Source organism: Erigeron canadensis, chromosome 6, assembly GCF_010389155.1.
Source record: "Erigeron canadensis isolate Cc75 chromosome 6, C_canadensis_v1, whole genome shotgun sequence".
In the NCBI taxonomy this organism is placed as follows: Eukaryota; Viridiplantae; Streptophyta; class Magnoliopsida; order Asterales; family Asteraceae; genus Erigeron; species Erigeron canadensis.
This window is the reverse complement of record NC_057766.1, coordinates 24,241,586-24,385,764: the sequence shown is the minus strand read 5'-3', so window position 1 is coordinate 24,385,764 and position 144,179 is coordinate 24,241,586. Positions and strand designations below refer to the sequence as shown.

General features: G+C 33.5%; 15 protein-coding genes and 1 pseudogene across 17 annotated transcripts in view; 6 read left to right on the top strand and 10 right to left on the bottom strand.

The window, feature by feature from the left end:
- Positions 1–15,221: 15,221 nt before the first annotated feature.
- LOC122604509 (F-box protein At2g23160-like) lies at positions 15,222–16,337 on the bottom strand. The gene has a single exon (XM_043777396.1). The coding sequence runs from the start codon at positions 16,335–16,337 to the stop codon at positions 15,222–15,224; it is 1,116 nt and encodes a 371-aa protein (XP_043633331.1).
- Positions 16,338–26,022: 9,685 nt separating this feature from the next.
- Positions 26,023–31,346, bottom strand: LOC122603027. The gene is made up of 4 exons (XM_043775640.1): positions 31,009–31,346; positions 29,466–29,864; positions 27,284–27,692; positions 26,023–26,747 (listed from the first exon to the last, which is right to left on the bottom strand). Exons 1-4 carry the CDS (start codon positions 31,214–31,216, stop codon positions 26,537–26,539), a joined length of 1,227 nt encoding a protein of 408 aa, XP_043631575.1. The 5' UTR covers positions 31,217–31,346; the 3' UTR covers positions 26,023–26,536.
- On the top strand, positions 28,023–28,891 carry LOC122602919 (annotated as a pseudogene).
- A 5,530-nt stretch (positions 31,347–36,876) lies between the features above and the next one.
- On the top strand, positions 36,877–46,152 carry LOC122603026 (beta-galactosidase). Its single transcript, XM_043775639.1, has 16 exons — positions 36,877–37,076; positions 38,322–38,561; positions 38,888–39,034; positions 39,860–39,938; positions 40,373–40,556; positions 40,646–40,711; positions 40,795–41,013; positions 41,351–41,557; positions 41,639–41,942; positions 42,472–42,631; positions 42,744–42,988; positions 43,346–43,401; positions 43,493–43,792; positions 44,373–44,492; positions 44,687–45,355; positions 45,644–46,152. Exons 1-16 carry the CDS (start codon positions 36,914–36,916, stop codon positions 45,806–45,808), a joined length of 3,324 nt encoding a protein of 1,107 aa, XP_043631574.1. The 5' UTR covers positions 36,877–36,913; the 3' UTR covers positions 45,809–46,152.
- Positions 46,153–46,196: 44 nt separating this feature from the next.
- Positions 46,197–48,533, bottom strand: LOC122604508. The gene has a single exon (XM_043777395.1). The coding sequence runs from the start codon at positions 48,531–48,533 to the stop codon at positions 46,197–46,199; it is 2,337 nt and encodes a 778-aa protein (XP_043633330.1).
- Positions 48,534–51,477: 2,944 nt separating this feature from the next.
- Positions 51,478–53,739, bottom strand: LOC122604507. Its single transcript, XM_043777394.1, has one exon. It carries the CDS (start codon positions 53,737–53,739, stop codon positions 51,478–51,480), a length of 2,262 nt encoding a protein of 753 aa, XP_043633329.1.
- A 10,385-nt stretch (positions 53,740–64,124) lies between these two features.
- LOC122604506 lies at positions 64,125–66,244 on the bottom strand. Its single transcript, XM_043777393.1, has 2 exons — positions 64,272–66,244; positions 64,125–64,182 (listed from the first exon to the last, which is right to left on the bottom strand). The coding sequence occupies exons 1-2, from the start codon at positions 66,242–66,244 to the stop codon at positions 64,125–64,127; spliced, it is 2,031 nt and encodes a 676-aa protein (XP_043633328.1).
- Positions 66,245–68,958: 2,714 nt separating this feature from the next.
- LOC122604505 lies at positions 68,959–71,169 on the bottom strand. The gene has a single exon (XM_043777392.1). It carries the CDS (start codon positions 71,167–71,169, stop codon positions 68,959–68,961), a length of 2,211 nt encoding a protein of 736 aa, XP_043633327.1.
- A 5,035-nt stretch (positions 71,170–76,204) lies between these two features.
- On the bottom strand, positions 76,205–86,240 carry LOC122604273. The gene is made up of 7 exons (XM_043777161.1): positions 86,022–86,240; positions 85,804–85,902; positions 83,904–84,997; positions 81,682–81,889; positions 80,419–80,535; positions 79,470–79,574; positions 76,205–78,299 (listed from the first exon to the last, which is right to left on the bottom strand). The coding sequence occupies exons 1-7, from the start codon at positions 86,038–86,040 to the stop codon at positions 76,969–76,971; spliced, it is 2,973 nt and encodes a 990-aa protein (XP_043633096.1). The 5' UTR covers positions 86,041–86,240; the 3' UTR covers positions 76,205–76,968.
- Positions 86,241–92,423: 6,183 nt separating this feature from the next.
- Positions 92,424–94,779, top strand: LOC122604504 (phosphoglycerate mutase-like protein AT74). The gene is made up of 2 exons (XM_043777391.1): positions 92,424–92,889; positions 94,287–94,779. Exons 1-2 carry the CDS (start codon positions 92,424–92,426, stop codon positions 94,721–94,723), a joined length of 903 nt encoding a protein of 300 aa, XP_043633326.1. The 3' UTR covers positions 94,724–94,779.
- A 2,282-nt stretch (positions 94,780–97,061) lies between these two features.
- On the top strand, positions 97,062–102,158 carry LOC122603479 (glutathione synthetase, chloroplastic-like). 3 transcript variants are annotated; one of them, XM_043776190.1, is made up of 12 exons: positions 97,062–97,269; positions 97,971–98,137; positions 98,267–98,342; positions 98,680–98,810; positions 98,930–99,052; positions 99,135–99,215; positions 99,582–99,662; positions 99,745–99,814; positions 99,903–100,024; positions 100,603–100,796; positions 101,653–101,845; positions 101,942–102,158. In XM_043776190.1, exons 1-12 carry the CDS (start codon positions 97,162–97,164, stop codon positions 102,063–102,065), a joined length of 1,470 nt encoding a protein of 489 aa, XP_043632125.1. In that variant the 5' UTR covers positions 97,062–97,161; the 3' UTR covers positions 102,066–102,158. The 3 variants fall into 3 exon arrangements, with proteins under 3 accessions (XP_043632125.1, XP_043632126.1, XP_043632127.1); XM_043776191.1 differs by having other exon boundaries at positions 97,124–97,269; positions 100,603–100,742; XM_043776192.1 differs by lacking the exon at positions 97,062–97,269 and adding an exon at positions 97,673–97,733.
- A 975-nt stretch (positions 102,159–103,133) lies between these two features.
- LOC122605652 (glutathione synthetase, chloroplastic-like) lies at positions 103,134–109,327 on the top strand. The gene is made up of 12 exons (XM_043778606.1): positions 103,134–103,508; positions 104,673–104,842; positions 104,993–105,068; positions 106,065–106,195; positions 106,320–106,442; positions 106,532–106,612; positions 106,938–107,018; positions 107,100–107,169; positions 107,256–107,377; positions 107,622–107,761; positions 108,688–108,880; positions 108,991–109,327. Exons 1-12 carry the CDS (start codon positions 103,134–103,136, stop codon positions 109,112–109,114), a joined length of 1,686 nt encoding a protein of 561 aa, XP_043634541.1. The 3' UTR covers positions 109,115–109,327.
- A 52-nt stretch (positions 109,328–109,379) lies between these two features.
- LOC122605653 (amidase 1) lies at positions 109,380–114,251 on the bottom strand. Its single transcript, XM_043778607.1, has 9 exons — positions 114,059–114,251; positions 113,024–113,176; positions 112,801–112,925; positions 112,566–112,691; positions 112,192–112,374; positions 111,379–111,526; positions 110,617–110,785; positions 110,299–110,433; positions 109,380–109,645 (listed from the first exon to the last, which is right to left on the bottom strand). The coding sequence occupies exons 1-9, from the start codon at positions 114,187–114,189 to the stop codon at positions 109,493–109,495; spliced, it is 1,323 nt and encodes a 440-aa protein (XP_043634542.1). The 5' UTR covers positions 114,190–114,251; the 3' UTR covers positions 109,380–109,492.
- Positions 114,252–115,534: 1,283 nt separating this feature from the next.
- Positions 115,535–118,375, bottom strand: LOC122605068 (DNA-directed RNA polymerases II and IV subunit 5A-like). The gene is made up of 5 exons (XM_043777942.1): positions 118,264–118,375; positions 117,898–118,137; positions 117,067–117,246; positions 115,890–116,003; positions 115,535–115,811 (listed from the first exon to the last, which is right to left on the bottom strand). Exons 2-5 carry the CDS (start codon positions 118,102–118,104, stop codon positions 115,686–115,688), a joined length of 627 nt encoding a protein of 208 aa, XP_043633877.1. The 5' UTR covers positions 118,105–118,137; positions 118,264–118,375; the 3' UTR covers positions 115,535–115,685.
- Positions 118,376–119,430: 1,055 nt separating this feature from the next.
- On the bottom strand, positions 119,431–122,620 carry LOC122605723. The gene is made up of 7 exons (XM_043778682.1): positions 122,471–122,620; positions 121,715–121,809; positions 121,440–121,519; positions 121,292–121,347; positions 121,110–121,222; positions 120,870–120,928; positions 119,431–120,100 (listed from the first exon to the last, which is right to left on the bottom strand). Exons 1-7 carry the CDS (start codon positions 122,574–122,576, stop codon positions 119,806–119,808), a joined length of 804 nt encoding a protein of 267 aa, XP_043634617.1. The 5' UTR covers positions 122,577–122,620; the 3' UTR covers positions 119,431–119,805.
- Positions 122,621–140,263: 17,643 nt separating this feature from the next.
- Positions 140,264–144,179, top strand: part of LOC122603134 (gamma aminobutyrate transaminase 1, mitochondrial-like) — a 5,240-nt gene continuing 1,324 nt past the window's right edge. Inside the window, exons 1-13 of the mRNA XM_043775756.1 lie at positions 140,264–140,452; positions 141,686–141,780; positions 141,908–141,992; positions 142,153–142,225; positions 142,380–142,477; positions 142,563–142,655; positions 142,737–142,810; positions 142,919–142,957; positions 143,039–143,127; positions 143,207–143,283; positions 143,362–143,436; positions 143,533–143,580; positions 143,661–143,744. Coding sequence (XP_043631691.1) covers positions 140,417–140,452; positions 141,686–141,780; positions 141,908–141,992; positions 142,153–142,225; positions 142,380–142,477; positions 142,563–142,655; positions 142,737–142,810; positions 142,919–142,957; positions 143,039–143,127; positions 143,207–143,283; positions 143,362–143,436; positions 143,533–143,580; positions 143,661–143,744 — 966 coding nt within the window. The 5' untranslated portion in view covers positions 140,264–140,416. The remainder of the gene's footprint in view (positions 140,453–141,685; positions 141,781–141,907; positions 141,993–142,152; positions 142,226–142,379; positions 142,478–142,562; positions 142,656–142,736; positions 142,811–142,918; positions 142,958–143,038; positions 143,128–143,206; positions 143,284–143,361; positions 143,437–143,532; positions 143,581–143,660; positions 143,745–144,179) is intronic.

The window sequence follows — 144,179 nt, the reverse complement described above, 5'->3', positions numbered from 1 at the left end:
TGAAGGTGTTGGTGGAATGATCAAAACCGAGCCCTTGCCCTATTATTCTATACTGCCTCTTGAGTCGTGGCAAGTCGTGGCATTCCTTAGTTAGAGGATTGATCACTACAAAAGAATACGCAGAATCCATGATGTCATGCAATAACAACGGTCTTATATTATGAAGATAGGGCTGTTGTACCAAAGCGATGAGCCCGTTGCAATAACGTTTATTGAAGATCTTTCTAAGATTAATCTAGATGACAAATCCTTTTTCATCTGCATTATTCCGGCTGTAGCATCTTCCATAATTATATGTAAAAAATTGAGTACGATTTCAGGATATTTAGAAGATATGATTGGAGCAATATGCATGGGTTTGGGTTCTTCTTTGACATTATGAATCTTTGCAAGGTGAGGATCGTTGATGTATTCATGCCATTGTTTGCATACACACCGGAAACGAGCCAAAGATTTGATCGGAATTCTTGAATAGATGTTATACAGGGTGTCTTCAGGCAAGGCGACGGCCATACTGAATGTAGATAGGCCGGGTTTATGTTTCATGTATGATTGAATGGGTTGATACAAAATATTAGGGTTGTTAATTACGAGTAATTATTTAAGCACAACATATGGACGCATGAAAAATTTATTCAAGATAAATATTCGCTAAAGATTGGATAGGAACTATGCACTGACGTCTTCCGTGGGTTTTGGGGCCAACCATTGGGTAATAGCACCGGTGGCTATCAACCGCCACTTTTTAGGGGAGATCTTGGGTTCAAGTCTTGCTAAAAGCAAACTTGAGATAACAGAAGATTATTAAGTGGTTGAGAATTACCTGAACACTAGTCTGGCTTAAAAATTAGTGGATACCAAATGGTACATGGGATCAGGAGATTTTCATCCAATTACCTTTTTATATTTATTAAGTTACACTACATGATAAAAATCTGATATAAACTCATAATTTAATACTACCTCCGTCCCATTAATAGTGTCCACTTTTTAGTTTTCAAAGTCTTTTCTTAACAACTTTGACCATCAATATTTTTATTTGTATTGCGTAATACTTGATGAAAGTTATAAGAATAGATAGAGGTTTAAATATGTTTTCGTTGGATATAACTTTTGCCAAATATTAAATAATATAATAAAAGATATTTAAGGTCAAACTTACAATATATAGACTTTGAATATTCAAAACTGAACACAATTAGTGGGACAGAGAGAGTAATATCTATGATATAAAACAAAAAAGAAATAGTATAATGTAAAAAAAATCAAAAAAATGATTTTAGAACCTATAATATAAATTTTAAGAATTGTTTTTTATAATTATATTATTAATATAATTACTTTCTTTAATTGCAAATTGTAGGATTTATTTTTCATAATTAATGACCGTATTTCAATTTATTAAATTAAAAGTTATCTAAAAAAATTTTTTTAAAAAAAAAAATATGATAACATCATATTGATCTAATGACTCTAATTAAACCTTAAACTTCATCTAATGGACCAAACTTTTTGATTGTGGAATTAAAATTTCTCTTTTATATATATTTAGAGATGCATTAATTTACTACTTTTTTGAAACAAAGAAAAGTTATTTTTCTTGGGTAAATTTGCCATTCAAAATTCATGTAAATAGCAAGTTTGCCACTCATTCTTTTATGACGGCAAATTTGTCACTCAAAATACATATAAAGAGTAAATTTGTCACTCATCTTATTATAAAGGTTTATTTGTCACTAAAAGATATACTTAGGTGCAAGTTTGTTATTAAATGATATCAGAAGTTGTTTAAATAATCAGATTTATTTCATAATTTTTGGTTTTTGGTCGTCTAACAATCTATTTACTACTTTAGTTGTTAATGACGATAAAGTTATTAAGAGAATATTGTAAGGATTAGTTTTTGGATTTTTTTCCATTTTTTGCGGGTGCAAATCTATAGAGCAAAACGCTCTATGCCTATAGTGTCCATCGTCCTAACTGGTTTGGACACAAAGAGGACTCTCCTATAAGCAAAGACCTAAGTGGTAAATTTGCTTTTAACCTTTTTCTTACAATATTTGTGTGTGTATATATACCACTATTCTTATTGCACCTTTGCTTTCTTCTTTCACAAATAATGCGGACATATATAATGTTATAATTTTTTACACAAGTGTTTGATTTAAAATTGATAGTTATCACCATACCTCACACTTTGTATTTATTAATGTTGCATTGTGTAAGTACCCGGCCGTCTAGTATGACCAAATTTGTTTGTTTTTCAAATTAATTATGATTTTTAATTGAAAGTCTTCATGAAATTTCATTATCATACAACTCGAATCATCATGGGTATGAAGAGAGGCAGTAATACTAATTGACCGTTACTTTGATCGAATTCACCGGAGCAAATTCTTATACACCTTTGTTGATCGTAAACTTTAATTATTTTTTCTTTAATTACTAAAGCTCTTTTTGCCGTTTTGTTTGTATGTTACAAGTTTTGTAAAATACATGCATCTTTAGTACGACTAATGTTACATCATGACAATGTTGGCTACTTCAGTTCAATTTAATTAGCTCTTTTCGCCGTTTCCTTTTAATTTCCTTGTGCACTTACTGGAACGACTAGGCTATGGATATCTCTTTCTTTCATGTCAAGCCAAAGATTTTACTACTAATTAATGGTTATTTCGATTACCTTTCAATATATATATACCAACATTCATTTACTCAACAACGACCACTATCGATCAATGTCAAAAAAAAAAATTTTTTTTGAAGATTATTGTAACACCCCGAGCTAGGGCTCGAAATATTACGGAAATTATATAGCACACGGTGGAATTATCGTAGAACATAAACTACATGAAAATAAAGGATTCGGTGAATCCAAGCCAACATTTAAGGTGCAAGATACAAAGTAAACAAGAAGTCATTACAACTAATTTCATAAGTACTAAACAAGAACCCTAAATGGACACATGAAGTTGATCTTGGTGGCCCGGTGCAATATAGATGGATGTATCTATATGAGAGGTAAAATCTTACATTATGTTTTATGAGTTCTATCTAATTAATTACGAGAAAAAACTATATAATATCTGATACTACTTTTTTTTTCTTTTTTGTTTAGAAAATTAGGCTCATTGAAGAGAACAGTCAACAACAAAGCAAGGGTGGAGGGGTCTATTGTTCAGTCTCATCTTGTTAAAGAGCTTTCGACTTGTTGCTCCTTGTATTTTGAATCGACGGTAGAAACACGATTAAATCATGAGCCTAGGAATTTTGCTCCAGAAATTCCTAGTTCTTCAATGACTGATAACCGACTAAGTATTTTTAAAGCTCCATCCCGGAGATTATTTGAAAAGGGTGGAAGAAAAAGAGCTTTGATCGGGGACGAGAAACACAAGGCTCATACTTACGTTTTGCTTAATTGTCCAGAAGTATACCCTTTTGTGAGGTATATGATCTACAATATTTTATAATATTCTTTGTCTTAGAGATTATTCTGATGTATTCTTTTGTTGTTTTTTTCTAGGGTATTTAACGATTAGATGATAGAACAAAATCCCAATATTGATGATGTGACGCTTAATAGAGCTAGAGACAACAACTTTGCAAAGTGGTTCCATGATCATCTGCTTAGTGAGCCAAACGATATAAATGAAAACTTAAAAAATCTAGCACGAGGCCATTATGCTACGGGCTGTCACATCAAGGATACTTTGTCAATGGTTACAAGTTCCACACCAAAAAATATGGAGCTGGTAGGGTTACACACAATAGTGGGGTGTGTGTGAAAGGGTTGCATAGTTGTGTTGTTCAAGTGTGACTGGTTTGATCCTGCTCAAGGGGTAAGGGTCATTAGTAAGCATAATATATGGTTGATGTCAAAATTATAAAAAAAAAAAGGTGCATTGAAGACCCGTTTATTTTAGCATCACAAGCACAACAAGTTTACTATGCATCTTATCCTTCAATGACAAAGGATTTGAAAGATTGGTGGGCTGTTGTCAAAACAAAGCCAAGAAGCATCTTTGAAGTTGTAGAATGTGTTAACGAAGTAGGTGACGATGATAATGTCGATGAAGAATATTTCTTTCAAGAAAGTGAAAGGTTAGTGTGTGAACCAGCCTCAAATACAACCATGGAAGTTAGTGACGAGGAAGAGGAGTTTGTGGAGACACATGTTGATTCAGAAGAGGATAATGATGTTGATCTTGTACTATCCGATCATTAGTCATATTAAGAATATGTACTTAACAAATTATGTAGTATCTTATGCTTTTTGGTTAATCATGTCTCCTAGTTGCTTCTTTATTCACAATATTTTGGCAGTATATGTTGATTTAGTATGGGTTTAATCATAATCATTTGACTTGTGAGTAGTATATAGTTATAGTGTCTATTTACTATATTTTGCTTCTTTTTTTATTGTACATCAACGACTTGTTATCTCATTTTCTTTAGCTGTAGAAATTATGGCGCGTGGAGGCAACAATGATGGCAAAAGAAGGAGAGTCACGGGTAGCTGAGAGTTAAGTAATGCAAGAGAAATTGAAGTGCCCCTGGATTCAACTAGCACTAATGAGTCTCACAATGAGATTCCACTAACTAATGATGCAGGGGGGTCAGACTTATCACAACAAACACCGAGTCTTTCAACACACAGACCATACATTTTCCCTTATAAAAACAAGTATGTTCATATTTCCAACATATTTTTGAACTAATAAACTATAGTTAATTTTAATTATGTATCTTTGTTCATTGTGAAGGTTTACGGATCCAAAGGTAGGAAAAGTTATTATTTCTGATTTCAAGAGCATGTTTAGTGGGCTAGTGGAGGGATGAAGAAGGGAACATTGTTTGGGATATACAATGAAAAGAGGGCACTGACAACATCATAGGCTGCTGGACTTTCTGGTCCAAACATGGGTGGGACGTCTAATGAGGTTAGCTTATTTTTCTTAGCTTACGATTCTATTTTTATTTGTAGTTACTAGTGAAAGTCAATAACAGTCCAGTTCTCAGTCAATGATTTGATCTTGCCAATGGATAACTGGAAACCCGAAAGGCCTGAATAACTGAATGTTACGTTTTATGTTTCTAAATGTTTATATTTGGATTTGGTTTAATAAGTATAGAATGTCTTTAGATTTGGATTTGGTTTATTACATGTTTGTAGATCTATAATTTGCTCTTATGCACTTGACATGTTATGAACTTGTTTGATGAGGTCATGAGGAGTAGAGTTGTAATTTCAGTCCTTTATTGCATCAGAAAACTATCCTAGGTGAGAACTAGCACTTCTGTAACTATGCTTATTCTATTTGAATAACAGAACTGTTCGTTCATGTATTTCAACCATATAAGTCAACAAAAAAGGGTTCTTGTTTGCTAGTAATTGCAGTAATTATACCCCATATTGCCCTGTTACTCATGTGTAGTTAATTTTGTAGGTAGAAAGGATGAAACAAAAATTTGAAGAACAAGAAAAAAAAGCTGAAGAGTTTAAAAAAGAAGCTGAAGAGCTTAGGAGAGAATCTGAAGAGCGGGCAACACAAATGACTCAATTACAAGAACAAGAACGACAAACCCGTTTAGAAGTTAAAGAAATGCATGGACAATTGGCTAAGTTAACCAAAATCCTCAATGAAAAGTTTCCACCATCCGCCTAGCTTTTATCCCGACTATCTATGAATATGAAATATATTATGCTATCTAGCTCTCAATCTTTTAGATATGTTGATGTTAGTAATCATCAAATGTGGACGATACCTCTCTTTTGTAAATCTCTCTTTTGCATCTCTTCTTTTGTGAATTCTGTAGTTCTTTAACTTTAGGTTATGAAATTTGACTACGACATGAGCCTATTCTTATTTGATATATATCTTGACGATATAGCTACATCTTTCTAAACTAATTAATAAATTTCTCATGAATCGAAACATTTTTCCGACAGATATTTCGAGGGGTATATTTATATATAAAGAAATTAATAATATATTATTTTCAAATTTTTGCAACAGAATTTTGTTCAAAAAGTCCATTGGAAAATCCGTCGCTAATATTTTAATTTCCGACAGACTTACTGAACTTGCAAGATAGACTTCCGACCAGTTTTTCTGACGGAACGATCTGTCGGAAGGTTATTTTGGCCTTCGGAAATTCTGTCAAGAACAGTTTTGTGACAAGGGTTTTTCTGACGGAAAAAAACTGTCGCAATTCTGTCGGAAATGGCAATTTTCGACCGATTTCTTACAGATTTTTCCGTCGGAAAATGGGTCCTTTTCTAGTAGTGCAACGGATCACGGATCCATGGGAGTCCCAATCCAAGCTCTAGCAGAAACGACAAGTAGCCAATCAATACTCCAACTTCACATGAATACCTGAAAAGTGCACTAAACAAAGTCAACACTAGGTTGGTGAGTTCGTAGTGATGGATCACAAGGAGCCATCGACAATAATCACAATACATATAAAGAAAAAGATCAAGCATACAAGTAGCCTTCACGTACCACACTATCAACCCATCATGATTTCACAATATAAACAAGCGTGTGATGGTAAACACATAATATGCCAATGCCAAATAGGAATCGTATGCAAGTCAAAGTCATAATGCGTATGATATGCATGCCAATGTCGTGATGCGTATGATATGCATGTCAATGTCAAATGCGTATGATATGCATGCCAAAATCCAAAGTACTCGTAGAGTGGCCTTACGGTTCAACAACCTGCCTTCAGAACCATTACTCGTAGAGTGGCCTTACGGTTCAACAACCTGCCTTTAGAACCATTACTCGTAGAGTGGCCTTACGGTTCAACAACCTGCCTTTAGAACCATCAACAACCAACCAATGCATCCCAAATGCATTTCCCCAAACCGCCCCAAACCTTGGTTTGCCACAAAGTCCCACAAACTAGCCAATATCCATATCGAAGCTTAAGTGTGTTGCCTCTATCACAATTCCATCAATAATCATCCATCAATCCAACCAACTGAAACCATGCGTACATACACTTAGGAGGATTCTACTTCCAACGAGTTCTCGATGTTTATATATAGGGTCACCGGCAGCCTTCCCACCACATACCAAACTCTTTGAAAGTATAATCGACATCCATGTATGCACAACTATCCTAATAACTACTATAATCCAATCATATGCATAATCAATCAATCAATTCATCAAACAATCCATAATTCAATCCAAAATTCAATCAACATTTAATCACACAATATTTAATCATAACAAGTGCAAATAAATTAATTAGAACCATCAAACCATTTATCAATCAATCAAACAAACAAAAACGTATGGGTGCACTTTCCAGCCCGAATCTCAAACGAGTAGGGAACTACGGAACTCACCTTGGCTTCCAAACTACGATAACGAGTTAATAAAGAGTTACAAACGCTCAACAACCGCTACGAGTCCGCAACCTAGCAATAAATATCATATTATCATCAAATTCAACTTCTATAATCCTAAACAAGTTGGTTTAGTAAGATTAGGGTCGAGTCACAACTCTTAGACGTCTAACCGCTTTCCCGCGTAAGAACAAGACACATTCAACTAGACATTTTTAGAAATGGAGAAAGATTCATGAAAAATGAATGTTACTACAAGAAAATAAACTCTTATACGATTCCAACGATAGGTCATATGACTCAATTGGACTTACGGATCAAAAGTTACAAGCGTTTGAAGTTGACAAAGAGTTTTTCGGATCCGCAGCTTTTCACTGCGCCGCAGTGGGTTCTGGCACCTCCCACTGCGCCGCAGTGAGCATAATCTGCAGCCAAACAGCATCAGTTTTCGAGCTATAACACCCTAAAACTCCATTTTTGACTTAGTGATCGACCCAAGGACCTTTCCAACTCGTTTTTAAGCATAAATACACATATATAAACATAATTAGACTCAACCCATTTCACAAATCCAATCCATAACCTAAATCAAACTCTAATTCTTGAATTAAACCTCCTAGAAACCCTAAATGACACTTGCAAGCTTTCCAACTCGATTCAAGACCCGAACCCACTTGAAATCAACTAGAAACAAGTAAATAAACATAAATAAAAGGTTATGGAACAAGTTTAACTTACCAAAATCTTCACCTAGCACTCAAACCCGAATTTTGACCCGAAAGAAGTGATTTCTTGCACTATGGAACCCAAATTTTCGATATGATGAAGATGAGATGATGATGAAACTTAATCTTGCATTAATCTAGCTTGAGATACACTAATTATGAAGAGAATTTAGAGAGAGAGTGAGATTGTGTGTGTGTGTTCTTGAGAGAAAGATAGAGAGAGAAAGAGATGGGGGGAAATGAAAGAGTGGTGGAGGTTGGAGGTGAGGATAAGGGGGATAGGGTTGGGTCATGGGTCTTGGGTCATGGGTTGACCCGCTTTACACCTTACTAGTTTAATTAAATCGTTGTCATAAGTCATCTAATACCGTATTGTCCAACAAGTAGTCACGTGACCCGTTAAGCGTTTTGCTCATCATTTAATCTCAACGGAGCTAAATCCATCATTAATTCAAATTAATAAGCGTTTTTCATAGAAGTCAAAGGGTCAAAATTCGCGGATGTTAAAATTAAGTTTGCGATTTGTTCTGCTCCAAACTTAAAGGAAAGATTTAATTTCTTATCATCTAGACGTGGTAATTAAAATAACCTTGATCTAGTTGCAGAAGCATTTTTTAATTAAGAAACAATAACATGATGTTCAACTATCTACATTTGCGATTCGTCTGGAATAATAATCAAAACATGATATCCTACGTACGCTGTACGTTTAATTACTAAAGAAACAGATTACTATTGTTAATGAAGATTAAGAAAAAACTTCTTAATGTGAAGATACACTTTTCTATACTATTATTATATTATAAAACAAATAAGGTTGAAAATTTCAACTTATCTATATTATATTACGTACTAATAAGAATGACACGTGACTTAATTGATTAGGAAACAAAGACTTAAACTTAATCAGTTTTGGAGGCTAATAATGATGATTTTGGGGAATAAAGCCATTTGCGTATTGAAAGCAAACTGCTTTGATACATTCGAACCTCTGCTTTTCCTTGACCTGCTTCACCATCCTCTGGACCGATTAGCTTATCGAAACGGCCACTTTTCAGTCTGTAAACAAACCTTAATCCGTCATAAGACGACATTAATAAGTATCCGTCTTGGTTCCAGCAACCTAAAACATCCAGGCCATAACTATGTACTACCAGACTTACTTTGATCAAAAACACAGTGTAAAATCCATTGATCTTCATGCTTCAGTATCCACACTTCCACCTCTTTATCATGCCCTCTATACACGCATCCGACTTCTCCATTAAGATCAACAATCCCTGAGAAATAGAAAGCCTCTGTTTGTTTGGCTGGAAGGTCAATCACCCCGAATTCCTCTTTCTTCATGTCAAACCAAACAAAGTACGACCCACAATATTCCGGGTACGCAGGCCAGTAAAAACGTCCATTAGCATAAACGGCATCCCCCCAAATGCTACAAAACGGTACTTGGGGCATCACTTGCCACGAATCTGTTACCAAAACATGCACCACACTACGTATGTCGTTCCCTCCTGTTAACACTTGTTTTTGTTCTAAAAGACAGACCATCTTGAAGGTGTTGGTGGAATGATCAAAACCGAGCCCTTGCCCTATTATTCTTTCATGATTGGGCCTCTCGAGTCGTGGCAACTCGTGGCATTCCTTAGTTAGCGGATTGATCACTACAAAAGTGATCGTAAAGATGCTCTTCTTGTACCATAGCGATGAGCCCATTGCAATAACCTTGTATCTTAGTATGATAATCGTATGTTGAAGACATATTTACTTGAAATCTAAATCCAGGGGACAAATCCTTTTTCACCTGTATTAATCCGGCTGTGGTATCTTCCATAGTTATATTTAAAAAACTGAGTAGTATGGACATTGGACGGAAGGGATAAGATGATTCTTCTTCTTCTTTTGAAAGGTAAAAAGGGGTTTTAGAATAGTCGTATGGATCATTATGCAAGAGTTTGGGTTCTTCTTTGACATGAGGATGAATATATGCAAGGTGAGGATTGTTGATGTATTTATTGATGTATTCCCGCCATTGTTTGCATACACACCGGAAACGACCCAACGATTTCATCGGAATTCTTGAAAAGATGTTATACAAAATGCTACGTCATTAAAAAATGTCACGTAATTAAAAAATGTCCACGTCACCATGTACACGTGTCAAATGTTGCTATTTCCGGTGATAAATGAAAGTTCATTTCTAAAAAACAAAACTTTTAAAAGTCATTGCTATTTTCGTGAATTGGTCAACAGGTGCTATCTATTTTCTGTATTTATCCCTTATACAGACTGTCTTTAGGGGAGTCGGCCATATTGAAGGTAGGGTTTCGTATATATTAAGGTTGTAATATATAAACAGATAAATGGTACGTAATCACAACAGATAAATTGCAACTTCGTAAGGAATAAATTTTATAAACTTTCGTGAATGATGAATGATAAATGGTATGTAGTCACTAGAAGGGATCCTCGATATATATCATAAAATAAAAGATCTCTATCTCCATATCTCTATATATAATAACTAGTGTTCAGGGCCGTCCAATGGACGGATAGTTTCAAAATATATTAATCGAAGCTAAAAAAAGCTAAAAACTTGGAATTTAAATATATTAAATAGATACCGAAATCAACTTGAAAATTTGCTAATTGAATAGCCACTCCATTGATCAAAATACTCAAAAAAAATTTCACTCATTCACCATTGACTGAGCCATGTATAGTAGTGCCCTGTAAATAGCACAAAAAAATGGAAAAAATTGGTAAGTTCTCTTAGTATGTTTCTATGTACTTAATCCAGTTTTTAAAAAATAAACCACAAACAAATTAATCATAAAAATCAAATAATTAAACATCTTTGCATACAGAATCCTACTGGAAAAATTATTCTAGATAAAAACAAAAAGGAACTCAACCGAGGACATTCCAAACGTCGATCAAATGATTCTATCGGCTAATGCAAAAAAGATAAGGAAACAAATTCTTGATCAAAAAAGAAGTAGAGCCTAAAACCTTGATGAGCTAGTTTCAAAACGGATTCAAAATAATCATAGTTGATATATTAAAATAATCAAAATCTAACTCATAGCAGAATTTGACTTTTTATCTAAAAGCTTATCGAAAGATATAATCGTAGATCTTAATTATACACCATGAATGTGCTACTTTCAAAACAGAACCAAAATTAATCAAAGTCAATATATTAAAGTAATCAGAAGACCACTCATAACAAATTTAGACTTTATATCTAAAAGCTTATAGAAAGATATAATCGAAAAATCATAAGAGTTAATATAGGTTACAAATACAAAATTTAATATATAATATTTAAATTAGTTAAGTCATATATCAAATCTTAATCAATACGAAAGCTAAAAAAAAAACATACGAAAATTAACTCCATATAAATATTGATTCCAATTTACCTTTTTTTTCCAACTTTAGTTAATTAAAAAATTTACAGTGTCTATTCTAAAAGTGTAAATTATATAATATGAAAAAATACATACCAATTCATCAACAAATACCCATCTCAAACGTTTTGATTTTTTTCGGGTTGTTCCATTCCGAAACAGTCCATACATGCACAACACAGAGTCGTAAATGATGGTTAACATATGTTGGCTTAAGATCTTCAAGATGAACTAATGTGGTCATATTTTTTGTTTTGAATAAGAAGCCATAACGAACATAGAATGGACAATAAACTAAATTAAAAGAAATAATAATAACAACAATATAAGAATTCAATATTAAAAAATAATAATAATGATTAATTATGTGCAAAGTTATAAAAAGAAAACATTTTTTGTAGTTGATGGTAGTTCCTTTTTTTGTTGTCGTACGTGAGTTATATTATAGATTATCAATAAAACCGAAAAGTGTAAATTAATTATTTTTAAGTGTAAATTGGTGATAGAAAATCAAAAAGTATAATTAATTATTTTTAAATTGGGTTAAAGTATAAGTTGGTGATGGAAAATCAAAAAGTCTAAGTTAATTATTTTAGATTGGGGTTAAAGTGTAAATTGGTGATGGAAAACCAAAAAATGTAAATTAATTTTGATTAATATTAAAAATTTAGAGGATTAATAAGGATGTTGGATTGGGCTCTAGGAGGGGGATTAGGGGTGTTAAGTGTACCCTCAACCTTTTTTTTAGTTATATTATAGATAAAACAAAATTGTCTTTTATAAGTATTTTTAGAAAACTTTTGATGTGGTAAATCCATATTTCACCTTAAATTTTTTTTAAATTAACTATGATGTCATATATAAATAAAATACAAAATAGCCTTTTACATGTTTAATAAAAACATTAATCATTTACTTAAACAAAAAAAATTCTCTTATATAATATAACAAATAAAATGTCTTTTTTTTTATTTACTTAATGAGGTATTAATTTTATTTTAAAAATTATTATTGTGTTAGATGAATTATTAAATTTATATCTAGTTATAATGTTTTAACTAGATTATAAACTCGCGTAATACGCGGGAAACATACTTAAAAATATAATAGTAATTGAGAAATAAAAATCTCAAAATATTGATTTATTTTGAATGTTGGATGGATGATAAGACATATACCTCTTACCTTACAATGTATGTAAGTTGTATAGTTTATCAAAAGCAGAATATGTGGTTTTCTTCTATTAGGTATTTGAAATGGGTATTTCTGTTTCGAAAGTGCTCTCTAACGCGGACTCGATTAAGACAGTGTATGTTACACCTCTCGCTATCGAATCGAGACACAAAGTTTCAAGCGGCATTCACTTCAAAAAAAAAACATAAACTTTGATAATTTTTTTAAAAAAAAGTGTATATTACTCGTGAACATTGAGAGATTTTACATATATTGTCTTAATTACATAAACTTTGATATTTTTATTTTATAAAAAGTGTAAATTACTCGTGAACATCGAGAGATTTTACATATATTGTCTTATTACATGTGTAATTATTTTAATTACATTGGTTAACTTTTAAAAAAATATTACTATCACCATGAGAACTAATCAAATCAAGATGAATGTTATTATTGAATATTGATATATGTTATTTAATTTTAGTACTTATCATTTGGAATATTATAAAAGTCTAAGTTATAATAAATATAAATTTATCCAAAGTTATTGTTCAGTTTTAATATCTAAATCAATTCCATATTATCTTAACAACTATAAGTAAAATATTGATAATGAATTTTTCTTAAATTATGGTACTAAAATTTTAACATTATAACACAGGATACTATGAGGGTGTTTGGAGTAGTTACATTTTCAAATTTTCGTTTTAATATAGCGTGTATGTATATGGTACTAAAATTCTTCAAAACAGTTTTTTAAATAATCACTTCATCATCCAAACATTTTTTTAAGTTATTTGTGTTGTTACATCGTAATAATCAAAATAATCACTTCAAAGCGTAATCCCGAACACCCTCCATATATACTACATTATATATATTAAGTATGTAAAATAAATTTGAGGATTTAAAATTTTAAACATTTTAATATTTATTTTGCCTAATAATTTCATTTTCAAAACTTACCAAATATCATAAATTTTATCGTCGTCGGCCGCACCACATGCTTCATGTACCAACTAAAATTTACAAATATTATTTCTGATTTCGATTTACCCAAATTTAATAATTTTTAAGACTTATCCATCACACCACATTGATGAGATACATTTTTAGTGTTAATAATATCGAATTAATAACTATAAAAAACTCTTGAATTTGATTTGCCCAAAAGTTTATACGCTTATTAATCTATGACTTAAGATATATTTGAAATTAAATAACTATAACGCAAGTTGGTATCAAATTCAAAAATAAAAATACAAGTAGCTAAACGAAATATAAATTAACATATAATAAACAATAAATAAAAACCATCGTTCATACTAACATGGAAATTTTAATTAAAAGTTAACCAACTAATAATGAATAAAAAAATATATAAATATTGAAAAAGAGAGTTAAACCTTTTAAAAACGTAACAAACAAAACAAAAACAATATAAAACAAAAAAATCAATCAAAGCAAACATCTTTTGTTATTGATATTAATTTGGAATATATACAATGTTAATTAGTTAGTTGATTGGTTTATCATAATTAATAATAAAATCATTTATTAGTTTACTAAATATTTAAAAAAGGAAGGTGAGGTCATTAAAATAATCTAAAGGTCACGATTCAATTTTGTTTTTTATATATCTAATGGTTGTGGTTTTTTTAAGAAAGAATTTAAGAAGCTCTTTTATATTTATTGGAAGATAACAAACGGGAATATGTACTCTGGGCATTGAAAGCAAACTGCGTTGATGCATTAGAACTTCTCCTTTTCTTTGTGCACTTACTGGCCAGCGGAACGACTAGGCTATGGATACCAAACATCTCTTAGTCTGGTGGAAAGATTAATCACCCTGAATTTCTCTTTCTTCATGTCAAGCCAAAGATTTTACTACTAATTAATGTTTATTTCGATTACCTTTCAATATATATACCAACATTCATTTACTCAACAACCACTATCGATCAACGTCATTTTCTTTTTAAAGATAAATATGATTAAGTTTGTGATTTGTTCTGCTCCAAAAGAAAAGGAAGGATTTAATTTCTCATCATCTAGACGAGGTTAAAATAACCTTGAACTAGTTAATTGCAGAAGCAATATTCTTATATATGGGAATGCCATCCAACTATATATCTAAAAACGATTGTGCCGCAAATTGACACAAGAGAAGGCCGGTGATATGACAGAGACAAGCTAGGCGCGGGTTATGAAACGATAACACGTTCAACAACTATCTACATTAATTTGAGATTCGTCTGGAAAAATAATCAAAACATGATTACCTCAGCTGTACGTTTGATTACTAAAGAAACAGATTACTAATATCGATGAAGATTAAGAAAAATCTTCTTAACGTGAAGATAAACTTATTTAACTTAGGTTGATCAACTTATATACAAACATAATCGATCTACTTTTTTTTTAATTTAATCCGTAAAGCTGAACTACGTACTAAGAAGATTGTTACTTGACTTAATTATTAGGATCCAAAAACACTTAAACTTGATCAGTTTTGGAGACTAATGATGGTGATTTAGGGGGTTAATGCCATTTACGTATTGAAAACAAACTGCTTTGATACATTCGAACCTCTGCTTTTCCTTTATCTTCACCTGCTTCATCATCTGGGCCGATCAGCTTATGGAAACGGCCACTTTTGAGTCTGTAAACCAACAACGGAAATCCTTCTCCAAAGTTTATTAATAAGTCTCCGGCTGTGTTCCAACAACCTAAAACAACCGAGAGGCCACAATAACCAGGCTTACTTTCATCATAAACACAGTGTATCGTCCATTCTTCATGCTTCAGTATCCACACTACTTTTTTATTAGACCCTCTATTACGATACACGAATCCCACTTGTCCGTTAAGATCAATCAACTTATAGCTTAAAAACCCACCCTCTTCTTGTTTGACGGGAAGGTCAACCCCTCCGAATTCTTCAGTCTTCATGTCAAACCAAACTAAGTGGGACCCGGTATCCCAGCTGCTAGTGCGTGAATACCAATACAAACGTCCATTAGCATAGACGGCTTTCCCAGTGATGTGACACAAGGGCACTTGGGGTATCTGTCGCCACGAGTCTGTACCCAAAACATGTACCAGCGCAGTGTGTATGTAAACTCCTGTAAACAACTGTTTTTTAAGGAAAACACAGACCATCCTGAAGGTGTTGGTGGAATGATCAAAACCGAGCCCTTGCGCTATTATAAATTCATAGGGCCTCGTGACTAGGGGCAACTGGTGGCGTTCCTTGGTTAGCGGATTGATCACTACGTAAGTGGTGGCAATATCATAAGCATTGTCATGATATACCAAAGCGATGAGCCCATTGCAATAACAACTTCTCGAAAAGCTTTTTAGTAATAATTTACAAGACGAATCCTTTTTTACCTGCATTATTCCGGCTGTACTATCTTCCATAACTATATGTAGAAAACTGATCAGTACGGCCACTAATGGTTGGAATTTAGAAGATATGATTTGAGCAATATGCGTGGGTTTGGGTTCTTCTTTGATATTATGAATCTTTGCAAGGTGAGGATCGTTGATGTATTCATGCCATTGTTTGCATACACACCGGAAACGAGCCAAAGATTTGATCGGAATTCTTGAATAGATGTCATACAGGGTGTCTTCAGGCAAGGCGACGGCCATACTGAATCTATGTATGAATGAGTGGATCGGTTGATACAATATATGAGGTGAAAAATTTTATTAGTAAGAAGATATGTTCGTTAAAGCTTGGATGAATTATACACTTTAAATAATGATAAATGATAATCGGATCTCTCTATATAAACAAGGATTATTTTCAGAGATGCTGTTACTTAACTTTGAAAAACAAAATACGGAGTAACAATTTGATACATATCCTTTCAGCCAAGGATTTTAATGTAACCAAAAAACTATATAAAATAATACTCCTGTTTTTTTTTTCTTTCTTTCTAACTTTGATGGTAGTTATCTTAATTTGTTAGTGTCATACTCCGTAATATCTATCAATAAACTAAACAAGATTGAGATATTTTTGAAACGACACGTAGCATAATTTTTAATCGACACGTATTCTTTTAATTTATTTACTAGTTAATCAGCCCGGCTTTAATCCGGACATTTTTAATAAAATTTTAAAAGCAATAAAAATCTTAAAAAATGTATATAATTTTTGTTATTGATATATTATAACTCGGCTTGACCATATTAATTTGATTAACACAATAATCATATATATTACTACCTATTGCATTAATAAAACATAAAAAAACATTTATGATATTATATAAAAAATTATTTATTTTGTTTTCTAATTAAAAGAATAAATTTGTAGACATCATAAATAAAATAAAACATTTTAAAAATATATTATTGGCTATTTATCTCTAAAATTTTATTAATTAGATATGACATCATAAATAAAATAAAAACATTTTTAAAAAATTTGTAGACATGCCACATCATAATCATCTTTTTTAAAAATAGTTTACAAAACAATCATTCTTTATTATATATAAAGATTTTATTAAATTAGTTTTTTTAATTGTCTATATATTCAATTTTCTTATTAAATATAAAATTAAACTTTAACTCTTGACTTATTAATACAAAAGACAATATAACTTTATTTAATTAATCGTGTTCTTATTAATAAAATTGTATTTTTTTTTCATTCTCAATTCTTCAACTCTAAATAAATTGTATTTTTTTTTCCACTCTCAATTCTGCAATGTTAAAACCTCGATAGTCACTTACAAACTAAAACTCACCATGACTCGAGTCGTTTGAACAAAGAGTTACGGGTTAAACTCTAAACTTGGATAACGTTTTATCTACAAAGGTTATACAGATTATGATTAAGTTTGGGATTTACAAACCTGTTCTGCTCCAAAATTAAACGAGATTAATTTAACCTTGAACTAGTTGCAGAAGCATTCTTAATTATGGGAACGCAATCCAACTATATATCTGATGCGGTAGCAATATCATACACTAACACACTTGTGATAGGAATAAAAAACTAACTAATAACAAAACTTGAATCCCTATTTATAAGGGAATTCATATTAATGAAACCAAACCATAAATAAACTAAATTAATTATATAGAAAAATAAAGAGTCATAATAATAAAAATATAATTCTAGAATGTTCCGTATCATTTTCGATTATTCTATGCAGATATCAAGTCCAGCCAATTCCAAATCCAATTGCTACCTCATCATTCTCCCCTTCTTCCAAAAACTCAGCCTCGAGTTTGTTTGCCCCGTCAAAACCACCAGGATCGAATAAAACCACCTTGGACTTCTCGTGATTATATTGGCTCATATATTTATCACAACCAAGAATAAATTGGGTCCATTCTAGCTTGTTGATAATTGGCTTACACCATTAAAATGAATACCAATTATTTCTCGCTGCATCAATATCTAAAAATGATTACGTCGCAAATTGGCACAAAAGAAGGGTGATATTACAGAGAGAAGCTAGGCGGGTTATGAAACGATAACTTGTTCAACTATCTACAATAAAATTTGAGATTCGTCAAAGAAACAGATTACTAATATTGATGAAGATTAAGAAAAATCTTCTTAATGTGAAGATAAACTTATTTAACTTATGTTGATCAACTTATATACAAACATAATCTAATTTATCTAATTTAATCCGTAAAGCTGAACTAACGTGCTAATAAGATTGACGCTTGACTTAATTAGTATCCAAACACTTAAAGTTGATCAGTTTTGGAGGCTGGTAGTAGTATACGATTTTGGGGGTTAATGCCATTTCCGTATCGAAAGCAAACTGCTTTGATACATTCGAACCTCTGCTTTTCCTTCTTCACCTGGATCATCCTCTGGACCGATCAACTTATGGAAACTGCCACTTTTCAGTCTGTAAACAAACTTTAATCCTTCATAAGACGACATTAATAAGTCTTTGTCTTGGTTCCAGCAACCTAAAACATCCAGGCCATAACTACTACCAGACTTACTTTGATCAAAAACACAGTGTATCATCCATTGATCTTCATGCTTCAGGATCCACACTACCACCTCTTCATCAGGCCTTTTATACACGCATCCGACTTCTCCATTAAGATCAACAATCAAAGAGAAATCCAAACCCTCTGTTTCTTTGGGAAGGTCAATCGCCCCGAATTCCTCCTCTTTCATGTCAAACCAAACTAAGTGGGACCCACAAAAATCCAGGTACGCGTGCCAGTACAAATGTCCACAAGGTGAGGATCGTTGATGTATTCCCACCATTGTTTACATACACACCGGAAACGAACCAACGATTTGATTGGAATTCTTGAAAAGATGTCATACAGAATGTCTTCAGCCAAGTCGGCCATATTGAAGGTAGGGTTTCGTAAATGAATAAAGGTGTTGATTCAATATATATTAAGGTTGTAACCGCAAGTGCACAACAGATAAATTGCAACTTCGCAAGGAATAAATTTTTGTAAACTTTTGATAAATGGTATGTAATCACTAAAAGGGATACTTTATCATAAAAGCCCATGAAGGACATCCTACGCGGTGAGAGTTACTTTTGTTGTTATTAAAAGTTCTTGAATTCAATCATTAGGGATGATTTTTCTCTCGGCTCATAATCAAAATCTCATTGTCTAAGCTACGTGCAAGACTTCACCATTACTCGGTGAGATTTTCCTGATGTCGTATACTGACTGAATGTTCGAAAACTCTATTAAAATTAAAAGATTATTGGAGAAAAATATATTTATTAACCTAATTCATAAAAAAGGAAAATTCGTATTCAGTTAATGCAAATATTTATTTTTTTACTCGCGTTATATATGTATATATATATATATATATATTCTTGATGGGTCTAAGTGAAAAAAAATATAGAGATCTCGATTCCCATAGGTTGACAACCAATGGGATATCGACAACCACCATTACATCACAAGCAAGTCACTGTTGTGTTGTTTTATCTCTTCCTCTATATAAGGTAACACAACTTCGAACAATTGGTATATTTGTCCACCAAGTGTTTGTCACCAGAAAGTTTGTCTTTCACCTTACATTTGTTATAAACATTGTTATAGTTTATAGTTTGTCTAAACATAACAACTGTAATTTTTATTAACATGTTTGTAAGTCAAGTAGTAAGATGATACATATGATTAAACTTTCATAAATTGTGTTCATGATTTTTTACTCTTGTTTTTGTTCGTTCTTAATGTTCTTATTTATTTGTTAAATCGTTTAATTAATATAAGTTTAACAGTATAGTAGACTGTCATTAACATAATTAATGGAGATTATATAAAAAGAAAATTCTTAATGTAAAGATAGACTTATTAACTTAGGTGGATCAACTTATACAAACATAAACTACTACGTACTTTATCTATAAGGAACTCTTCTCATCTTTATTTTGATCTTATCACAATTTTCCAATGTCTACATATTCAATTTTGAGAATCACAGCTTCTAAAGAGGTGATACAAATTACATACATTATATACAGAATATGTTTTCAAAGATCAATTGTTTCATCGAATTTGTTATTTATTTGTTTCTTCGATCAATATATATTAATTTTAGATATTTTATGTTATTTAGTCATAAGCTTTATCACATACAAAGTTGGTTTCCATTTTGTGTTTCCTCAATATTTATAAATTGTGAACATTAATCCTATCAAAATTTTAGGTTTATATACATAAGTTGTAACTATATAAATTTAAATTATATATATGTATTACGACTTTCTGACTTTAGATGTGACAAGTGGGTTCTTACGTAAATTTTTTATAGTCATCGCATCTGATAGTCTTCCATTTATTTATGATTATGTTATAATTTTTTATTATAATGGATATTACTGTAGACGTCTCGCCTATTATTAATTACTCCAAAAGCAATCTTTTATTATACTAAAGCATAGTTGCTCTAATAACTTATCGACCAATCACAACTCTTGATTTTCTAAAGTTGATCATTGTTTTCAATTTTGACTTTAATTTACACTTTTTTGTTTTCCATCACAAATTTATACTTTTTACCCAATAATTTTAATATATTAAATAAATAATAATTGTTAATATATATCTAATAAAATAATAGTTAATATATATCTAATAAAATAATAACTAATATATATCCAATTGAATAATAACTAATATATATCCAATAGTATCTTATATCATATAAACATAAAATTAATTAGTTAAAAATAAATAAAATTTGATGTAAATATATTAACATTTTAAGAACAAATTCGATGAATATATTTGAAAAAAATATTTTAATATAAAACTTAAAATGTTGATATATCGATCAATTTTTATTACTCAAAATAGTATATTATGTTATAAGTTATAATAATAAACATCTAATATTGATAATATCGTAAGCCCCGTGTATTAGACACAGCCTAAAACAGTTAAAACTAATGACTTATTGACCAATTACATCGTTCAATTTCGTCAAATTGATTATCTCTTATGTCATCATAATCCTAATTATCATTATTATATTTTTAGCAAAAGTCTCACAAATTTACACTTTTTTGTTTTCTATCAATAATTTATATTTTTTAGCCCTAAATACTTAATTTATACTTTTTATAATATTTAGTCCCATCAACTTGAGAATATTTTTTTATGATATTTCATCATTTAATTAATTTGTTTATCGACCAATAACAACTCTCGATTTTTTTCTAATTTTTCACAAGTATGTTTAATATCACATTATGAGTATAACTGGTTTCAAAAAATTTTACAATATAAAATACATTGTAACATTTGCCTTGTGGAGTGACTATGATAAACAAATCCATCAATATTTTTCATGTAATTATTGTATTACAACTTGTAAAGTATAACACTTGGAATCGGATATCTTCAAAATTATAAGCTTTTATGACTTAAATAGTTAATTGTATGAAGATCTGATATTAATAACATTGTAAGTCCCGTGTCCAGTGTTGGACACGGGTCTAAAATCTAGTTAATACCGCTATTTGTTTACAAATCAAATAATATATACAGTTTATTATAAATAAAATGAAATAAAAATAATTATGAGATCAATCGTGCATAGTACTAATATACAGTACGTATTTAATAAGATAGTAATTATCTTAATTTTCTAAGGGCTCAAGGAGTGATCACATCCAAAATTTCAACCCTCTCAACTCTCCAAATCATTTTACCCCTTCAACCTTTCCAACCAACCTTCCTAACCTATTTCTTAAACATTCATAACTTTTTTAACTCTCTCAAATTTATTTATTTTTTCATTTAATTTAATTAAAAAACTAAACATTTCATTAAAATTAAGCCAAAAACTAACACTTAAACATTCTTAAACAAAATGTAATACTTTTATACTATAGGTTAAGGTCAAAATTTAAACTTTTCAAAACTAAAATACTCCGTAATTGTTTTGATAAGAAAATAAAAGTTCATGGGGTCTAAAACAAAAAATGCAATTTAAAACTAGTTATCATCTTCCCCACATGGCCACATATATTCATATTCATATATATATACACCTCAGGGTCGGCCCTGAGTTATCCGATGCTCAGGGCTAGAGAGCCAAAATATGCCCATATCAAAATTTGTAGGCAAACAAACTAGAGGTTTTCAACACTGTCAAGCTAAAGAATTCATTTATACGGTATTTTTACTATATTAATAACATGTTACAAACTTACAAATTGAAGATTAAAGCCTGAATTAAAAGTTTTGTATTACAAGTTTTACTTAAAACTGATGTTATGTACATTTTTCAGGGGAGGTCTTAGGTTTAAGTCTTGCCACAGGCAAACTTTAGATAATCACACGGGATAATTAAGTGGTTGAAAATTACCTGAACACTATCCTGACTTGGGGATTAGTGAGTACCAAATGGTATATGAGATCAGAGGGTTTCCATATAATTATCTTTTTTTTATGTACACATTTTGAAATAAAAACATTAATTATTATCTTATAATAGTCAATATTATCACTATTTTCAACTCAGTAAAAATTTCTTTTACATTCATTATTTCTTCACTAGTTATATTTCATAAATGATTTTTTCATAAACTTTTTGGTTACAAAGAAATGTAACTATCTTATAAAATCGTATTAAAAGAGTCATTCACTTGCTAGCGTAGTGTTTAGACACCCCGGATGTTGTAACAAGGGTCACATGTTCGAATCTCATCTCGAGCATTGTTACTAGCCAATATTCTTGGCGTGCGAGTTGAATTTACCGGGTGGGGCGGACGGGGAGGGGATCGGGTAGGCCCTCAATATCCAGTCTGGATACCTGTGGTCCGGCCTTCGCTCCTCTAAAAAAATCATTAAGAAAGATAATAATATATTCTTGTGCATAATAGTAGGTAAATTCTTTGTTTTAATTATGATGATTGAACAAAAGTAGTGATATATTTATATAATATTATTTACTTTTATCTATCTATTTCAAAATATAGTCATAATTAGAAACTCTTAAACCACATGTAAATTGTTGAAGTTGTAAGTAACTAAGTCTTTAGTAGGAGTACTTTTTAAAAATAATACAGAAACCTTAAGGTTATAATGGACAAACTTTTGAAACTTCTTAAAAGTGAAAGGGCGTAAAGTAGAAAATAAAAACAAACTATGATGTCTTCTTCCATATAGTCACCTGCAACTCTCCTATCACTATTAAAATGTATACCGCTTCAAAAGGTTTTTTTTTTTTTTTCTGACAATTGGCTTCTGTAGCTAGCATAATAAGTTTAATGCCTAAATAAACCTATTATAACATTATTTTGAAGCCTAAATGAACCTAGTATATTATAGCATGAACCGAAAGCTTGTTGCCCCCATGAATTTTGATGCTCCGTGCCGTCGCCCACTTGGCCCACTGCCAGGGCCGGCCCTGATACACCTGCATATATGTATCAATACTCACCAGAAGTCCAGAATTATATAAAAATTTAATGCCTCGCAGATGATCTGAACTCACACAGAAACCAAATATTAAGATGCCTAGCTACGAATACTCACACAGTAACCAGATGATCTACGATCCACGTTTCGCCATTACCACCCCCAATTAAGGAAACTCTTTGGGATGCCACTTTGAAGCACTACAATAAAGTTGGCTTTTAGGGACGATAGTTTTAGGGACGACGTAAAAATCGTCCCCAAAAGTGCACTAAACGACAAAAAATTCAACAAGTTGACTAAAAAAGTCAAAGAAAAGTTTCAGGGACGACATCATCGTCACAAAATAATTTTAACTTTTCTTTTTGATTTTTTTTCATGACAAAAGATGAAAAATATTCTGTGACGCTTCATGTCGTCACAAACTATATTTATTTTTCATTTTCTATTTTTTTCTTTTCCCTCCCAGAAAATTTTTTTCCACCATACTTTTGGTGACGATTTTTGTGACGACATTGTCGCCCTTAAATATTTTTTCCCCGAAAGAAAATGTTTTCGTTTTTCATTATCCACCTAAATAAAAAGTTCCCGCCATACTTTTGGTGACGATTTTTGCTATATTTTGGTATGCTACTTGGTATGTAATAACTTAGGTATGCTACTTCATATGTAATAACTTAGGTATGTATGTGACGTTTGGTATGCTACTTGGTAACTTAAGAATATGAAGGTTGATCACTTTGGTAGTGTGGTATGAAAAGTTTTGGTCGTATTTGATAACTTAGGTAGATTGTTGATGATGATTGATGTTGTTGTTCGTTTAGGTAAATTGTTGATGATGTTTGTTGTTGTTGTTGTTGTTGTTGTTGTTGGGTAGGCTAGAAACAGGTTTTGTTTCCAAAAAATGCCCAGAAAAACTGGATGAAAATCGAAAAAGCAGTGAAATGTTGCCCATTTTTTTTGATTTGTGACGACAAAGTCGTCCCAAAAAGCCATTTACAATTTTTTTTGTATTTAATTATTTTTTGAAGAAAATGATTTGGAGACGACACAGTCATCACTAAATTTCGTCACAAAATCTATTTAGGGACGACCAACAACTCGCCAAAGCCGTCACTAAAATATTTTTAAAAAATAAATGAAAAGTAAATTAAATTTATTTTGTGACGACACATGCGTCACTAAAGTCGTCGTGAAATGTTTTCGAATTTCTTTTTCATTTTCTTTTTATGACTGTAGGGCCCACTTGAAGTCGTCGCTAAATATCGTCGCTAAATACTTCTGGAGACGAAGTTTTAGGGACCATGGCCTGTCGTCACAAAAGACCTTTGGGGAAGACATATGTGACATTTGGGGGCGACATTCGTCGTCCCGAAAACCCGATTTTCTTGTAGTGAAGGGGAAAACCCCTGTGAAGATACTCGAACGTACACATTTCACCCAATCCGGATAAATCTTTATTTAATCTCTTCGGTCCAAATAATAAGTCCATATGTATCCAATATTCCATTATTCCTTAGACCCATTTGAATTTACTTTTAGCTGCACTAATAACTTATTCGTAGTAAGTGGTAAGTGGTAACCAGTTATTTCTCATATCGAGTAATCCATCTTTTTCAATAAGACCTATTCTAATAACTGTAAAAACAACAATAGCAGCTTCACTACTAACCAAAATAACCATCCAGCGTTGTGAACAACAAAACCCACATAAATCGATCAGAAGACATTTACACCTAAACGAATTGAACAAAACCACTGCCATTCTGCACAACTCCACCATCTGTTCTAACCACCAATTCCTTTTCCAAATATACAGAGGACAAGTCATTAATATTTTCCGACAACCTCTAACAACCCAGCCACCATAATCAGGCTTAAAAATACAGTGTATCATCCATTGATCTTCATAAGCAGGGTTGTTAGCTATTTAAGCACAACATATGAGTTAGGATAAACATACGCTTATAATTTGGAATAAATTATAATTTTAATTGATGATAAATTACAAATTTAATTTAGGAGTAGGATAGAATGTCGTTAAAAAAAAAAAATGTTAGGTTCGAATAACTTGGCCATCTGAATTTTAGATAATTTTAAAGTAAGAAGTTGGTTTAAAATCTGAATGATTTATTATTAACTTTAAAAAAAACTTATAAATGTTTAAAAGACTAATAATGAAAATTAAATGGAAGTTCAATCTAGGCAAATCACTAACAATTTGCTTAAAACTACAAAATATATACTAAGGATTGAAACTATTATAGTTGGACCGCATAACTAAAATTTTACATAGTCCTCCATGAAAACAACTCCATAAAATGGATGAGTTTATCACAAAATGGATATCTCATGTTTTGGTCATGGGGCTTCAACTGAACCAAGTCACCAAGTCTTGTACAATAAAGAATTAGTAGCAGTCACCAATGCCTCGGACATATTGGAATCTTAAAACCTCAATAGTCACTTACATACAAGTTGTAATTTGTTTGAACGAAGAGTTGTAATAACGTACAACATAGAATACAAGGACCAACACCACCTAGATCACAAGGACTTGTAACAACGTAAGAGTTTTCTTAATAAAAATGGTTAAGATTGAAATTGCATCATAGGCTACAAAAAGCTTTTTGGCAAAGAAAGCAGCAGATTGGCACATCTACAACAGAAAAAAAAAAATAACCTTGCCATTCAAGTCTTCATATGCCTGAAGGGCCAATTTAAGGTTTAAAATTCACCTACCTGCTAAACTCATCCATAAAAAGCAAAACTTTAACAGATGTATATAGGGCAGTATTATTTCATCTCTGGATCATTGTACTGTCAAAACACCAAAATAAAACAGCTCCTCGCAATCTAGGAATATCGGTCTGTACTCTAATAGCACTTGCCTGAAGTTATGACCATCTCGAGTTATCGTTTGACTCCATATGTGTGACCACACATACAACTCATCACGCATGCAACAAACTGGATCCTTTGTTCTTCATGTTTTTCATAATCTTGGCATTCAACTTCTCCATGAATTTAGGGTTGGCTAGGAGTCTATTTTTCACATAGCTAGTCCGAGCATCGTCAACTAGCTTATCAGCTTTACCAGCCTCCTCAATCAGACCAAATAAAGTCCTGAGACAATCCTTCCTGTTCTCCTCACGATGTTCATACCTACAAAAGTTATTAAGTATTACTGATTAAGATATCTAATAACAGGGAAACAGAGTTGAAAATTAGTGAATTCTTGGAAAGGGCATTATAGTGGCACCTTCAACCCATTTTCTAAGAATGGGTAAATCAGTAAACTTGGATATATTTTATCTTAAATGGGCAAATCACGAAATTAGCTAAAACGGCAACAGGTCAAATGTGTCCAACAAATTAAAATCTGAAGTTTATTTTTCATAAAAGTAAAACCTTGCCAATCATTTTACTTAAAAATTTGTACAGAATATTATTGTAATAAAGAATTTTCGTGATAATAATCAACCCAATAATTATTTAATATTTTTTTAATTGAACAAAAAAAATACTTATGGTCAACCCAACGCAACCAAGATTGTTTTCATGCCAGACTATATACGACATATTTCAACTTGAACCTGCTTTGGACCCTTATTTGGCATTGCCGTGTTAGCAACGGAAATTATAAAATTAAGCATATATCAGTAATTAAAAAGATCAGCATAGTAAAGGACTGAGTTTACCTCTCACTGGTTATACAAAGTTCATCTTTTCCCGGATTGTATCTTTTTCCAACCAATTCTCGTAGTCGGCGAAACTGGTTTTTGGAAAGGCCAAGCTCTTTCACAGTGACGGATAGTTTGGCTTTTCTATTTTTTGGGTGCCATGAATCACCACCAGGAACAAAAACAACCCGTGTTTGCCACCGAAGTATTGGTCCTTCCCCTGGGGGATCATCTGTGTCCTTTGCTACCACAGGAGTGTCATCAAACTTAGGGGGTCCCGCTTCCTCTATCTCCTTGGTGTGTCTCATCAGCATATCATGCTCGAATTCCTGATACATCTCATAACCTTGCTCAGGCTCAATCTCACCAGTTTCAACCATATCTGCTATCTCATTATATTTCTCTTCTACCACTTTCTTCAGATGATCTGAACTCAGAGAGAAAGCAAATATTAAGATACCTAGCAATACTTAGATGCACATCAAAGTGTTCACATTTTATTAAAATAAAACTTGGCAGATATTACAATCATAATAGCAGAAAGATGTGAAAAGTGTAAGGGTTAATACCCGTTGACAGCCTATACATAACAATTGATACATATGAAAAAGAAAATAATACCAAACTGGCAAACTAACGGCACAAATTCATGGTAAGCAGTGTGGCATTAATAAAAACTGAAAAAAAGTATCTTTGTATCACTACCGTCCCAACCTTTCTACTCGGAGATACACATCCATCCGGGAGTACTTCAAAGATGCCGTTCAATAGGTAATGTTGAGATCCAAAGAATCACACTTATTAACTACAGAAAGAATTATGGAAAGCTTGTTGTCGTCATTGGTGTCATCTACCAAAACAGGGCTCTTGTCGATGCACCCAACATGGTTAGAGGTCAAATGAACTTCAAAAGGCTAATTCTCAGACATCCTATGTAGTCAATTTCCTGTCCAAATTTCGGTACTGAGATTTTCGGTGAAATTTACCGAAATCTCACTAAAATCGGTCAAATTTCAGTCCAAATTTAGGTGGTATACCAGTTTTTCAGGTTTTTTTTACTTTTTATTTAATTTGTTTTGTCCAAACTTGAAAACAACATAAAAAATACTAACATTTGCAAGTATTAACACTAATCTATCAAATATTGACACTTGTAAGTTTGACTTTTGATACTTAGATTAGGTATTAACTTAATATAATTGCTATTTGTGTATTGCAATTTTTTTGGTATATATATATAATTATATATAATATTTTGCATAGTAGTAAAATTACCGAAATCCCACAACCGATATTTCAAATACCGGTCCTTGACCGAAACACCGAAATTTTGGTCCTTAACTACTTAGCAGACATCAAAATTGATATCAAGAGAGTCTCTAACAAGATAACTCTTGTAGCTGCTTTGGAAGATGCTGTCAAAAACAAGTGAGAGAACAGTTCATAGGCAAGGAAGCTTATCGTGCAGAAGAAGAGAGTGTCTCTCAATAATTTTTTGACATGTTGGCAAAGATCAAGAAAGCAGAAGTAGTAAGGCAGGAACTAGCTAAGCTTAAGGAGGAAACATATTGGCTTTTAAAATTCATTTTTAAACCTGAAAAGAATCAAAACTCTAATCACAAGTGACAGAAACAACCTTCCCTTGAAGTTAAAGAGAGGCATTGATTTGTTTATTGATACAACAACCTCGTCAACTGTTGCCAAAATCCACAGAAATAGTCATTTCTAAAATTGAGACTAATTGTTGCGGCAGTCAGTTTATATCCTTGAAGCTTGAAAGAGAAGAAATGTAATCAGTAAGAGGCTAAGAGCTTACTGCCGCAGCAATTAGCAACAAGGTCAACACTAGGATAGCAAGACTGTATCATTGTATCTACAAGTAGAATGGAACACTAAGCAGGTGTTTATATATCGTCTTGAAATTGATAATGTGATATTGAATAATCAGAATCAGATAACCAACTGTAATGGAACATATTTCAAGAGATACTTTTCCAAAGTTCTTCTCTTGCTCAAAGTTCTAACTACCTATAGTTATCTAGTATCTGGAAAAATTTCCCTTCAAACATTACAGCTACTCGCATTCACCACCTATCAACTATTCTGACAAGCAGCAAACTTAATGAAAAATAAAAACATAAGAAGACAACAAGACACAACAATATCGTCTACAAAAAGGGTGCAACGGAAATGAATATACCTGGGAGGAGCTTTTCCCACATGAACATATCCTGAAGTATCTGCTCACACTCCTTGGTGTCTTTAAGGTAACCATTATCAGTGGCCTCCTTAATCAAACCTTCCCACTTTCTATCATCCATATAAAAGAACTCATCTTTCGTCAAACGCTTGGTCACAATACTTTTTGCATCATACACATTATCATTCTCCTCGTCCGTCATATGCATTTCATCAAAATCGGATTCAAACTCTTGATCATTCACACCATCAACAGGTTGCATCTTAAACTCTTCCAGCAGCTCGTCATCTGTATCTGCATGATTTCCTGTAGCTTTCCTCCTAAATATCGATTCTACTACATCAGGCAATGCCTCCTCATCGTTGTCTTTAAAATACTTCTCTATCTGGGTTTTCAGTTCTGTTACATAAAAGCCAATTCAAAAGGAAAACTTAGTTTTCGTGTAAATAGTTTCAAATACAATATAGTTTTATAAAAAATCAGTATCTGAAGTGATCTGCCAAACCTAACAAAGTACGTTTTCATTTTTACATATTGGGTTACCTAAAGCCAACATTACCAAGATCAAGGTCCTACCAAAGAACGTTTTCATCTTTGCTGGATTAAAAGTTGTAAGATCAGATATCCTACCAAAAATGGCATGGTCTGTTTTATAAAGTGTTGTAATTCATATCAAAGACTATGCATATGAAAATCAGTAAAAAAACATTTTAGAAAGTCAAAAATAGAAACTTAAGCGAATTCACAAGAGTCAAAACTAAAAGTTTAGTCCCAGTTAGAAGATGATCGTGCGATCAGGGTCCTGCAATGCCAAGCCAACTAACAAGATCAGTTTGCTAAACATGGTGATCCTAAGACACTACCTCAGTCTTACTTTCATAACAATCCTAACAACAATGTTCTGGTTAGTATGATCATAACTTTAAAGAATCCTGCCTAAAACCAGCACATTGCTTAAAATGAAACCGGTTAGTCACTTGGTTGTGATAAACGCCGACATTATCAGTGTTAACTACACTTTTTCTTGTGAACAACTAATTCGGGATGGAGAGCGTGTGTGTAGGATTCACTTGGTGTTAAAAAAACACTTATGGTAAAACATATAATACAGAACATACGAGTAACAGATGGCAATTCTAATCAAAACCTAAGCGAGTGAATCACATTTCTTACATGAGCAATGCAAACACGCCTAAAAACATAAATACACACCCACTCGGAAACATATTTATAACTTCTGCAAATTATAATACATTATAACACTCTCATCTTGCTAATACATACATAATGGTTACACGTCGCCTAAAACTTTCGGGTTTTTTCACTTATTTTAGGACGGAGGGAGTACATTAATAAATAAATTAAAAAAATTTAAAAAACCAAAAAACAAAGTTATAAACTTTATAGCTGATTTTACTGCATATAGATATAATGCTAATAAAAATGGGTGTGTATAATAAAAGTTCAATTAGAGAAATAAGCAAACACAAATCAGGATAATTAGGGTTAAAAAATGAATAAATAAATAATTAATGAAAAGTACCTTCATTGCTGACGTCTTTAATGTCGAGATCTTTAGGGGGGATGTTATCAGTTGAGAATAATCTAGAAAATTTAGATTGAAAGGAGGGTGTTGGATTATTATTGTTAATAGTGATGATTTTGGGAATGTGTTTAACGGAGGATGATCGATTAGGGTTTAAGAGATAATTAATGGGGATTTTGTGAAGAAAAGCTCCTCCTCGTCTCATGATTTGTTGTGATGTTAATAAATTAGGGTTTAAGGTTTTATGGCGTCAAGAATGAAAAGAGGGGGGGAGAGAAGTGGTCAGTGAGGTGGAAATGAGATACAGTGGTCTTTTTTTTTTTTTTTTTTGAGGAGATGATTTACTTTTCATACAGCAAATAGTTTCTTATGACATTTTTGCCCTTATATATAATGAAAATATCCCCATGTTGAAAGTTACATGGGGAAATGTTTAAAATGTCCTCCTATGTAATATTTTTACCTACAAAGCTACAACCCTTTAAAATATTTTTACATACACTATTTTCTTAACATTAATAATTAAATTACACTATCAATTCTTTATTTTTCTAAAGTATCTCCAGTAACCTTTTAAATCAATTACTTTTATATGAATTATCTACGGCACTCAACGTCGTATCCACTACCAACACTCGCCTCCACCACCACACCGTCGTCGTCACGACCACCACCAAATCGCGCGGATACAATGCTAGTATTTAAAAATGAGATGATTTACATTTTTTCTCCTCCTCGTCTCATGATTGATGATGTTTTACTAGTAGGCGGTCGACTTCATCGAGGGTTGGATTTATATCATCTAACAATTTTTTAAAAACCGGACCGAATATTGAACTGGTGTTGTAGAATTTTACTGGTCGGATCGGTCAGATCGGAGTTGGACCGGGTTATATATATGTATATATTTTCTTAGAAATATAATATATATATATATTGTTGTATATTTTCTTAAAAATAAATATAGGTTTAATATTTTTTTTAAGAATTTAATCAAAATCTATCCATGTAATACATATAGCACGGTACCCGCGCGATGCGGCGATAGTCATGACGGTGATGGTGTGATGGTTGGGCAACGTTTGGTGATGGAGCGACGTTGAGTTGTGTATATAATTTATGTAAAAGGTTAATGGACATATTTTAAAAGATAAAGGATTGATAGTGTAATTTAATCATTAATGTTAAGGAGGTAGTGTGTGTGAAAGTATTTTTAAGGGGTGCCAAGTGAAAATATTACATATTTTCAACGTTAACAAAAATAAAAAGGGTTATTTTTTTTATAATATAGTATAGATAAAAGATGAAAATTATGGAAATATAATAAATATATAGACCATATATGCAACTTGGTTGAAATATAAAGTGAAATTAGTCATAGGATTCTTTTTGGCGCCTGGTAACCCGACCATCTTTTTGGTAACCCGACCAGACTTTTTGCAGCGACCTAGAGAGGGGGTCCGCTTTTATTCTGCCATATTTACCATTATAGACATGGGGGCCCGCATTTTTTTCACTTTTTGCAGCGACCCTCGCTGCAAAAAGTAGAAGTGGTCGGGTTACTAAAAAAGAATGGTTGGGATATGGGGGGCATTCTTTTTCTCCCATCCTATCTTTCTGGCTGCTTACTCCCATTCACTTTCTTCTTTTTATGAACAAATTTCATTCACCTAGTCAACCTCAATCTCTTTTATATCTATTAAATACGGAGTAAAACAATTTTCCCCTCAATTCAACCATCACCACCATATCTTTATAATCGCCTTCAGATATACGGCGAGAGTTAAAATTCCGGCCAGATCTACCACGAAAGAGACGAAGTTTTCCGGCCATATTTCCAATCAAATGAAAGACGAGATTTTCCGAAGAGATATCCGATATACGTTGATGGTATACAGACGAAGTTATGGTGGTGATTAGAAGAAAATCCAAAAAGAGTGAGGGTTTCTTCTTTTTCTTGGTCTAGAAGTGATATAATGTCACTGATATAATGATAGGAAAAAAAAAATGGAAAAAAAAGGATTTTAGTAGTTTGAATCCAGTTGACTGACTCATCCCGGTTCAAATAGCAGTCCGGTTCAAACGACTCGTCCGGTTCAGTCCGGTTCGATATCAGCTATTAGACCGGGGTTGGTCCGATCGGATTCCAAAATAATCTTGGTCAAACCTCGGTCTGATCGGTCCGACCGACCGGTTTAAAAACATTGCATCTAACGCATGGGTGTTTGTATTTCACTTTTGTTGGTGGAATACTGGAATATATGAAAATAGAAACATAAAATAAATTTTTTTTATAAACTTTAGTGTTTTATAATTTGTAGCTTTAATTTTTAATCGAATATTGAATAATAGCCAAGCTATCAGGCTGACTTCGTCGACTGGTGGATTTGTATCATCCAACACATGTACTTCTAATTTGTTGGTAGATTATAAAAAAGTAAAAACATAAAATATCCTCTTTTTATAAATAAAAATAAATCATAATTTGTATTTTTGATTTGTAACTTAATACTCACAAGTAGGCAGTTGACTTCATGGATTCTCGATTGGTTTCCTAAGGTAACCTTAACCAAAACATAAGCCAATGAGTAAGGTTCGAATACTTGTAACGCTCCATAATCAACATCTCGTTGTCTAGGGTACGTACAAGGATTCACCATTATACGGTGAGGTTTCTTTGATATCGTATCTCGACTGAATATTAAAAAAAACTCTTTTTATAACTTTATAAGAGAGCTTTGTTACACTTTTATTCATCTTTATTTTCTTATAAAATAAATCACCTTTTTTTCCCAACCTTTATGCCTTTAAAATTACTTAACTATCCCTCGGCTTTTAATTATTTTTCAGCCCACACACTAGATTTACCCAATATATTTTCAAAATTTTTTCCAACCTCTATCAACTAAAACTACATGTTTTCTTTATTCATTAATTTAAAGATAAGAAATTTTCGATATAGTTTTGAAGGTGTATATACTATTTTAGACACCTACAACAAAATTTACTCAATTGGTCATTGAATCCTTAGTAACTAACATTTTTAATAAAAAACAACATCATTCAATCAAAACATGACGAGTGTTTTTGGTATGCCCAACATGTAACATGTTTTTATCATCTTATGATAAGAACTCCACATCTTCTTCCAAAACCAATATTTTCTAAACTACATTTTCTGAGCACGAAAATCCGAATCAATGTCGATGAATGCATACATGTTCTACATACCCATTGATAACTACAAATGGAATAGCCTCTATGAAAAGTTTTGAATGCGATACAAAAAAGGCAACAACATGCCAAAAAATACAAATTGGACATGATTCATTTACGATCTACCCATCTATTGTAGCATAATACTTCCGTATTCTACCTGGAGCTGCTATCAAGTTAATAATCATAGATAAATCATAAAGAAATGAACCGGAAACCAAAAAACCGGTCCGAACCGCGTGATCCGAAACCCAAAAAACCGAAACCAGAAAAAACCGAAACCCGAAAAAACCGAAAACAAAAAACCCGATGTGTAACAGTTTGATAACGGTTTTCAATATTCATTAACCGCGGTTAACCGAACCAAACCGAATTTTGATATATAGTTACCTATAATATATATATATATATGTATATTTACACATATATGTATTACATAAATACATCATTTACATATCTATTTAGCTAATTTTTGTATTTGTTGTCTAAAATATTAACAATTTCATTAACTTTCTTTTACAATCTATGATTAATTTTGGATAACTCTAAGTAAATTTCTTACATATATATATATACACTTTTTGAGAAAAGTTGTTAACTTTGTTTAAAATATTTATCAAAAATATTAATAATATTAATGTAGTTAAATAACTACTATTATACATAGAAAAATTAATTTAATAAATGGTTAACCGAAAATAAAACTGAAATTAACTGAATTTTTCGGACAACCGATTTACGGGTCACCGAGTCAAAATAGGATAAATTACATCTGACATAGGTATCTAAATTTATTGACTAAATAAGTAAACTCTTTTTATAGGTATCTAAAATAGGATAAATTGACATTAAAGTGAGCAACATCACACATATTACATTTTGGTTGTGTTTTCGTTACTTTGTGAGGTTTGAAGATTTTCCGATTAGGGGAATTTGACCAAGGATTTGAATACAACGGATTGCTCAACATCGACTATTTAGGTAATTATTGGAATCTCCAAAATTCAGAAAAACATTTTGAAATTGAAGGATCTATAACACTAAATATGAAATGATAGGAGATTATAGATAAAAAGCTAAAAATTAATATGAAAACATGTAACATATAAGTTTTATTTGATAATTATAAACTAGAACGGACTATTTACTTTTTTTATTTTCTTTTACTTTTTTATTAAAATTAGATAATTTTATGATTTGTCGTTTTAAAAAAAAATAAAAATAAATAATGTATGATTTTCTTGGATAAGAGTTTTATCCAAAATTTCGCTTGAACCAATTATATCTTCTTTATATTAGTAAGAACTAAGCATGAATAGTAAGCATGATGAATAGTTACTATATACGTAACGAGTTACTATTCGTCCACCTCACATCTTGAAATAATAATCAGATTTTGCTACATCACATCCTGTCCGAGTTTTGAAACACGGGTTACTTATTGTTTTTTGCAAACTTTTTTTCCTTTTATGTTTCCAACTAATATATTGCAACTTTTTCATCATCATATCCCGTACCATTAAGTAGCATACCATTATGTACCAATATTCTTTTTTTCATACTTTTTTTCTTTGGTTTTTTTAACTAACATATCGAAAACTTAAATTTATACTCGCAATGAATATAATATTTGTTGTTCAAAAATAAAGACAAATAATACGACCATGTCGAGAACCAGAGAAATTCCTTCAAGTTATTTAACCAAATTGAGTCAAGTTGAGCAAGTCTTAACTGTTGAATGAAAATCAAGAGTTATCTTTGAATCTTGGTTATATTTTAAAATGGAAAGTGATAAATCCTTCTAATAAAACCTCTTAATAATATTCCTAACTCGTTGAAATTAAATGATGAGATTAGGAGAGAGAACTAATGGATAACACTTGTCATGCATTCATGATATTAAGAGGATTAGTAAGAGGATTTTTAGGAAGATGTATCATTTTCCTTTTAAAATATATACTTTATAATTTATCAAAATCTAAGACATGTATCCAAAACCAATTTGTGTGCAAAGACTTGATCAGTGGCCGACCGAGCAAATACTCTTCCAATGAGGCGAGTGGATGGGCCTAATGTCCATACCAGTAAATGTATACCATTATCAACGAAAGTAACAGCCATAATTTTGGGTTTAAAAATATGGATAGCGATATCCATAAAAACAATTAAGTCATATATATTTTTCAGTGTGCTTTATTAGTAAAAAAACGTCAAAAATATGGATAGGAATTAAAAGATAAATATGAGGTGAGGTGGCAATCTGAAAGAAAGTCTTTCACTCCAATACGACCATACCTACGTATATACTGCAGAAGAAAAGAGAATCTACTAAAGTCCCAAAAACTGGTTGTGTTGGATTTTTATAACACAAATTTGGGGTTTACAACACTTGTACTTCTCTCACTACCCACTTCCCCTTTACCCAAATTGCATATATTATTATCATCTATTTATTTTCATTCATCATCTTCCTCTTATATATATATATTTTCTTATTCTTATTATCATCTCACCTTTTTTAATCGTTAAAGTTTGTAACTTTATTGATCAAAACTTTATTATATCAATTCCATTCTCACCTTTTTCTTTTTTTCCTTGTCCTAATATTGGATTTTGTTTCTTTTTGGTGCAATATATATAGATATATCAAGAAAGGATATATATGTCATATTTTTAATATGGTTTGATGGCTTTTTCTGCTGCAAAGACAATAATGGGTTTGAATAATAATAAGTTAATAGTGAATGCAAGTAATGGTGATAATTATAAAGTCTGGGAAGATCCATCCTTTATTAAATGGAGAAAAAGGGACTCTCATGTTTCACTCCATTGCCATGATTCTGTTGAAGGTGAACCTTTTTATAATTTTTTTTTTTTTTTGTTTGTATAAGTAATAAATTTTAGGATAGTACAAAAACGTTGACTTTTGATATTAGCTTATTTATAGCTTTTCTTTTAGTATTAAGAAGATTAAGCTTAAGATGTTTGATTTGAGATTAGTTATGAACTTGCTTGTGTTTTTAAGTATCCATTGTAGGGAGAATTGAAATTATAATATTTATATTACAATATAAAGTGGTAAGTTACCAAGGGAGTTTGTTTTTCCATTAAGATGTCGCATTATCCGTAATAACTCTTCATGTAATGTGTATGATCACTTAAGAAATTCGTTTGTGCAACACATCTAATAGAACAAATAGAAAAAAAAATATAGTATACACACACACGGGTTCACACACTGATGTATACCACACTAGGGTGGCCACGCCAAAACCCGATGTGGTGAGGGGTGATCACTCTGAATTTATGTACCGTACTGGTCACTTTGAGTAACTCATTATCTCCCATTCTCCTTTGGTCATAAGTTACTACACTTTTACTTTTTTATTTCGTTTAGTGTATGTGGACCCGAGCTTTACAGATTTTGCTAGTCAAAGGTCTGGTACTACAGCTACCAAAATAATTTTTTATACATTTGCTTTTTGAATGATGTTAGATATGGTTAAGGATTAGTATCATTATTCAGTTGGTTGACCTTGCTTATGGTTTCAAGTTCCCATTGGTGGGTGAATTAAAATTTTGATACGTTAGAATTAGGTGGCAAGTAACTACAAACTAGTCATGTTTATTTTTTATTAAGATATATGGAGTAGTAGTTTTGTTTGTAATACCTCTTTGTGTTTGTTTTTGATCAGCGATATATGTAGACTCATTTTTTTTAATTATATGTGTTTAGCAAACTCAGTCAACAGATAATCCATTCAAAATGCAATTCTAAAAACCCTCTTAATAGTTGGTTACGGATGAAATGTTTTTCACTATTTAAACTTTTCACTAATTGTGTAGTTGCTAATTAAAACAATGGACAACTTTATATACTCAGACAATTTGTTTTAAAAAACTTCCCCAGGTTGGCCTCAAATACTAACCCAAAACTAAGTTTTTCCATTTTGGATGGATGAAAACTTGAAAACCAACACAAACTGAGTATATATAGAGGCTGTATTTTAAATGCACATGAAAAGTATGTGCATGTTTATTACTTTATTTCTAGTTGCACTGACGGTCGTGCTTTCTCCCTGCTTTATTTGTAGGTTCTCTGAAATATTGGTCAGAACGAAACAAAGTCGACCTTCTTGTGTCAAAATCAGCAGTTTGGGATGATGATGCTGTTTCCGGATCAATTGAATGTGCTAAGTATTGGGTTAAAGATTTGCCTTTTGTTAAGTCACTGTCAGGTCACTGGAAATTTTTCCTTGCTCAAAGTCCTACTACCGCTCCCTCAGAGTTTCATGATTCAGTATTTCAAGATTCTACATGGGAAACAATACCAGGTGAGCATCGACCGAGTTTCTTTCTAATTAAAAAAAAAATTGTCTTGAGCTTTATGGTTGTATAAAATTACTGATCATCGTAAACAAGTTACATAATAATATCGATCTGGAAGTATTTTCTAGATACTAATAGCACTAAAAACATCATGGTTGATAATTAATTTCAGAAAAGTTATGTTTGACATGCAAAGTCGTAAGTATAATTCTTACTGAACCTATATAACAATAAGATATGTACGCCTTTTTTTTTTTCCTTTTCTCTTTTGGTTTCTTACAGTTATTCTGCTACAAGTTTTAATGGTTCCTTGTTTTTCATTTTTGATCAGTACCGTCAAATTGGCAGATGCATGGATATGATAAACCAATATATACAAATGTGATATATCCATTTCCTCTTGATCCACCCCATGTTCCTGATGATAATCCCACTGGCTGCTACAGGACATATTTTGAACTTCCTAAAGATTGGGAAGGTACAAACTTGATACTTTATTCGTTGCCATTTAATCATTTTCTGTGTGTTATGGTATCAAAATTAAGAACTTATTCTCATGCCCACAAACTACTTGTATCATGGGATCTCCCATGGAATGTGCGAAGTTTCCTCCTTTCCCCTACTGTTTTTGTCTAAAAACATGCCTGTCTTTTTTGTTCTCAATATTTCAAGTATCGATGGTTGATTTATATTCACACATTTTTCTATATCTTCATATACTAAAATGTTATTATATACATTTGACTGATAGTCAAACATGTCGAATACGTATTGGCCATAGTTGTCAAAGGCGAAAGCAAACTCAAAGTGCAATGACCCCAAATGGGGCCAAGGCGAGAGGCGCAAAAAAAAAACGTGGGCCTGAAAAAAAGAAAGCGTAAAAGAGTACATAAAATTTCAGTGTCTCTAACAAATGATAATGAAGAAAATTTTGGCGAAGAGGGTATATAAAGTAGCAGAAGAGTCTTAATAATATACCAATAGAAGAAAACTTACCTTTTTGTTAAATGAAGAATAGTATGATGAATGATGATATTGATGAAAATGATATCTACCAAGTGATTTTTGGAACAAAGTTTCTTTAGTGATATCCCTAAAATATACGTGATTTTTTATGTGGAAGGCGCTTCATACAGTTAGTGGGCCTTTGGCCTAGGGTTTCAGGCGTTAAGGTTGGGCATTGCCTGCCTTTTGTGCCTAGGCGCAAGAGGCGCTCGCCTTTGACAACTATGGTATTGGCCTAGGTAGATTTAGAGTTATATTGAAAAAGGACAAACATGTTGACTGGATTGGTGTATAACAGGCCGGCGGATACTATTACACTTTGAAGCTGTTGATTCTGCTTTCCATGTCTGGATTAATGGGGCTCTTGTTGGATACAGGTATTGGTTTTGTCTTGCATGCTCATTAGGGGATATTTGGAGGGCCAAGTATCTGAATAATTTGTCTATAATGTTTGGATAAATTGATTCTGCTTCTAATTGTATGATTTTTTCATACCTTTGCAACTGACCAAGGACGAACTGAAATTCTCTTAAATTAAGTAATAAGAATTTCAGTCTCATTTCTCATCTTTTCTTTCAAAAATACCATTTTTGGAGGTTGTATAGTTATTAAAAATAACCAGAACTTGCAACCCATCGAATTACTACATTTTATTCGATCCTATTTGCATCAAAACATCCTTTAGCTTTAATCAGTTAGTCTACTGCAGTTTTTTCCGTCTCATAAGAATTCATTTTTGTTCACTCTTAAAATTAGATGGTTTTCATATTACATAGTATATATATTTATTTTGGTGGTTGTATTTGGTCAGTCAGGACAGTAGACTACCTGCTGAGTTTGAAATCACTGATTTCTGTCACAAGTGTGGATCTGACAAGAAGAATGTTCTAGCTGTAAAAGTATATAGATGGAGTGACGGTTCTTATCTTGAAGACCAAGATCATTGGTGGTTGTCGGGTATTCATCGAGACGTGCTTCTTTTAGCCAAGCCAAAGGTCAATGATTTTATTATACTTTATACGAACAAAAGTATGCCGATAGTTTAAAAAAGGACAAGTGTTAAATATGTTATGCATGTGTACAGGTATTCATTGCAGACTACTTCTTTAAATCAAATCTAGTGGAGAACTATGCCTATGCAGATCTAGAGGTAACACCTCCATTTTTTCTTAACAATTGGTGAAAAACAAAAAGGGTGATATGATGTTGACATTTTTATCTTCTATGTCTTAGGTTGAAGTAATACTTGATAAGTCGTTAGAAACTAATGTCCTTACGGATTTCAAGATTGAAGCCACACTATTTGATATCAGTGGTGATAAGGGTACTGATCAGCTATCGACTATTGTGGCACGTTTTGAGCTTCAGACCCCTCCTATACAACCTTTAGGGTTTCATGGGTATCGACTAACTGGAAAAGTGCAAAATCCTAAGCTTTGGTCTGCAGAGCAAGTGAGTAATCTCGGATCTCAGCTCACTATCATATTTTATCTCTAACGGGTCAACAGAGTAGTATCAAAAGGTTTCCTAGAAAGGAAACATTACTGGGTCAAGCAGATAAAACCTTCAATTTACAAAAAGTTAGCATTAGTACTGATAAATATTATTTTGTAGACAAGTTTATCTGTAAAAATCTTATAAGATTTGGAGAAAAGGCGGTTCAGGTCAACCTGAGCTGTTCTGAAGCACAAAAGTTTGTATCTGCCGACTTAAACCCATCTTGACTTGTACCTGACTGCTTGATCCATTTTTTTTTACCGCTGCGTATAACAATGAATTTTGTTGGCAGCCAAATCTATACACGTTGGTAGTTTCCTTGAAAGATGCATCAGGCAATATTATCGACTGTGAATCATGCCAAGTTGGCATACGAGAAATTTCAAAAGCCCCAAAACAGTTACTTGTTAATGGCTGTCCAGTGATAATAAGAGGGGTAAACAGGCATGAACACCATCCACGTATAGGAAAGACAAACATTGAATCCTGCATGGTCAAGGTGAGACTTCGTTTCTTTTGTTATATTTCGTTTTCTCGCAATAAGATTAAATTTATAATTTCTGTTTTATTTATGATGCAGGATTTGGTGTTGATGAAAGAATATAATATAAATGCTGTTCGAAACAGCCATTATCCTCAACATCAAAGATGGTATGAGTTGTGTGATTTGTTTGGAATGTACATGATAGATGAGGCCAATATTGAGACACATGGTTTTGATCTTTCTCATCAATTCAAGCATCCAACACAAGAACCACTTTGGGCTTCATCTATGATGGATCGTGTTATTGGCATGGTCGAGAGGGACAAAAACCATGCCTGCATTATTTCTTGGTCTCTGGGAAATGAAGCAAGTTACGGACCAAATCATGCTGCTATGGCTGGTACGATTAATATTAGAGGTTGCAACTTGGATGGGTGGGGCAATAACTTTAAAAACATCCGAGTCAAAACTGATAAAGTATTTTGCATGGATCAAAACCGGATTGGGTTGGTGCTACCTGAAACATTATAAAACAGACTTGTAATTGTATTTGTATATGTGTTATATTATCGTGATTACAATTGGGGATAATGATAAAGATATTTACACTTTTAATCCCTAAACTATATAACATGTCTAATATTATATAAGTTATAATTATCATATGTATATTTTGTCTCAACTCCGATAAAAAGTTGTACTACACTCTACACTACAAATATCTGTTTATAGAAAAGCTATAGATTTATTAAATGTTTTGCATTTAAAATACACTATGGGCCCCTTTGTAGAGATAAAACATACCGCCGCAAATCGACTCTTCATCTGTAGATGGGCCCGGAATCACATACTTTACATCATTTTAGATCAATTACCTTCCGATGTATTCCGATGTATATTAATACAAAGGTCATGTTTTCACTTTTCAGGGTGGATCCGTGGAAAAGATCCGTCAAGAGTTGTACACTACGAAGGCGGTCGATCAAGGACACCGTCAACCGACATCATATGTCCTATGTACATGCGTATTTGGGACTGTGTTAAGATAGCAAAAGATCCGAATGAAACTAGACCTCTTATATTATGCGAGTAAGTTCATCTTCTGATCACTAAAATGACGCAACCAGCTTCCACTTGCGCTTTCTTTTTATTATATACTTTCTGTTGTGTTTAATTAAAATTATCTGATGCAAATTATCAGGTATTCGCATGCTATGGGTAATAGCAATGGGAACATTCATGAATATTGGGAAGCAATTGATAGCACATTTGGTCTCCAAGGAGGATTTATATGGGATTGGGTTGATCAGGGGCTACTAAAAGAAAGTAGTGATGGTAAAAAGTATTGGGCATACGGAGGTGACTTCGGAGATACCCCAAATGATTTAAATTTCTGCTTGAATGGTCTCTTATGGCCAGATCGGACTCCACATCCTGCACTACATGGTGATTTTATAGTTCTTTTGCTTAGTATTGTGTAATGGTGGTAAAATGGGCAGGTTGGGCGGGGCCAATAAGCAGTCAAAACGAGTAATATCCAAAATATGACCCACTCTTCCGGTTTCCTTTTTAGTTAACTGCATTAGCTGAACTCATTTGACCCAGTAGAGATAAGCAATAACCCAAATCGAACTGTTTGTTGGTTGAACTTGTCACCTATAATAATATTTTGTTCTAGTTACCAACATATATAGCAATGCAACATTTATTTTTCCCTATAGGTACAGAGATATCAATGATTCCATAGCGAATCTTTTTGCACCTATTAGGCTAAGTATACCGTGATCTGTTATTTATTTTCAGAGGTCAAATATTGCTATCAACCGATCAAAATTTCTTTCACCAATGGTATTATCAAGGTACTAGCATGCTTCTTACTTAGTTTTGTATCTATTTTTTTTTTTTTTGAAGCAAATGTCATAAAGTTGATCTTACATTGTCTAATCATAGATCACAAACACCAATTTCTTTCAAACAACACAAGCGTTAGAGTTTAATTGGCTGATCGAAGGTGATGGATGTAAACTCGGTTCGGGAATTCTCAAGCTACCAACTTTAGATCCCCAAAGTAATTATGATATCAAATGTGAATCAGGTCCTTGGTATCCATCATGGGCCTCATCCTCTGCTGTTGAAACTTTTTTGACCATAACTGCATATCTTTCACAATCAACACGATGGCTTCAATCCGGTCATGTCATATCATCTCAACAATTTGAGTTACCCATGAAGAAAGACCCTATCACCCCTGTAAGTATTTTTCTTTGCTTGGCAATATGGATAATCTCTTGAGGTAGGGATCGAAACGGACTGCATGACCCAGAACACTTTTCTTTACCTATATTGAAGTGTTTTTGATAGTTTAAAGTTTTTTTTATAACTGATTATTGTTTCTATTCAATTATGATTACCAAAGTTATATTATGTCAATAATAATTAGTTTTTTAGTAATATGATCTTTTTGTATGGTAAGTATTCCCAAACATTTGTCCCAGATGGGACTTGAACCCGTAACGTATTGCTTGGTGAATATGGGCACCCTTGGTACCATTACGATGCCTTATGCAACAAAAATGCACTTTAGAACCTTTTTGGTTCGTTTGACCTTTCTTTTCTCGTTTTTTTTTTATTCCTCATTTTTGACTTGCTAGAGATAAACATAACCTGAGTTAATTTTTTGTGTGTGTGTGTGAGAAAGGAAATGGGCCAAATTCCCCAACTTTATTTGTCTTTTGATTTGCCTCTCACATTTGACTTTACACGTTTAGAGGAATCGTTAATTTATGCTTGTTCTTCAAATCTTGTTTACAATCTCTGATTTGCCTTGCAGGTCCCGAAGATTAAAAAGATTACATTGGATTATGAAGTCATAGACCATAAACTTATTATTCGCCAGAACTTTTCGGAGATAACCTTCAATGATCAGTCTGGTGCAATTGAGAGCTGGACGGTAATTACTTCTTTCATGCTGCATTACATTTTTCCTTATATTCATCTATGGTTCCGCGTGTACTAGCCACATTTATAATTTTTTAATGAGGTGTGCGAGTTTTCAAATATTACAAAATCAGTTTCAAAACCCATGCCCAACCACTTATAAAACCTGTTTTAAGGTTTCGTCGATTTGATGGTGATAATTTATAGGTTGAAGGAGTACCCGTGATGCTTAAGGGCATAACACCATGCATCTGGCGTGCACCTACTGACAATGATAAAGGAGGAGAAGACAATAGTTACTATTCTAAATGGAAAGCGGCTAATCTTGATAATGTGTGCTTCATTAAAGAAAGCTCGAATATTAAAAAGATCACAGACCAGCTCTTAGAAGTAACTATCGTGTATAACGGTTACCCAAATGGTGATGAAAATGGAAAAGTTATTTTCAAGGTCGACATGAAATACTCATTCCGTGGTGCAGGAGATGTTATTTTAGTTAGCTATGTAAAGCCACACTCTGAACTTCCTCCTTTACCACGTGTTGGGGTTGAATTCCATTTGGAAAAATCAATAAATAATGTTAAGTGGTATGGAAGAGGGCCTTTTGAATGTTATCCAGATCGTAAGGCAGCTGCCCATGTAGGGTTGTATGAAAACAAGGTGGATGAGATGCATGTTCCTTACATAGTTCCCGGAGAATGTTCAGGTCGAGCTGATGTTAGATGGGTCACATTTCAAAACGATCTAGGTTCGGGAATCTATGCTTCTATTTATAGCGACTCTCCACCTATGCAAATGAATGCAAGTTATTATAGCACAACTGAGCTTGATCGTGCAACACATAATGGGGAACTTGTCAAGGGAGATGACATTGAGGTAACTTTTTACATCTAAACATCCAAAACCAGTAATATTACAGAGTTTAATCTTACAGAGTCCAAACTGCAATGTTTATGTATTATCTTTGTGTGTTTACACCAACAGTGGAGAAATCAAATATTTGTTGTATCCCTTGTATGCTATTAGCTGTGTGCTTACATAGGATGCTATATTTTTGTTAGTTTTGACATTATTACATGCCAAAATGATACATTTTTAACTAACATGTCGTGCGTTCTTATGGGCCACTAGGTTGACAATGCTTTGTTTTTGATTGACCCGTAGGTGCATCTTGACCACAAGCATATGGGTATAGGTGGTGATGACAGTTGGTCCCCGTGTGTTCATGACAAATATATGGTTCCTCCTTCACCTTGCACTTACTCGATCAGGTTCTTTCCAATGACTGCTGCGACATCTCCTCATGATATCTATAATGCCCGGTACTGAGATAGTCCTTAACGATGGACATCATGCTCGACAAGACAATAACGATAGCCCGGCATGGTCAGTGGGTGAATAGCAATGGTTGAGGTGGAGAAGAAATCAATAAGTGCAGGCAGCATGGGAGATGAGTTGATAACGGCCAAGCATTTTCGACAAGGTAAGTATAACCTGGTCTTTATGTTTTAGTTTAACTTGAAACAGATAGCAGTTATAGCCAATAGCCGAATACAGTGTGTATCAAGATACAGTTTACGATTTTGTTCTGAGTTGGGTTTTCTTTCATTTTGCAAAACATTACTTGTCAAACAATAATTTATTTAATAAAAAAACATGTACAATTAGATATAGAAGCTCAAGGACATACATTTGCACTGATGAAAGGCAATGAAGATCAAGGGATCGATTGCTTCATATGAAAATTCCACTCGTCAATAAATGGCATTTTATTAGGATCTATACTCGGCAATACCCATGTGTCAAGTCTTTTTACTACCTCTTTCGAGCTACCAAACAACTTAGCAGCAGCCTTAACACTGGCTTCCCGTTTCTCTATTACACTTCCATGGCATTTCATCATTATAACTCGTGGTATGTTAGTGAAACAAGCACACAGTATGTCTGCAATCATGCTAGATAATAGTGCAAACAACTCCTCTTCACTTATAGGTTTGACATTGCTTTGGTAGTTAAGCAAGATTGTTCGTGTGATACGGTACATCGAATTGGCAAGAATCAACTTCTTAGGAGTGTTCTCCATTACTTCTTTGTTGGTAGAAATAATATGCATGATAATTTCTTCTGCTTTATCAGCAAACCACTGAAGAATCTCTATTGATGTTTTTCCTCTATAAGCAAGTGTTTCCAAAGTGTTCTCCAACCATATGGACTTCTCTTCAACCTCGTGCCACAAGGTCATAGTTGCATTTCGGATATTTCCATATTCACATGTATTATTGAGGCATTCTTCCACGAGATGAGTGTACAAAAGACCTTCGCGTACACTTTTAAACAAGCTATCAATCTTGTCCTTGGAAATATTGGGGAGAGCGATGGCAATGCATGTCATAGTTACAACTGGCAAGCTCCAACTGTTAACAAGTTTAAAGGAAGTTAGAGGTGGAACTTGATCGTTGTTAAAGTTCTCCACTCCACTAAATCCGTTATACTTCTCAAGAAGCATCAGCAGATTCTTTTGTTGTTTCTTCTCAGCCTTTTTGATCAATTGATCTATGGAATTTGAAATGCGTTTGAGCGTTCCTTCACCAAGCTCCATCTCATCTTCAAGTTGCAAAACGTAATTCCAAAGGTCTTCATTTATTTCATCAATTTTTGGGGTATCGGATGGGACGAACAACCTTGCCATCATTGACTTCCACCAATATGAACAATACATGATGCAAATCAGAAACACTACTGGAATGAGCCCCATCATTTTGCTTGATACAACAATTATCTTCTGAGTCCCGATGCAAATACCTAGAAATTGGTTTTTCAGTTTAAGGGCAAGAATTCTTGACTTGGAACGGCTTGATAAAGGACGTAGGTGACCTCCTTTCCACTCACCTAGCTTTTGAATCCAGTACTTCTCTACTTTGAAGATCATGAATTGGTTCTTATTCTGTTTAGTGAACGATTCGAAGTTGATTATCATAAAACATCTAAATATTGGAGCGATACTACCCACTACTACTCCAATGGACTGTGTCATAGCAATGAAATACATTGACCACTTATAATCTGATTCCTTTCCGCTAGATAATCTATATATAAGTTTGCCGTTCCGATCATAAGCAGAACCACTATACATAGTAGCTGGAATGGTATAGTACATCAAAACTATGTATGAGATGAAACTAAATACGCAAATTATGTCAGAAGCAATTGATAAAGGGTTACTGGCCATCACAAATTGAGGGCTACCAGTTTCTGCCATAACCCAGTATCTTCTCAAATATAGGTTTAGTTTCTCAACTATAGATGCTAAGCTATCTTGACCATATAAAGTTCTTTTCGTAGTAACTTGGTACTTAGTTTCAAGGTGTTGCTTAAAAGCAGGAATTGTTATAGCGGAAGAAATCAATATTATCAATAGCCAGAGTGATATAGCCACATAGCTGTTTACCATATAATTCAGGACATTGATGTTAGTTGGGTGAGTAACAATATCCGGATCATTTATAGCACCAGTACTAATTTGAATGCAAATATTCACAATCACAGTGATAACAAGAATGGCCAAACCTATGACATTTGCAAGCAGTGTATCATTTTCCATAGACGCCAAAGAAGGAATAAAGTTAGCCATCATTGTGCACATGAAGGCCATGCTTCCTATCTTGGTTGCTTGGTCCAAGCAACTCTCAAACAAACTAGTTAGATCCACAGGCAGTTTCATGGCGATGGCTATCATTGTGATTGAAGCAGCATTGAGCGTGAAATAGTTACATGGAAACCAAAATTTTCTATTTCGGAAACCATGCAATAAATCAGCTCCCATGGCAACGATGCAAAATAATGATGCTATTGAAATGTATATCCCAATCCACACCATAGGTTTGCTAAACACACCTTCGAGTTCCAAATCTCGAATCTGTGAACAATAACCTAGCAAGGAGGTGATATTTTCCAATGTGAGGTTTACACAGACTGAATCTCGTTCATAGAACAATTCATTAGCCAAAGGGTCTAAAAGTGCGGAACATTCCTGAAATGTAGGGCCCAAGTGCATACTTTGTGAGTGAAGTAATTTGTAATGCGGTTTCTTGATGAAATATGATGAAAGAAACTTGTAAGCAAACACCTCTCTTATAACAGGTTGAGATCGATCTATATCTACATTTCCACGAACTTACCCGAAGTTCTTAGGCATTTAATATTAGAGACTTGGATATATCGAAGTAAAATACACATCTTTTTGACATATATTATTTGATAGGTCAATTAAAATCTTACTTGCAGGTTTAAATGTATATAACAAGAAAAATTGTAGGGATGAAAATTTCTAGGAATTTATCCTACCCATTGTTTGACTAGGTCGATTAAACTATATATGAACTATGGAGTATACTGTGATGTGCCTGGCATGATAGATAGGGTGGTCACGCGATGAACACCACTCGTCAAATGGTGTGATCACTTGTACATTTATAACATGGTCTTTCTTCATGCCCTTGTGGTTTTTCTTTTCATTTTTTTTTTACTTTTTTTTTTCTTTCTAATTAGTATATGTAGGGTTAAATTAATTAAAAGTATTTTCATTTTGAACTAAGTTGCTTACCGCGTGGTGATGCAGGTATCAATATTTTTTGGGAGTGATATATTTTACATATTATACTGCGTAATGTATAACTATATAAAACATGTATTGTTATAAATGGTCAAATAATATTGTAGATTTATCATTCCCTATATCTTTAATTTTGGGACCTAAAACCCATGAAAAACAGCATTGGAAATTATTATCTTTTTTCCTATATTTTTTTAATACAATACCACAAATACATTATTGTAGATCTCCGTACTTTGGAAAATGACAAAATATACATTAATGGAAAAACTATGGCACAACAATAATTAATAGTTGTCAATCTTTATATATAATAAAACAAGATTGTTTCTTATAAGTATTTTTAGAAAGTTTTTGATGTGGCAAATCCATATTTCACCTAAAAAAATCTTTTATTTAATTATGATGTCATATATAAATAAAATAAAAATAACCCTTTACATGTTTAATTAAAATATTAATCATTTATTTAAAAAAAAAATTCTCTCTTATATAATATTACAAATAAAATGTCTTTTTTTTATTTAGTTGATTTATTAACTATATAATTATTGTGTTAGTTGAATTATTAAATTTATATCAAGTTATAATGTTTTAAGAACAAACATAAAATAAATTCTTTTAATACATTTTATAATTTTAAAGTTTTAATTAATATGCCCGGGTTGAACCCGGGTTATTAACTAGTGAACATAATATAATCAAATTTTATCTCTATCTCTACTACATTATAAAACATTTGTTCTCTAAAATTTTTTTAACTTTTCAACAATATACACCTACTAATGCATAATGTACAATACATCTATATACATCTCAACTACTCATTTTTCTCTCTCCCTAAATCTCAACCACTCATTTTTCTCTTTCCTACATAAATCTTTTTATTCTCTAACTCATTCAAAATTTTTTATCTCAAAAATCGTACATCGATAAATTATAAATATTTGATGGGTGTCCTTAAAATTTCATATTCTTTTATTAGAGATGTCATTTGATATATTTTCGACGAATTTTTAAATGCGAGGGCAGAGCCTGTATGACCAAGGCATTTAACTATCACACTCTATAATCTATCACCCCCATCATTTTACCGCGACAACGTGCGGATACTTTGTCTTGTTATGTATAAAACATTAGGGTTATGTATGAAAATTCGGTAATAGTCGTGCGTTGTAACATGTTGTATAACTTGAAGAGTTGGCAGTAACGCACTTTTTAACATAATGACTTACACTTGTGTTTGCTAGCCTTGCTACTCATCATGTAATCCAAGAGATCGAGCCTTTTGTTCTTGACACTATATCTTCTAGGTGTATAGGTGCATCTTACAAAAGTTAAGGAATGATACAAGTACTTGGTTATTTGCTTCTATCTATAGTCCTTGTAATCATAGTAGCAATTACAATAATAGACACCATCCATATATAGCTTAATTTGGTCCGTTCACAATTGTGCCAAAACTACCAACTCTACACGCAGGATTAAACCATGTGCGACGTACCACGTCACCATTTGAAATTGGAACAATCTCCATATTGACAAAAAATCACTTTCAAAACGCATATCCAAATCCAAACAAATCATCCATTAATCTCTACTAATCAAACATAAATTCTTCTAAATTCGATTAATTACATTTTTGGAGTGGATTAACAGCTGTGATTAGAGAATATTAACATCAATATTGTGTCATTTTTCTCGTTCTTTCATCTTGCTAGTTGATTAATTAATTAGCTGAATTTCTGCTGAATAAAGTGTCTGCATATAAACTGTTTGATGAAAAGCCTGAGTGAATATATTTTTTGTGGAGTAGATTAGCAAAACTTCTTATACACATCTAAATATCTAAAACCATTAATATATATCTACCTTTATATATCTGAACTCTATGATAAGTTATATACTTGTATACATATATATATGGCTGAGCTAATCTTGCAGAGTTATTACTTTATGATCATGTTCTTTTTAATGCGACATCTCTCCATGATACCTATAGTGTCCGAAATTGAGATAGATCGTGGTCAATAACGATTGCTGGCATGGCATGGTCGGAGGGTCAATAATAAGAATAGTTGAGGTGGAAAACGAATGATTAATTATTGTTGAACTTTCTGATTGAACACAAAATGGCAGTTATAGCTAATACAGAGTGTAACATGATACAAATCACTATTCTTTTTTCATTTGTGTCTTTTTTCTTATTTTTAAGTTTTTTTATTTTTATGGAACGGCATACAATTCACTATTCTGTTTGCATTTGGTTATATTCATTTGGCAAAACTAGACTTGTTAAAGAATTATCTCATTTAACAAAAAGTAATGCACAATAAGATACTAAAGCTCAAGGACATACATTTGCTCTGATGAAAGACAATGAAGATTAAGGAATCGATTGCTTCATATGAATATGCCACTCGTCAATAAATGCCATTTTATCAGGATCCATACTTGGCACTTCCCAAGTGTCAAGTATTTTTACAATCTCTTTCGTGCTACCAAACAACTTAGCAGCGGCCTTAACACTAGCATCCCGTTTCTCTATGGCACTTCCATGGCATTTCCTCATTATAACTCGTGGTATGTTGGTGAAACAAGCACACAGTATGTCTGCAATCATGCTGGATAATAGTGCAAACAACTCCTCTTCACTTATAGGTTGGACGTTGCTTTGGTAGCTAAGCAAGATTGTTCGTGTAATACGGTACATCGAATTGGCAAGAATTAAGTTCTTAGGATTGTTCTTTATTACTTCTTCATTGTTAGTATCAATTTGCTTGACAATTTCTTCTCCTTTGTCCGCGAACCACTGAAGAATCTCGATTGATGTTTTCCCTCTATAAGCACTTGTTTCCAAACTATTCTCTAACCACATGGACTTGTGTTCGACCTCGTGCCACAAGTTCATAGTTGCCTTTTGGATATTTCCAAATTCACAAGTATTATTGAGGCTTTCTTCCACAAGATAAGTGTACAAAAGACCTTCGCGCACACTTTTGAACAAGCTATCAACTTTTTCCTTGCAAATAGCAGGGAGAGCAATGGCAATGCATGTCAAAGTTACTACCGGCAAACTCCAACAATTAACAAGTCTAAAGGAAGTTAGAGGTAGAACTTGATCGTTGTCAAAGTTCTGCACTCCTCTAAATCCTTTATACTTCTCAAGAAGCATCAAAAGATTCTTTCGTTGTTTCTTCTCTGCCTTTTTGATCAGGTGATCTATAGAACTAGAAATGCGTTTGAGCATTCTTTCACCAAGCTCGATCTCATCTTCAAGTTTCAAAATGTAATTCCGAAGGTCTTCATTTATTTCATCAGCTCTTGGGGTGTTAGGTGACCCTAACAGCCTTGACATGTGTGACTTCCACCAATATGAACAATACATGACACAAATCAGAAGCACTACAGGAACGAGCCCGATCGTTTTGCTTAATACGACAATTATCTTCTGAGTCCCTATGCAAATGTCTAGAAACATGTTTTTCAGATTAAGGACGAGAGTTCTTGACCTAGAGCGAGTTGATAAATAACGTATATGACTTTCTTTCCACTCAGCCAACTCTTGAATCCAGTAATTTTCAACTTTGAAGACCATGAATTGCTTCTTATTCTGTTTAGTGAATAAGTTGAAGTTCACAATCGTAAAACATCTCAATATTGGAGCAATACTACCCACTATTACTCCAATGGACTGTGTTATTGCAATGAAATACATAGACCACTTATAATCTGATTCCTCGCCGGGAGGAGACTTACCCCATACAATGGCATACATCATCATAAGGATGTACGGGAGTAAGCTATACAGACAAGTTATGCCAGAAGTAATTGATAACGGGTTAATGGCCATCAGAGTTTGAGGACTACCAATTTCCGCCATAACCCAATATCTTCTCAAATATTGGTTTAGTTTCTCAACAGTAGACGCTAAGCTATCTTGACCATCTAAAGTTCTTTTTGTGGCATCTTGGTATTTGATTTCTAAAATTTTCTTACAAGCAGGAATCGTTATAGCCGAAGAAATCAACGTTATCAATAGCCAGAGTGACATAGCCACATAGCTTTGTGCTATATAATTCATGAAATTCATGACAATGGCAGGGTAAGCTATGTCCCCAGGAATTTCTGGATCATTTATAGCACCAGTACTAATTTGAATGCATATATTTACAACGACACTGATAACAAGAATAGTGAAACCTGTGACATTTGCAAGCAGTGTATTATTATCCATAAATGCCAAAGAAGGAATTAAGTTAGCCATCATCGTGCACATGAAGGCCATGCTTCCTATCTTGGTTGCTTGATCCAAGGATTTCTTGTACAAACTACTTAGATCCATAGGCAGTTTCATGGCTATGGCTATCAACGTGATAGAAGCAGCATTGAGCGTGAAATATCTACATGGAAACCAAAATTTTCTATTTCGGAAACCATGCAATAAATCAACTCCCATGGCAAGGGTACAAAATAAGGATGCTAATGCAATGTAGATCCCTATCCATACCATAGGCTTGCCAAACATATCTTCATATTCCAAATCTTCTATCCGTGTACAATAATAAAACAAGGGGCCCACTTTTTCAGATGGTTCATTAGCCAAACTGCCTACAATATCCAGACAATCTTTAGCTGAAAGGCCCATATAGTACAAAGTTTGTAAGTGAGGTGAATATTATGTACAATTTGAGTGAAGTTAATATATTTTTTTTCATGAAATATGAAGAAAGAAACTAAGCATACACCTCTCATATAAGAGGTTTAGATGTATATCATATTTAGATATTTCCAAGAACTTACACTTGCACCCTAATTTCTTGGCATTTGAAATCAAATGCTTATTTTATTTCATAGAGACTTTGATATGTTGAAGTTTCACATTTTTTTACTTTTATCTTCATAGCTCTATCATTTGATAGGCGAATTAATAAGTATATTAGATCATAGTATTTGTTTTTTTTTTTCTTAAATTTTTTTTATCATGTCGGTTTAATTATATATAACAAAAGATTTGAGTCACTTAGACATATTTGTCCAATATATATGGTTGAACACCATGGTTTAATTGTTAAAACAATGAAGTTGAATATGTTAACATCTACTATTAAAATATAAATTAAGATTTTAAAAGGATAATATTACAATTCAATTTGTAATTATACATGCACCGAAACTCCAAACAGGTAGCCGTACCCGTTTCCGAAACTCCATGGAAACGTTTCCTCATACGAAACACGTATGAAACATTCCCTATAATTTTCTATAGATACCGAAACGTTTCTTTGAAGTTTTCATACGGTTTCTAATTAATATCAAGGATTTAAAGGACTTTTTCTAATCCCCAAACCCAAACATGCTATATTATATACAATTTGATCAATATTTAAATTTTTATATTCCAAAACCAATTATTAAACACTAAACATTCAATGAGTGATCACTAATCAAGCATGTATTATACAGTTCTACATATATAATTATACATAATCTCTCAAATCTCAAGTCTCTCTGTATGAAAAATTGATATAATTTATATATGTATATATTTTATTGCCGTACCCGTATCCTGAATTTTTTAGTTTTGTCATTCCCCGTTCCCGTACCCCTTTCCTGTACCCATTTCGGTGCTACATAGATTATACATGCATGGTTCCCATTTTACACCGGCTTTCTACTTGCTTGACTTAGAAAACTAGACTTATCCTAATCATTCGTCAAATAACCATGTCAATATGTCATTACAAAGAAATTTGTAGTGATTAGGACTTTTAGTGAGTACCTTCACCTACCCATTGACTGACTTGGTCCATTAACTGTGGAGCGATGTATCTCCCGTCAATGGTGTGATCATATCACTTGAACACTTATGAAGAGATAACAATATGCAATTAATTTACGTTAGCTTTTATACAATGCGTATAAAAATATCAAGTACGAGGGTTTTAATACTCGTGCTACGCACGCCGTGTTTTAAATATATTGTTTGCATGTATTTTGTTTTCGGTTTTTTAAATAATTAATGAAAATTGTTTCACAAAATCATATTATTTATCAGCTTACAAATAAAAAAGCATAATAATAAGCAGAAAATGAATAAAAAATTTCAGGTCAAATAACTTGTTACAGAGATTCGGAAATCCCTCAAATTAAGAGACCGAAATGTTTTAATTATTCTAAATTCATTAGGCAAGATCTCACTCTCTACTACTAAATGCATGTTTTGTTTTATCTCACATGTGATACTTTCGAAAAGTTCTAATGGTATCATAAAACAACAATGTGCGATTCTACCACCTAGCAGAAGCAACATCTATTCATGTATCGACACGTGAATCATGAGTGGATTTTAATTGACCTCGTGAAAAATTTGTTTGTTTTTCTCAATATACCACCATGTATCTATAATAAAATGTACGAAAGAGTCTAACCGTATAATATTTATTGCATGGAGACATGCCAAACCAAAAAAGCCCATGTTGAGTGTAGTTTAACTAAAAGGAGAGTGATTGTTATAGTCTTGTGTGGATGATATAGATGAGAAGTTCTGTCTATTTAGTCTGCCCTTGTTGCGAGGCAACACAACTGTCAATACTGTTGTTAAGTAAAAGCAAATGTATAAACAGAAGTAACAAAAACCTTGACTCCTGTATCATGCTCGTGTGTAGTGGCTTTTTAATTTTTTATGCCTAGTTGGTATATTTTCCATTGATATGAGTGAGTTTTCCATCTGTATGTTTCGATGGTGGAAGACCCGTCCTATTCTACAATTGCATTTAAAAATAACGATCATGTTTTTACCTATTATCCCCATATAGCCAATTCCCCAAGAGGTCACAGGATCGATACTCTCGGCCTATGATTGCCCGTCAGGATTTCGTCCTGGCTTTCGTGGAGCTTTTACCGGGTGGGGGGGGGGGGGGGGAGATCGGGTAGGTTCACGGTATCCAGTCCGGATACCCGTGATCCGGCCCTTGCTGTTCTAAAAAAAAAGAATCATACACAATCGATTAAGATACAGAGATAAGTAACCAATTTTTTCCCTACAAATTGTACTACACATTAATCACTCTATAAAAACCTTCATACAACGCCCAATTCTCTTCCTGACTTTCTACATTTACCAATCAAAGGAAGTAGTCAAAAGCCAGCAAATAGAGGATCAAACACCATGAGCAAGTTCATTTAAGCAAAAATGAGCTAGGCCTGTACAACCTTGAACATTGATAAGCTTTCAAATTTTATTTCTCTTCAAACAAAACATACCTTCAGCAATCATTTCTCCAGTTGCTTTATTCTTCAAAATAACAGCAGCTCCGTTGTAAGCTCCTTCTCTGCCGATAACCTTTGCTAGCTTCTCTGCATGTCCATTTCATACTTTGCATTTCCTAAACACTTTGGTCTGATCTTAGGCTCTTAGCCTTGAATTAGTAGGTGGAAGGTATCAAACTCGAACTTAAAAGCAGATCATGAGGAGATTATCGAATTTTTAAAATGCAAATAACACAACTGTTTGTAACAAAAGCAAAAGAAGTTGATAATAACAAAAAACCTGAAAAGCTGACTCATTCTAATCTATGAATCAAGATCACAAAAAACAGAAGAACTTTATTAGTTGTGGGGATTCATGGAAGAGTTTTATATTGGCTAGTGTGTGGAAACACTGACCATCTAGATATGTTTTTTCATTAATTGAAGTTGATTTTTTTTAAGGTCATTTGGACAGACTTCAACAAACCTCAAAGCATACGATTGTGTCAACGTTGGATTTCTCATGATGTAGTTCAAAATGTAGAATCTTCTCTACTGTGCGTCCAGTATTATCAAGGAAAGATTGCCAATATGCTATCATACGCATTTGGATGTTGGCCTGGTGGTTATGCCTATCTTGTTATAAAAGAATGAGTTAAAATAAATATTATATACAACTAATTGACTGATAAAAATAGGAACAACGATAAGTTTAATTACATATTTTGTCCCAAGTCTGTTACCCAACCCCACAAATTCACCCATTTTCCCACCTCAATATTGAAGGAAAAAGGTAACGGACCTTGAGCCAGGGCTCTTTGACTTTGCAAAATAATAAGTGCTTTGAAAGTGAGACACCCATGACCTTCTCACTTACAAACATGTAACCTTACATCAAGCTCAAGATCACAAAATTTCCAAAGTTTAGGTACTCACCTCATAATCAACTCCTTGGATGTAGGCATATTTAGGGTCAACTGAAGAGACTGATATCCCAATTATCTAAACATATAAAATATTTAATTTCTATGAACACAACCAATATATGGACAAAAAAATAATATAAAAATAATAGTGTCTTTCATCTCCGATCATAGTAGCACCTGGTTTCATTTACTCTAAAAACTTATATATACTTTTCAAAAACATATACAAATATTTTAATAACACTTTTATGATCAGCTTTTAGGCCATTTATAGATATAGATTCATCGAATATTAGATCTCAAGTTAGTGCACATTGAACAATTTAGTTAAAAAACATGGACATGGTACAGATTCGGAAAATATAGGGTAGCGTTTGACACATGTGAGAAGACCTTAGAACTGGATATTGTAGTAAAATGGGCCGGTTCTGGTAGGGCAGCATGTCACAATTGGGCAAATTGAATAGAGGTGAAACTCAAGCGTTAGCTAAAATGGTTGACTTGTTAACAAATATTTTCAATATATTACTATTACTATTTTATATATAATGAGTGTGCTAAATATGATTACTAACACCAAGTTATTACAACTATAGTCTAAATCTTATAAAAATTTACTTAAATGTGTTAGTTGATCTACCTCGTTTGACCGATCTAACCTATTCTCTCTCTTAGTTAAAGTGTTTGATTCAGCCTGTTTGATAGACATGTTCAATCTACATGGATTGAATCTGAAAATGAAGTGACATGCTTTCAGAAATTGATACTTATTATATGGTTACGGGAGCATGTCATCAGTTTCATAAAATAACCATCAGGATCATCCAAAGCTATCATCTTGTGATTACGAAAAAATTCAAAGAATGTTAAAGATAAAACTTTTCAAGTAGGCTAACAGTAATAACCTGAACCATACAAAAGACGTATGAAATGTTGGATTCAATGGACTCGCCCTTGAAAATATTGCTCACGGTCCTTCCTTCTCTAACCTAAATATAAAATCACTAATCAACACAGTTAGTTGATCCTCAAATTAAAAATAAGTTCTATTGGCAAATCAAATGGAACAATTTTTCTTTTTATTAGTTGCTGCTAAAATCTAGAATTGCTCATCCTATTCCATATAGGAAAGGTTGAACTTTTGAGGAAACTTTGGAAGATTTCAGCATATTTGCAACCAAGTTTGGTAGCATTTGGACAATATGAAAAGGTTCTTTAACAGCTGTTACACTTGCCACACAATGATCATAGATCATGAGCAAAGTAAGACAGCAAAATAAAAAGATGAATAGCTCATATCAGAAAATAAGTCGGATAAACTTAAGGGCGCGTTTGGTTCACAGAATGTTTTTGGAAGGAATGAAATCTTTCGAAGGAATTGGAATCTGAAGGAATGGAATTTGACGGAATGTTTTTGATTTTTTGAAGCTTCAAGTGAGGGACAGAATGAAATTCCTTCCCCTATCCCCAAGGAATGGAGATTCCATCAAATGAGGGAATGTTAACATTCCAACGGAATGTGATTCCTCCATCTTTAACCAACCAAACACGCTAAGGAATGTAATTCAATTCCAATTCCATCAAATTCCATCAAATTTTGTGAACCAAACGCGACCTAAGTTTCCAAGTAAAAAGGCCACGGTATGTTTTCCATGTAGAGAATATCCAATATAAAAATCATGTTATAAAGTTCAAATTCATGTGTCAGATTCAGCCTGCTGGGTTATCTATATCGAATAAAAAGATTAAATCAAAGAGGTTGAAATTCATGCAAAGTGATTTGGTAACATATTTTGTAATTATATAGGATTGAAGATTGAGATTATTGACCCTGCCCATTCTCACTCTTCACCAAACCCGCCAAATATCATCACCTCTACTTCAGGGTTATCACATGCCACAATGTCCCATAGCTCACTTGGTTGCATAAACTATATGCATGTTCATTAAAATTAACTGTCAGGTTGTAGTCCATACTGGGTGGCTTTGCGGTCACTGTTGTACATGTATAGGCTCAGCAGGCGTGACCTGAACGGAAATAAAGTCCTAATTTGGGTAATTAAAGACCCCATCAAAAGAAGAATTGTTGATTATAATTAACACTATGTTTCAAGCAAAGAAAGTTTTTCACAAAGATAATTACTTTTTTCGCCTCCTTTACTACTTTCCTTTATAGCTTTCCCATTACCATCAACATTCGAATCAGGTGATCTAGATTTACTTATGAATGAGTCTATTTGGTATTGTTTAATCTCATATTTAAATTAAAAACTTCAGTTAAAAAGAATGGGTCAAATGATTGAACATGTTGAAAGTTACCTAATATCTATTTTAAATATACGTGCATCATAAATCATTTATATTATTAAGTCGATTATCAGAACAATATTGTTTCTGTGGTATAGCCTAAAAGTATATAGAATCAACCAAACCCGATCGACTCATTTCCACCCATGCTAAAACATTACTTGTTTCAACTAAAACCCATTTTGACCCATAACGCACTCCACCCATCTTGTCACACTACATGTATATATATATATATATACACCCATACACGTAAACGGACACAATACATAAAGAGATAAGACTAAATCAATGACTTACAATTAGTAAACATGTGGCAGAATTCTCCAAGGACAACCTATATTTATTTGCCCAAATATTATATATCTCTGTACATCGAGCCTCATCTCTTCTCTGTCACCATATCACCAGAACTAAAATTTATGTTCAACCATAGAGCTGCAATTATATGGATCATATAGAAGCTAGATAGATCCATGTACAAAAACATCACTTTCGAGTTGTGTATCAACATTAAATTTATTTACTAAAAGTAAAGGAAGTTGCATCAAACTTGAATCAATTTTTTAAAGTTACCTTATCCCACGTAGCGAGCTAAAGGCTAATGTCCGTAACGGGTTTACAAAGTAATTGCAGTAGCGGGTTTCCAAAGTAATTGCAGTGCCTTGATATTCCCTTTCATATATAAAGAAAAAAGATAATTATTATGCATTCAAAAGCTTCTCATCTGTATCTAATAATTAATTACCTATATTCTTCTTGTGACATAAAACAGTCTTATATAGCAACCTATTTCACAATTCACAAACTATTGAATGATGCAAGATTAATATTCCCCATTCGATAATCCCGATAATGTCATGAAACACTAAATGGAGTCCCTGAGTAGATTCATTGAAGTGCTTACAATCAATCAGACTAAAAAAAAGATTCTTGTTCTAGAAAAAACTACCTACCATTGTAGCAAAATAAAATAAAAAATATTTGTAAAAACGAAAAATGAAAAGCGTCTTAATAAGTTCTTGAAATAATAAGTAACTTATCCTAATTGGATTATTGAACAAAATTGTAAAATGGATCTGTTTCTATACTTCAACATATGGAATACCTCAATTGCAGTTTCGTGAGGTTGACTGTAAACAACATGAAAGGAAGAAACCCAACAATATGTCCAGAAACAACAACCAATGCAGGTTTCATGGGCCTCCAGAATAAAGCATAGAAATATAACCCTCAAAATCAGGTCAAAATATTGGTACGGGCATGCTTAATTGTGAGGTAATAAGGCGAAAAAATGCAGAAGACGACCTTCTAACAAAATGCATAGAAATTACAGCAGAGATATCGCATTGCATTATAGATAACTTGGCATCGAATTCAATATAATCTATTGAGTACATATGTAAAAGTATTGTTAGAAGAGAGCTTTGACAGAATCTATATCAAGGTACAATTGTTAGAATTACCGGTCAGCAAAATTAGCCTCTTCGAGTTTAGGAATGTAAAGCTTTCCCCTCTGACTACACATTTTGCCACTCTCGAAATTTTAAATTCTGCCCATTTATATAAGTTATCTCAAAAACAACAAAAATAAGAGAAAGATATATAAATAAAATGAATCATTAAAATGTACATTCAGTATAGAATGTAGCATCATAGCCATATAAGATATAAAATAAGATCAAAATGGTCTTCTAGCCAAACTTTAGGGGACTGGTTTCTCTAAGCATTATCGTCGGCCCAAATCACCTAAACGACTTAACTAACAATGATAAAGTTGTATTTGAAACCAAGGAAACGCACATACCGGAAAAGAATCTGTCTTATAAGCAGCCCAAAAAAATAAAACTGTGATCATGGTTAAGTAGGTACCAAGAACGCCATCGGTGGTGAAAATCTCAGCTAATTTCTGGAGATGGCTTCCATCTGTCTTTTGATATGGTCATTATGATCCCTAAAATGAAATGGATATTAATAGAGGTAGCAAAATGGTTTGGACATCATATCAAAACAGGTCATGTTATTAGGCACTTGAGTTGGGCAACTAAATTAACTTTTTGATTACGAATAAAACAGTTTAGGAGGTCATATTTTCTTAATTCAACCCACTTGACCACTTGACCCATCCAAGTTAAAACATAAACAACGTGACATATAACAACGGCAAATATGTACATCAATAGAACGGAATAATCTATAAGGTAGTCTATCTTCTGATACTTGCATAATTCACGTACCTCCTTGCCTTATAGTAAGGATACTAACTACATAAATTAAGAGAAAACAAAGGATATGTAAATCAATAACGATCAAGCAACACATACACAAAGTAATAACTTATTTCAGTTGTAACTAAAAATAGCATACCAAACAGAGGTGAGTGTCTGGGTTTCCAACATCCAATCATCATAGCTGCTTCAGCCTGTAAATAAAAAGGCATTCTAGTTTATAATGAAGGTCCACTCCAACAAAGAAAAACATGGTCTATCAATAAAAATAAATTAAAAAATTAAATATTAACATCCATTGATCTTCATAGCTAATTAAATGAATCAAGATATCGAAATACAATCAAAAAGGATCATTTTACTTCCATATATCCCCCACAAATATAAGAGATCAAGCATTTGTAAGGTTCTTGCGTTTTACTTTTGAGTCAAGCATTTCCTCGAATACTTGGTGTGCATCAGATAATAGGACAATTTTTAATGGATTGTGCATAAAAGCTACACAACCAAATCTCGAACTACAATTTGTGCAAACAAAAATCACAAAGAAACAATCTGAGAAATGCAACTAACCTCTTTAATTTCAACTGTATAGAAAGAATAGCATCAATTCATTAATTGTCTTTCTGTGTCTCGACAACCTAAAAAACAGAAACAAAAAGATACTTAGAAACCATAATCAACTAATAAAATTAAACAAAGTGAGTAAGTGACAATTTATGTAATTTAACACTGTTGTTGGCTTGAAGCTTCCAGAAGGATGAACGGACTGCAGTGGTGGGATGATGGCTGTGGTGGCGTGGTGATTTCTTGTTGGTTCTGTAAAAACGTTCGACTAATAAATTGATACCATATATACAAAAAAACCTTTAATTGCAGGATATGAAGCAAGCAACCATGAATCGAAGACATAATAATATTGATGCCATTAATTAAGACAGATCATGTGAGTTTTTTAATATATAAACTGAGGAAACTCAAGAGGTGCACCTCATTCAATCCATTAATAATCAACTCATTCATATGTACACTTCGATTAACCTAATTACCACACAATAAAAGCCAAACCTTAAGAAAAGATTAATCTATAGCCCAAGTAAAATCATAATTACATATAAATTATTTTAAACCCTAATTAATCCTTCAAATCCCAGATTCCATTTTACAACTTTTATATATATATAAGATATTAGTAGATTCTGGAATTTCGTGTCGTTGCTAAACAAATTGTCTAAAGAAAAAGTCATCAAGAAATTATTGTACGATGTAGTGTAACTAACGTACTAATTATTGATGGACTAAGAGAGAAAGAAAGAAACTAAACTGCCGAGTTGTTAAAATTTCGGTTTGTGTTAATTAATGTTGTGGTTTTGTTTGGTTAACTGATTTAGCTGTGAGTTATTGCTAGTTGTTAAGATAGCTGTTTGTTAGGCTGTATCGCATAGTTAATTGGCTGAGTTTTCTGCTGAATATAGTGTTTGCATATAAACTGTTTGATGAAAAGCCTGAATGAATATATGTTTTGCTATTGTATTGCTGAATGAATATATTTGTGTATCAGTTACCCAAATGGTGCCTAGTCATCATAGCACAATGGACCTTGATCGTGCAACATATAACACACGAACTTGTTAAGGGAGATGACATTGAGGTAAGTCGAGAAGAGTACCAAATTTCTACATTCACAAATAAACATCTAAAACCATTAATATTCATCTACCTTTACAAATATGAACTTTTTGAAAACTTATATACTTGTATGGTTGATCTAATCTTACATAGTTATTATTTTATAATCAGGTTCTTTCCTATAAGTTTTGCAACAACTCCTCATGATATCTATAATGCCCGACACTGAGATAGTTTTTAAAAATGGCCATCTTGGTTAATAACGATCGCCTGTGGTCAGTGGGTTGATCAAGGTGGAAAACAAATCATTAGTTGCACTCAGCAACGGACGATGAGTCAATAACAGCCAAGCATTTTCGACAAGGTAACTTTAACATAGTCTATATATTTTTAGTTTAACTCGCATATTGGACAACAAATTTAGAGTACTTGTTAAAAAATTATTTCATTTAGCAAAAAGTCATGCACAATAAGATACTAAAACTCAAGGACATACATATACTCTGATGAAAGGCAATGCAGATTAAGGAATCGATTGCTTCATATGAGTATGCCACTCGTCAATAAATGCCATTTTATCAGGATCCATACTCGGCACTTCCCAAGTGTCAAGTCGTTTTACTACCTCTTTAGTGCTACCAAACAACATAGCAGCAGCCTTAACACCAGCTTCCCTTTTCTCTATGGCACTTTCATGGCATTTCTTCATTATAACTCGTGGTATGTTGGTGAAGCAAGCACAGAGTATGTCTGCAATTATGTTAGATAATACTACAAACAACTCTTCACTTGTAGGTTGACCTTGGCAGTTAAGCAAAATTGTTCTTGAAATACGGTACATGGAATTGCCAAGAATCAATTTCTTAGGAGTGTTCTCTATTACTTCTTCATTGGTGGTATCAATTTGCATTACAATTTGTTCTGCTTTATCTGCAAACCACTGAAGAATCTCTATTGATGTTTTTCCTTTGTAAGCACTTGTTTCCAAAGTGTTCTCCAACCACATGGACTTGTGTTCGATCTCGTGCCACAAGGTCATAGTTGCCTTTCGGATATTTCCATATTCACAAGTATTATTGAGGCTTTCATCCACTAGATGAGTGTACAAAAGACCTCCCCCTACACTTTTGAACAAGCTATCAACTTTGTCCTTGCAAATATCAGGGAGAGCAATGGCAATGCATGTCAAAGTTACTACTGGCAAACTCCAACTATTAACTAGTTTAATGGAAGTTAGAGGTAGTACTTGATCGTTGTCAAAGTTTTCCACTCCTCTAAATCCATTATACTTCTCAAGAAGCATTAAAAGATTCTTTTGTTGATTCTTCTCAGCCTCTTTGATCAAGTGATCAATAGAATTTGAAATGCGTTTGAGCGTTCTTTCACCAAGCTCCGCGTCATCTTCAAGTTTCAAAACGTAATTCCTAAGGTCTTCATTTTTTTCATGAATTCTTGGGGCATCAGGTGACATGAACAACCTAGACAACAGTGACTTCCACCAACACGAACAATACATGACACAAGTCAGAAGCACTATTGGAACGAGCCCCATCGTTTTGCTCAATAGAACATTTATCTTCTGAGTCCCGATGCAAATGTCTAAAAACAGGTTTTTCAGATTAAAGACAAGAGTTATTGACCTGGAGCGACTTGATAAGGAACTTGCGTCACCTTCTTTCCACTGACCCAGCTTTTGAATCCAATACTTCTCTACTTTGAAGACCATGAATTGGTTCTTATGCTGTTTAGTGAACATTTCGAAGTTCACTATGGTAAAGCATCTAAATATTGGAGCAATGCTACCCACTACAACTCCAATGGATTGTGTTATAGCAATGAAATACATTGACCACTGATAATCTGATTCCCTTGCGTGGCTAGAATAACCATATGCAATAATAGCGTGAATGGTAAATATCATCAAAACGATGTATGTAAGTAAACTAAATACACAAATTATGCCAGAACTAATTGATAATGAGTTACTGGCCATCACAAATTGAGGGCTACCAGTTTCTGCCATAACCCAGTATCTTCTCAAATATTGGTTTAGTTTCTCAACTGTAGACACTAAGCTATCTTGACCATTTGAAGTTCGTTTCCTGGCAGCTTGGTACTTGATCTCTAAAATTTCCTTACAAGCAGGAATTGTTATAGCGTAAGAAATCAACATTATCAATAGCCAGATTGATATAGCCACATACCTGTGTATCACATAATTCATGACATTGTAAGATAGATCACTACAGATTTTTGGATCATTTATAGCACCGGTACTAATTTGAATGCAAACATTCACAATCACAGTGATAACAAGAATAGCCAAACCAATGACATTTGCGAGAAGTGTCTTGTTGTCCATAGATGCTAAAGAAGGCATTAAGTTCGTCATCATTGTGCACATGAAGGCCATGCTTCCTAACTTGGTTGCTTGGTCCAAGGCTGTCTCATAAAAACTACTTAGATCTACAGGTAGTTTCATGGTGATGGCTATCATTGTGATAGAAGCAGCATTGAGTGTGAAATATTTACATGGAAACCAAAATTTTCTATTACGGAAACCATGTAATAAATCAGCTCCCATGGCAAGGATGCAAAATAATGATGCTAATGCAATGTAGATCCCAATCCACACCATAGGTTTGCTATATCTATTCTCAATTTCCAATTCACGAATCTGTGGACAATAACCTCGCAAGGAGATCACATTTTCCAATGTGAGGTTTACACTAATTACTGGTCTTTGTACCGAATAAAATTCATGAACTAGTGGGTTCAAAATATCGTAACAATGTTGAGCTGAAGAGCCCATGTACAAAGTTTGTGAGCGAAGTCTTGTCTAATTTAATATATATTCTTTATGAAATGCGAAGAAAACTAAGCATACACCTAAGATTATAACAGGTTTATATCCATTTATTTCCAGGAATTTACCCAAAAATCTTGGCATTTATAATTGGATAGAGACTTGGACATATCGATGTAAAAGAAACATCTTTTCACATATTCTCTTGATGCTGCTATCAATTGATAGGCCAATTAATAGTTTATAAGGTTTATTTGCTGGTTTAATTGTATATAACGATAGATTGTAATAACTTAGACATCATGGTTGGACAACATGGTTTAATAGCTTTTAAAATGAAGTATAATAGTATATGATTAACAAAATTACCATTAATATCTATTACTAATATTTTTAGGTATTATTGAAACATATTTCTTAGATGGGCCCCATTTTCATTAAACTATGGAGTATACTGTGTTCTGTTGTCTGGCACCACTCTTCAATGGTTTGGTCACTTGAAGATTTATAACATGATAAAATGCAGTGTAATGATACTAACTTGGATTCTATCATGACATTATTGAGTCGACCCGTTTTAGGGACATAAATTGTCAGACCGCGAGTTAAACTCTCTTCGATTTTTTCCAACTCAGGAAAAACATCTTTGTAAAACTGATACGTCGTTCATACTTCTGTATCACTATAGTAATATTTGAATGACAGCATTTCAGAAATCACTGTTGAATTGTGAGCATTCAGTCTGTTTGACAGCAAAGACATAAGCTTACCAATATCCAACAACTGAAACATTTTATCTAATCTAATCCAAACATCAATCTCATCAGCAAAAAGCACCGTATCTTAAAGCTGCCAACTTAAAAGACTTGCCTTATGCCATTGCTGCTGCAACAGACAACACGCCTTCATATCAAAATTGGATGCTTCGTAGCATTCATTTTCCACAAATGTACTACATATTCCGTGGACTCATTATCATTTTCTGTTAAAGCACACTCCATATGAATATATGATTACCGTCAGTAGCCACATCACCATCTAACTGAAATAATCTCCATAGTGCTCCAATTAATCAGCAGAAGCAATGAGTCCTGCATGTTTTTTCTCTATATGGTACCTCAAGTGAGTAGTTCTCCCATCTCCACTAAAGCTGATACAGTGATACTTGAATGATTACAGATACTAACCATTTTGGTGTTTAATTTGCTGACGCTTCGGAAATGATTCCAGACCATAGATTTTAGGGATTGAGATTTCGGGATATAATGAATTATACACGAATGTTTATGTCATGTAATTATCTAGCTAGGTGGGCGTATATACTATATATTGAATGATAGTAACTCGCCTTTTCAATTCTGTCCATCTGATGCATGTCAGAAATCATATAATATATATTTGGGAGGAGGAGAAGAATCCGTGTAACACGGGTTAGAAATCAATGACCAGATATCTCTTTATATCGTGATATCACTTTCCAGACCATTGATTTCTGCCAAAATCAAGAACCCATTCGCTATATAGTATTTCGTGTTTTGTGTGTTTCCTTATGTATAATTTTCTCTTTTAGAGACACCCTGTTAATGCATCTAATTAATGCATTAATTCAAAAGGTTATCCTTGATCCCTTGTGAATACCAAAATGTAAACAAAGAAAACTAGATACTTGTGAATTCTGTAAATGAATTCTCAACTATATATAGACGATTCAAGATTTGGAAAATCTTTACAGAATCTTTTCAAGATTTAGTGTATCTTTACAAAATCTTTTCAAGATCGATATCTTTACAAAATCTTTTCAAGATTTAGAGAATATTTACAAAATCTTTTCAAGATCGATATCTTTATAAAATCTTTTCAAGATTTAGAGAATATTTACAAAATCTTTTCAAGATCGATATCTTTACAAAATCTTTTTAAGATTTAGAGAATCTTTACAAAATCTATTTAAGATTACATAATCTTTTCGAAATCTATTAAAGATTTAGAGAATCTTTAAAATATTTATTTAATTTATAATAACTGTGGATCAAGAAAAACTCTTTTGGGTCCGGGAGGTTATTTACTTAATGGGTGTACAATCCGTACTTTCTAACCCATTATCAAGTGTCATACCATATCCCTCGATTACACTAAATTAATAACAATGCAATGATCCAGATTACCGCTTGCGTGTGATTGGTTGGTGACACGTAGACTTCCATGTTTGATATAATTGACTACATTTATTGACTACCGATAACTTCCGATCTCCAGTCATCCTGGAAACACACCATTTAATTCGGCCAACTACAAAGATATCAGTCCACGTCATTCAAAAATCCAATTATATATATATACTTTTACCAAATCTATTTTACTAAAATCTAAAAATCAATTAGCCTAAGTCTTATAGATGAATCTTTTTTACAAAGCAAACAACCAGAATTATCAATGATACAAACCACAATGAAAGAGTGTTATTGGGATTTCAAAAACACAACTATACAGATCTATAAATATAACATTCTAACCTACGGACTGAAACAGATGGGAGTTATAGCCAATACAGTGTGTTGCAAGATAAAATTCAGTATTTGTTGTCAGTTGGTTTTTTTTTTTTTTTTTCATTTTGCAAAACTTGACTTGTTAAAAAATAATTTTGCATAACAAAAAGTTCATGCACAATGAGATACTAAAGCTCAAGGACATACACTTTCTCGTATGAAAGGCAACGAAGATTAAGGGATCGAATGCTTCATATGAAAATGCCACTCGTCGATAAATGCAATCTTATCAGGATCCATATTTGGCAATTGCCAAGCGTCAAGTCTTTTTAGTACCTCTTTCGTGCTACCAAATAACTTAGCAGCAGCCTTAACACTAGCTTCCCGTTTCTCTATGGCACTTCCGTGGCATTTCATCATTATGACTCGTGGTATGTTGGTGAAGCAAGCACACAGCATGTCTGCAATCATGCTAGATAATAGTGCAAACAACTCTTCATTTGTAGGTTGGCCTTGGTAGTTAAGCAAGATCGTTCGTGTAATACGGTACATTGAATTGGCAAGAATCAACTTCTTCGGATTGTTCTCCATTACTTCTTCATTGGTAGTATCAATTTGCTTGACAATTTCTTCTGCCTTACCGGCAAACCACTGAAGAATCTCTATTGATGTTTTCCCTCTATAAGCACTTTTTTCCAAAGTGTTCTCCAACCATATAGACTTCTGCTCCACCTCGTGCCACAAGGACATAGTTGCCTTTCGGATATTTCCATATTCACGATTATTATTGAGGCTTTCTTCCACGAGATCAGTGTACAAAAGACCTTCACGTACACTTTTGAACAAGCTATCAACCTCGTCAATATCATGAAGAGAAATGGCAATGCATGCCAAAGTTACTATTGGCAAACTCCAACTATTAACAAGTTTAAAGGAAGTTAGAGGTAGAACTTGATCGTTGTCAAAGTTCTCCACACCTCTAAATCCATTATACTTCTCAAGAAGCCTCAAAAGATTCTTCGGTTGCTTCTTCTCGGCCTTTTTGATCAAGTGATCTATAGAATTTGAAATGCGTTTGAGCGTTTTTTCACCAAGCTCCATCTCATCTTCAAGTTGTAAAATGTAATTCCTAAGGTCTTCTTTTCTTTCATCTATTCTTGGGATATCAGGTGGAACGAACAACCTTGACGCCAGAGACTTCCACCGATATGAACAATAAATGAGACAAATCAGAAGCACTACTGGAATGAGCCCCATCATTTTGATTAATACAACAGTTATCTTCTGAGTCCCCATGCAGATGCCTAGAAACAGATTTTTCAGATTAAGGGCAAGAGTTCTCGACTTAGAACGACTTGATAAAGAACGTACATGACTTTCTTTCCACTCCCCCAGCTTTTGAATCCAGTACTTCTCTACCTTGAAGACCTTGAATTGGTTCTTGTTCTTTTTAAAAGACAATTTGAAGTTCATTATTGTAAAACATCTAAATATCGGTGCGATACTACCCATTACAACTCCAATGGACTGAGTTAGAGCAATGAAATACATTGACCACTTATAATATGATTCCTTTCCGTGGCTAGAATAACTATTTTCAGCTTGAATGGTGAGAATCATCATAATTATGTGCAAGATTAAACTAAATACACATATTATGCCAGAACTAATAGACAATGGGTTACTGGCCATCACAAATTGAGGGCTACCAGTTTCTGCCATAACCCAGTATCTTCTCAAATATTGGTTTAGTTTCTCAACTGTGGATGCTAAGCTATCTTGACCATTTGAAGTTCTTTTCATAGTAGCTTGGTATTTTATTTCTAAAACTTCCTTACAAGCAGGAATTGTTATAGCGGAGGAAATTAACATTATCAATAACCAGAGTGATATAGCCAGATAGCCGGGTACCATATAATTCAGGACATCGTCACTATATGGTAGCTCATCAAGAGCATATGGACCATTTATAACACCAGTATTAATTTGAATGCAGATATTTACCATCACAGTGATTACGAGTATAGCCAAACCTATGACACTTGCCAGCAGTGTATCGTTATCCATAGATGCCAAAGATGGCATTAAGTTAGCCATCATCGTGCACAAGAAGGCCATGCTTCCTAACTTGGTTGCTTGGTCCAAGGACCTCTCAAACAAACTTGTTAGATCCCCAGGCAGTTTCATGGCGATGGCTATCATCGTGATAGAAGCAGCATTGAGCGTGAAATACTTACATGGAAACCAAAATTTTCTATTTCGGAAACCATGCAATAAATCAGCTCCCATGGCAAGGATGCAAAATAACGATGCTAACGCAATGTAGATCCCAATCCACACCATGGGTTTGCTAATCCCATTCTCAATTTTATCAAACAATAAATTAGTGAATATAATTTCGGCGCAATTTAGATATGTATTATTTGAAGGGCTCTCAATCTCCATGTAGTGCAAAGTTTGTGATTGAAGTAATATGTATTTTGATATATATTTTCTCTATGAAATGTGTAGAAAGAAACTAATCATACCTCTTGTATAAACAGGTTTAACTCTATATATATGTAAGGGATTATGGCACGAGAGTGTAACCAACTATGACTCAATGGTTATGTAATGTAGTGACCTTTCAAATTGGCTATCTGATGTAAGTACCTTTCAATTTTGTTCTTTTAATGTATCGGTTGACCTGTTGTACCGGTAGCCGGTAACAATGTTAGTTTTACTTTGGGATTATGGCACTAGAGTGTAACCAACTATGACTGAATGGTTATGTTATGCAGTGATTTTTAAAATTGGCTATCTGATGTAAGAACCTCTCATTTTTGTACTTTTCATGTACCGGTTGACCTGCTGTACGGTCATGGTTACGGTTGTGGGTTATGAACTCCGACGAAATGGATGGTGGATGGTCTTAGACTCTGACGAGGTTGTAGTGGGTGGTCTTGTTTTCATTTTTTCTTCCATTCAGGAGGTGCGGCCATCTCTCCACCGTCTCCACATCTGGACACGTGTCACCGCTGATTGCCACCAATAAAATAAACAAATGTCAGCCGCCACCCAGACAACCACCGACATCATTCTCTGTCAAACCCCCCCCCCCTTACCTCATTGTGAACCAAAGTTGCTGGATCTTGATTGTGGTGGGGATAGGATGGTCGGATCTTTATGGTTAACGATGATGGGGTGATCATAACACAATTCGATTTGGGGATTAGGGTTTAAGTATGATTATTATTGAATCATGTTCTGAAATCAATAAATGTATATATGCATCTATCTATATCTAGTGTTGATTTGTGTTCGGGATTGAAGTTAGACATTAAGTTACAGTTTCATATTTGTTCTCCGGAAAAATCTGTTGTTACCGAAGATAGTGCCGGAAATTAGCCGGAGAAGATGACTAGAGTATAAAGTCGTCGGATTAACCCAATAGGATACATCGAGTGAACAACACAGAGAGGTTCTTACATCAATTTTAACACTATCATAGGTTACTACATTACATAACCATTCACTGGTTACACTCTTGTGCCTTAATCCATATTCTTTTTACCGTCCAACGTGGCATTACCGGTTACAAATAGGATATTACCTGGTAGAATACATTAAAAGAACAAAAATGAAAGGTACTTACATCCAATAGCCAATTTGAAAGGTCACTACATTACATAACCATTGAATCATACTTGGTTACATTTCGGTGCCATAATCCCTATATGCAAAATACACATCTTTTGACTTATTATCTTGATGCTGCTATCATTTGATAGGCCAATTTGTACGACTTTTAATAGGTACCTACTTATTGGTTGACTTCAACTATTAAACTATGAAGTATATACTGTGAATGTGTCTAGCATGATATATAGGGTGGTGGTCACGTCATGAACAACACTCGTCAATCGTCTTCTTCATAAAAAAATTTTTACTATTATTATTTAGTGGGTACAACATCTCCCCATGATATCTATAATGCCCGAGATTGAGATAGTCGTTAACAATGGTCATCCTGGTCAACAAGTCAATAACGATTGCCGGCATGGTCAGTGAGTCAATAACAATGGTTGAGGTGGAGAACAAATTAATCACTATCGTAGTCAGCATGGGCAATGAGTCGATAACGGCCAAACATTTTCAACAATGTAAATTATGACTTGGTCTCTATGTTTTTAGTTTAACTTGTTGATTAAACAAACGATGGGAGTTTATAGCCAATACAGTGTGTAGCAAGCAGAGCCGGCCCAACAAGGTTAGTGGGTTAGGCAACAGTTTAAGGCCTCCAATTTTTCATTCATATTTGGGCCTGGTTAAAACTACAACTTGTACATATGTGAGTATCTGACTAGAAAACATACGAATTTTAAATCCAACACTACCAATTCAGAAAAGGTGTACTTTTTAGGCTCACCAAATTTATGTATGCAGTGTTTCTTTTAGAGCTTATAAGTTATAACCATTAACCAACAAAAATTATAGTATTATACCAATTCACTATTTTGTTCCCCGTTGGGTTTCTTTCATTTTGCAAAAGTTGACTAGTTAAAGAATAATCAATTTACAAGAGATACAAACTAGAGCTGTCAATACTAGATCCAAACCGAAAGAAACCGGGATAGGGTTGTGAGATCTCAACCCATCGACCCGTCAACCTGATTTTTTTCGGGATGGGTTCGGGTTGACCCTTTAGGATAGGTCGACCCGCCAACCCGAAACTAATATTCCCATTTTCTTAAAAAGTTTTTTTAATAAGGCGACCCACCAACCCATTTGACCCGTCAACCACGACCCATTTGACATGTAATCAACCCACCAACCCACGACCCATATGACCGGTTTGATCAAAAATCAACCCATCAACCCATTTCACCCGCCAACCCGATTTTTTCAAAGTGATGCACAATAAGATACTAAAGTTCAAGGACGTACATTTGCTCTGATAAAAGGTGATGAAGATTAAGGAATTGATTGCTTCATATGAAAATGCCACTCGTCGATAAATGCCATCTTATCAGGATCCATACTTGGCACTTTCCAAGCGTCAAGTCTTTTAACTACCTCTTTCGTGCTACCAAACAACTTAGCAGCAGCCTTAACACCAGCTTCCAGTTTCTCTATGGCACTTTCATGGCATTTCATCATTATAACTCGTGGTATGTTGGTAAAGCAAGCACACAGTATGTCTGCAATCATGCTAACTAATAGTAGTGCAAACAACTCCTCTTCACTTATAAATCCCGGCCACTTTGCCTTGGTAGTTGCACAAGATTGTTTGTGTGATACGGTACATCGAATTGGCAAAAATCAACTTCTTAGGAGTGTTCTCCATTACTTTTTCCATTGGTGATATCAATTTGCTTGACAATTTCTTCAGCAGTAAAGGACTGAAGAATCTCTATTGATGTTAAGCGCTTGTTTCCAAAGTGTTCTCCAACCACATGGACTTCTCTTCAATCTCATGCCACAAGGTCGTAGTTGCCTTTCGAATATTTCCATATTCACATGTATTATTGAGGCTTTCTTCAACGAGGTGAGTGTACAAAAGACCTTCGTGTACACCTTCAAACAAGCTATCAACTTTGTCCTTGTAAAGATCAGGGAGAGTAATGGCAATGCATGCCAAAGTTACTACTGGCAAACTCTAACTTTTAACAAGTCTAAATGAAGTTAGAGGTACAACTTGATAGTCGTCAAAATTCTCCACTCTAAATCCGTTATACTTCTCAAGGAGCAACAGAAGATTCGTTTATTGTTTCTTGTCATCAGCCTTTTTGATCAAGTGATCTATAGAATTTGAAATGCATTTAAGCGTTCTTTAATTCACCAAGTTCCATCTCATCTTCAAGTTTCAAAATGTAATTTCTAAGGTCTTCAACTGTTTCATCAATTCTTGGGGTATCAGGTGGACCGAACAACCTTGACATCACTCATCAGTGACTTCCAACAATATGAACAATACATGACACAAATCAGAAGCACTAATGGAATAAGTCCCATCATTTTGCTAGATACAACAATTATTTTCTGAGTCCCAGTGCAAATGCTAAGAAACAGGTTTTTGAGATTAATGATAAGAGTTCTTGATCTTGATCTAGACCGACTAGATAAAGAACGTATGTGACTTTCTTTCCACTCAAACAGCTTTTCAGTCCAGTACTTATCTACTTTGAAGACCATGAGTTGGTTCTTATTCTGTTTAGTGAAACAATTTGAAGTTCATTATCGTAAAACATCTAAATATTGGAGTGATACTACCCACCACAACTCCGATGGATTGTATTATAAAAATGACATACATTGACCACTTATAATCTGATTCCTTCATGCTGCTAGAAACACCAGGTACTGCTTGAACGGTAAATATCATCAAAACTATGTATAAAATTAAACTTAATACACAGATAATGTTAGAAGTAATTGGTAATGGATTATTGGCCATCACAAATTGAGGGCTGCCACTTTCCGCCATAGCCCAATATCTTCTCAAATATAGGTTTAGTTTCTCAACTGTAGACGCTAAGTTATCTTGACCATTTAAAGTTCTTTTCGTAGTAGCCTGGTACTTGATTTCTAAAACTTCCTTACAAGCAGGAATGGTTATAGTAGAAGAAATCAACATTATTAATAGCCATAGTGCTAATTCATGACATGGATGTACATTGGGTACCATATAATTCATGACATGGATGTACATTGGGTCATTAAATAAATCTGGATCATTTATAGCACCAGTGCTAATTTGAATGCAAAAATTTACAATAACAGTGATAACGAGAATAGCCAAACCTGTGACATTTCGAGAAGTGTCTTGGTTGCTTGGTCCAAGAAGGCATTAAGTTAGCCATCATCGTGCACATGAAGGCCAGGCTTCCTAACTTGGTTGCTTGGTCCAAGAATCTCTCATACAGACTACTTAGATCCACAGGCAGTTTCATGGCGATGGCTATCATTGTGATAGAAGCAGCATTGAGCGTGAAATAGTTGCACGGAAACCAAAATTTTCCATTTCGGAAACCATGCAATAAATCGGCTCCCATGGCAAGGATGCAAAATAATGATGCTAATGCAATGTAGATCCCAATCCACACCATTGGTTTGCTAAACACATTCTCTAATTCCAAATCACGAATCAGAAAAAAATAACCTAGTAAGGAGTCCATGCCAGTTTTTCCGATGTGAGGTTTACACATACTAGTTGAGTGGTTGTGGTTCTAAAAACAACAATTCATTAACCACAGGGGATAAAATATCATCACAATGTTGATATGCAGAGCCCATGTACAAAGTTTTCAAGTGAAATAATGTGTAATGTGATACTCGTATATAATAATCTTATGAAATGTAAAGAAGAAACTGAGGATACACTTCTTTTATAGGAGGTTCAAATCTATATCTAGATATATCCAAGAACTTGTTGAAAGCTTGTTGGATACAGACATGGATATGTCGAAGTAAAATCCACATCTTGAAAGGCCATTAAATATTTTATAAGGTTTATTTGCCGGTTTAATTGTATATAACGACAGCTTTGTATCACTTAGACATATTTGACCAATGGTTGGACAACATAGTTTAATAGCTGTTACAATAAAGTATAATATGAAAGTAACAAAATCAGGATTAACATCTAATTATAAATTAAGATTTTAAAGAAACGTATTCTTTATACGGTACCCATTTTCCATGGGTTGCTTGACTTGGTCCCTTAAACTATATACTATGATGTGTTGTCTGGCATGAGCACGACTCGTCAATGGTGTGGTCACTTGACGATTCATGACATTGAGTCGGGCTGTTGATATTTTCAGACGGCCAGTTGGAACTCTTCATTTTTCGAATTCAGGAAAAACTTCCATGTAAAACTAATACGTCGTTCATACTATTGTATCACAATAGTAATAACCAAACAATATTTACTTTGATGCAATTAAACCTACCATGCCAACTAACAAGTCACTAGAGCGATTTGTTTGCTGCTGAATGAAGGAAATTCGGAGGTCACTGCTGAGACGGTGAGCATTCAGAGCGTTTGACAACTAAGACACTCTTACCAATATCCAACTCTGAAACATTTTATCTAATCTAATCATTAATCTCATCAGCAAAAAGCTGAGTAACTAGTTTCCAACTTAAAAGATTTGCCTGATGCTATTGCTGCTACAAGCCAGCACACCCTTACCTATTTTCTCCAAAATTGGATGCATGATAGCATTTATTTTCTACAAATGTACCACATAGATCGACTCCTCAAGAAACAGACAGCTCTATATGTTTTCTTTTGAGATGGTTCCTCAGATGATTAGTTCCTGCACCTCCAGAAGCAAAGTGTGCATTGCAAAAGTTACAAACGGCAAATACTTTATCGCCATTTCGCTTCTTTACTTTTTTAAAATACTTCCAAACCACGGATGTTATCTTTCTTCGATTCGGGATATTAACTTCCTCATATTCTGTGGACTCATCACTTTCAGTTGAATTACACTCCATATGATTACCGTCTGTAGAAATAATGACTTCACCATGTGCCACATCACCATTTGAAGTTGGAAGAATCTCCATATTGCTACAGTCAGCAGAAACAATGAGTTCTGCATGTTTTTTCTCTAGGTGGTACCTCAGATGCGTAGTTCCCTTATCTCCACTAAAGTTTATACTACAATGATTACAAACAGCAACCGATCTGTTGTTTGATTTAGTGACTCTTTTGAAATGATTCCAGACCATAGATTTTAACATTCCTTGCTTCGAACGCTTAACTTTCTTATTTCCTGCAATGGGCTCATCACCATATGGTGTTACAACATTCTCACTATTGCTACAATCTGCAGAAACAATAAGTTCAGCGTGTTTTCTCTTGAGATGGTTCCTCAAACTACTAGTTCCAGCATCTCCAGCAACAAGGTTTAAACTACAATGGTTACAGACCGCAACAATTTTGCTGTCAGATTTCTTGACTCTTTCGAAATGATTCCAGACCATAGATGTTAACATTCCTTGAGTCGAAGGATTAGCTTCCTCAACTCCTGTAATGGGCTCGCCATCATTTGGAATTGGAACAATCTCCATATTGCTACCATTTGCAGAAACGAGTCCTGCATGTTTTTTCCGAAGATGGTTCTTCATATTTCTATTTCTAACATCTCCAGCAACAACTTTCTTACTACAATGGTTACACACGGCAACAATTCTGTTGTTCGATTTCCTAATTTTTTTGAAATGATTCCAAATTATAGATTTGAACTTTCCTTGAACTGAAGGATTAACTTCCTCAAATCCTGTCATGCACTCAACAACATCTGGAGTTGAAACACCCTCCACATTGCTGCAATCTACAGAAACAACATGCTCTGCATGTTTTTTCTTTATATGGTACCGCAAATGACTAGTTCCGCCGTCTCCACTAAGAACTATACTACAATGCTTACAAACCGCGACAATTTGCCCATTTGATTTCTTCACTTTTTTGAACGAATTCCAAACGTCAGAATATAACTTTCCTTTGTTTGGGGGTTTAACTTCATTTAATTCTCTCATGGACTCATCACCATCTAGAGTTGGAAAACTCTGAACAGCACACTCTGGGCAATTAAAAAGTTGAAACACAATTACATCATTGACTTGGAATAAAAAACATACAACAATGAAACTTTTAGAACAATATCCAAGTGTTAAAAACTTTTAAGTGTTTCAGTACTCTAGTCTTTTACAACTGGATTGCTAGAGAGATATGACCCTGTTAGTTGTGATGTACCATTGTACCATATAAAATACATTAGTGTCATATTATATTATTATATTACTAAATTAATCTCATTTGTGAACAGTAATGCTCTGTATGTTAATGGTAGCTAGTAATGGAACAACTACACAACTATAGAGACAACTTCCTAGAATTTAAAATCATTCCAGGCCGTCCAATATATCCCATGTTTCTTGTTCAAATTGAACTGTATCCCGTAATAAGAAAATAAGACATAATTTAACTTAATGAGAGACCCTAAACTATGAGTGTTTATGCAAAAGATTTTAAGCACTCTTCATGAAGAACAATTTATAAATATAGAAATAATTGTCAGTGGTTTTCTATAGATTCCATGCAATTAAAGACAATTTCCATGATGAATGATGAAAAGCCAAATGAACTCTGCAATTATTGCAAGCCAAATCAATATTTCTTCTACTTTCTATGGCTAGTAGAAACACCACAAGAACGGCCTAGTGGTCAGGTGTATTGATGTTGTCACAAGAGGTCTCAGGTTTAGAGATCCTAGATAAACATCTTGGGGTAGCCAGGGAAAGAGTTCAGGAAGGTCACGGGGATACCAAGTTAGGTCAAAGTTCATCTGAATCAAAAGACTCGCCCTCCCCATGCAACCTGAATAGGAAAAAGTCAAAAAAAACTTGCCCTACTCATGCAACCTGAACAGAAACCTCATCCATTTACCCGTTATCTATGGCTTGGGGGTCAGTTCTCATGTACATAATTAGATGACTATGTGGATCTGTTTATATATTTAGACATCTGTAAATATAAAGATACTTCTCATTTAACTAACCCTCTCACTCTTGTTATCATCAAACATAATAACCAATACTTATTACTTCTATACAGTATCCCAACACCATCAACTACTAAGTCAACCTGGGATACTCGTAGTCGGTATTCAAAATAAAGTTGAATAACTCATCTAACCCAATCATCAATCATCAGAAACTAGATGAATACTACTTTAACTATAAAATCATACCTGATGCTTTTGTATTCTGTGTAGCCTCCTGTAGTTCCAACAACTTCTTTGATTTTCGACTTCTTTTCACATGTGTTCTACCTGTGTCTTCACCCCGGGCATTCTCTAGAGTTGCATCACATCATCATTAGAAAAAATGAACTCTCTACGCATTTCAAGCAAAATCAAAAATGGTTGTTCAGATATAATAAGAATAAGAACACGCAGATCTTAATACCTATAAATGAAATTCCAATGTGCTATATAAATTTTACTGTCGATACGTGTCAAACGACTAATAAAGCACTTCACCATGAAGCGTAGCTTATTACAGACACTGGATGCAAATCATTAAGGCCTTCACCGTGAAGCGTAGCTTATTACAGACACTGGATGCAAATTATTAAGGCCTATATAATTACTAGGCTATTCATTTCTTTCAAACTAATAGCCCTTTGAGGTTTGTTAACCAGGAGATAGATCTAATTTAACTACTAACATGTGCTAAGTACATTTAAGAACCGATGAGATTTCTCAGACACCCTGGACATATGAAGATCGAAATGTACCAGATTTAGAATCAAAATTTGGAAATTTGTGAATCAACTAGACCTGATAAAATGGGGGAAAAGAATGGCCTTAATATCGTAGTTCAGAACCTATATTTGTCCTACTTTCTACGGCTTGTAAGTTAGCTCCAATGTACATTTTGATAGGTGAGTATGTTGATCTGTTCATATACTTAGACAAATACAAACATTCATTCAGCTAATCCTTCTTGCATATTTGTTGTCATCAAGAATATAACTGATAATATTACTTCTATATCATATTCCAAGACCACCAACTACCAAATCATAATGGCAAACTCTTATTCAATATTAAAACAGAATTAGAGCATTTCATCCAAACTAATCATCAAATTCATCAGAAGATAGACGAATATTACTTCTGAACTATAAAGAATTACCTGATGCTTTTGTATTCTGTGTAATCTCGAAAGCCTGCAGTTCCAACAACTTCTGTGATGGCTTCCATCTTTTCACTCGTGTTCTCCCTGTGTCTTCAGCCCCGGAATTCTCTAGAGCTGCATCATTCATTGATAAAATTGAATATTCTATCACATTTTGAACAAATTACAAATGTTGTTCAGATATGATAAGACCAAGGACAAATAAATCGTAAACTATAAATGAATGTTAAACGTGCTCTAGACATATTAAAAACAAACAATGTCAACGATTAATGCAAATACTTGGTAGTTGATGATATTGATCTACAACATACAGCTGAAGAAAATATACTAGATGCGGCAATTTCAACCCACTTACTTCTAAATGGTCTACCCAACTCAATTCTTGTCTCTAATAGCGAAATAGGTCAAAACTCAAAAGGGTGGTATTTTATTTAGCTTAAAGAGAAGCGGGTAAAATGCGCTGATTTTTTATGCATATGACCAAAATCCTTTTGCTGAAAAAATGAATTGTTATTGAAACAATATAATATGTGTAACCAAATACGACAAACTTGTTATGTATCAAACATTTACATCTTAACCCCCAAGGGTTGGGAAGTTCGTTATCAAACCATCCCCACCCAAAACCCAGTTTTAAACCATTTCTCAGTATTAAACTGCCATGTCAGGCTGTCAGATTTCACAATGAACGCTTCCAACCCTTCAGTTTAAAACCTCAGTTTTATAACACCACTTTTTAATTAATATCGCGTTTTATACAAAAAAACAGAAACAGAAACAAAAAAAAACCATTGCAAACCGAAAACTAAGCCTTGACCTTTCACGCCGGCTTTTGTGCCAGTATTCCAATGAGGGCACACTGAAGCCTGGTGTGAAAGATTTTTCACTTTGGTGGGCAAGTCACCCGTTGGAGATGGTCTCAAAGTTAAAAGTTGGGAAAGTAGAGGTCAAAGGTTCAAACCCTGGCCCGTAAAAAATAAGTAAATAAAAAAGCAACTCCTAGGTGGTCCTACCACTCTCCCACTGGGAGAGCTTTAACCAGATTTGTATTTGCTTGACGATGGACTCGGAGCTTGTAGATTTGTCGGCCAAAGTTCAGACAACACGAAAACCAAAAAAAAACATGTTTGTACTTTTGGACAGAAAAAAAACTTCGGGTCAAACTGCCCCTAGAAGAACCATAAGATCACCCAATTTTCCCTAACCCTGCTTTGTCCCTTTACCCGACATGTCAATTCTGCTACATCTAATACTTACCTTCAACTTGATTTGAATCATGGTTCGTCATCTCCTGACCATTCACTCTTGTCCCTTCTTGTGAAACTGGGAGGACAGGAAAATCAAGGCAAGGCTCTGATTGCAAGAAGTATAATTCATCATCGGATATATCTGAATCACTAAATAGGGAGTCCTTCTCCACTGTTGTAATATCAACTTCATCTTCATATAGGGCTGATTCTTTCACCTGCACTCGTGAATACCATTAATATTATGAACACAAGCCTCATTTAGTAAATCCTACATGTTTTAAGATTTTTTGTAGGACAAAATTTGTGTTAAATGCATTGAGCTTTTAAATAATCCTATTGTATGTACTCAAGAAAAAGACTTCTATCATATGTACTTAGCTTTCAAAACCACCTTTAGCATGTGACGGTGACCTGAACAATGGGTATCTGATTAGAGCTTTATTTTTAAATTTTATTTTGTTGACATGGATGTCACATCACCTGCCATGTCAAAACTAATCACATGTCTTCAATTTCTCCAGTAACATCATATTTTTCGGTGATACAGTCTTTTCCAGTAAAAAAATATTAATGGCCCTTCATTTTTTCATATTTCCATCCTATTTTTCCTTTTTCTTCTTCTTGATAAATACCCCAATTGCTTTTTCTTTCTTTTTTAACAGTATATATTTAAAAATCCCATGAAAAGAACAAAAAGCAACTCATACAAACTTCTTCAAGTTAAAGAAATAATATGATAGAATTCCCAATTACACAGATGCAAGTAAAATGGAAACACTCCTAGGAGCCCCCCCCCCCCCCCCCCCCCCCTAATGCTACGTGTTGCATTGATTTAAATAAAAAAATTAAGCATATGGGTTTGATCCCATCCCAACCAATCTGTCTTGCATCTTTTTAAGTGCAACAATACCCAACTGTTTTCTATCTTATTTACATAATGCCAAAGACTCTTCCAATATTATGATAGATGAGCCGTTCAAAAATATATATCATGATAGATGAGATTAGATACGCTATTTTTGGTGCCACGGAGTAAGTTTCTTTTACTTTGATATGAGGATTAAATATAAAAAAAGGCTTCAGGTCAAAAAAAGAAGAAATTCCATGTAATTAAAACCAGTGCCACATCATTAAACATACACTTTCGGATCATTTAATAAGGACAAAAGGTCCTTACAAAAGTTCACAACATACAATAGAATTTGTTTTTTCAGTACATACAACAAGTACTTTGCATAGTTCAACAGCCAATTTTTGTTATGTATACAAAGGTGTCATTACTATTTGACAAAATATAAGGAAAAAAAAAAGACCAACACTTTCAAGATTTAGAGGTTAAATGGAAACCAGACACTGTGCTATACCCGTATGGCCGTATGAAAGCTCAACTTCATAGATATCAAATATTGGATGTTTCTTCTTTGTAAACCCTTAAAGCATCAAAAATTGATTCTTGATACTGTATATAGTTGCTAACTATTTATGACTTTCTGAAAACTGGACATGGCAATTTGTCCCCTTAACTTAGACTAGGGTTATGTTTTATCTCCAACAATTCAAACGAGAAATAGCTTAGATGAAGAGTCTAAAATCCCCCAAATTGTAATTTTTTAAACATACCCTCCTAAACGATTTCATTCAAAACAATATATAGGTAGTATAATTATATAGTTGCTGCGATCATATTTGATACACTAAACATTATATATGAACTGAACATCTTACTCTTATATATACATATCGTTATCCTTAAATACCTTACACATAATATCATTATGCTTACTATGTTTCTTATGCTTATACACCTGTTATATAGCCATATGCATGCTTGATTTCTCTTTCTTAAAGTCTGAGACTACTTGCATTCTTATATCCACACACACACAAACATACGCACACACATGTGTGCACACACAAATTGCCTCACACGTTAACTGGGGGTCTTTCTGGAAGCAGTGTCTAGCCTCAGGTGGCGGTATGACTGACTACGTCTTACCTCACCCATACCCCCACCTTTGACAGGATTGGGTATTGTATTTTAGGCAATGTTTTTGGTCAGCACAACCCCTTTGAGACGGTACCAAAAATCGATCGTTTAACGCAACCCCAATTTGACCTGTTACCCAACCCATCCATTTTACCACCGATTTGCTAAACACCATATTAGGTCCACTTGTCCCCTTTACATGTGATAACAGAAAACAGAAGCTGTTTAGCAATGCACTTCACCTTTTTATTTTCAGGCATCAAATCAAACTCGTCCTCTTGTTCCACATACTCTTCATTTTCTTCAAGTTGCTTAAAATCTGGAGCAAAAGCACTCCAACTCTCCGTGTAGTCTTTGGCCCAAACGTAAGCTAAGCCCATTACTGACACAGAAACAACAATAGGACGGACAGGGTGCCAAGCCAAATCCACTATAGCTGCCTTTGGACCTTCAAGAATTTGCACAAGAAGCCCAGACTTATCCCATATGTACAATTTATGTTCCCCTTTACTAGCACAGGCACCAACAACGAACTCACTATTGCCACTAAAACACACTGCTTTCCAATGCATTTTTGTGATAGAATCTTGAAATTCCTGAAAAAGCGATAAACACTTCAATCCAACAGCCTTTAGCTTTTCAATTTCACTAACAGTGTCATTGGTTTCATTTACTCCAAAGATTTTATGTGAATCTTTTAAGGGCAAAAGGTTTTTGTATATCCTACTTGTGCGATCACCAGAATTTGTAAGAAGGTACTGGCCATTCCTGCTGAATGTTATATTCTTTATCACTGCACCACCCGGGATAGGAAAAATGCCACAAACTTTATTTGTTTTGTGATCGATTATGAGTATTTCCCCTATGGAATTTCCCAAATATACTAGATCTCCATACTTATTAAAGCATGCTGCAGTAGGTGTGTAATGAGTGGATCCATCTGAAAAATTGTTGCATGATGGCATGGCAAGTCCTGTGCCACTATCAGAAAGTAATGTTGGAAGTAAAGTTGTGGTTTTGGTATGGAAATTAAGTATCAAAGGAGCAGAAGAGAAAGGAGAAACTAGGCAAAGAGATGGCGGTGAGAGACCACGGCCACCAGGATGCAGGCTGGCATGTAGAGGGGTTTGTTGCAGTATTGTTTGAAAGACTTTTTCGCCCTTTATAACATTCCAAAGAGTCAAAGACTTGTCATCAGCGGAAACGAGTATGTGATGACCACTTCTTGACCAGCAAACATTGATAATTGCAGCGTCACAGTCATCATCCCTAAGTTCTTTAGCAATTCCTCTGGTCATGAAGTCCCATATAACACAACTGCCATCAGAGCATCCAGCTGGAAAGTCAAAATGAAAAATATCTTTATATATAAAGAGAAAATCAAACAACCTAGAATTAACATAAATAAACAAACAGAAGATACCAAAAGAATCATTTCGTCAATAAAATCCTCACTTGAGTTATGGGGGGGTTTTCGCTTTTTACAAAATGTAGCAAATGAATATATACCCTTCCTTTTCACCTTCATTATACCTTACCAACTAATACATTCTATTGGCAAAATTTTATACATATAGAAACCATATTCTAATGTGTATTTTCATTTCATTCCATATGTTCTGATCAATCTATTTCGATCCAAAAATTATTTTATTTTAAGCCGAATGTGAATTCTTCTCAGCATATTGTTATACGACTAATCTTGTATTATAATAATAGGGCAAATTATTCAATAAACTAACGAACTTTAATCTCATGGAAATTTACACCTTTGGCTATTGTATGTATCATAGTTAATTCAAAAAACTCGGTATCTTAATTCATAAAGTCACATAATTTTTACGACGTGTCAACCATATACGCTGCCATGTCATCATAAAAAGTGCCACATCATCAAATTACACTAAGCCTATAAGGTCAGATACATAAAATGCAATGTTTAAAATTTTAATACATACAATAGGACATTTTTTACTTAATACATACAATACTTTATAACAACAATAATACCTGAAAAACAACCACATTATACAAGGGCCAACTTTTAAATGTATTTACAAAGTAGAATTTACACATGCAACCATACAAAAGGCTTATATAAACACATATAGATATAACAAAACCGCGGAGCCGGATGATTACCTGCGAGAAAAGTTCCGCGGCGATTAAACGCAATGCATTTCATGATACCGTGTTTCAAACACCCCTCGATCACCTCCGGGTAACCCGAATACAACGAATCTTCATAATAAAAAAAAAAAATTAACAACATTTAATTAATCAGTAAAACACATAATCTCACACTTCTTGTGTGTGTATTATAAAAAGAGCTAAATGATGATATGTTAATACATTTATACCTGTAATTGAGGGATTCATTATTGTCTGCCAGTATAATATAATTATTAATTAAATAAATAAAATAAAAATGTTGATGTGAAATGGAATTTGAGTGTGCATTATTATAATGATTAATAATTGTAGTGGTTTTGGTTATGAAAATGTGATGAGATGAATCTGGGGCGGTGGGGGTGGGGGTTTTGCGGAGCTGGTGAGGTTTCACTCCGGAGAGGAAAGAGGGTTTTTGGCAGGTGGGTTTTTTACCTTCAGTCACGTTTGTTACTTAATTTCATAATTAACGTCGTGTACATGAACACTAAGATTGATGTGCCCTTAGACAATGTGAGCCCAGGTAGCGGTGTTGATGGGTCGGGTTAAATGGGTTTCAGATTATTTGGTTCGGGTTATTCAGTTTTCGAAAAATTATAAATTCACCCGTAACCCAAACCGAATAAAATTTGGGTTGTTCGGGTTCGAGTTTTTTATCGGGTTTTGGGTAACCCAAATAAAATGTTATTGACTTTACGTGCATTAGTTACGCAACATTGCAACAATCTATTTTTAATTTCGAAAACTTGAATAAGAGTAATACTTATATTGATTAAGTCTTTATATCCAAAAGTGTTGAAGCACTTTTGATTGTGCGTTTTTGAAAATCTTGCATGAAAAGATAATTGTATTATTAGAATAAAAGTCATAGACAAAACAAAAAAATTATAAACTATATAAAATTATAAAAACTACTGATATTAAATAAACAAATTTCGACAATATATAATTCTTCTTATATTCTTATTGTTATCATCTTTTATTACTCTATTTCTAAACATATATTATTATTTAACTTTGCACGATCCTGATTTTGTTTATAAATCAAAATTTAATATTCAAATAATATATACTTTAAATAAATTTAATGAATATTAGTGTGTGTGTGTGTGTGTATATCTATAAACGCATCTTATTTGGGTTATTCGGGTTGACCCAAACTATATAAATTTCACCCGCAACCCAAACCGATTAAGCTTTGGGTTTTTCAGGTTGACCCAAACAACGACCCACAAACCAAATAACCCAACCCGTTTCATCCAAACCCATTCGGGTTGGGTCGGGTTGTCTGGGTTTGATTATTTTCAACACCTCTAAGCCCAGGTATTAATCCATATCTTTATTAACCAAAATGAAGTAAAACGAAAAAAAGAAAAGTTAAAGGCAGTTTATGAAGTATCGTTACAGTTGAAGGGAGTAGACTGAAAATAACCATTCAAAACAAAAGTTGAAAAAAAAAGAAAATGAAACAGACTGACACGTGTGTAGTGTTGATTAGTGGTTAAGGCACGATCAATATTTCCTCAAGTTTTTTGTTGGAGAAGAATATCTGAGTGTCCTATTACACATGATATATGCATACACCTCACTCTATATCTATACATACTATCACCCTCTCATTCTATACCTTTTCTTTTCTACCAAGCCAATAAAAAAACCTCTCGTAATTTCCTGCTCTTCTTTTTTTTTTCTTTCTCTGCTTACATGATGATCATTCATTCATTTGATATTAGAAATATATACTTAGCTTCCTTGAAAGGAAGGTATTACTACCGATTTATCTATTGTTGTTAGTTGTTGTGTGAGTTTTGTATGTACATTATTATTTGTTCACCTTTCTTTTTGTTCACTTTGTTTCTCAAAATTAAAGGAAGAAAAAACTTGGAAAATAGAAAATATATACGGTTTTAGCTGAAAAATCATCAAGGTTAACTTGTTGTGTAGATGTTATTCTTGATTTCTTTTATATCTTAAAGAGTATATTTTTGATTTTCTATATACTATGTAGATAGAAAATTTTTTTGATGGTGAATCAACAAATTAAGGGAAACCCCCTTTTACTTTTTTGGGTTTGTTAATATGTATTTTACCTTTTTGTAAAAACAAAAGGTTGTAAGAAAAAGGTCGGAAAATCTAACTTTTTTTTACAGCCAAAGTTTCCAATTTCTTTTTTTTTTTAATCTAATTACTTAAGACCCATGGATTAGTATATATATAAAAAGTAGATTTAAAAAAAATGAAAAATATATAATATGATATATGTGTGTGTGTTTTTATGGAAACCAGTTTAAGAAAAGTAGTAGTACGGTGAAGAACAGAGTTGAGTTTTTCTGCAAATTAGAATGAAAAGGGAAGAGGGGGGGGGGGGGGGGGGGGGGTAGAAATTTTGTTATTGAACTTTGATGTTTATAAGAAATACACTTTATCCCCCCCCCCCCTACAAGTTTTTGTCGTTTTCTTTTATTATTATTTTTTTTTTCCAAAGCTAATAGTGATTTATATATATTTTGATGAAGAGACTAAGAATGGCCGGACTCTTGAAACTCGTCGGGAAGCAATTTGTGAAATTCCTAATCGAATGCAGGAAGAATCCCAAGATACAAATACGTCTCCACTCTCCCGAGCCCACCCGACGCCACTATTCCAATGCTTCCGCTACCAGAGGCGCCTACTTTCATCAAGTCACCCCTGGCTACTATATGGAACAAGTATATTGGCACAAGAGTGATCTTCACAGAAAAACAAAAAGAGTTTGGAAAAACCATGGGACAAGAGTTTATTACGTCTATGGTTGAACATGGGATTGATGTTCATAAGTAATACATTTTACCCCCTTTACAAGTTTTGTCTCTTTTTTATCATTATTATTTTTTTATTAGAGATTAAGGATGACAAACCTCTTACACTACATTCTTGAGGATTTATGATTGGAAAAGATTGGATAAGAAAAGGAAAAAAAATTACATTAAAAAAGGCATTCTTGAGTTTAAAGGAAAATCAAAGAAAAGAAAAAAAATGTTGTAAGTTGAATGTATTCTTGAGTTGGAAGAGAAGGAAAAGAAACGATAAAAACATATAATTTTACATTTATATCCTTATAGTCATTAAAACCCATATATAAGTTTGAGGGGTATAATGATAATTTTATCAATTTTAATTTACTTTGAAATTTTGCCAAAAGTGGCAGGATAAGTTTTAGATCAAAACACCCTCATTTTCCCTTTCCCTCCCTTCCCTTTCTTTTAATAAAAAAAAAACTCTACAAAAACAAAAAATTTTGTCCAAACTCTTACGAGTCGCTATGCGAACTTGGACCGAGTCACGAGTCGTAACCTGATAATTATTGTAGTTTGATACTTTGGTTATATATATTATATATTATATTTAGTGATACATTATTTTGTGTAACTTATGTAGTTTTGAACTTTGTATTGCGAATTTGAAGATATATTATAAGCTTATGACTCAAAACTATTGAATATGCAATACTTTGGTAAATCTATTAAGACAATGAACTTAAATTTTGTTTATAAAGATGTCATATAAATAAAAATATGTTATATTGTGTAGTATTTAAAAATGTCTTGACTCTTACGAGTCGAGTCACGAGTCAAAAATCATGTTTTCGAGTCGAGTCAAAAGTTACGAGTTGACGACTATGGTAATAGGGTTGTCACGACCCGACATCAACGTGAAGTTAACCTCATGATTCGGAATAGAATTCACACAACCATTATAAAGGAAATTGGAATAATGAGTCACTAAATGCGTTAAGGTTTAGTTCAAATAGTTGAAAGTAACAATGATCTTAAAGATTCTGCACGGAATCACCTTGTGTGTTTTTTTTAATAATTATATACGATCACTGATGATGCTACCGAAAACCTACATGGCATAAAGAAAAAAAGAAAAAAAAAAACGTCTGATGTGAAACATACATTTTCAATGATAGAGTTTATGAAGAACGATTGGCAAGATAGAAAGGATGACGAATTCATAATGGATTGTCTAGTTTCATATATTGAGAAAGATATGTTGGATTGCCTAGTGGCGCTAGGAACAATGGCAAATGCTAGCTTTATGAGTAGTTTTTTCAAATATATAATTGATGTTTTGGTATTTATGATATATTTGTGTTACATTGTCTTTCATGGGGCCTGATTTTTTATTTTTTTAATCCATATATATAAAAAAATATATGTTGTTAACTAAGACCGTTACAAATTTTAACAATTGTCCAAAATTAAACAATAATACTTAAAAAAAAAAGGTCATTTACCAATTTGCTATAACATTTATCATCGTTTTTATATCTTAGTTTAATTATAACTATTGCACCAATCCTCCGGACCTTTCTTTTTTTCTCGGCCGAGGTACATAAATCCTCAGAGACTACACTGTTGTCTTTGTACCCAACAGATCTATCATGCTTCATAAAAATACATGCATTACTCATTACCCAACCCGACCATATGGCCTTTTCATTTTGCCACCTTAACTGAATTGGACTTCAAATACAAATTTGTATCAGTAGTGACAAGTAATGTTGAAAAAAAATTCTAACCAGGTTGGTTGTAGATATACATATGACATCTTGATCATATAAGACCATAAAGTACAGAAAGGAAATAAGTAAAAGTAAATGACATAGATTGACTAACGAGGGAAGTCAATCGTATCATTCTAATGATTAAACAGGCCCAGGAGGGACTGGCAGAGAAATATTCTGTTCAATTACATTCGTGTCATTATAGGTTGGAATCGGAAGGTCTTTATAGCAAACATAGAAACACTGACAAACGTATGCATTTTGATCGTGGCACTTCCCCCATCCGCTATCATGCAATTCTGCACAGAACTTGTCACATTGCTTTGGCAAGCATGAAAATGGTGCTTTAGACTCTTGTTCATCCTTGCATATTAATGTTAACTTGGCTCCCTCACCTGTTTGATCATAATATATACATGTATACGTCAATATGAGTTGACTTTTAAAGTCAAACCTAGAAGTTTTTGTCATGAAAACCGAAACACGGTTGTTTAAGCTTTATAAAAAATTTGTAAGATATAATTCAAATGTATACTAAGCTACACAAAAATATTTTTTTAAAAATCTTATAATTTAGTCATTTCACATTCAAAAAGAGTTTTTTAAGGTGAGATGTTTGATACAAAAGGTCAAAGTATAGTGCAGATGATATGTGAGAGTGTGGCGTGTTTGTATATTTATACACTTGCTTGAAAAATTAATTTTGAAAGCAATATCTCTATCACAACGGGATTGGGTATCGTAGTTGTTTTAAACATATATCAATATGTAGACAGAGAAAAAATACACACAGAATTTTAGTCTGAAATCTTCTAACCATTATTTTGGTTTTGATTTGTATATAGTCGATCAAAATAAAAATAATAATCTTATAACATACAGCTTACATAAAAATCATGTCATCTTGAATGAAGTTGTATATATCAACATATAAAAATACAGTAGAGTCTTATAAAATGGCATGTTTGACCTTTAAACGTCAACTTTTTTGTGACAATAATACAACAACAAATCATAAAGGCTTTAACCCATAAGGCAAGGTCATACTTACAAATTATGGTCAGAACGTTTATCACATAGTTTTTTGTGGTATTTTTTTAACCAGTACATCATATCACACACTAATATTTCCAAAATACAGAAATATACTCTTGTAGTTTCTAGAGAAATAATGCATCTCTATAATGCAATTTTGGAACCTAAAAAAAAGTAAAAACAAGAAGAGAGTTGATCTAGAAATGCATACCAGAAAATGGGCCAGATAGCATGAAGATGGCCAGCATTACTATAAAAGATTTCATAGATACTGGCTTTAGATTTAGTTAAAAAGTGAAAGTGTCATGGGATAAATGTTGTTTCAATGAGTTTTTGAAGCGTTTTGATTTCTTATGAAAAATGAACTTGAAGCTGAATTATTTAATGAGTCATCATTAAATATTTAGAATCCATTTGGTTTAATAACACAAAAATAAATATTGTATAACCGTAGTTCATGTATTATATAGTTTCTATGTGTTTATACCTACAATTTGTGGTTAAAGTTTGACAATAACGTGTATGATGACACAAATAAATTTTCTGTGTTATTTAGTTACAATAGCAATGGGCTGGCTTACAAGTTACGACTAGTCTGCTGATTATTAAGTTTGGATAGTGGCCGGCGATCTGATATACGAAAGGAGAAATTTATGAAAATATTACGCTAAAGTAGTTGATCGTTTTCATTATTCGAGTCAAGATAGTTGAATGCATTATATAATATGATCACTACAAGAAAAGGAGGTTTTGGTGACGACACAATGTCGTCGCTGGGGGGGGGGGGGGGGGGGGGGGGCTAAACGGAAAAAAAGATTCTTATAATGTAACTTAAAATTACATCCAACAAACTTAAAGGACCAGCAATTCAAAACACAAAAGTTAAAGGATAAAAGACATCAATCACAAAAACTTTAAGAACTAAACACACCAATCACAACAACACATAACACACAATTAACACAAACACTGCATCAAAAAAAAAAAAACATACAAAGATTTACACAAGATGATAGAAAATGGTGAAACAAGCCACCATAAATTCCTACCAAAACGTATAATATTAATCCGACACGGAGAAAGTGAAGGAAACCGGGATGGTGCAGCCTACACGACCGTCCCAGACCACCAGATCGCATTGACAGAACAAGGCATTGCACAAGCAAGACATGCAGGAACACAGATCCGACATGTCATTTCTGAAAACACAGATGATGATAAAAACTGGAAGGTTTATTTTTACGTGTCACCTTATACAAGAACAAGATCAAGTTTACGTGAGATAGCCAGATCATTTCCACGTACGTCTGTGATTGGTGTTAGAGAAGAATGTAGGATTAGAGAACAAGATTTTGGTAATTTTCAAGTTAAGGAAAAAATGAACAAGAGTAAGGAATCTAGACAGAAATTCGGTAAGTTCTTTTATCGCTTTCCTCAAGGTGAATCTGCTGCTGATGTTTATGATCGTGTTTCCAGTAAGTATATATATTTCATCTCAATTCGTATTTTTTTATCATGTTAAATTTCATAATCTTAGATTACTATGTTTTTATGGAATTGTGTTAAGGAAAAAGCCAAAATCACACATAATCAGTTACTTTTTGGGTTTTTCATAACCTTTTTCATGTGACATACTTTTATTTTGTTACGATTGTATGTAAATAACATTTTATACCGGGTAAAATGGTGACGTGGCATGCTGCCACATTGTCAAAAGAAAACGTAGTTGATTACATACGGTGACAATGTGGTAAAAGTTCATTATGTTTCACTGCAGTAAAGCTATTCTTTTATCGACTAGAGATAGTGTGTATGTAATTGGGTTCATATGAGTTATAATGTTATATAAATGATAAAGTATGTTAGATACCAGGGACTATGTGGAGGGGACGATTTAGATAAACCTCGTGGTTGGATTAGTGAATCGCCAAAGATTGAAACCAAAAAAGCTCATTGAAGTGTCTGGGTAAAACTTCTTTGGTGGGCTTATGAGTCCTTTAGGAAATAAGTAAGCTAATAAGCCGAAGAATTCCTATTTGAGTTTATTGAAGACACAATAAGCTAATTAGACTAAGCTATGAGATCTGAAAATAAGCCTACCCAGATCGACACAATCTTGCGATAGGGTGGGTATTAGTCATAATTTTGGGTCAATTTGGGGTCAGATAGAGGCTTTCGTAATCTCAAACAGATCTTAGCTATGTGAGTATTTAGGTTAATCTTGATGAACTTACTGATTTGTTTAATTAGACAATGATCCAACTGGGAATAAGCTGGTGTCAATTTAGAAAACCAGTGTATATAGAATCTTGATTTGAGAACCATTTGGTTTGACCCAAAAAGTCAAAAGTCAGTCTTCTTTAGCGGAAGTTTATGGCAGGTGATATGATTTTATCTATTTTTAGTTCTTTGAGTAGGCGTTGGAAGTTCAATTCCCTATATGTATTTGGCGAAATCAAAGACAATCTCATGTTATTAGTAATTAAACGCTGTACTGTTAAGTTTTTACAAGTATGTGAAATCAAAGACAATCTCTGAAATCGCTAAATGAGTCACGAGTTAAAAAACACCCCAAAAGACTGTGTAGCAATCACCCTACCAATGCCATGGCGCGCTAGGGGCAGATCTAGCACAAAGGCGGGGTATGAACTTGCATACCCTCTTGACTCTTCATCTTTTTATTTTGTAAAATTCATTTCTTTCTGTGTTCATAATGAAAAATCATATTCTTTATGTAACAGTAGACAGTAGTGCATGTCTAGGAAGCCTTGGTGTGCTTACATTGAATTTTCGTTGTTTAAAATTTGGACAGAACTTGACAGCCATTGAATCGAATCATTTACATGTTTCTGAATATACATGAAATGTGCAGGCTTTCTTGAATCTTTATGGAGAGACATAGACATGAACCGGCTTCATCATGACCCTTCAAATGACCTAAATCTCATCATAGTCTCACATGGACTAGCTTCACGAGTCTTCATGATGAAGTGGTTCAAGTGGACAGTTGAACAATTCGAGTACCTACACAATTTTGGCAATTGTGAATTTCGAGTAATGCAGTTAGGCATTGGTGGCGAGTACAGTCTAGCCGTATACCACTCTGATGAAGAGATGCAGGAATGGGGACTATCTCCTGAAATGATAGCCGGCCAAAAATGGCGAGCCCATGCCCCAAGAGGTTCGTGCATGGAGAAACTCCCTTGGTACCTTGATGGTTTTTTAGACCGTGTAAGCGACAATGATAATGATGATGATAGTGACGATGATCACGAAACTTTTCTTGATGCTAACAGTACTTCACAATAATGTTTCTGCTTGTAGTATTTTCTTTTTTATTCTTTTGTCCCATCAAAATTGTAACAATCGATACAACACAATGTTGTTAATAAGATTAATGTTCCATTGAGGGATGATGAGATGACCAATTATTTTGGTGCTTAATTAGTATGCAAAAACCTTTTCTAAAGGGATAGTCATAATATACTTTAAAAAGATTGGGGTGTTTTGTTTCAAGTTTGATATCACTATATGTGTTAAACGTTATGTTGGAATATGAATGAGTTTGTAAGAGCACCATCTTTTAAAAAAAATTATCTTAGAAAACAGCTAATGAGCTTAATCTAATCCATTAAAACAATAAAAATGTTCAGTTTTTCACTTAATAAACAGAGATCAATGAAGTAGTAGGGTTTTTTTATATATTAGAGAATTGGATTTCCTTATTTGGGGAGTGAGAGACAATCAGGTGGGCTAGTGTTTTGTGTCAAATTGCCTTAAAATTTGAATTATTTATTGCTTGATGAATACATATATTATTTACACAAGAAGGGTGTCCGTGCGTTGCAGCATCAATGATTTATAACACGTGAGAAGTCATAACTGTAATACAGGCTATGTAGGATACTTTCATGAGATACGACGATGAGAAATCTAACCGTGGTTGTCATTCTAAATATAAGTTGGGGATCATATACAAAAAATAATAAGCAAAAAGTAACCATTCTAAATATATTGGTTGGGGTTACTTAGGGATAGGTTGGGGATATTGAAAAAAATGTTGAATTTATTAAAGTTAAATAGAGAGTCAATTTGTTTTATAAGGGATTATAGATATAGATATTTATCCATTTAGTCGAATCGACACATAGTGCTAAAAAAGAAACGGGGCCTCACTGATTTCTCACGAATGTCAGGATGTTCAACCGAAAATCGTGTAATTCCATCCAAAGATAGAAATTTAACAAAAACCCTCGAAAGTTTACAGCTTGACCACCTAATTAGTATATTTCTTTCCCGGTTGAACCGATTGGTTTAACTCTTGATCCAACTCCATTTCCATTAATTCGTCGTTGTGCATATTAACAGACAAATGAGTGGATTTCATCAACACCAGAGTAACATGGGCTCCAAGGCTTTCAAGAGTAAAGCATTTCATACCTTTGGCACGCCTGAGAAGTGACTGGAACGCCGCACACCGCCCCGAGGGGCGTTCTACTTGAAAAAATAAGTTGTCTTGTTCGAATTGGAATGGATGTTCTCCCTTTGACCAACCTAGCCCAACGTCTATTCCCCCCCCCCCCCCCCCCCCAATACCCAAATTTACAAAAACAACCCCCCTTTCATTTTAATCTTCCAAAACAAAATCAAAGTTATACATAGTTTTAAACTTATAAATTTTTTATTTATTTTGATAGAGAGCCAAGGAATACAATCTCAACCTCAACAAACACAATCTCAACCCGATGTTAAAGTCATTCTTGAGACGCAACCTCAACAAACTCAATCTCAACCCGTTGGGACATCATCCCGGAAGAAACGATCCCATAAAAAGAAAGCTCCCAAGGAGCCTCGTGAGAGATCAAATCAACAACCTTGGAGTGCCGATGAGAAAATCGCGTTGGCCCGTACATGGCTAAAGGTCACCGAAGATCCCGCAACGGGGATTACTATTTTTTCAAAAAAAAAATATCTGTTTTTTTATATAATTATATATATATATATATTATGTTTTTACATATTTTTAATACATATATTTATAGATTTTCGGTTTATTATAAATAGTTTTATATATTTTCGGACTAAATATATATAGTTTAAGTTTTGGTGTTGAGATTTATAGGTTATACTATACTATTGGTGTTGAGATTCTGGTATAATATTTCCGGCCATATATATAGGTTAGTTATAGTGAAATGAAAGGATCTTAGAATGAAAATTGATTTATCTAGTATGGGCTCCATGGTAGTTGGGCCCATTCACGAAAACCTTTCATCACTGGTTCCGTACGGAATATGGAGGCTTTTTGACCTTTTTTTTTTCTTTTTGGTATAAAAATGTGAGTGAAGTTGACGGAAGTCTAAAATGGGTGCCAGATAGGATAGGAATATAGGATGCTCATGCTCTTCTTCTTCTTCTTCTTTCACACTCCTCCGTTACTTGCTAGTAATATAATTCCATTCTTCTCCATCTCTTTATTATTATTCCAATTACCACAAAATCTTTTTCAAATGAATTTAGCTGCTCTTCTTCTTTTTCTTGACTTTCTTTTTTTGCTTTACCCACTCATAATAATGATTCCTATATTTTCCATCACCATCTTCTTATTGATATTATTCTCTCCCACCTATGATTCCCATCCCCCAAAAATCTTTCTCAAGGAATTTAGCATCCTCCCCATAAATGCACTATAAATATTTAAAAAAATTCATGAAGAAAATTAAGAAGAAGAAAAAGAAAAAAAACCCATGTCAAATCTTCACTTAATTGATCAAGATTTACTTGAGAAGTTGGTTCATGATGCTCTTGTTTGGAGCTCCCTTCATGGGCTTGTTGTTGCTGATAGAAATTTTGAGGTGGTTGTTTTTCTTTTCTTTTTTAATTTCCAACTTTTTTTTAAAGATGATGTATTGTTTTTATTACTTTTATATATGTGTGGGAGCTATGTGAAGTGTCTTAAAATGCCAACTGTCTTAACATATATGCCCTTAAAGGTATTAATATAGTCCACCCTTAGTCGTGCGGGCTCCGCCCTCAATAAGATGTATGTTAGTAAACTACCGACATACATCTTAATATCTTATGTATGTTAGTAATAGTTAAGCTGTGTATTAGTGTTTCGCACACTTCGTATTTTGAGACACTTCACACAGTAACCCATGTTTGTGTGTGTGTGTGTATTGTCGAAGTTTTGATTGATAGTTAGAAAATGACCCAAATGGGGAAACTTCATATATAAGTATTATGGATATTCCTGTATATAAGTCGACGCTTTGGCTCTGATGTATGATGCCTTTCGAGACTTTCACCAGCCTGTGAGGTAGGTTTGAACCTGGTCACTTATTCATACGATTATGTTGTAACTGAGACCTTTGGGACTCAGTTACCGAGAAGTACAATGAATAGAAAGGAATACATTTCAAGTACTTTTAATGAAAAAGGGAAAAATAATATGATGATATTCTTTTAGCTATGTAATCAGTGATTGGTTTTAGTTAAAATGGTTAGTTTCAGTTTCTTTAGTATATGGTTTTGACTATTATGGTTTAATTTGCAGAGATCGTCGGTGCCTGGAGTGGGAATGGTTCATGCCCCTGTTGCTTTATTACCGAATTCATTTCCAGAGAGTTGTTGGAATCAAGCTTGTGAATTGGCTCCCATTTTCAACGAGCTAGTTGACCGTGTTAGTTTGGATGGCAAGTTTTTACAAGATACTCTTTCAAGGTATTTGTTTTAATTAAAGTTAGATTTAAGTATCCGGTGGATAACCATGACATGTTTTCAAACTGCTTCAGTCGTTTTCATTGCATAAATGTGGTTTAAAGTGCTTTTATGTTATTCTTAAATTTGCAGGACGAAGAAAGTGGATGTCTTTACCTCTAGACTATTAGATATACACTCCAGGATACTAGAAATCGGCAAAAAGGAGGTATCTTAATAGAGTGATTAACCCTTTATGTGTCAAAGCTCACGCTTTACTATATTTTTCATTTTCGTTGTTAGCATCATCCTGTAATGTTGTCATTGCCAATCATGAAAAGCATGCAAACTACATTTAAGAAAGTTTTCTAGTTAGTTTACAAAACCATACACTTGTTTGAATAAGCTACATTGAATACATCTCTCTATCGTAAAAGGTGTTACATGTTTGGACTTGTGATTGTTTATGTGATTTTGAACTATCAATAAATATTTGAGATTTCAAAGAACTAAGAATCTATTTATTTGAATTAATGGAAGTTGCTAAACTTTTAAATCTTTCTTAGGATATTCGCTTGGGATTAAACCGCTCTGATTATATGCTTGATGAGAAAACAAATTTACTTCGCCAGATAGAATTGAACACAATTTCATGTGCATTCTCTGGGTTGAGTTGTCTAGTCAGTGAGCTTCATAGGTAACATATTTATTCCAAATCTTGTGATATGGCTTTGTTGTGGCATTTATATATATTTACGACCATAGGGTTCCAGCTATTCACCTTTTTTTTGCTTAATACATGTATACATCTCGCAGGAGCTTACTATCTCATTATAAAAAACCTCTTGGGCTTGATTCCGGGAGGATTCCAACAAACTCTTCAACAAGTAAGTTTGCAGAGGTGTTGGCGAAGGCATGGACAGAGTATAACAATCCAAGGTTCCTTTTTTCCATTCAGTTCATGACAATTTCTGCAATTTTATAATTGTGCTGTATAAAATACCTGATTATCATGGTACAGTGCAGTGGTGATGGTTGTGGTTCAACCTGGAGAACGCAACATGTATGACCAATATTGGCTGAGTACAACCCTCAAGGAAAAATATCCTTTTCACATACTGTTTAGGAAGATATCAAATTTGATTCGCTAGTTTTTAAAATATCTAAAGTTCATGAGGGTATGTTTGGATGTGTTAAAAACTATAGTGACAATAATCAGTTTTGTGTTTGGATAAAAATGATCATGGTTAATGATTTTTATGATTATATGCGCTCAAAATCTTTAGATTTGAAGCAGATAAAAAGTTATAAGACAATTGATCGCAGGCATTATAACATCATCCATAGCGTTAATCACTTAACTTTTTGAGACTGATTTTTATTCTTGAAGTAACAATAGGCACTGAAACTCATATCCAAACACCCTTTCGAGATTAATGTTGAGATATAGTCCTTAGCTTATCAACACACATGATGTTACAACCATTCGGAAGACACTGGCTGAAATTGATGCACAAGGGGCAATCCTTCAGGATGGAACTATGTCAGTGTATGTATCTTACTTTCGTAAAGTGAGTTCTTCGGATTGAGCATATTTGGACGAATGCCAGCTGAATGTTCAAAGGTTTCAGGGATGGGGAAACTGTTGCCGTCATATATTTTAGAGCTGGATATGCACCCACTGATTATCCATCTGAAGCAGTGAGTAGAAATTCTAAACGTTATTGAGAATATCATTGTTATCTTTTACTTATATGAGAGCTTGGTTTGAAGTTTATGTATCTTGTAGGAGTGGAAAGCTAGGCTATTGATGGAGGAGTCTTCAGCTATTAAGTGCCCTTCAATCTCTTATCAACTAACTGGCACCAAGAAAGTTCAGCAGGAGCTTGCAAAACCGAATGTGCTTGAGAGGTCATAGCATGGATATACAATATGACTTTCCTTTACAGCTTAAAAAAAGGTTTCCTAAGCAGGTGTCTGATTGATAATTTATTAAATAAATGAAGATTATGACTTTCCTTTAACAAATTTTTCGTGGCTGAACAAGTATAGGGGTATTTTGGTAATTTGAGAAGTGATCATTTGTTAAATGGTTATGTATACTAATTGGCCCTTAACGGATCTTTGATCTCAACTTTTCTTCAAACTATGATGAATTGAGAAACTCTGATATACACTTTTATTGATAATTGTCAAGCAATTCTAAGATAAAAAGATACTTGTTTGTCACAAAACTTCTACATATATATACTTCACGAAAAGGTTCTAGTGAAGCTTTGTGTTGGTTAGTTGATGTCCCTTTGTGAACCAATGCATCCTTTCCTTTCGGTTGTGTCTCTTCCCAAGAGCCACACACTCATGCCCATATTTTTATTTACATAATTTCACATGCTATATCCTATATACGTGTCCGACAATTTCTTTGTGATGATCGGGATTAACTCATCATGTAAATGTTATAACTTAATCGATTCTTTTTGTGAGACCAGGTTTTTTGAAAACAAAGACGATATAGCAAAGCTTCGGGAATGCTTTGCTGGATTGTGGAGTCTGGATGATTCGGATGCAGTCAAAAATGCTATTGAGCAGCCAAGGGCATATGTCATGAAGCCGCAAAGAGAAGGCGGAGGTCAGACCACATCTGAACTTGTATTAATAATCTTGTGCTACGACTGTATTATAGGTATGTGTGAAACATGATACAAAGCGATAATCCGAGTGGAATTTGTACCAAACCAGACTGGTGACGGGCACTTGGTTCTAATTATAGCAAAAGAAGAAAGGGGTTCTCAGTTTGTTCAGTCATAACCAGATTTTTCTTTACTTGGCTTTAATATAATTCCGTCATTTAGGTAAACAAATGGCTTGAATTAATAGGCTAAACAAGTCCTGGTTTGAAACCGAACCGATACCACACCATATGGTCCAGTTCACAGTTCTCATATTCTCCAAAAATTTCCGGATCTGGTTTGGTTCCAGCACTTTTTTGTACTGCTGAACATTCCTACTACATGTTACCTCTTCCATATTTGCTTCTCTCAAGTGGTTGTAGTTTGCTCTTTATAACCTAGATCGTAGAGTTTGAGTGTACTTGTGGGTTGCTAAGTTGTTTTGAACTTGTATGAGCTTTTGATTAGCTAGGCAAAAGTTTGTCTCGATTGACAAAACAGAAGCCCGCACTAGGATCTTTGTTCTAGAGTTTTTGAAATACCATTTGGTACAGCGTTTCTTTTAAAATCGGCTCTCTGGTTGGTTTAATCTGCTTTATTTTTAGAACTTTCTAATTTTCAAACTTGAAATGACATCTTTTTGTATTTATAGTTTTCAAACACCGAAATCCAACTCTGTAATTGGTTGAGGATCTGCTTTGGGAGCTAACTGGTTCTAAACCAGTTGAGTTCGGTTCTGTTAGCTTATTTTTTAGCTCCTGTTCATTCCAGTTTTTTCTCTATATGGACACGTATAGATTATAGGGTGTGTTTTTAAAAACGTTAATTATAGATGTGTTGTCATTACTACTAGCTGTTTGTTCAACTCAGGTAACAACATTTATGGAGACGATGTTGGCAAAACACTTCTAAGAATGCAGAAAGAAGGGTCTGAAGAAGCAGCAGCTTACATCCTCATGCAAAGGATTTTCCCGACTGTTTTTCCAACAATATTTGTACGGGATGGCATCTGCTATAAAGAACATGCCACATCTGAACTTGGGATAGTTAGTATGTATTTAAGGTACATCTCACTTTCTGATTGATTTTTTTCCGACATCTATTGCTTCATTATGATATCTGGACACATGATATGCACTTTTCTTACTAAATGATACAGAATTAAAGAGGAAGTGATTAGTAATGAGCATTGTGGTTACCTGATGCGTAGCAAAGTTTCTTCATCTAATGAGGGTGGTGTTGCTGCTGGTTTTGGAGTTTTGGACAGTTTATATTTGACATAATTTCTGATTATGTAAGGATTATCTATCGTTACTTCATAATAATTTGGCTTGGCCAAGAGCTGATCACTAAATCTAAATGTTATCTTTGAGCTATTTTTGCTTGATGGGTTGCAACATATGTAACATTAATAAACATTTCTTGTAACGTGATCCAAATAGGTAGCTACTTTTTGTAGCTTTTAGGAGCTTCTAGCTTTTTAAAGCTCATTAAATAAAGCCTCATTTGATCGAAAGAGCTTAAAGCTTTTAGTTTGAAACCAAACTTTGAAATCTAATGCTACTTTTATAGTGTTTGAAATTGGGGCTGGAGCTTTTAGAGTGCAAAATTACTCTATTCATACGGTCATACAACTCTTATCATCTAACAAGATACAATCCATTTTTTGGTGTTTGTATGAAAATTTTTGGTAATTTTGCAAACAAAATTTTGGCCATCTTATCTTATTAATGGAAGTCAATAAACTCTTATTATGTTTATTTTATAAGAACTACGGAGTATATGATTTAAGAAGGGGGCTAAATGTGAAACTAGTTAAAGTTCCATGGATACTGGAATGTCACATCTATCGCAAATAGAGTTATTCAAGAGTGTCGTTTTCTTTTGAAAAATGTTACTAAGGAGTTGTTTTATTTTACATTTTGTTTTCACTAGTCCATCTATATTTTGAGGTTAGAATATGAATGAGTTTGTAAACCCATCGTGTTTAAAACTTCTTTACGTCAAAAAAGCAATTTTTTTATTATAAAAATCTAACTAGTTTCTCGAGATCTAGTTTAACCCAATTCAACTGAAAATTCGTCTAATTTTATACAAAATTAAAATTAACAAAAAGTCAATTCACAATTTAACCACTTAACGGATGTTTTTTTTTTTTTTTTTACCCGTTGTTACAAATTAACCCGATTTCAAAAACCCTAAAATTAGTAAATTCAATAAAATGTTCAAATAATCTAAATTTTCAATTTTCAATACTATGATACCATCATGTTGATTAAAAATTAAAAAAATGTAACTAAAAGGTAGTATAAAGTTGTGTGAGGGTGAGTGGAGTTAAAAAGAAGTCTAAAATGGGAGCTGGCTGCTCATCCTCCTCTTCTTCTTCTTCACTCTCCTCCTTTACTTTACCCACTAATAAAAATAATAAAAATTCCTCCACTTTCCATCACAACCTCAAGTCACCATCTTTTAATTCCTTTCTTTCACCTCCTTTATTATCATTATTCACTCCCACTTATTCTTCCCATCCCCACAAATCTTTTTCAATGAATTCAGCAGCCCCTCCTAAATGCACTTCAAATATTATTCTTAATATTCATGAAGAAAAAGAAAAACCCACTTCTAATCTTCACTCAATTGATCAAGATTTACTTCAAAAGTTGGTTCATGATGCTCTTGTTTGGACTTCCCTTCATGGCCTTGTTGTTGGTGATAGGAACTTTGAGGTTCCTTTCTTTTTAATTACCAATTTATTTTATTTTATTTTAAAGATGATGATTATGTTTTTTTTTTTTTTTTGTGAATAAAAAGATGTTAACTTTATTACTTTATACAACTACTGTACCAACAACAATGACAACAAGACCTAATCCTGTGTGCGGGGTATCTGGGAGGTAAGATGTAGACGGTCTTGAGGTAGAGAGACTGCTTCCAAAAGAACCTTCGCCCATAAGTGTAAAAAGTTGGGGGTGTAAAGAGTGTGGTATCCATACCTCTTTACTGTGCATCACCCGGCTACATTAAAAGTAGGGAAGAATAGCAAACATGTGACTTAACATACTTTAGCACAAGTTCAACAATACATAGCACAAGTTCAACAATACATATACAATAGAAACCATATTGAACATATTAAACAACAAAAAAGCGTAAAAACATAATAAACATAGCCTCTATACGACAACTGTACCCGATCCCAATATAAGCAGGGTAGTCGTAGTGTTTGGCCTAGCTTTTCAGTTTTTGCTTATGCTTCTATCAAGATATGTAACATAAGCTTGTAAACTATTTTGTGTGTTTGGATTGGCTTGTGTATCTTGTGAAGCGTTTAAAGGAATTCATTTTAATATTACAATAGAAGCTAAAGGAGCTTCACAAATAGCTTCTCAATAGGAACATATATAAGCTTAAAAGCTTACCCAAACACTTAAGCTAGCTTCTTTAAGGAAAAATAAGCTAAAAAGCTATAATTAACACAAAAAAGCTAAAGAGTAGAGAGACTGCTTTCAGAAAGGACCTACGGAGAGAAAAGATGGTAACTTTATATATGTAAATTGTCAAAGATTTGATGGTTACAAAATGACCCACATGGGGAAACTTCATATATAAGTATTATGGATATTCCTGTTTAGAAAAGTCGACCTTTTGGCTCTGTAGCCTTTCTAGACTTTTACAATGTATCGTAAAGTTTTAATTGAGTGGGGCTCGAAACCGGTTCACATGATTATCTGGTTATTTAGACCTTTGGGACTTCTTACCAATATGTACAGTGAATAGAATGGAACAAATTTTAAGTACTTTTAATGGAAAGAGAAACATATGATGATATTCTTTTAGCTATGTAATCATTAGACATTGATTGGTTTTGATTATTATGGTTTAATTTGCAGAGATCAGGATCAGTGCCTGGAGTGGGAATGGTTCATGCCCCTGTTGCTTTATTACCGAATTCATTTCCGGAGAGTCATTGGAATCAAGCTTGTGAATTGGCTCCCATTTTTAACGAGCTAGTTGACCGTGTGAGTTTGGATGGCAAGTTTTTACAAGATACCCTTTCAAGGTATAGTTTTAATTAAAGTTAGATGTAAGTTATGTGATTGATATTAATATCTTAGTATAAGTATTTGGTGAATGAAAATGACATGTTTTCAAGATGCTTTACTCGTTTTCACTGTGTAACAGTGCTTATATTATTATTTTGAATTTGCAGAACGAAGAAAGTGGATGTCTTTACCTCCAGACTATTAGATATACACTCTAAGATGATAGAAATCGGCAAAAAGGAGGTATCTTAATAGGGTATTTAACCCCATAATGTGTCAACGGTCACGATATACTATTTATTCCTTTTTTGTTGCTAGCGAGCCTATAATGTTGTCATTGCCGATCAAGAAAAGCATACAAACTACAACTCCTAAAAGTGTTCTTGTTAGTTTACTAGTCCTGTTACAATTTCTTTGAGAGGCAGCATAGAATAAATGAAACTCTATGACAGTTCCAAAGTTCAACACCCATCCATCCTCATGCAAGTCATACAAGTAGCAGACCAATGACACAAGTGAACACACAAGACCAGACCAACCTCTCAGGCAACACACTCGAGCCAAAACTAAAATCAAAAGAACCATAAACAATAAACACTACAAAACAGGACAACGAATGGGCAGAACACTAGATAGATTATGAAGATTTCCGACCCAAAGCCATACAATGGCTTTTTTTTTTTTTTTTTTGTTTAAACGGCATATTATCCTACTTCTACTCCTATATTACACGAATTCCTGGGATATAAACCAGGACTTCCGAAAAAAACCCCATTAATCCACCCCCACAAATGTGGTAAGTGGGACTCGAACCCAGGTGGATCCTCCCAAAACCATACACTCGTTAGAATAAACTACATTGTGTACATCTCTCTAGTCTAATAAGTCTATATCTTAAGAGTGTTACATGTTTGGACGTGTGATCGATATGTGATTGTAATAGACATAATCAGTTGTTTAAGTGATTGACATATCTGATTATTTAAGTAATTTATGTGTAAGATGACCATAGATGACGTTATTAAAAGAAAAGAGAAATGACTTATGCAGTGGGCTGTTTAAATGTCGCTCCAGTTAGGGAATTTAGACTTTTTGTTATGTCCTGTAATAATCGGTGTTTTGCCTTTAGTGTCAAGCCTTACCCAAATATTTGATCAATAAATATTTGAGAGTTTATAGAACTAAGAATCTGTTTATTCAGTTGTGTGGAGATTACTGAACTTTTAAATCTTTCTTTAGGATATTCGCTTGGGACTACACCGCTCTGATTATATGCTTGACGAGAAAACAAATATACTTCTCCAGATAGAATTGAACACAATTTCATGTTCATTCTCTGGGTTAAGTTGTCTAGTCACTGAGCTTCATAGGTATCTATTCCAAATCTTGTGATATGTTTTTGTTGTGGCATTGAGCTTAACATATTTTCTTTACGGCCATGTCGTTCCAACTATTCACTTTTTCTTTACCTAATACATGTATATCATCTTGCAGGAGCTTACTATCTCATTATAAAAAACCTCTTGGGCTTGATTCCCGGAGAATTCCAACGAACACTTCAACAAGTAAGTTTGCAGAGGTGTTGGCGAAGGCATGGACAGAGTATAACAATCCAGGGTTCCTTTCTTTCCATCCAGTTTATGCTAATTTCTGCAATCATAATTGTGCTGTTAGCCTGTTAAATAGACCTGATTATTGTCTTACAGTGCAGTTGTCATGGTTGTGGTTCAACCTGGAGAACGAAACATGTATGACCAATATTGGCTGAGTACAACCCTCAATGAAAAATATCCTTTACACATATTGTTTCGGAAGACGTTAAAGTTTTTAGAATATCTAAAATTCATGAGGGGGTGTTTCGATGTGTGTTTTAACTAAAGTCATAGTCAGTTTTGTGTTTGGATAAAAATGATCATGGTTAATGATTTGAAGAAGCAGATAATAAGTTATAAGACAACTGATGACAGGCATAATAACATTATCCATAGCGTTAATCACTTGATTTTTTGAGACTGATTTTTATTCTTTAAGTAACAATAGGCACTTTCAAAACTCATATCCAAACACCCTTTTGAGATTAATGTTGAAATGTAGTCCTTAGCTTATCAACACACATAATGTTACAACCATTCGGAAGACACTGGCTGAAATTGATGCACAAGGGACGATTCTTCAGGATGGAACTCTGTCAGTGTATGTATCTTTATTTTGTGAGTGAGTTCTTCGGATTGAGCGTATTTGAACGAATGCCAGCTGAATGTTCAAAGGTTTCAGGGACGGGGAAACTGTTGCAGTCATATATTTTAGAGCTGGATATGCACCTACTGATTATCCATCTGAAGCAGTGAGTAGAAATCCTGAAAGTTCTCTACAAAAATTGTTCTCTTCTACTTATATGAGAGCACGGTTTGAAGTTTATGTATCTTGTAGGAGTGGAAAGCTAGGCTATTGATGGAGGAGTCTTCAGCTATTAAGTGTCCTTCAATCTCTTATCATCTAACTGGCACTAAGAAAGTTCAGCAGGAGCTTGCAAAACCGAATGTGCTTGAGAGGTAATAGCAAAGATGTACATTATGACTTCCATTTACACCTTAAAAAAGGTTTCCTTAGCAGGTGAATACTGATTGATATAATAATTAGATAAATGAAGATGATATGTCTTAATAATAACATGGACCATTAAGTGGTTGAACGAGTATATGGGTAATTTGATAATTTGAGAAGTGATCATTGTTAAAGTGGTTGAGTATACTACTGTATATGTTATAACTGAATCGATTCTTTTTGTGGGAGCAGGTTTTTGGAAAACAAAGATGATATTGTGAAGCTTCGGAAATGCTTTGCTGGATTGTGGAGTCTGGATGATTCAGATGCAGTCAAAAATGCTATTGAGCAGCCAGGGGCGTATGTCATGAAGCCGCAAAGAGAAGGCGGAGGTCAGACCACAACTGACCTTGTATCTATAATCTTGTGCTATTACTGTAATATAGGAATGTGTAAAACTTGGTACAAAGCCATAAAAAGCAGTACTCTGAGTGGGATATGTACCAAACCAGAATACTCATTTCTATTATAGCAAAACAAGAGAAGGGTTCTTGGTTTGGTTTAGGCAAAACCAGATTTTTCTGTACTTAGCATCAATATGATGTCGTCATTTAGGTAAAGAATGGCTCAAATCAATAGGCCAAACAAGTCTGCTTTTGTACCAAACCGATGCCACACCATTACCATATGGTCCCATTTGCAGTTCTCGTATTCTCAAATGTCCAGAGCTGGTTGGTTTCCTGCCCTGTTTAATACTGCTGTTCCTACTACATGTTACCTCCTCTCTATGTGTTTCTCTCAAGTGGTTGAAATTTGCTCTTTATAACCTGTATCTTTAGAGTTTGGATCGTGTACTTGTGGGTTGCAATTTTTTTTGGCATTATTGTGAGCTTTTGATTAGCTATGCAAAAGTTTGTCTGAATTGACAAAACAGAAGAACCACACCATGTTCTTTGTTCTAGAGTTTGAAAAGCCATTTGGTTGGCATATTTAATAAAAAAATAAAAGAAAATCGGCTCTTTCTTGATTTGAACAAGCTTTATTTTTAGAACTAACTAATTTCAAACTTAAGTGACATCTTTTCGCATTTATAGTTTATAAACAATGAAATTCAACTCTGTAATTGGTTAAGGATCCGGTTTGGGAGCTAACTGGGTCTAAACCAGTTTTGCTCAGTTCTATTAGCATATTTTTTGGTTCCATTTCAGTCCAGTTTTTTGTCTAAATGAAGTAATGAACACCTTTAGATTTTAGGGTTTTGTGAAAAACGTTAATTATGGATGTGTTGTCATTTATACTAGCTGTTTGTTCCACCCAGGTAACAACATTTACGGAGACGATGTAAGCGAAACACTTCTAAGAATGCAGAAGGAAGGGTCTGAAGAAGAAGCAGCTTACATTTTAATGCAAAGAATTTTCCCGACTGTTTTTCCAACAATTCTTGTACGGGATGGCATCTCCTATAAAGAACATGCCATATCTGAACTTGGGATATTCAGTGCGTATTTAAGGTACATCTCACTTTCTGCAAACTCCAATTGATTTTTTCCTGACATCTATTGCTTCGTTATGATATTGTGCACATAATATGCACTTTGCCTATGGATGTAAAATGATGCAGAAACAAAGAGGAAGTGATTAGTAATGAGCAATGTGGTTACCTGATGCGTACCAAAGTTTCTTCGTCTAATGAGGGTGGCGTTGCTGCTGGTTTTGCAGTTTTGGACAGTTTATATTTGACTTAACTTCTGATTATGCAAGGATTACCGATCATTACTCCATAATAATGTGGCTGGGCCAAAAGCTAATCACTAAATGGTATCCTTTTGAGCATTTTTTGCTTGATAGGTTGCAACATCTGTAATATGTTTTCCATTTTTATGTTAGATCTATAAACATTTGTTGTAAAGTGACCCAAATATTATGTGTTATATGTGTGTCAATGTGTTGCTCTTCAATACGTTTTAAAAACAGCCTCTTTAACCCGTTTGGGGTTAGAATGAGTCCGAGTAAACTACAAAAGCAATATATTTGCAAATCAGATACGTTTTCCCTTTTAATATTGTTTAGTTACATTCATTGTATTCTAACACAACAAATTAAAGAGAAGTAAACACCAGAATCTAGTGACTCAGGTTCTCAGCAATTTCTATTTGCTCTTTCAATGTGGGATAAAGGGTCTCAACAAGACTTAGTAGGAATCCATCAGAACCATGTTTTGCCATCAAAGAAACCGACACAGGAAGACCATCATGTTTTCCCAGTGGAATTGTCACCTGTAGATCAAACCAAGGTGCAAGTTAGAGATGGCAACTTCGACTGATTTACTCATGAACAGGGCTAATTCCAATAATGTCCTTTTTTTTCCTTTTTAATTGCAAAGGAATAAATATTTGATGGGTTAAAAGTCGACCAAAGTGTATTTTTAATGGGAATTGATAATTTTAATTGATCTACCAATTATGTGCATATTATGCTTGTACTGTCTGCATGGTACTAATATGGGTTCCCATTTATAATGCATAAAGTCTCATGAATCATTTTATTCTTAAAACTTATTAAGCATACCGTTATAGAAAAGATATGATTTTCTTAAGCATAATTTACGCACTAATTACTAATAAATTTTTTTACTTGGACACAATAGTTACTGCCAACTAACCACCACCAAGGTGGCTTAGTAGTTAGGCCCATGATGTCCTCAAAAAGAGGTATCTGCCTCACATCTTAAGGGTGGCCAGGAAAAATGTTCGAAAATGGTCATGGTATACCACGGCTAGGCTGCATAAATTTGAGTCTCAGACTTGCCTTACCCGGGTAACCTACACAGGAAACCTCATTCGCTTACTTGTTTACGTAGTATTATGTGTCAACCAACCCATCCCCGTATGGCATACTATAGTTCAAATGCTTCAATACAATCACTAACCTGGCAAAATCCAGATACTCCAGCTACGGACAACAAGCTGAAGGCCCTGGCACGAAAAGTTTCCAATGATTTGGTCTCCGTTTGCAGTTTAGGTGGAGGTCCAGGAAGTGTAGGTATCACTATAATGCCATTTTCCTAAAAACATAGAGGATCTGGTCAATGGCATATTTGATGGCAGATCCAAAAAAGATAAGAGTGTCGGTGCATATGTTTTTGTATATGTACATAGCCACTTTCTAACCAACTTGAGTTGATTAAATCGCTGTCCAATACAAATTTGAATCAAAATGTCACAAGCTTGAAGCTAGGGGGGTTTACCCCTAAGAGAGCAGTAAGAGCTTCCTGCAGTTGGGTCTTTACAGACTGACAATCATTGATGTGTTCTTCTGATGAGTTAAGGGCTTCTAGTACCCTTTCTGATATACCTGGACCCAACTTAGGTTTTACTGTGCTCACCCACTCACCATGGTTCTTCTTGAATTCATACCTATGCTTAACAAGAAAAAAGAACAATTAAAAAAATAAACTTTATACCAGTATATAGCTAACGGTCTACAGTTTAGATGGAAAACATAATGTATTCAACTTTCTATTTTCGTTTAACTGTGAGATCAGAACACAACTTGAAAATATACCAAATTTCTCCAGAAAACAATATGCTAATTCTCATTTAGTTCCTAAATTATTACATTCGTATGCTAAATTGCTAATCATGTCCATGATGTTTCAATTTGTCACGGTAACTTGATATTTTAAAACAAAACTTTTAAGATATCTATAAAGTTATTGAAACAAAACATAACCACAAATAGAAACAATATCCGCAATTTGATTATTTGATTGTTTTGACATGGTTGGTATAACTTTGTCACTAGAACAACATTTACACAATCAACAAAATGGTCAACAATAACATTTTCCATCAATTGGCTAAAATCTTACAAGATAGCTAATTAGAGTCCATCATAACTCATTGTTACTAACAGAGGACGTAATATGCAATGTAGGATAGTTGAAGAACAATATCAGGAATTTCACTACAACCAAGCAAGCAGCATTTTATTTGATCACAGGACGCACCTTTGTAACAATCGCATGGCTGTAGAAAGAGCCACCAAAGATTTTATGCTGAATTCCCCACTTTCAATTTCATTCTCCATGAAGTGCTTCAAACTTGGAACTTTGCTTTCAACATAGTCCCCAAGGCTAAAAGACTGTAAAATATCACCTGCACTATTGAACTTGAGAAGTTAAAGACTACTCCATACAGTGGTAACTTATATATCATGAATGTAAAACCATATCCTATCTCCTCTAAAACGAAAGAATAACTGATCCGTTCATTGATTTTACATGTCAAACTACCCAAATCGACTTGAATGCATTCATTTTCTTTTGAAGATCTGATAACTAGTCGCACATCAAAGTACAAAAGGTACTATGTATAAAAGAAAAGGTGGTTGCAGATTACGAATATATAAAACTTGGAAAAGATAAGTTTGATATCCAAAACTATATGATGAGAGATGACCACTAATTGAGAAAATATAACTTTTGTGGTTTTTCACCTAGAAGTTTGACAGGCAACATTTATTTCACCTTATAAGCTGAAATACTATTGGTTTGTTCATTGTTTGATGGACACTACAAATAAGGCTGTTATGTTATCAAAATCCCACCAAAAATGAAAAAAAAATTCACCAATGTCATTTTAACCTCCTCCACGGACAAACTTTTAAAAAAAGCTAACTTTTTGCACCAATAATGGGACTAATTACCTAAAGATGATCCAAACAAGCATTCAGTAACCAGATATACTGTTTTATAATATAGAGGTCAAACAAATAGACTTTTTCCAGTTTGACAATCTTGGTAGCAAAATTAAAGCATTACCTCCAAATAACTTCACTATTGATGCAGTAATAACTTTGGACACTCGGGTACTTGGGACACTCGAAAGCTTAAAACAATCTTCAGCAATCAAAACTTGACTAGGCTGCACAAGTTTTTTATAAGGCGCCTGCAATAGTATCTGTCCAACACGATTTAGAGTCCCAGGATCCCTAGAAAACCATCCTGCATAAATTTGACATGTGCATGTGTTTAGAACATAAGTTGCATAAAATTCAATTATAACACGCATGATTTGATTAACTGTTCATGTACATTTGCATTAGAAACGCAGATAAAAGTTGTAAAACATGTGTAACAGTCACATAATTTGAATAATTATTAGCATACTATATTATGCAACAGCCACAACTTACCAACGGTATCAAAACTCTGTGCCATGGGAGTAACTCCATCAGTTGAAACAATTCCATGTGATGGACGGAAACCAAAAATTCCACAGTATGATGCAGGGACTCTTACACTTCCTCCAGTGTCAGTGCCTACACATATAGAGCTCTTAAGTGCTGTCTTGAAATATGTGGACCACTTAAATTGGTCTAACAGTTCATTACATACATGTTTCTTGAAGCGTGTTATAATGTTACTCACCTAAAGAGAAATCAACCAGCATAGCACCAACTGCTACAGCAGAGCCACTTGACGATCCTCCAGGCACTCGGTCTGGTGCACATGGATTAACAGGCGTTCCATAATGTACATTTTCTCCATTTATACTGCATGAATCATTGTTTCAAGTAATAAACATTTCAAATCATTCATCAATATAGCTTCTACAAGTTATGCAAATGGAGGCCATACACATATAGCTGACCTGTAAGCCATTTCATCCAAGAAAGTTCTGCCAAGGCAGGTGGCACCTCCTTTTAACATGGCTGAAACAGCAGGAGCTGTGGATGTAGCAGCAGAATGAGTCCTTAACCAATCTGGATTCCCGAATCCAGTCACATAACCATCCATGTCAAATCTGCTTAGTATATATTTCAAAATTAATAACATAGAAACTCAATTCTAGCGAATAAGACACTCATTGGCGGATTTTAACGTTTACTCCCGATCAATAAATTTAATATAAAAGAACAATCCTATCAGGTACCAGAGAACATTATTACAAATAATGTACATATAAATGTGATGCGGGATCAATAACTAACAATAAGGGGAATTCGATAAACCCTAAAAGGGTGCTCGAAAATGGGGCTTTAAGAGAAAAAGCTCTATGCTTTAATTATTACTCGTTATAGACAACTTCTAAAAGCTAAAACAAGACAAGTAAAATGTCGACTTAATATGTTAACCGAAGAACCAGAGCAAGAGGAGCTGGACACATGACCACATGCATCACATCAATATGCATAGTATATAAGCTATGTACATTGGTTTTCAACTATACAGCTATACATAGATCACTTAAATCCAGTAACCCGAAAATAATAATCTATAAGAAATTAATTAACATTTTGAATACAAGTACTAATATCCCCAAGTCCACTGCTTTTTCAAACAAATGCAAAGAAAATTATCTTTCTATAGCATGTAAAATGACACAGCATTGGCTGCCAATTTTTAGTTAATGATAAACAGTAAAAAAAAAAAGAAGAAAAAAAAAAAGATAGTAACAATATATGAAATGAAATATCTATATACAAATAAACTTAAGGGGGTGTTCAGTTTAACTTATTGACAACCTTATTGGTTTACCTTCATTTGGCTTCTATTTTATTAATAAATTATAAGTCCAAAATCAAAGCATAATAAGTTTGGGTTGAAAATAAGGTCCATAATAATAATAATCTTGTGTGTAAAAAAGTAAAAATGTAAAAAAAAAAAAGAAAAGAAAAAGACAGACATATCTTTGACAGCAAAAGTGAGGCCATTCAAAGGAAGATGTTGTGGAGGAGAAGATGGTTGTGGTTGTTGGAGGATGAATTTCTCCATGAAAGCTCCATAATCTGTGTTCCCTCCTCCTGCCATTGTCATAGTCTCCCCCTATGTACTGTATATTTTGCACTTGAAGAAGGGGATAATATAAGGCTAGAATTTGGTAATTTATGATTGATAAATGATAAATAATTTGGATAAACTATAGTTGAAAAAGAAATTTCTCTTTTATCTAAAAAGAAAAATATTTTAAATTTTTCATTATTAATTAAATACATATAGTCACTTTGAATATAGATAAACTCAAATGTGAGATTTTTTTTTTTTTAATAACAAACCTTCTTACTACCAGACTATCGCTATAGTTATTAACCGAATATTAGCTCGAAGTGTCACACGAGATAGATTCGATCCTTGAATGGATTCATTTTTTTTAATTATTTGGTTTTCCTACCGAAGATATTTGGCTGAGACCCAAAGCAAATATTATGTCGTGAGTGATTATAATTACAGTTAAAAAAATACCTTTTTTTTATTTGTATCCCAAATGCCTTTTTTTTTGTCCCAAAATACTTATCTAACGTTTCTGAGTTGTTCTAGATTAACTGACCAGTCTTTTTTTTACTATGAAGTATTTATTTAAGAAAGATAAAATTATTAATGTATTTTACATTTTTACTAAGCCAATGTATCTTTTTATACACAAATTACTTTTGAGTTTGTTTAGGTTATATTATAGGAAGAGTTGATGAAAAGAAGAAAAATAATGATTTTGACCGTCAAAATAGAGGCATTTTAAGAAATGAAAAACATATAATGTATTTAAAAGATAAGTCTTATGTATCAAATAAAGATAAGTGGATGGAAGGCAAATTCAGTAATGATGATTAAGAAAGGAGAAGTATGTATATCATGTGTCCAACAATTGATTGTTGTACACATAAATTTAAACATGTATTTTTGGCCTTTTAATCTCGTAACTCTTCAAAGAAAATTTGGTTGATTTCCATGCTAAAATGAAGGAAATGTCACCCACAAAAATGTCAATATTGGGTTAAAACGGACTCAACTTGAAACAAGTCTTTTCAGTGTGATTAAAAAACAACATTGTCACATAATACGATTAAAAACAACATTCTCACATAATACATTTGATCGATTTCTTTGTGCAACAAGCTAAGAGGTATTATTATAGATCATTCGAATTGACTCGTTCACAAGTCAGTCTGTTAATATAGAAGCCTTGTACACATATTCTAGGCGGTTTCTTGATTTGCTCATGATATTGAACTGGTCTTAAATCTGTATTTAGGTATGTGCACGTCAAACCATAACCATCAACCACGACATGGTTCTATTACTGCTAGAACCCAACACAAGGATATACATGTACTACCACCGTTTGGTAGACGATTTGAACAATCAATGATTTTCACTACAATACTGGAAAAAGGGAAATAGACATAATATTTTACTCCATAATCAGTCCAACATTGCAACCATATTCAGTAAACTGGTCTATTACCAGGGTCATTTAACAAACATACAACACAATAGAGGCCGATCCAAGTTCACAATAAGTAGAAGTTTGATATTCAAACAACATATCGGTAAGTGACATAACGACCAGCAGTCTCACTAGGCCGGATAATTTTCACAACCTGCCCACGTTTTAGCCCATAATACCTAGCAACTGGATCACTCACTTGAATACGAGGTAGCTGTAACAAGATGTTATACACAATCAACAAATTTGTTTTGGAAATGAATCCAAGAATAGAAACAAAAGTTGAACTAACCTGTGTTTCTTTAACAGTATATCTCTCAAGTAAACCCTTCTTCTCTTCATTTGTAAGAACTTGATGCTCAGGCACCAAAACATGATTTTTTACATTCACCAACAACTCCGCTTCCTGCATTAAGTTTAATATACGTTATTGCAGTCACTATGCAGCTTTGCTAGATAAACACTTCACTAGTTTCTCATTTCAGGTTGTATTAGAAGAATAAGCCATTTACAAATAATGGATCCACTTGGTTGTATTTATATGGTTCATACACACACACACATCTGATTAAGTCCTGAAGTGCTAAACAGCCATCTTCACATTAACACTTCATTGACACTCCTAATGAGTTTATTTTAGATTCAGTGATCCAACATGCCAAAATTCAATCCAAATTTCATTTAAATTTTTCGGTCGCATTAAATTTCTATTATGGTAGACCCCTTTATTCTGTTATTCTGTAACAAAGATCAATACAAACCACTGCATCCACTAATTTAAACAACGCAGGTACAAAATATCTTATTCAAAATTCCTGTGCTCTAAAATGACTACCTTCTATTACTTATTCATCTAAACAGGGAAATAAGAAAATCACCAGGTGCATGTCTATCTAAGTGACTTCCATTATATAACATATTAGCTAATGTATTTGTATGTGATAATCAAAATGTTGTTACTAATATTATATTGATATAATCACCTATCTAAATGGATAATATTAAGGTTCCATGAACATAACATAGGAAAGGATTAAACGATGATAATTAACTAATCCACACTTATTTCATCAACTATAACCGACCAGAATCCTATAATCATACATTCTACTTTTCATAGCATTTCTCATAGTTGTGGTATACTCAATTACATGCTCTCTAATCACTCTATCAACAGAATATCATCTTCAAAAAGCTATACCATTCATATAGATTTCATCCATTACAAAAGCATGATAATCCATATATAGGTTTATACGTAAGTCTAAGATGTTATAGATGGCAAAGCTTGGTGAATTAATAGATTGAAGTTTGCAAAAATACATATCATGGTCCTATACCATAAGACTATTTGCTGGTAGTTTTCATTGTAAACTATATTAGAATAAAGCCAACCACTTTCCACATTATAGGTCGAACATCACAAAGGAAGTTATTTATTCTAATAAAAGGGATAAAACATAGCTTACCTGGAACACCTCCAAGTGAAATTTTGATGATATCTCACTGATGCAAGTTCGGGCAAAGGGAGTTAGATTTTGCTGCACAACCAAGATTCCTCTGGTAACATTTTCTGACTTCATACGGTTAATATAGTTCTTAATGGTCTTAACTCCGACTTTTGCTTCCTCGGGAAAGAAGACATATATCTAGAAGATAAATAACATTTAAAAACACGATTAAAAAGAGAAGGGGATGGCAATCTTAAATATTGTCAGCATCTTGTAAACGATTTCGAGATCCATGGTTTCATTAGACACGCAACTTAAATAAAATCGTCAAAGAAATGCGCATAAGACATGCCAAGTAAAATATCAGGACAATTTAATTTGAGACATAAATGACAAACATAACAAGATTATGCATCCAAAAAAGAGTACACATAATACAAGTTACATGGAAAAAGGGAAATCGAAATCTTGTTCCAAATTTTGGTTACATATATGAAAACCTTTGTTCACTATGCAATCATCGTTGGCATTAAAATAAAACTTTTCACATAAACAAAAAGCATACACTAACCTACCCCCAGTACCATCTACAATATGCAAAAGAGAAAGTATCTATAGATGAACATGAATTGTCAGAACGGCCGTAAACCTACATCGCCACCTAGATGAGCTTATACGTCGTTCACATAGCGGTATACAAAAAATTTCACATAATGCACTAAGTTTACAAGTCCCACTAACCCTAAAAAGCTAAATTCTATGGGATTATAAACAGGATGTTATCTAAAGAAGCAAGTTCAACTTATAACAAAAATAAATCTACAACAAATATGCCGAAAGAGGCAAGACCTGTTCGGAGGAATCGTTTTTCAAGGATTTACTGATAACGATATCTTCGCGTTTCATATTTTCGCCGTATTTCTGAACAAACTGTCGTTTGTCCATTTCAAGCTCAAAATCACCAACCAAATAATTCCTATCTTTTAACATCTCCATTACTGTTTTCCTTATTCTAAACAATCTCTTTATTTCTTCTTCCGTTAACGCCGTCGACATCTTCTCCTTCTTCTTCTTAACTTTCTCTCCTCCTCCTGTAAATATGTATATATATATATACTGCAGCTTAATATAATGCCAATTTTAAGACTAACTATTTACAGGGTATAATAATAATAATAATAATAATAAAATATATACGTACAGGGCATATACTTACAGAATATAGATACAGTTTTAGTTTGAGATTGAAGCAGCGGCAGAAGTTTGAGAGAGAGACTTGGGTCAAAATAAATGGGTTTAGGGTTTTTTATTGCTTGGATTTTTGCGAATAGCTTTCCTTTTTTTCTTTTTTACTGAGCGGTAACAACATTTTATACCCGCCACGTACCGACAAAATCCGACCCGAAACTTCGGTTGCTCCGTTTTCTACTGCCAGCATAATGGGTTTTATTTATTTTTTATGTATTTCAAAAGTCAAAAGAAAAATAATTAATCAACTTAATTAGTGTGTTTAAAGATATGTCTAAAACCTTAAGAATTTGACATGTGGATTCTACTAATTCTCTTTCCTAATCTTGCCCCCTGATTTTTCCACATGTCATCATCTTACAATTAAGCACATCTTTAGGCACAACAATTAGGTTGATTTATCATTATCTAAAGTCGAAAGTTATTTTTTTTTTATGTTAAATCTTTTTAAAATCTTTGAATCACACATTTCTTGAAAGTTGTATGCTTTAACTTTATAGCTTTATATATCCTAATTGTTTAGCCTAAAAATCCTTCTAATTAATAGACTCGTGACATGTAGAAAATTAGGGATTAGATTAGGAAAGAGAATTAGTAGATTACATGTGTTAACAAGTAGATATATTAGGAGGATTTTTTGAAGGATTTATCATTTTCCTTGGAATATATATATACTCAGCATAAACTTACAAGAAAATAGAAAAATCCTTTAAATATATATATATCATTTTTTGGAGGATTTTTAGAAGGATTTATCATTTGCCTTGAATTGTTTTACTCGTAAAAATCACACAAGTTTAAAACTTTTAAAACAAGGATATTGATGTATTAAATACGACAATGTAGTGTATCTAGTCGTGTATAATATAAAAAGTAGTAAGTCTAAAACCGTTTACATGGAATAAGTTTAGTAGTCAACAACAATATTCAAATTTTATAGAAAGTTGGGTCATCTCGATCAATCAATCCGAAAAACATATGAAGTATGAGATTGCACATTTGCACATGCAATGAGTATCAAACTATCAATATCTCACTTTATCAACAGGTCACCACAAGGGGTAAAGGAGAAGCGAAATGAGTTTACCTAGTATCCTAAAATACACTGAAACCCAAAGATTGGCTCTGCTCAACTGCTCAAGTATTAATTAAATCATATCATATATATCATACTCATTCAAACACATAACACAAATGACTAATAATTACTGTATAAAATAACCAACTTGTTGTTTTGGTTAACCAGCCTATCTAAATTAGGCTAGCCTAATGAGTGCAAGGGTTTGAATCTCTCAAACCACCTTCAACTACGAATGACTAATAAAATAAATGCGATAAGTGTATTTCTATCTTCCACATATCCACGATAACCATTTATGGTACTTCGCTTGATTAACTTGGACAAAAATAATGTGATCAATGATCAATAGCAAAACCATCTTCTTTATCCATTTCACTTGTATAAGTTGTATTGTACAACATGTGAACTTATGGGTTTCCTAAAAACATTCAAGCAGTTTCATCTAGGTCCTCGTCAGAAAAAGATAATAACGGAACTAATGGATTTCGTTCATCAGGTTCTTCGTCATCATCACCAACTATCTCAGGAATTTTCCATCCTAAATGGTTGACATAAACTTTATCATATGCTTCGATGTTCAACCCTGAAGCTAGAAATATTTCCAGCTCATTCACAAATCGAATCGTTCTCCCTCTTAAGAAAGGTCTTGCAGCATCTGCCACCATATTCTTGAAATCTTCTTGTTTCGATTCAGGTGAAACTTGAGATACCTTTGGCTCGTTTCTGCAACAGAAACATATATACCTTTAATTAGCAGTTGCCATTTCCAAGTAATTACTTAAAATTGGTCAACTTGGCTCCAACCGTTATAACATAAACAATTAAATGGGTTAGGTCCAAATAAGATCCAATTTGTACTGAAATTTCATATATTTTCCTCGGTCCTTATATTAAAAAGCCATAATATTTAATGTAACAATGACGTTCTTTAATCTAACCTAGTACATTAACTACATACTAAATTATAAACAAGGTTGTCGGGTTTGTCCAACCTGACCCATTTGGACATGTATCAAGAAGTTATCTGTTCAGGGCCAGATACATAATATATTACCCAGCCCGTCATATCTTTGATGCTAATCTATCCACAAACAAATAACTAAGTCTGTAATAAATATTTGAACAAAATTCATCTCTGGATATACCATATTAATTGTACCATTCTCAGTTTAAGCTAATTTTCAAGCTAATACTACTGATTATTGTCTGTATTGAATCTAGTCATATTAATTTCACTGTTCCCATTAATGAAAGGAACTTCAGATATTGACTTATTGAGAGATAGTCATCTATATGTATCAAATTTCAGTCATATCAAGTTAAGAAACAAAATAATGAAAAAGAAATGTACGATGTTACTTTAAAGAGACTTGGTGCCATATTAACAAAGTTCAGTTATTCTATGCAGCATTCACGTTATTTTTGCTTTGAATGATAGAAACCCAAATACTGAAATACGAATCAAGAAAATGGTATGCAGAAAGGAATTCACCTTCTCCATGAATCAATGACACCAACAATGTGATGCACGATTATGTCAATGTCTTTCTCCTACAAAGAACACAACAGAAGGGACAGATATGATAAGTACCAATAGGATAAAAGAGTATATATTAGTGCTACAAGACTACAAGTTATTATATGAACTGAAAGATAATCTTTATGAGAATTAAATGACTAACATATAGAAGACGTATGCCAAGTAAACCACAAGAAATATGATGATGTGAACCTGGATCAATGCTTGAACTTCCCTAATGAGCCAACTATATAGCCACTGGTTTGGCTGTCGATATTTATAGGACTTCCAATAGCGAGATATGTTAATATTACCAATGGAGTTGCCTGATACACAGATCAACCAATAAGTATTATGCAGAAAATAAGCATTAAAACATAAGTAGTCACGGATACCTGGCTCAACATAGTAGCACTGTAACCGGTACTTATGGGCTTTTGTAAAGAACATGCTACAAAATACAACAGAAATTGTAAGAAGGCATAACCCAAACACAAGGCTAAAAGATAACAGTACAACAGAATGATGAACTTTTTTCATTACCTATTTTCTGCATTCTGATAGATAAGATGTTTTTGGAAGGAAATTCCATCATACCCGTATATAATAGATGAGCTTTTTCTCTGCATGATAGTCATACTTTTAAAGTCGGTTCACCGAGAACATCTCAAACCAGAAACAAGCATTCACCATTTAATCGGAAAAAGAACATAAAGCAGCATAGTAACAACTACAGTAAGCTATGAATATCTCAATCACTTGGGTTAATTCTTTTAACTAATTAGTGCAAGCTCGTAAGAAAGTTACATATCACAAACCTTACAAAGCGGACACTTTACAAATGGTTGATGAGATGAATTCTTACTAGCAACAACTTCCGCCCATTGCAGAATGCAATTGTAGCAAAACTTATCTGCAAAACAGTCATCATTATACGTATAAGTAACTAACACCGACTTGATCATATGTGGAATCTCAAACATATAGTTTCTCCTTAACACAACCATAACATACCCCTCTTCTTCATATAAAACCAACCAATAACAATTCAGAAAACGATACATCGCCCACTTTTCCCACCCGATATAAACATGCCTCGTCGCCCTCTCTCTTCCCCTCTGACACACTATCGTTGCTACCACTTATCACCACAACCATCGTTCGCCAATGCTATCCGACGTCTATGAAAAAAAACCTAATTATCTAAACCTATCTGCAGCATATATAGGGCAGGCAGTCAAGCACCATGCTAATTATCAACAAAAATCAATACCAACTGGAGAAAGCCTAGTGGGCGAAACTATGGACATTTATAGATCATAACTAACATTGGTTTTCCATAAATTTGAATTCACATACTAGTGGGCGAAACTATGGATATATAAGGTTGTCCGGTACCTAAGCTTAGGCGTGGAACCCTCACATACTAATGCTTTAATATTTGTTGAATTTTAATTAAATCACATGATTTTTATGGATTAAAAAAACAACATGTGAGTGTTCCCTTCCCATCCCCCATATATAATATACAAAAGAAACTAAAGATTGTTGAAATTAGAAACAGAAAAACGTACGGAAACAATGATCCAAGTAGGATTCGGATTGTTGGATGATGGGCGAAAGGCAAATTGGGCAAGTAACCGATACATAGCTGCTGCCATCTTCTTCTTTTTGCTCCATTTTTCTTTTGGGGAAAAATTACCAAGTATAATGCGTTTTCAAATTTCAACACATACTTTTCAAAAATAAAAAATTGAAATCCGTTAATTAATTTATATAATATAAATGAGCATAGTACCCGCACAATGCGACAACAGTGGTAGGAAAGACGGTCTAGTGGTGTGAGTGATGCAACTGGTGGCGGTATCAAGTGGTGTAGGTTGATATAATTGTGATAGTGAAAATTTTTAAAATCGGAAGATAAGGACTTAAAGTGTTAATTATTAAAATAAAGATTTAGAGTGTAAATTAATTGATAATGGCTAACATAAAAAGGTAGAATTACCTAAAATAAAAAGGGGTTTTTTCTTTACAAAGGAATACGGATTTTTATTATCGATTTACATTTTAACTTAATTTAAAAATAATTACTCCTAATATTTTACTGCATAATTTTTATCTAATAGAAAAATATATTTAAAAATTAGAGAGGTTATAACATTTACACTCCATTCTTGAGTTTTAAATAAATAGAAAGGAAAAGAGATGATTAGATAGTGATAGAAAAGAAAAAAATAATAGTAGATAACATGCATTCTGTTAAAACCTTAAAATTATCCTATCTTTTCTTTCCCTTTCTTTGATTAGGAAAACTCAAGAATGAAAAAACAAAATATTTTCTTATCATTTCTTTTCTTATCCTTTAAAAATAAACTCAGTGTTAGATTAATACGAATTGATATTTTTATCAATATATTATTTTATATTAAATCAAACTAATTGTAATGTTATGGTTATTAATAATTGTAATCAGACTATAATCAAGATAATTATTAATATTATTGCTAATTGAAATCAAACTATATTTATGTAACATCCCAATTTATAAAAATGTAATATTTATGTAATAAGTTAAATTCTTATTAGCTTAAATTGACCGAATAAGTGGTAAAATAACTATTTGATGTATTAATCTATATATATAAAACCCATTTCATTATAGTTTAAAGTAGGGCTAATTGTTTGGAAAGTGCTTCAACTTTGACACTTTTGTTTTTCTGGGCTCCATCAATAAAAAGTTCTATTTAAGGGCATAAAACCGAATAAAATTACTTTAGTGGGATTGTGACATGCCCATGCTGACGTGGACTATATTTAAACGGTCATATCTTTTTTTTTACACCTCATTTGTCATTGTCCTTTGCCTTGTGGATTTTGTTTATTACTCGTACTTTTTGTGGTCAGTATCCCCAAACTTTTTATCAATCAAAACCAACTACAATACATCTCTATTATTAACCTCAAGACACAATCAAAAATCAACTTACGTAAACTATGCAACTATCAATTTAATCATATCAAATACACAACAAAGGAATTACCACCCCTAATTAATCTTTCACAAATCATTGCCAGAGTTGCCACCGCCACCACCACCCCCGGTTTCTCCGTCAACTCAACTGCCACCATCGCTCATCGGCGTCGCCATCAATGGCTTCTCCCCCTTAATTCGAGTGATAGAAGCAATAGATGGAAGAGATGGTTTTGAAGTGTGTGGCCAACGGAGTCCAACCGACAGGGAGGTTGTAAAGGCGGCAAAAGAATTCAATGATCTGAAGAAAGGTTACAGCGGTGGAAAAGAATTCCGGCTATGTTTGACGTGGCTATGTTTATGGTTTTATCCCTTGTTTGTTCAATTCGAAATCATATTCCGAAGGAGAATTGAAGTTTGAGATTTGTGTAGATCTATACATAAGATCTGAGATGATGTTGAATGATGATATTGGATTACCTTTTTTTCCTGGATGATGTTGGATGATATTCAATGGAATCGGAGATCTTCAAAGTTTTGTTACACCTATTTTCTTTCCTAAATCCTAACAGATGTATACACATATATATAAGTTATATAAGATGTATCAATATATAGATCTAGATTGAAAGAATGAATTTGGGGATATTTTGAAATTTATTGGGTTTTATTTTCTCAAATCAAGAATAGCAGTGGTGATGGACTTTGAAACATCAAATCCTATTCTTTTTCCTTCCAATTGAGATGATGTCTGTAAATATCGATTAATGATATACATTATTGAGATGAGATACTGGTTGGATGGATGAGTTTCTATTGATTTTTTATATATGGTTATTTTTATTTTATACGTAAAGTCAAAGAATTTGATATTTTGGGTGATGTGTAAAGAGGAGTGATGACTTGGTTGTACACATCATTAATTTGATCATTTTAAATTAAATTGAAATTAAGAAGTGACCGTCTACCTATACAGAGCCTCACTAAAGTAATTTTTTCCGGTTTCATGCCCTTGAATAGAAATTTTTTTTGATGGAGCCCCAGAAAAACAAAAGTGTCAAAGTTGAAGCACTTTTCAAGCAATTAGCCCTTTAGAGTAATACTAAGAAAATCTGAGGGACCTAATGTTCAAATTCATCCATAAAATTAGGGTGTTCGTAGTCCGGTTTTGACTAGATCTCAAACCAAACGGACATTTCTGGTTTCAATATGTATGAAACCAAATTAGACCAAGTGTGTTGTCTAACCACACCAAACCAAACCATGTATAATGGTCCGGTTTGGCCGGTTTAACGGTTTCTAGTTTTAATTTTCTTTGTTTTCACAGCATGTAATGCCAAATCTGTGATTAATAATTAAAAAAAATTCAATTAGTATCACGGGGTGTAAATAACTTTGCAACTTTTTATATTGTGTGTATGCATCAAAAATATTGAACATTTTATGTGAGTATCTCGCTAAATTGAATGCATAATGTAAAAATGTATACGTGGCAACTATATGAGCTGCCCACGTAAAAGTAGTTCATTGATCAACGTAAAAAATTTACATTAAGTGTTCAATTTAGCGAGATACTTACATAAAATGTTTAAAATTTTTTATGTATATACAGAATAGAAAAAGTTACAACGTTACTTACACTCCGGGATACTAAACCCTAAAAAAGTATAATAAAATCAAGACACTAAACTTTATATATATATATATATATATATATATATATCGTAATTACATAGACCCTTCAGGTTATGTATATATTTTATGTCTATCAAAAACAATTACAGTATGATCACCATTATGCATTTTAAATATGCTTCTATATATTATCCATTGCAAATCCAAAAAAACACCAATTCTAATATGCTTCTATGTCGTATCATTGCAAAGTTTGGTATGTTAATAGACTTATAATTAAGCATTATACTTTGTAAATTAAAGAAAGCTTTTGTGACAAATACATTTTGTGATATTCGATTTGTTCATTTGCAAAAACTAAAACAAGAGAAAATCATGTTGTTAGTAAGAAGAAAAACAAAATATATATATATATATATAATATATATGGCCCGGTCCAGTTTTGACGGTTTGTTCTTGCTCAAACCGTAACCGGACCAAGAATGTAACATCCGCGAATTTTGACACTTTGACTTTTATGTAAAATGGTTAGTAAATTCAAATAAAGAATGATTTAGCTCCTTTGAGATTAAATAATAGGCAAGACACTTAACGGGTCACTTGATCACTCGTTGGACGGTATGATTTTAGACGACAAAAAGGGGCAATGATTTATTTGAGCTAGTAATGTGTGAAGCGGGTCAACCCACGACCCCAGACCCGTGACCCAACCCCACCCCCCTTATCCCCCTCCAACCTCTACCACCCCTTTCATTTTTCCGATCTCTTTCTCTCTCTATCTTTCTTTCAAGAACACACACACAATCTCACTCTCTCTCTAAATTCACTTCATCAATTAGTGTATCTCAAGCTAGATTAATGCAAAATTAAGTTTCATCATCATCTCATCTTCATCATATCAAAAATTCGGGTTTTGAAGTCCAAGGATTCTCCCATTCGGGTCAAATTCGGGTTTGAACACGAGGTGAAGGTTTTGGTAAGTCAAATTCATCCCATAATTATCATTTCATGTTTATTTACATGTTTCTAGTTGTATCCAAGTCATTTCGGGTCACGAATCGAGCAAAAGTCGAATTAGGGTTTTGTAATGGGTAGAAAATGAATTTGGAAGTAGATTTGATGTTTTGGGAGAAGATTATGAGATGGGTTATGTTGGTTTATGTTTATATATGTGTATTTATGCTTAAAAACGAGTTGGAAAGGTCCTTGGGTCGATCATTAAGTCAAAAATGGAGTTTTGGGGTGTTTTAGCTCGAAACCTAATGTTGTTTAGCTGCAGATAGAGCTCACTGTGGCGCAGTGGGAGATGCCAGACCCCACTGCGGCGCAGTGAAAAGCTGCTGAACCGAAAACTCTTTGTCAACTTCAAACGCTTATAACTTTTGATCCGTAAGTCCAATCGAGTCATATGATCTATCGTTGGAATTGTATAAGAGTCTGCTTTCTTGTAGTAACATTCATTTTTCATGAATCTTTCTCCATTCCTAAAAATTAGGGGTGTAAAAAATGAACCGAAAAACCGAGGCGAACCGACCGATCCGAAACCGAAAAAACCGAAACCGAATAAACCGATTTAATTCGGGTCGGTTTCGGTTTGCAATTTTAGGAAACCGCGGGTACCCGAACCGAACCGGATATTAGTATGATTTACTAATTTTATATATATAAAATAATATAAAGGATACCGAGTATAATAATAGTTAACTGAAACAATATCTTTAAATAATTAATTTTTATCTTATGGGTTAACTAAAAGACACATTGGGAACAATATCTGTTTTTATGACGGACTTGGGATAATGAACATTGTGATAATCTGATAGATTTGTGACAGACTTTGGATATTGAGCAGAAAACTTTTAGTTTTCAACCTTTCAATTTCACACCCCTAATATATATGGATCTACGGATACTATCTCCGGTATCACCATCCCATTACTTGGTCTTTCAATACATCAATTATATCCAATTAAGGTACTCCTGCCACTAGTTTACTTCACTTATATATTTCAATTTCAATTGTTTTTATTTTCCTATGATTAATTCTTGTTGAATCGGCATTATTTTCTTACATATTTTTAATTTAGATGGTATTATTAAGGATTTATCTGTATATCTCATTTTCTCAATAATTTTTAGATTATGTTATATATTTATTTATTTGTCTATGATAAAATTTTGATAACATGGAGTTAATCTTGTTCTTTATTCCATTGTTACTGACATATTCTTATTGTTCTATTTTCTGATTAGGTTTTATATTTATTATATGTTTGCAACTTCTATTTTGGAGTGTTGTTATTAAACATGTTTCATCTGGATAGCAATAATGAACCCATTTGTGAACCTTATAATAAATATATTTAAGGCTTATATATTTATTTGATTACAAATACTAATTTGTAGTAGTAAAATCGTGTTTGCTAATGAATACGTATCATCATAATTGATAGGCAAAATGGAGACTGATTTGGGTAGCAATGAACCTAATTCTGAACCCGTTGTCCCTTTAACTGAACCGGTTGCCCCTTCAATTCCAAGTGAGAGTGTTTCTGCTAGTGCCAATCCTCCATCAACAGAGGTATCTCAAGAAGAAGTTAAACGGAAGAACAAAGGAAAAAGGAAGAAGAGTGACGATGAAAACGCCCAACCTGACAACAAAAGATCAGGATTATGGCAACATTTCACCAGAGATAAGGTAGATCCTAATTATGCTACCTGTGACTACTGCACTAGAGTAATCAAATGCCTTAGTAAGAATGGAACTTCTGCTTTACATAACCATTTGGCTCGTTGCAAGAAATACCCGTTCAACATTGATGAGAAACAAAAATTATTGTTTTTCAAGAATAAAAATTATGTCCAAGATGCCAATGGTGAAGGTTCTTCTTCCTTTGTTCCTTGGGAATTTAAGCAAGATGTGTGTGAACAACATCTTGCTAGAATGGTTATTCTTGATGAATTACCATTCAAGACTGTTGAGCATGAAGGGTTTCAAGATTTCGTGAATATGTTGCAGCCAAGATTCAAGATCCCATCACGAGCGTCTATAACTGAAGGCTGTGTGGAGTTATACAAATCTGAAAAAGAAGGCATGAAGAAGTACTTTGCCAAAAGTAAACAGCGAGTTTCTTTAACTACTGATCTTTGGTCTTCTAGACAAAACTTAAGCTACATGTGCTTAACAATTCACTTCATTGACCAGAATTGGACCTTACATAAAAGGTTATTAAACTTCTGTCAAATTTCTGGTCATTCAGGCGAGATCATTGGAAAATATGTTGAAAAGAACTTGCTCGATTGGGGCATTGACAAGGTTCTTACTATTACAGTTGACAATGCTAGCTCCAATGATCTCTGTCTGCGCTACTTGAAAAGAAGGCTCAACATTTGGAATAAAAGTGTGTTGGAGAGTGAACATTTGCATATGAGATGTTCAGCTCACATTTTAAGTCTTGTTGTGAAAGAAGGTCTAAAAGAAGTGGATGGCTCCATTGTCCGAATTCGATCAGCTGTGAAGTATGTGCGCTCTTCTCCTGCGAGGCTCCAACGTTTTAAGGAGTGTGTGGAGAAAGCAAAGATTAAAAGCAAAAGCCTTCTTTGCCTTGATGTTGAAACAAGGTGGAATTCGACTTACTTGATGCTAGAAAGTTCTATTAAGTTTCAAAGCGCATTTGACTTGTTGGAGGAGCAAGATAGCAAGTATAGAACAAAACTTCTATCATCAAAAGGTATGCCCTCAAAAGAAGACTGGGAATATGCTAGGTGCTTGCTGCCATTTCTTAAAGGTTTTTATAATTCAACTCTTCGTTTATCTGACTCTTTATAGTAATCGTTGCTTCCATGAAGTCTTTGGCATTGGAGCAATGATTAAAAAGAGAATGAAAGACGGCGATGCAAATATAAGAAAAATGGCTGGTAAAATGAAAGAGAAGTATGATAAATATTGGGGTAACATATCAAATATGAATATGTTTCTTTTTATCGGGCCTGTTCTTGATCCGAGGTACAAGTTGGATTATGTGAATTTCACTGTCATGCAAAGCTATGAAAAAGAAATGGCTGAAAGTTTGTGCGAGGAAATAAAAAGTGTTTTGGATGCTCTGTTTGATCATTATTCTAATGTGGTTGGAGTTGTTAATGTTGAAAATACTTCTGAACTTTCTGAAGATGGAAATGCTGATGCTATGGATGTTGATGATGACCCGGCAACTTTTTTAAGCAATCAATACAAAAAAGAGATGGAGCAAACCTTACCAAGTTCTGCTACAAAGACTGAGTTGGAAAGGTACTTGGCTGAGCAATGTGAGCCTATTGGTAGCAACCTTGACTTGTTGGGTTGGTGGAAAAAAAATGAAGCAAGGTTTCCGATTATGGCTGCTATGGCGAGAGATATTTTGGCAATTCCTTCCTCCACCGTAGCTTCAGAATCTGCTTTTAGTACAGGTGGACGTGTTCTCGATGCATTTAGAAGTTCATTAACCCCTGGTGTTGTTGAGGCTCTTGTATGTACTCAAAACTGACTTCGGTCCAAAGATGTTCCTATGGATATCGAAGAAAACCTTGAGGATCTTGAAGCATATGAAGCAGGTATGACTTTCTCTCAACATTTATTATTATTATTATTGTTTATATTATTATCTTATACATAACTTTTGGCTTTTTAGAACTGAAAAATCTGCCCCAAGCTTTGTCCAACATTACTGTTGATGATTGAACTTTTCAAGCTAGATGAAACAAGATCACTGTGGTTCTCTTTTTGTTTATTTTTGGATGGTATTGAAGAATGGCTTGAAAGATTAGTGTGGTTCTCCTTTTGTTTACTTTTGGATGAATGTTGAAGAATGGTTGCTGTAGTGTTGTTGAAGACTTTTTTTCCTTTTAGTTTCCTTTGTCAATGAACTTTTTCCCTGTATGTTTATTGAACAATGGGCATGGCTTTATGTTTAAGTGTAATGGTTTACGTTTAAGTGTAATGGTTTGAACTATGGTTTTAATATAATTTTCACTTTCATGATACCATTTGTATAATTGCTGCTCAGATTTTGCATTGCTTAGGAGTACAATAACTTGTTTAAGTTGAATAGAGTAATGAAAATGGTTAACCGTAAACCGATTTGCGGGTAACCGGTTAACTTCGGTTTGTATCGGTTCGGGTACCCGACATCTTCGGTTCGGTTACGGTTACGAAAATGAGGTATCCGACTTTTCGGTTTCGGTTCAAAAATTTTGACTACCCGAGCCGAACCGATCCGTTTACACCCCTACTAAAAATGTCGAGTCGAATGTGTCTTGTTCTTACGCGGGAAAGCGGTTAGATGTCTAAGAGTTGTGACTCGACCTTAATCTTACTAGATTAACTTGTTTAGGATTATAGAGTTGACTTTGATGATATTATGATATTTATTGCTAGGTTGCGGACTCAAAGTGGTTGATGAGCGTTTATCACTTTTATTAACTCGTTATCGTAGCTTGGAAGCCAAGGTGAGTTCCGTAGTTCCCTACTCGCTTGAGATTCAGGCTGGAAAGTGCACCCTTACGTGTTTAATTGTTTGATTGATTTATTGATGGTTGATGGTATTATTTGATTTATTTACACTCGTTATGATTAAATATTGTGTGATCGAATGTTGATTGAATTGTAGATTGATTGATGAGTTGTTTGATGGATTATGCATGTGTTTGGAATATTGTGGTTATTTAGGATAGATGTACATATATGGAAGTCGACTTCGCTTTCAAAAGGTTTGAGATGTGGTGGGAAGGTTGCGGGTGACCCTGTATACAAGCATCAAGGACTCTTTGAAAGCAAGCCCTCTTAAGTGTATGTATGTATAGTTCGGTTAGATGGTTGGATTGATGGATGATTATTGATGGAATTGTGATAGAGGCAACACACTTAAGATTTAAAATGGATATTGCCTAAGTTGTTGGTCTTTGTGGTAAACCAAGGCTTGGGGTTATTCGGGGAAATGCATTTGGGATTGCATTGGTTGGTTATTGATGAGATGATTGTCTGACGAGACAAATGTTTATCCGGGGGTATACACGTATGCACCGGTGTTGATCGGGTATATAGACGTATATACGCCGAAGCATTTTTGAGATGCCACATTGGTCATGATGACATGTGGGTATCGTTGCATAGATGGCCATACATATCATACGCATCACGACATTGTCATGCATATCATACGCATCACGACATTGGCATGCATATCATACGCATTATGACATTGACATGCATACGATTCCTATTTGGCATTGGCATTATATGTGTTTACCATTACACGCTTGTTTATATTGTGAAATCTTGATGTGTTGATAGAGTGGCACGTGAAGGCTACTTGTATGCTTGATCTTCCCTATATGTATTGTGATTATTGACGATGGCTTCATGTGATCCATCACTACAAACTCACCAACCTAGTGTTGACCTTGTTTAGTGCACTTTTCAGGTATTCGTGTGAAGTTGGAGTATTGATGGCTACTTGTTGATTCTGCTAGAGCTTGGAATGGGACTCCCATGGATCCGTGATCCATTGTCCATTTAGGGTTCTCGTTTAGTTACTTATGATCTTAGTTGTAATGCCTTGTTTTTAGTCTCATTCATGACTTTTTGTTTACCTTGCATTCTTGCACCTTAAATGTTGGTTTAGATTCTCCGAATTCTTCATTTTCATGTAGTATATATTCTACGATAATTCCACTGTGTGCTATATAATTTCAGTGATATTTCGGGTTCTAGCCCGGGGTGTTACAAAGAAAACCGGTTTTTCAAAACTTAAATCGTTGGACCACAGTTTGGCAACTCAATCCAACCAAACCAATCCAAATACTTCGGTTTGGTCCGGTTTTAACGGATTGACGGTTTGATGAACACCACTACAGAACAAGCGGGAGAAAAATCAAAGACCCTCATTTCATCCATTTTTTTTTCTTTTTGTGTAGGTGTTATTGAGAGAAACAAACCCTAACTGAAAATTACAATCAATAAATCCAAAGTTTATTATCAAATTAGTAAAATTTTATGATAATAATCAAAACTCATCTTTTATTTAACAATTTTGATTAAGTATTAGTGATATTGCCAAACTTAAAAAAAAAAAAGAAAGAGAAAAGAAGAACTGATTATGTTTTACATATATTGGGTGATTACTTGTTTAAACAACAATCTTAAAGGTATAATCTCTTCCCTGTGTAAATCCTCACGCGGCCATTGTTATCCCGTTCCTTACATTTGCATTTATATACATTGTCTAAAGTATGACCAGTTTGTTTATTTATTACATCTAGTTTGGTTTATACCCAACCCAAAATAAAAGAAAACTCTTTTAAAAAAATGAGAAATCATTTGCCCTCAAAACAATAATTATATTAAAAAAAACCATTTAAAAATTATATGAGTTCTTGAGAGGTAATCTGTAACACCCCATTCTAGAATGAAATAAGCAACTATATCAATGCTAAAAAAACAACATTTATTAGAAAAAAGTCTTGAATCATGATAAATAAATAAGTCTCCAAGCAACTCAGGTTCCAAAGTCTCCAACATGGATTCCTTACAAAAATATTAAAAGTCTAAAGTTGATAATAATGAAATGAGAACATAATGTCTAATAGTCGCCAAGGCTTTGTATCACTCTCACTCGTCTCATATCATCCTCGATACCTGCTGCATGTGAAAGAAAAATGCGATTGAACCAATTTTTCTGTTTCCATGCGGTACGATTATTATTGTGATTAACATCCGCGCATTGAGCAATTGGCTCAGGCGTATTTTTCTTTTTTCATGCGGCAGTTAATCACGGATGATATGGGATGAGTGAGAGTGACACAAAGCCTTAGAGACTATTAGACATCATGCTCTTATTTCATTATTATCGACTTTAAACTTTTATTATTTTTGTAAGGACTCCAACATGGAGACTTTGAAACCTAGGTTGTTTCAAACATTTATTTATTATGATTGACGACTTCTTTTAGTAAACTATTGTTCTTTTAGCATTAGACGCAGTTCTCTATTTCATTCCGGAATAGGATGTTACCTAGTCTCTTTCTAAATTAGTCACAAAGAAGAATAAGCAAACAATAATCGGAGAATAGTTATTGGGATTAAGAAATCAATAACAATAAAATTCACATTACCAGGTACTTCAATAAATTTAGGTAGTTGAAATCAAAGAGGAACAAGAACCTAAATTTTGAATAGAAAGAAAGATTGACAAAGATAGAAATGAGAGAGGAGAAATAAACAAATGGAAGTGATGATGCTTAACAAGCTTACTATAATTTTTTAAGTAAAAAGAAGATTAAACGGGTAGCTTTACCATAAATGTCTAAGTAAAAAGAAGATTAATCAAAATTAGAAGATGAATGTGGCGATTGGTGAAGAAGACACTATATGAGGAGAGAACTTATAGCATGGCAATTGGCGTCGATATTTATCATTTTCAGATGGGTAGTCAACTAGTCATGCATCCAACATGGTGTTCTTGGTGGATTTTTTCATTTCTAGTTAGGTAGTCAACTAGTCATGTGCCGAACATGATTAAAAAAAAAAATACTCGTGCAAACTAATGGACTCCCAATTGTGTTGGGCTTGATGCTATCAAATCTCATCCGATACCAAATTCCTTTTTGGGCTTTTCTACTTATTTTTTGTGCTTTAAAGTTCTTTACAAAAATTTTTGCTCTCTGTGTGATGTTATTTTTATGGTTGTGTTTAATGTCTTTATAATCGGTTTTTAGGTGGTCTTTCATGCTATATGTAACATATCTATTTTGTAACTCATAGTTTAGTTTTATTGTAAAATAGAATATAAACGTGCTTTTTAATATTTTAAATGTAAAATAAATACGAAATGTCAAACAAAACTGTAACAATGGAGGAATATGGCGAGTAGAGGAACTAGTGACACTACATATTGTATGTGGTTTTTTATGTTATGACGATTTGTTTTGAGTTGGCTCACAATTCAAAATTATTAGATATGAATAAGCATGGTACCCTGTTTATGCTTTATATATGAGTCTTAAATTAAGTTTAGTGCATAAGCATGGTTTTTTTGTTTTTTTTTTTTTATTATTTTTTTATTTAGGGTTATTTCGAGTAGATTTTGGGTTTTTTTTGTTGGTTTTTAACAATTTATTTGCTTCGACATAAAAAGTTTAAAGTTTATTCTTTATTATACTACAATTTCATCAACTTGCCAAACAATACTAGTAACACAATACACAACAATGCCAATAAATATATCGAAATAAGTTAAACAAAATTCATATTATCATATATAGGTTTCAAACAAATTCAAGCCGAAAGGGGGCTTATTATTCAAGTTAGTTCCCATTACCTTTGCTTGGTCGCCTTATACATTTTTCTAGTAGCTGCTCATGATTTCTGCTTTCTTATACACGTCAGTTCAGATTAGATTTTTGACCCTTCCAAAAAAATTTTCAAGTTCCACCACTGTGTGAAATGAAATAGAAACGTGAATTTTATTTTAATGTAAGATAAATACGAATTGTCAAACAAAATTGTAACCATAATGGAATATGGCGCAGAGAGGTTGTTCATCAAATTAAGTCTTGTGTCATGTTTTTTAAGTTATGAAGGTTGAGTTAGCTAATTATTAGATATGAATAACCATGTTACATTGTTTATGCTTATATATGACTCTTAAAATAAGTTTAGTGTATGGTTGGTAATTAAAATAAAATGTTATATCTTTAAAAATCTCTCAAATTCAATTAAAATCAAAAGTAAAGATTTAAAGATCAAGTTGAATTTTAACCTTTATTCTAATATAAGACTCTATAATTTGAACTCAAAATACTTGAAAAAATCCTTATCCTTAATGAAAGGTCGTGATCTTTGAAGCCAATATACTATAGCATATTAGGAAAAACAAAATATATGGTAAATTCAAACCCACTTAAGAATATTTAATTTAGACGAGTACTCAATATTTAACTAATAGTGTATTTGTTCAATTTTGATGACCCATAAACCAAATACTCATTTCCCAAAAATGTGTAAGTTAACAACAAAATTAGATGGGAATATTTGGTCATAATGCATACAAAACAAATTCAAGAAGGTAACATTGAATTGATCAATTTAACAGGAAAGGCCACTACTGTTTTATGAAAAAAATTCAAAAATTCTTTAACAATATGTAGTTGATTCGATCAAACAAAATAAACAGAATATACATTTAAAAATTTCGTGAGTATTACTATAGCTTTTGAGCTGGTGAATATGTTCATTGCCACAACTTCACAACTTGCAACACGCTTCTTCATTCTAATCATCAAGAAGTTTAGCTCCCTATGGTAGTGAGTTATTTGGATTGCATTTTGGAGTTGCCCCATTTCAGGAACAACTTTCTTGAACGTGAGTTATTTGCTCCGAGACCACCAATTCTAACAAGCAATCAATCCTCATCACCCATGGTGAATCTCTATATTTTTTTGAAGTCTCTAAACCCAAAATATATCGGTAGAAATACAAAGGGTTTCCCCATAAATTTGTAACTAAGAAGACAGAAAAAAAAACCTTGAGGGGATCCCCTGCCATTTCGAAATTACATGAATATCTATATTTCTAAATTATAGAATTTTTGAGATACAATTCAATACTATCGAAAACCTTCTAATACTCCATTTCCACATATATGAAGAGTAGAATCCGAATACATTTATATTGCGTCAAAGACTTTACAAACGAGCCACAAACTTCACCTGGAGATACAACTTTTTTGTAAATCCTCGTTTTAATTACTTGATACCTTCTAAAGAACTTTCATCATCAACATGACAACAATCTTATAATCATCTTGGTGTAATCTTTAAGAAGTATTTTACGTAGTTTTTAAATCTTTTACCACATGTCATTATAATATGACTAGCTACTCAACGTCTCAACCATCAATTATGTCACCTTTGCCAAACGTTATTTTACTACACTTAATTAATATGCAAATATATTCATAACATAAGATATATGGTGACATGTATCACTTTCTAGTATTTTCAATTTAATGGGCATGTAAGCATATCGATAGGTTTCAACTTATTTTATACTTATCAAAGTTTGATTACTAAATATATGTTGAATTAGTTTAATCAACATAAACCCTAAATGATCTAGTAGAAATCACTTCATTGCATTTCCTATTTCGAACTCTTGCTTAAATAAGTTTTGCACGTTAATAATTTATTAGTCACACACAACCACTTGCCTTGTGCAGGAACTAATAACTTTATACTACATGAATTAATAGTTTATTCTTTTTTTTCTCAGACTAAATGATTAAATTACATAAAAAAAAAATTACTAAGGGTCTTGAACTCCTAATTTTTTGTAATTGACAAGTCATTACATATATGATTAGGTTTTAGGTAAAATAAAACAAGTATTAATGTAATACAAATAAAACAACAAGTTTTTCTACAACGATAATAACAGTGCATCATAAAAATCATCGTATATCAATTACTTCGTGAATCTTCATACATCAATTTAACCATGATCTAAGGGTCAAGATCATGTCTTATTTGTTTTACTTTAATACTTGTTTTACAGTACCCAACCCTAATTGTATGATTATAACAAATAGAATACCTCACCCACATTATATGTAAGACAAAAGTGTTAGTATACGACATAAAAACAATAAGAAAAGTAGTAGATTATCTTTACACCCTAAAAGCACGATAAAAAAAAAAAGCTACGAAACTCACCCGATATTCGCTAAATGGCTCAAGAATTATTGTACCCGTAGAACCAACGTCCTTGAAAGCCGAAATCTAACATACACACGTCATGATAACCAAAACGTTCGCCAATTAGCATCGAATATATACAACGTCATAGTCTACTAGAAATGCCATTAGGTTTAGTTTAGAAAACTATTAAAGTATTTACTTGGTTTGACTATTTTTACGTGTTTGGCTATTGTGACGGTTTTTTATTTTTGGATAGTTTTTGACCCTTAAAGAGTTTTGATTGGGTTTTGAGAGTTTTGAGAACCTTTTGAAAGTTTTGACTCTTGAGAGTTTTGAGCATAGAAACGCACACAGACAAACGTTTTGACGAAAAACTCAGTTTTGATGTGCGATTTAGCTCGACTTTTGTGTTGTGCATGGGTTTTGTTTGTAAACATAAAAATAAGTGCTTGGTTGATTTGCTTGCCCAGGAGTCATTTCTTGGCTTGATTTCAAGATCCAAATTTTATTGGCTTGATTTCAAGATCCAAATTTTATGATATACTCCGTAATATAAACTTAAAACCCAATAAAAACGAATTTATCCATGGGCTACCCAGTTGTAGTAAGAAAGACTCTTTATGAGAGCTTGGATTTGGGGAGACTCGAGTTTGAGTTTAAGAGAACAAGGTTTTTTCTTAATATGTTGACGTGTCTTTGCGCGAATTATTAGGAAGTTTTCCTCCTACTAGGTATTGGGCGAGGATGCTCTCTAGCGTGGACTCGGTTAAGACAACATAGTCTAGACCATCCGTTGTGATATTCGATCTACACCTGTAAAAAAAATTTTTAAAAATTAAAACTCAAAAGTTATTATGATTTGGCTAAAGATTACAAGTAGTATGACCGATTGATTGGGCTAAGAACACAAGTAGTATGACCGATTTACTTGGTAACAGATTGAAAGAAAGTTTCAGAGAAGAGAATTTACTTGGTAACAGATTAAAAGAAAGTTTCAGAGAAGAAAAATAGGAAGAGATTAAAAATTTGTGTGATGTGTGTGTTTGGTCTTCCAAAACGAAAAAAACGAAAAAGAAATTACCTTCCATCCCCTACATACTAAGGGGGGAGGGAGCCGTGAGCGAGCTAGGGTGCGAGATGGAGCGAGCTCAGCGAGTAACGGGTGCCACTGGAGCGAGTTGGGGTGCGAGATGGCGGAGCGAGCTTCTAGCTCGCGGAGAGATGAAGACGACAGGGACTGATGCTGTAACTTTTTCAAACGGTCATTTGACCGTTTGGGGGGGGGGGTGTTTTGTACAACTTTTGAACTTGAGGGCTTCTTCTTGTATAAAAAAAACAAACCTCCATATATATATATACATACGGTTGCTTATAGTGGTGGTGCTCGTTGCACAGTAGTAACAACATCAATAGCAGCATCAGCTTGTTGTGGTGGTTGTGGTAAGAACAAGAGAGGGAGAAAGAGTAGTGGGGAAGATGGTGATCTTGTGGTGATTACTTGATGTTAATTAACATCTATATATATATATATATATATATATGTTGTATTTGTGGGGGTGAAGAAGGAGAGGGAGAAAAAGAACGAGAGGGAGAGGAAAAGAGTATTTGAGTTTTAGGTGTGTTAGTGCAAAGGTGCATATGTAAAGTTTATATGTAAAATTTGAGTATTTGGTTAGCTATAATTAAAAGGGTTAATTATGTAAAGTTTATAATGTTAAGGATAAATTATTAAAATGTGAATAAAAAGGTTGGGAGTTTCGGTTGACACTAAAAAAAGGTTGAAAAAAGGTTGGAGGGTTAAAATGAGGTGGGGTAATTTGATTGGATATTTAAAGGGAGATGAGAAGGTTGAACCTTTCGGCTCCCTCCCCCCTAAGCATCTTAATTAAAAAATTGTTCCTTTTCGATACGGTTAAGTACATTGAACATTTTAAAACAACTCGATTGCACTTTCTAAAAGTCATTTAAGAACTAATAATTGACATACATTTACTTAAACCGACGACAACAACAATAACAACAATATATATCCGGCCAATTCTTGCATAAACGGGGGTATAGGTAGGTAAGATGTAGACATTTTTACCTCTACCCTATGATAAAGAGAATGTTTTCATAAGGACTTCTGGCCAAATGGGGAAGGAACAAGTTAGTGTTGGGGCAAGTAATCATACATATCGGTTGGATTCACATGACTACATTAAGAATAAACTAGAGTGTCAGAATCATAATAACACATACAACGTATCCCACCGTAGAAGATATATAACAAAAACATAGCACATAAGAACCCATTTGGCAACATTAAATGCTATTAAACATAACTACATGCATAAAACCAAGAATGAAAACGAAGAGCAAACTATCTTACATATATTTAAGTAGATATTAACATAGGTGATATAAGGTCCAATGAGCCTTAAAATGAAACGAATGGTAATCTACCTATGCTAAAGAGTGGAAATGGTAACCTAGCTGACAGAAAAGCTACCTTTAAAACCCCCAAAAGAGGCAATCATCTACCATAATTCTCTAACATTAATTTTAGTCCTATAATCATGTCACCCGACATATAAAACGTCTTTAGGTCAAAATCCTAAATAAGCTTCTTGCTGTCCCAACCCAATCATCTCAAGCTACACCTAAAAAAGAACTATTGTAATCGAATTTATACACAACTCTCTCTCTATATATATACATATAATTAATTAATATTAATAACTAATTATTAATATTTAAAAAAGTGTTGTTAATAACAACCTATAAAGTGTCATAAAACGTAAAAAATAATTGTATTATTATTATAGAATTTGAACTTAGACTTAACCAAGAAAATATAATTTTTTTTAATGTAAGTAAAGCTGTCAATAAAAAAAACCATTAAATTAATATATCGACATCTCTATCCATAATAATTAATATATAATAATTATTAATAAACTTATCGAAATCTTCTATATTAATCCAGGGTGGTCGACCGGTGCTGTTATATACTCGTATATATATATGGCAAAACAGTCGCTTTCTGGAACTAAATAAACACTCACCTCTCAACTAAGTCGATCACCATCCCATTATCATTATTGTTTCACCTCCTTCTTCTGTATCTATATATATATATAATATATAATCTGTATCTCTCACTATCATCTGTAGCTATTATCACATCTCTGGATTGCCTGCCATGATGAATACTCTCATGCGAAGAGCTACATCACAGGTCATCACTTTCACTTTAAAATCAATATAAATATATATACATATGTTTTACTTAGTTGAATTGAATTGGAATGGGAGTTTGTTTTGTTGTTAGATTTAGTTAATGCTGTGCAGATTACACTATTACTGAATTTGTCATTATTGTATTATGAATGAATGAAAGTAGGTTTTTTTTTTTTTTTTTGTTAAATTTGTAATGTTTTTGGATTATCGAGATTCTGGGTATATACGGTGGGAGAGAGGATATACTAATTTGGGACTTTGCTTGTGATCCTTGAGTGACAAAACTGGTTATCAGCTCTAAAAAAGCACAATAAGAAGATGAGCTGGTTACCTTAGCTTATTTTAATGGCTTATGGGGGTTATTTAAAATTAAATAGTGCATAATCTTATTATTAAAAGTCATCGACTTGATTGAGCTTATGGCTTATGGGTAAAGCCACACCCCCTTCCCCTAAAGTGTGATTGTGGGCCATTTACTTGATTATAAATGTTAACAAGATAATGTAGAGTTTTGAAAAAAGGTTATAATGAACGCCGTATGGTATATGTTCCGTAGTCGTAGAATCTTACACTTTTTTGAATAAAGGGTTGTATGCAACTTTAGTTAATTGTTACTTTACTTTTGTCTCGGATGTTCCTTGATAAGAACCTTAAAAGGTTTTTTTAAGAAGAAAAGATTTGATATCTTATACTTAATATCAAGAGTATTTGCTATCTCAAGTTGCCTCAAAATCATGAAAGTAAATTGTATTTGCAAAGTTTCTCCTTAATGTTTTTAATGTATATGGACTATAACAATTATCAAACACTCTTGTTAAACTGGACACATACATAGTATACACACAAATAGAAAACTGCTACTAAGAATGTGACATTTGTGCTACAGTCATCAATTTGTAGAATAAAAAAAGATTGTAATTCCTTAGTTTAACTGTGTATTAGTCCAAAGAAAATCTTTACACGATAAAGGTGTGTCCATTTGTCATTAAAACTTGGGAGTTTGCATATAGAGCTTTGATTCCCAAGGTTTCTGCATCCATCATCTTCCTATGTGAAAGTTCCTTAAACCGAAGATGCATTATCCATATGAAGTTTTCATTTAAGTTAGTTTATTTTCATAAATACGTTGAATAAATGTCATTGTAGCTACTGGCTTTTGACATGCTGCACTAATTAAATTTTAGCCTTACAAGTTCAACTCTAATGTCTTGAGAAAATGTGCAATATACAGATCGGTTCGTACACAAAAAATGTTGGAGGTTCTAGAATTTTCCTGGCAAGGTGGAACAGTACAGAAGCAGTCAAAAGCGATGAAGACTCTAATGGGTATGTTGTAGTCTTATTGCAAGACATAATTGATGCTTTATCCCAAATGGAATCTTGTAACTAAAGTTTTAATCTCATAATAAAGCCATATCAGTGTATATCCTTTAACCTTTTATTCCTGTATCAGGTTTAAGGGACATGATATGCTAGCTCCGTTCACTGCCGGGTGGCAGACTAGTGATGTACATCCATTGGTTATAGACAAGTCTGAGGTATTTATTAGAGACATGTAACTTACTGATATGAAAGCAACATCTAAAGTTAATCAAATATTTGTTCTGTTTAGGTTACCATGTGCATTAAGAGTTGAACTTCAGAAGCACCTCTCTTTTGTTTATGACATAATCCAATCCTTTTTTTTCTGTCTGATAGGGTTCATATGTCTATGATATCAATGGGAAAAAATATCTTGATTCTCTTGCTGGTTTATGGTGTACAGCTTTAGGTACAGTCTCTAACTTTTGATAACGCAAGCCCCTTATGTTATTTATCACTAATGTTGAATAGATTCAAAGCTTGTAGTTTATTGATAATATGAAACTTTTTTCTTTAAAAGTTACTTTCAGTTTTTCATTTAGCTTTACCTTTGGAACTTTCAGGGGGGAGTGAACCCAGGCTTGTTGATGCCGCAACTAAACAGCTAAACACTTTACCATTCTACCACTCCTTTTGGAACCGTACCACAAAACCTTCTTTGGTACAGTGAATCATTTGTGGAACAGAAATTTGTTATACTGGTTCTGGGTGACTATAAAATTTGCTGATTTTTGTATTTTATTCAGGATCTTGCAAAAGAACTTCTTAAAATGTTCACAGCAAGTGATATGAAGAAAGTCTTTTTCACAAATAGTGGTTCAGAAGCTAATGACACTCAGGTTTGCTTATTGTCCACTTTTATTTACATTAGTCAGTTCACATAATCTTCATCTTCATCATTTTGTTTCGGTATTATGCAGGTGAAATTGGTATGGTATTATAACAATGCACTTGGAAGGCCAAATAAGAAGAAATTCATTGCTAGATCTAAAGCGTAATATTTTTATATATTTTTTATATCACGAGTCGTCTTATTTATATTATTTCGACTGAATGACTTGCAAATCGCTTTTTTTCTAATTTGACCTTTTATATTCTACAGATATCATGGGTCAACTCTCATATCAGCTAGTCTTTCCGGGTTTGATCTTTGAAAACTTATTATATATACTGAAAAGTCCGTCCCTCTGTGTTGTTATTCATACACATCTTTTTATTTTAGCCTTCCAGCACTGCACCATAAATTTGACCTGCCTACCCCGTTTGTATTACATACTGACTGTCCACATTATTGGCGATTCCATCTTCCAGGTTTGCTTCTCAATTTATTCACCTTTTACCAACTATCAAGATTAATAAAATTATTAAAAGTGTCCCGTAACTGTGGCAGGTGAAACAGAGGACCAATTTTCAACGAGGTTGGCAACCAATTTGGAAAACTTGATTATCAAAGAAGGACCCGAGACGGTAATTTAGAATGAGAAATATAGTACTCAAAGGTCATAGTGGTGATTTTGGATGACGTTACGTGCTTGTTAATTTCAGATTGCTGCATTTATTGCTGAACCAGTCATGGGAGCAGGAGGTGTGATACCGCCACCCGAAGGCTATTTTGAAAAGGTTGTTTTAGGAACGTACAAGATTTATAACCTCTCTATATTTCCTGTCCAAATGATACGAGATCATTAAGTTTTGGTTCTTTTTACTCTTATGCAGATCCAGGCTGTTGTTAAAAAATACGATATTTTATTCATTGCAGATGAGGTACTATTCTAGTTCAATTCTTTGTCTCTCTTAAGAATTAACATTTTGACTACTTGATACATTTTTGCACGTTTTAATAGGTAATCTGTGCGTTTGGGAGGCTTGGAACTATGTTTGGATGTGATAAGTACAACATTAAGCCTGATCTTGTCTCCATAGCCAAGGTATATTATTAAACACATCTATGCTGTTGTTCATTTAACATTGGATTCTTTGTTTTTATTGGTGGCAGTTTCGAAACATTTACTTATGAGTGGGTCGATTTTGGTTATGTTTTCTATAATGGGTCAATTAAAAAACATTAGCTTAAAAGGAAATGGCCCAAACAGGTAGAAAGCCATATAAACTGTATTTTCTATGCACAAGAGCTCTGAAATCATTTATTCAAATGCTTTTTTGTTATCAAAAATAATCTAATCTTTTTTTTAATTATACTGGAATGTTTGTTATTTTTTTGTATAAAAAATAATCTAATCCGTTTTTTAATTATACTGGAAAGTTTGGTTATATATAGGAAAATGAATATTTTGGACAAATTGTGTTTCTGGACAACTCATCCCTACACTTTTCGACATGTTACCCAACCCGTCCATTATGCC

What these genes read in the sequence shown, in the direction of transcription:
- LOC122604505 (XM_043777392.1), bottom strand. Translation starts at nt 71,169, where the DNA reads ATGGAGATTGAGAGCCCTTCAAATAATACATATCTAAATTGCGCCGAA.
- LOC122605723 (XM_043778682.1), bottom strand. Translation starts at nt 122,576, where the DNA reads ATGGAGCAAAAAGAAGAAGATGGCAGCAGCTATGTATCGGTTACTTGC. An exon ending in GTGCTACTATGTTGAGCCAG is followed by an intron (nt 121,223 to 121,291) that starts GTATCCGTGACT and finishes TCTGTGTATCAG; the next exon opens with GCAACTCCATTGGTAATATT. An exon ending in AAGTTCAAGCATTGATCCAG is followed by an intron (nt 120,929 to 121,109) that starts GTTCACATCATC and finishes TGTTCTTTGTAG; the next exon opens with GAGAAAGACATTGACATAAT.
- LOC122603026 (XM_043775639.1), top strand. Translation starts at nt 36,914, where the DNA reads ATGGCTTTTTCTGCTGCAAAGACAATAATGGGTTTGAATAATAATAAG. An exon ending in TTCTTTTAGCCAAGCCAAAG is followed by an intron (nt 40,557 to 40,645) that starts GTCAATGATTTT and finishes GCATGTGTACAG; the next exon opens with GTATTCATTGCAGACTACTT. An exon ending in AGAAAGACCCTATCACCCCT is followed by an intron (nt 43,793 to 44,372) that starts GTAAGTATTTTT and finishes TTTGCCTTGCAG; the next exon opens with GTCCCGAAGATTAAAAAGAT.
- LOC122605068 (XM_043777942.1), bottom strand. Translation starts at nt 118,104, where the DNA reads ATGTCGACGGCGTTAACGGAAGAAGAAATAAAGAGATTGTTTAGAATA. An exon ending in TTCACTTGGAGGTGTTCCAG is followed by an intron (nt 116,004 to 117,066) that starts GTAAGCTATGTT and finishes AACTTAATGCAG; the next exon opens with GAAGCGGAGTTGTTGGTGAA. An exon ending in ATACTGTTAAAGAAACACAG is followed by an intron (nt 115,812 to 115,889) that starts GTTAGTTCAACT and finishes ATCTTGTTACAG; the next exon opens with CTACCTCGTATTCAAGTGAG.
- LOC122604504 (XM_043777391.1), top strand. Translation starts at nt 92,424, where the DNA reads ATGATAGAAAATGGTGAAACAAGCCACCATAAATTCCTACCAAAACGT. An exon ending in TGTTTATGATCGTGTTTCCA is followed by an intron (nt 92,890 to 94,286) that starts GTAAGTATATAT and finishes TGAAATGTGCAG; the next exon opens with GCTTTCTTGAATCTTTATGG.
- LOC122604509 (XM_043777396.1), bottom strand. Translation starts at nt 16,337, where the DNA reads ATGGCCGTCGCCTTGCCTGAAGACACCCTGTATGACATCTATTCAAGA.
- LOC122604506 (XM_043777393.1), bottom strand. Translation starts at nt 66,244, where the DNA reads ATGGGCTCTTCAGCTCAACATTGTTACGATATTTTGAACCCACTAGTT. An exon ending in TTGATTCTTGGCAATTCCAT is followed by an intron (nt 64,183 to 64,271) that starts GTACCGTATTTC and finishes ACATAATTGCAG; the next exon opens with ACATACTCTGTGCTTGCTTC.
- LOC122604273 (XM_043777161.1), bottom strand. An exon ending in CCGCGGAACTTTTCTCGCAG is followed by an intron (nt 84,998 to 85,803) that starts GTAATCATCCGG and finishes TTGACTTTCCAG; the next exon opens with CTGGATGCTCTGATGGCAGT. An exon ending in ACAGAATACAAAAGCATCAG is followed by an intron (nt 79,575 to 80,418) that starts GTAATTCTTTAT and finishes ATGCAACTCTAG; the next exon opens with AGAATGCCCGGGGTGAAGAC.
- LOC122603479 (XM_043776190.1), top strand. Translation starts at nt 97,162, where the DNA reads ATGTCAAATCTTCACTTAATTGATCAAGATTTACTTGAGAAGTTGGTT. An exon ending in AAACCGAATGTGCTTGAGAG is followed by an intron (nt 100,025 to 100,602) that starts GTCATAGCATGG and finishes TTGTGAGACCAG; the next exon opens with GTTTTTTGAAAACAAAGACG. An exon ending in GTGCTACGACTGTATTATAG is followed by an intron (nt 100,797 to 101,652) that starts GTATGTGTGAAA and finishes TGTTCAACTCAG; the next exon opens with GTAACAACATTTATGGAGAC.
- LOC122604507 (XM_043777394.1), bottom strand. Translation starts at nt 53,739, where the DNA reads ATGGGCCTTTCAGCTAAAGATTGTCTGGATATTGTAGGCAGTTTGGCT.
- LOC122605653 (XM_043778607.1), bottom strand. Translation starts at nt 114,189, where the DNA reads ATGACAATGGCAGGAGGAGGGAACACAGATTATGGAGCTTTCATGGAG. An exon ending in CTCTTACTGCTCTCTTAGGG is followed by an intron (nt 110,434 to 110,616) that starts GTAAACCCCCCT and finishes CTATGTTTTTAG; the next exon opens with GAAAATGGCATTATAGTGAT. An exon ending in GAGTATCTGGATTTTGCCAG is followed by an intron (nt 109,646 to 110,298) that starts GTTAGTGATTGT and finishes TTTGATCTACAG; the next exon opens with GTGACAATTCCACTGGGAAA.
- LOC122604508 (XM_043777395.1), bottom strand. Translation starts at nt 48,533, where the DNA reads ATGCACTTGGGCCCTACATTTCAGGAATGTTCCGCACTTTTAGACCCT.
- LOC122605652 (XM_043778606.1), top strand. Translation starts at nt 103,134, where the DNA reads ATGGGAGCTGGCTGCTCATCCTCCTCTTCTTCTTCTTCACTCTCCTCC. An exon ending in ACAGAGTATAACAATCCAGG is followed by an intron (nt 106,443 to 106,531) that starts GTTCCTTTCTTT and finishes ATTGTCTTACAG; the next exon opens with TGCAGTTGTCATGGTTGTGG. An exon ending in GCCGCAAAGAGAAGGCGGAG is followed by an intron (nt 107,762 to 108,687) that starts GTCAGACCACAA and finishes TGTTCCACCCAG; the next exon opens with GTAACAACATTTACGGAGAC.
- LOC122603027 (XM_043775640.1), bottom strand. Translation starts at nt 31,216, where the DNA reads ATGAGACGAGGAGGAGCTTTTCTTCACAAAATCCCCATTAATTATCTC. An exon ending in GTGGGAAAAGCTCCTCCCAG is followed by an intron (nt 27,693 to 29,465) that starts GTATATTCATTT and finishes CTCTGAGTTCAG; the next exon opens with ATCATCTGAAGAAAGTGGTA. An exon ending in CTTTGTATAACCAGTGAGAG is followed by an intron (nt 26,748 to 27,283) that starts GTAAACTCAGTC and finishes TAACTTTTGTAG; the next exon opens with GTATGAACATCGTGAGGAGA.